The sequence below is a fragment of the Gymnoscopelus braueri genome (assembly GCF_963280865.1).
Source record: "Gymnoscopelus braueri genome assembly, chromosome: 24".
Lineage (NCBI taxonomy): Eukaryota > Metazoa > Chordata > Actinopteri > Myctophiformes > Myctophidae > Gymnoscopelus > Gymnoscopelus braueri.
In genome coordinates, this window is record NC_137626.1 from 11,205,297 (window position 1) to 11,349,475 (window position 144,179).

The 144,179-nt window shown below is 41.1% G+C and overlaps 4 protein-coding genes and 1 pseudogene across 9 annotated transcripts in view; 1 reads left to right on the plus strand and 4 right to left on the minus strand.

Moving 5' to 3' along the window:
- Positions 1-5,526: 5,526 nt before the first annotated feature.
- On the minus strand, positions 5,527-21,689 carry LOC308080702 (tubulin alpha chain-like). The gene is made up of 4 exons (XM_080422649.1): positions 21,549-21,689; positions 10,402-10,624; positions 8,521-8,669; positions 5,527-7,050 (listed from the first exon to the last, which is right to left on the minus strand). The coding sequence occupies exons 1-4, from the start codon at positions 21,549-21,551 to the stop codon at positions 6,076-6,078; spliced, it is 1,350 nt and encodes a 449-aa protein (XP_080278775.1). The 5' UTR covers positions 21,552-21,689; the 3' UTR covers positions 5,527-6,075.
- Positions 21,690-38,505: 16,816 nt separating this feature from the next.
- On the minus strand, positions 38,506-48,673 carry LOC308080295 (nuclear receptor subfamily 4 group A member 2-like; the record flags this gene model as incomplete). The annotated part of the gene is made up of 6 exons (XM_080422091.1): positions 38,506-38,798; positions 40,946-41,124; positions 43,058-43,257; positions 43,849-44,030; positions 44,724-44,853; positions 47,735-48,673. The coding sequence occupies 6 exons, from the start codon at positions 48,671-48,673 to the stop codon at positions 38,506-38,508; spliced, it is 1,923 nt and encodes a 640-aa protein (XP_080278217.1).
- Positions 48,674-53,327: 4,654 nt separating this feature from the next.
- gpd2 (glycerol-3-phosphate dehydrogenase 2 (mitochondrial)) lies at positions 53,328-101,111 on the plus strand. Of its 5 annotated transcripts, XM_080422628.1 has the most exons (18): positions 53,328-53,418; positions 59,298-59,407; positions 70,554-70,725; positions 72,221-72,345; positions 72,550-72,647; positions 73,696-73,859; positions 78,760-78,924; positions 81,102-81,246; positions 82,590-82,783; positions 84,941-85,075; positions 88,713-88,888; positions 92,783-92,914; positions 94,554-94,712; positions 96,422-96,531; positions 97,385-97,463; positions 97,812-97,910; positions 100,630-100,804; positions 100,841-101,111. In XM_080422628.1, the coding sequence occupies exons 2-17, from the start codon at positions 59,306-59,308 to the stop codon at positions 100,753-100,755; spliced, it is 2,181 nt and encodes a 726-aa protein (XP_080278754.1). In that variant the 5' UTR covers positions 53,328-53,418; positions 59,298-59,305; the 3' UTR covers positions 100,756-100,804; positions 100,841-101,111. The 5 variants fall into 5 exon arrangements, with proteins under 5 accessions (XP_080278754.1, XP_080278753.1, XP_080278755.1 ...); XM_080422627.1 differs by having other exon boundaries at positions 100,630-101,111; XM_080422629.1 differs by having other exon boundaries at positions 53,340-53,418; positions 59,301-59,407; positions 100,630-101,111.
- LOC308080167 (lactosylceramide 1,3-N-acetyl-beta-D-glucosaminyltransferase A-like) lies at positions 87,328-88,490 on the minus strand (annotated as a pseudogene). The gene has a single exon. The product of its transcript is annotated as a lactosylceramide 1,3-N-acetyl-beta-D-glucosaminyltransferase A-like (transcript).
- A 35,381-nt stretch (positions 101,112-136,492) lies between the features above and the next one.
- Positions 136,493-144,179, minus strand: part of LOC308080296 (fibronectin type III domain-containing protein 5b-like) — a gene marked incomplete at its 5' end in the record, with an annotated part of 30,716 nt that continues 23,029 nt past the window's right edge. The window contains 2 exons of the mRNA XM_080422092.1: positions 136,493-136,565; positions 141,383-141,561. Coding sequence (XP_080278218.1) covers positions 136,524-136,565; positions 141,383-141,561 — 221 coding nt within the window. The 3' untranslated portion in view covers positions 136,493-136,523. The remainder of the gene's footprint in view (positions 136,566-141,382; positions 141,562-144,179) is intronic.

Consider the following 144,179-nt stretch of genomic DNA (forward strand, 5'->3'; position numbering starts at 1 on the left):
AGCATCGGCCGGTCAGCGCGGGCACTCGCGCCTCCTCGGCCTCAAGCTCTGCTGAGTCGGCGCGCCTCCGTCATGGACAATAACTATTATCACGTTCGTGTGAACGCGTGTTCAGCGTTCCCATAGCGTAGCTTCCTGGTTGCTAAGTGGGGGGGAACAACAACAGACAGGTCCGCGTCGCAGCAAAGCCCCGCCTCGCCCCGAAGCCCCGTGCCTAAAAACGAGCGCTCTGTCTTCAATCGTCCTGGTTATTCAATCGTCCTGTGACATCTATACCCCCCACCCTGAGATAGCAATAGTCCTAAATGCAGGGTTCGACCACTTAAGCGCTACAGGGCTCAAGCTCAAAACACATTGCTATATCACACATTCTGAGCTTGTAGATCTGCTATCTTTGCTATTTTCTTAAAACTTAAAAACAAAAGTAAAGAAACAATTTTGCCCAAAACAGGGATGCCACGGTAATGTGGATAACATAAATGTGTTAATTTGTAATATTATCAAACATAGTAGACGAATATGCATGCATTCAGTCTGACCGGACTAAAACATATCCCTACAAATATGACCAGAGGGGGGATATCTAAAGCAGGGGCATGGATGTTCCCCCCTCCATCCCCCCCCCAAGAAATCCAACCCTGCCTAAATGGAAGTATAGATTCTCTACATATAATGCACATAACATTCTATGGTCTCTGTCGGGTGGAAACCTCCTCATGTCCAAAACCGTTGCTTTTCAGGATTAAAATGTAAAAATAGCAAAAGTAGCAGATCTACAGGTACAAGCTTGAAACGCGTCACTTCGCGCCGCGTTTCAAGCTTGTAGATCTGCTACTTTTGATGCTTTTGTGTGGCGCTGTCGTGTGATCGAGTAGTGCGTTAATTTACGAAAAAAAAACACAAAAAGAATATGGAGATAGGAGGTTTCTGCCCGACAACACCGATATTTCAACACGAAGCTCTGTCTCTGTGTCGGTGTTGAATTGAAGAGTTTAATTCCAAAATGAGGCATCCATCTCACAAACGGACGCCTACCTACAGTACTGTAGGCCTACTTGATGGCACAAACATAATGTAGATTATTATATAGCCCACCAATGGCAGCGTGTTAAGTTATTATGACCACTTTTATAGATGACATCATACAGTATACGGTATGTGTGAGAAACGATGAGCTCAGGTATTTAATGTATTTATGCATTTATTTATTTATTTATTTATTCATCCCATTTAGATATGGAAAGCCTATACGTTGTTATACCTTTCAGCCTGGGAAAGCTTCTGTGTCATTTTAACCCATTTAGACCTGGAACGCATCTGCGTCACTTTTTCATTTGAGCTAAAAAGCATTATTTTACACTTTGGCTATTCAAAAATGTGTGCAAATCTTTCAATATAAATTATATTGTTTAAAGCGATTTTTTTTAACTCTATTCTTTGCTTCTGGGGGGTCCCTGGAACAAAATATTTTGAGATGTGGGTCGGCGACCAAATACATATCATTTTGGGGGTCCTTGACATGAAAAGGTTTGAGCACCACACACCAAAACTGTTGGGATTTAGAAGACATTTGTAGAATCGGCCTCAGGTCTTAATGGGTTAAATGTAACTATGTATATAGCAACATGAATGTTTTTAAAGTTTTTCGAAGGTGTTTTTTTTTTTTTAAATCCGCCTCAGGTCTAAATGGGCTATTTAGTCGTTTGTTATTATTATTCATTTATTTTTACCAAAGGGGATGTTGTGGCAATTTGGGATCAAACTCTTCAACAGCTTCGGTTATTTGCATTTATGTGACGATTTGGATCATTCTGTATCAGTGCTTTTCAAACTGTGTGCCGAGAGTTTGTGACAACCACACATTATTGCATTATAATATCTATTTTTACTTTACTATATCAGTACTATATCAGCTATGGTGATATCACAATAACAGGCCCACAGTGATTTGTTTCAGCTACTGTATTTTTTTGGGGGAGAAAAAATATTCATCAAAAAAGGCAGATGCAACGTGTTGTGAGCTTATATTATCTGCTGTTTTTGTGTGCCACCATTGTGTGACGAATTGTAAAATAGTGCTTAAGTGATTGATTTAGTCGCTTACAAAAATCTGTTTGAAAATTTTCTTGTCGATTTGTTTATATAAAAATAGAAACAAGTATTAAAAAAAAAAACACGCTTCAAGATTCATTGAAAAAGTATCCGCTAAGAAAATAAGATTCATAGTCGCAGCCTTACTGTGATCTTGAGGCTTGAGGCAGTAAGGTAATGGAACATTTTGCTGCAGCCAAGATCTTTGCAGGATTGCTTTCTCTGTTCAGAGAGCATGGCTCCTACTGGAGCCAATGAAATGTATTTTCAACATGCTGAATGAAGTGTCAGTATTATGGCTAACCATGTTCCCTTGGTCCTGTTCAAACCAGTGCTTCTCAAACTTTTTAAAGTCAAGCAAACCCAAATTGATATGTATTTGTACCGCGGACCCTCATCTAAAAATAGTTTGTGCCAGAGGACCCCCAGAAGAGAAGATTTATGTGAAAGAAGGAATCTAAATGATTAAACATTTCCCAAACATTTCCAAATGTTCTAAAAAATAGCAGATATACAAGCTCGGAGCGTGGGACAAAGTGACGCGCTGTGAGCTTACATATCTGCTATTTTTGAATAGCCAATGTATAAATGGATAAAGTGGTTAAAATGGTTGTGACGCTCTATTAACTACTTTTGCTGGGGACCCCCTGGAACTTTGAGAACCACTGGTTTATACCTTCAATGCTGTCAAAACTTTTTGGAATTTTGTTGATGTTGTATTGTGATTGTTTTTTTAACATGTAGTTATAGGATAAACAAGGAAATTATCATAATTATTGTATATTTTTGGTTGTTTTAATATTAAAGATCAACGTTAAAGACACTGTGCAATATCTGAGTTTGTGTTTTGTTTTGTTTTTGTTTTCACTTAAAAAATCATTTGCGTATTTTTATCATGTCAAGTTTAGGTCTTTTTATGTTTGTAATTTGCATGTCATAGCCGACCACTACAGCCGACCACTGCAGATCTACAAGCTCATAGCGCGGCACTTGGTGCCGCGCTATGAGCTTGTAGATCTGCTATTTTTGAATAGCCAAAGTATAAAATTATGGTTAAAGTGATTGTGACGCTATATTAACTAATTTTGCTGGGGACCCCTGGGGGTCCGCGGACCCCACTTTGAGAACCAACGGTCTACACAGCAAAGTGGGCCAATATGAAAGTGTGACCTGTGTGAATCCCTTGTCCGCACTCAGACTATACTCACAGATGGAGCTTTAATTATTCACAACCAATTACAGATGTGTCCTCAACTGTACCTCTGCTGAGAGGGAGACAGGGACAGCGCCACCCTGTGGCTCGCAAAAATATAGAAGCTTCCAGCCAAAATGTGGTTTGAAGACACAAGTAGATCGTTGCTGTCGGGCATAAAAACCTCTTATCACCATATTTTAACTTTTGGGTTTTTTCCCGTAAATTAACGCCCTACTTGATCATTCTAGTGTCACACAAAAGCATCAAAAGTAGCGGATCCACAAGCTCGAAGCAACACATTTTGAGCTTGTAGATCTGCTACTTTGGATGATTTTGAATTTGAATCCTGTGAAGTAACAGTTTTGGACATGATATTTTACACTTGGTTAAGTCATAGTGACTTTCACCATTAGTTAATGGTGAGGACCAGGAATTAATGATCGGTTCATAATAAATTCATGACTAATTAATTTACGCTTTGAGTGAAAGTCCTGAAAAAGGCCAGACCATTTTGCCAATACTTACATTCCATGGGGCTAGTTGAGCTTCGGGGCTTCCAGTTGGGTTCATCATTAAGGTGATTGTACTACATTAATGATAGTTATGTAATCAGTGTAAATGAATTAATCTCAAATAAGCCTGTTTATCTCGCAAGATGGCTTATAAATGTGATTTGTCTAGTGCTGTTTGGCTTAGTCCAATGGTCCATTTATTGTCATTCTAGTGCCTTCTTCACTCATCTTGGTGTAACCGCAGTGCCATCTACTGGTGGATCAGCCACATCTCACCTCATAGAAATAATGATGGGATTATTTGAGATATCAGCCTCCCCCCCCAAAAAAAATGCATTAGCTCTAATAGTTGTTGGATGATTAAATAGATGAATAAAAGATGCTTGGATGCCAGGCATTAAGTGCAAAATGTCTCCAATTCCCCCCCAAAAATCTGTGGCTGCAGTATGTTCTTTTATGTGCCGTTTGTCATGTCTTGATTGTTCCAGCTAATCTCCTGAAGTGTTCCAGTCTAGACGTCTTTGTGTGCCACTGCCCAACAGGATTATTTTATTCCCCTCCAATGATAACCTCAACAATGTTAGGCTAGCCTAACATAACGTGCTGACATAACCTTTGTCCAACCAACTATAACAATACAGTAAATAGAATAAGTTGTCTACTTAATGCCAGTGGTGGAAAGTGCCTAAGTACAATTTGTAGGTAATTTTTTTACTTTACTGGAGTATTTACAGTTTTCAGTACTTTTACTTCTACTCCACTACATCTCAGAGGCAAATATTGTACTTTTACTCCACTACAATTATTTGAAAACTTTAGTTACAAGTTACTTTGCAGATATAAATTATTACATTATAAAACATACATTAACCCCTTTAGCCCTATTTTATACATAGGATGTTTGAAAATAGCCGATCTACAAGCTCACAACGCGTCGCAACGCGACGCGTTGTGAGCTTGTAGATCGGCTATTTTCAAACATTTTAGTACTTTAAGTATATTTTGATGCTAATACTTTTGTACTTTTACTCAAGTAACATTTTGAACACAGGCCTTTTACTTGTAACAGAGTGTATTTTGTGGTACTGCTACTTTTACTATTGCTACTTTTTCCACCACTGCTTAATGCTAGATATAATGGTGAATGTACTGTCTTAACAGCTCTGCCTCAGCAATACATTCCCAAAGTACACATCGTTGCTGTCGAGCAGAAACCTTCCATCTCCATATCTAAATGTATTATGTCTTTTGTCCCCCCCGTAAATTAATGTCCTACTTTATCATACAAGAGTGTTGCACTAAAGTAGTGACGATAGCCGATCTACAAGCTCACAACACAAAGCAATTGCGAGCAACACAGCTCGCAGATTATATATTTTTTTATAATATAAATAAATTGAATGGTTTTGGACATACAAGGTTTCCACCCGACAAGAGAATGATACCTCAGCAGGACTAACCAATTAAAGACCTGAGGCCATTCTTTAAAAAAAATCTAAATCCTAACAGTTTTTGGAGAAAAAAAAACCCAAAAATTTTTTTTTCAAGATTTTTCAAAAATAGCAGATCTACAAGCTCATAGCGCGGCACTCGGTGCCGCGCTATGAGCTTGTATATCTGCTATTTTTGAATAGCCAAAGAAATTTAAGTGACAGAGGTCCAGTTCCAGGTCTTAATGGGCTGATATAGGGCTGTCATTAGGGCTATGATGACGACATAGGAACAAGAGGCATTTAATAAACAATTTTATTTAGAAAGGTGGGGGGGAGGGGGGGTTTCACATCAGGAAGCACGGTTCTTCATCGGACCAAGAAGTGAATTAGTTTGGCAAACCTTTCTGCACGGCAGTAACTTTTTAACTAACTGTGACATTAAACAGACCCAGTCATTGAATAAACTAAAAACATTCACATCCAGTTTTTATTTTCTTTATTTTGGCGTGTCTGTCAGACTACGTGTAGTGCCATGGTTTTAAAAAAAAAAAAGAGAAAGAAAGAAAGAAACAGCGACAATGTTGGTCAACGTGAACAATTTTGTATTGAACAGAGAGAGAGATAAAAGTCACTAATCAGATGTGTTTCCGTGTTGTTTTCATGCTGGTCGGGTATTAAACTGCAGCTCTCTCCATAATTTGTCAGGCATTGACCATACTCAAACAATGGCCATTTTGCTCTTTTACGTCATGCTCAGGGGGAGAGGTGGGAAAACCTTATCCAAAATGGCCACCGTGTGACTATAGTCAATGAAAGGGGGGAGGGGGGGGTATTACATCCTAGCCTAGTACTCCTCGCCCTCTTGATCATCCTCAAAGGAGTCGACGCCCACCTCTTCGTAATCCTTCTCCAGGGCGGCCATGTCCTCTCTGGCCTCGGAGAACTCTCCCTCCTCCATGCCCTCGCCCACGTACCAGTGGACGAAGGCCCTCTTGGCGTACATGAGGTCAAACTTGTGGTCCAGGCGGGCCCAGGCCTCGGCGATGGCCGTGGTGTTGCTCAGCATGCACACGGCCCTCTGCACCTTGGCCAGGTCTCCCCCGGGGACCACGGTGGGCGGCTGGTAGTTGATGCCCACCTTGAAGCCCGTGGGACACCAGTCCACGAACTGGATGCTCCGCTTGGTCTTGATGTTGCCGATGGCCACGTTGACGTCCTTGGGCACGACGTCGCCTCGGTACAGCAGGCAGCAGGCCATGTACTTGCCGTGGCGGGGGTCGCACTTCACCATCTGGTTGGCCGGCTCGAAGCAGGAGTTGGTGATCTCGGCCACGGAGAGCTGCTCGTGGTAGGCCTTCTCGGCGGAGATGACCGGGGCGTAGGTGGCCAGAGGGAAGTGGATGCGAGGGTACGGCACCAGGTTGGTCTGGAACTCCGTGAGGTCCACGTTCAAGGCGCCGTCGAAGCGCAGAGAGGCGGTGATGGACGACACGATCTGGCTGATCAGGCGGTTGAGGTTGGTGTACGAGGGACGCTCGATGTCCAGGTTCCTGCGGCAGATGTCGTAGATGGCCTCGTTGTCCACCATGAAGGCACAGTCGGAGTGTTCCAGGGTGGTGTGCGTGGTCAGGATGGAGTTGTAGGGCTCCACCACGGCCGTGGACACCTGAGGGGCGGGGTAGATGGCGAACTCCAGCTTGGATTTCTTGCCGTAGTCGACGGAGAGACGCTCCATCAGCAGGGAGGTGAAGCCGGAGCCGGTTCCTCCGCCGAAGGAGTGGAAGACCAGGAAACCTTGGAGCCCAGTGCACTGGTCCGACTGTGGAGTAGATTAACCCATTATGGCCTGAGTCCGATTCTTAAAATGTCTTCTAAATGCTAACAGATTTTTGAAAAATATATAAAAAATATTTTTTCACGATTTTTCAAAAATAGCAGATCTACAAGCTCGTAGCGCGGCACTCGGTGCCGCGCTATGAGCTTGTATATCTGCTATTTTTGAATACCCAAAGACATCTAAAGTGATACAGATGCGTTCCAGGTATCAATGGGTTAAGGACGTCAAAGAATGATATAATTTAAGCAACAAGCTAATAATTTGACACAAATCTAACCTGGGCTGGAATATTGAATATTGACTATAGATTAGAACGGTGGAACAGTGGTTCTCAAACCATTTCATGTCAAGGATCCCCAAATTGACACTTTTTAGCCCGCGGACCCCCATTTGAAAAGATATGCCAGGGACCCCCCATAAGAGGAGATTTTTACGGCTCCTCTAGCAGTGATTCTCAACCATTTTCATTTCAAGAACCCCCGCTTTGACATGCATTAGGCTACGGACCCCCATTTAATGACATTTCTATCTCTGGGACCCCAATTTATATTGTAAAATCAATGTTAATTTAACTCTGAGAGTGTACAAATGGAACTCTTGAGAGTGTACAAATGGAACCAAATGGACCCATTAGGGTCCATTTGGTTCCATTTGTACACTCTCAGAGTTACAGACCCATAAGGGTCCATTTGGTACCTAACTACCGGTATCCATCATTTAGCTGGGGACCCCCTGGAACTCCTCCAAGGACCCCCTGGGGGTCCCCGGACCCCACTTTGATAACCAATGGATTAGAATATTAGAATTTAGCAAAAGGCTGCAACACAAGCCACATTTTGAAGAGATTAATGCATTAACACATTGAATGCCAATCGCGTAGATCTACGCGAACCTATTTAAAGCCGCAGCGTGCCAGTCGCGTAGATCTACGCGAACCGCCGATTCGCGCTGAAGATTTTCCAGGTGCACTTTCTGAATTTTTTGATCCATTTTGGGATCCGGTTTTGACGATCACGCCGGCTCCCATTCTAAAGCGCACACTGAAACTCAATTCTCTTCCTGCAGTTTTTTCTCCTCGCATATCACTGTTTAACGTAATCCGCTCTAACTACAATCATGGAGCTCCGTTTGACATGCGGTTTTCACTGGGAGATACAGTGAGATGTCGCCAATGTAAACAGACCGTGTATGGCTCAATCTTAAGGATTTTAACAAGATCTATGGCGACATGAAAAAAACTAAAAAACAACAATAACACGTTGGCACTGGTGAGTGACTGGTACATTATGAGATTAACCTCTGGCGGTCAATGTGTTAACATTTTTTATATCATATCTTTGGGATTCTAAACTAAGCTTGACGCGCACTCGGGGACGCCAAGATGGCCGTATTGCATTGTAGAACTAACAGACATGGGCGGCAAACTTAAATCTTCTCGGGGCCATCTCTCACCAGTTTGCGGATTCTGTCCAGCACGGAGTCGATGACTTCTTTGCCGATGGTGTAGTGACCGCGGGCGTAGTTGTTGGCCGCGTCCTCCTTGCCCGAGATCATCTGCTCGGGGTGGAACAGCTGTCGGTAGGTACCTGTACGGACCTCATCTAGGAGAGAGAGAGAGAGAGAGACAACGGTTATAAACGTGTCAAAATGAGAGATGCGTGGATTAAAGCAAAAATGATATCTCACGACTGGAAAAAAATCAGTCCTTAACCCATTAAGACCTGGGACGGATCTGTGTCACTTTTTGATTTGAGCTAAAAAAAAAGCATTATTTTACACTTTGGCTATTCAAAAATAGCAGATATACAAGCTCGCAGAGTGCCGCGCTACGAGCTTGTATATCTGCTATTTTTGAAAAATCAAGAAAATGTGTGCAAATTAATATATATATATATTATTTTAAAGCGAACATTTTCAACTCAAATCCTTGCTTCTGGGGGGTCCCTGGAACAACATATTTTGCGATGGGGGTCCGTGGCAAAAAAACATATAATTTTGGGGGTCCTTGACATGAAAAGGTTTGAGCACCACTGATATAGAAACATAAGTTTTTCAGAAAACTGTTGGGATTTCTAGGAGATATTTGTAGAATCGGCTTCAGCTCTTAATGGGTTAATGTGTGATATGTGAAACGGTGTGAAAGGAGCCCGCCACACACTAGTGCTGTTTCCTAAACCATTGACAATATGCAAAATGATGTTTTAGTAATATTGTTCCTGCTGTTCTACATACTGCCATCCAGGTGAAGAAATCACCGATTGAGGCTTTTATATTAAATGTCCGAGACTATTAAGATTTTATGGAAGACGCTTTTTTTTTATGGAAGACAGAACATATTGCTAGTTTGACCTCTACAAACAAATGCTCCAATCTTAAAATAATGACCGAAAATAGCCGATCTAGACGCATTGAGGGCTTGTAGATCGGCTATTTTCGCTGCGCAACGTGCTTCCATAGAAGACATGCTATGCTGGCTTCTATGGAATCCCAATGACTGAAAGCAGTCGTGGCGACTGAGAACTTTAATCCACGGAGATATAAAGCATCCATTACATTGAGAACGTTAATCCATGGAGCTTAGAGCATCCATTACATTGAGAACGTTAATCCATGGAGATATTAAGTCTTACATCCAGGTTTCATGTATTCAAATCATTCTTTGATAATCAAGCCATCTAAACTATCCATGCCATCCATGCATTTATTATCCTGAAACGCATCCTTCCTCTTGGGCAGTGTTGACTTTGTCGACTAAAACTATGACGAAGAATGTTCTTGTTCTACCTTTTTTTCACTGACGAAAACTGAATAAAAACTAAGCTATGATGACTGAAGCTAAATATATTGACAATTTCGTCACAAATAAAAACTAGACTAAAATGTTAGGGAGGGACTAGTGGAGGAGAGATCCAGTAGAACTAAAAGACAAGTCATTTTATGCTTGGTTCAGGTATGCGCTCAGGTGTTGCGCTCTGAAAATAGCAGATCTACAAGCTCACAACGCGTCGCAGCGCGACACGTTGTGAGCTTGTAGATCGGCTATTTTCAGCATGCAACCAAGTGTAAAATCAGCCATTTCGACGGCATCAAGGCACCGCCAAAACACATTTTAGTCGACTAAATCAACTGTAGATTTAGTCGACTATAATCTTATGATATTTAGTCAACTAAAACTAGACTAACAGTAAAACATTTCAGATGACTAAAATATGACTAAAACTAAATGGAATTTGATTCAAAAGACTATGACTAAAACTAAATCAAAATTTGCTGTTAAAATCAACACTACTCTTGGGTGCGTTTTGGGTCCGTCCCGTTCCAACTGCAACTCACCGATAACCGTGGGCTCCAGGTCCACAAAGATGGCTCGGGGGACGTACTTCCCGGCGCCGGTGTCACTGAAGAACGTGGTGAAGGAGTCGTCGTGGCCCCCGATGGGCTTGTTGCTGGGCATCTGACCGTCGGGCTGGATGCCGTGCTCCAGACAGTACAGCTCCCAACACGTGTTGCCCATCTGGACACCGGCCTGCCCCACATGGACTGAGATACATTCACGCTGCACAGGGAGGAGGAAAAAAACACACGGGATGGAGAAAAGGTGAGGAATGGTGGTCAAAACATCTACTGATCGGAGCACTGGAGTGGTTAAGGGCAGGTGCATACCACAGCCGCCTGCAGCCTGACAGCGAGTCGCGGGTTCGATTCCCGTGCCTTTGCGGCGTGTCACTCCCGGTCTCTCTCTCCCCGTTTCCTGTCCGTCTTTACTATACTATCCAAAATATAAAGGCAGAAAACCCTAAAGAAATATACTTTTTTTTTAATCTCTCTACTGATCCCAAAGGGGACATTTGGTCATCTCGGTAACCCAGAATATGTGGACACAGCAGCATATAGAAAAAAATGAATAAAGAGATTAATTCTAAAATGACACTCGTCTGAAACTCATGGTACAAAATGACTTGTGTAGTCATTTTGTAGTCAAAATGACTTATGTGTAGGATATGATTTATTCAGTTAGAGGGAATGATAATAGCACCAAATGAAATCAAATGTAGATTTTACTTATTTAAAGGTAGTGATAATAGCACCAAATGACTCCGCATCAAATTGTGGATAGAAAAAGGTGTTCACTTCATAGAAAAAGGGTGCGCTAACATGCAGAGTTAACTGTTGAAGAAAACTCGATTCAAATTCATTTTTGCAATACAAAAACATCACTAGGCCATATAACACGGTTAAATAATGAGAGAGCCATTTCTCTCTGCATTGCTACAGGGCACAGAGATCCACCCCATGCCAGCGTCTGTTTATCACCAGCAGGGGGCAGAGTACACCGGCAGCTATAATCAAACAGGGGCTACAGTGAAATTCTGTGCCAGTCATGAGTTTGCCACAAAATTTGCATTGTGACCTCAATGCACTGAATGTGGCCAGTGACACAAACGCCGCTTGTTCCTGGCAGGACTCTTGTCCTTCGCTCCGGGGCATCTAGGCCAGCATTGTTAGCAGCATCTATGCACCATGCCAGCGTGAACGGCTTTGCACATATGGCACAATCTATTTAGGGCACTTTGGTGTGTGTGTGTGCAGACAGGCATGTGGCATGAGTTGCAGTTTTTTTTTCCCCATTAAAGACCAAGCGCTTGATCAGGTAATTTTAATTAGTCATTAAGACCGGGAACGCATCTGTGTCATTTTGGGATTTCTTTGGGCCGTTCAAAAAATAGCAGATCTACAAGCTCATAGTGCGGCACTCGCATAGCTTGTAGATCTGCTATTTTTGAAAAATCTTGAACCTTTGTGCAAATCTTTGAATATATATTTTAAAGTGAACATTTGTAACTCAAATCTTATTGTTTCTGGGGATTCTACAAATGTCTGTTAAAAACCTAACAGTTTTATGAAAAAAAACTATGTTGGTGCTATATATCGGTGGTTCTCATACTTTTTCATGTTATTTTTTTTTTTATGTTAATTATATAAAGGACCGTCCAAAATTATATGCATTTGGCAGCGGACCCCCATCTCAAAATATTTTGTTCCAGGGACCCCCAGCAGAAGCAAAGATTGGAGTTACAAATGTTCAAAAGATTTTCACAAATTTCCCACGATTTTTTTAAAAATTGCACAAATACATGCTCATAGCACGGCACTCACGCTATGAGCTTGTATGTCTGCTATTTTTGAATATCCAAAGTATAAAATAATGGTTTAAGTGGTTACACACAGATGCGTTCCCGGTTTAAATGAGTTTAGGAGTATGTACGTGGAGGAGTATGTTTGTTTTTCGATGGCAGGAGGCAAAGTCGGCTAAAAGAAAGGGGCACTGGACTTCTGCGACAAGCCGAGGTCAACCGGTTCCTATGGCTAGGATGGACCCCATGCCAACCGAATCACACAGACGTGTCACGTGGCGCAGTCCAGACTGAACGAGGAAGCAGTGATGCCAACACCCCCCTGTCAAAGCTCATATAAGGGCCAAAGTAGTACGCAGTGTTGGAAAAAGTACTCAAATGTTTTACTTAAGTAAAATTATCAATACTGCAATGTAGAAGTACTCTGTTACGAGTTAAAGTCTGGAATTAAAAATGTGCTTGAGTAAAAGTACAAAAGTATTGGCATCAAAATGTACTTAAAGTACCGAAAGTAAAAGTGCTAAAATGTTTGAAAATAGCCGATCTACAAGCTCACAACGCGTCGCATCGCGACGCGTTGTGAGCTTGTAGATCGGCTATTTTCAAATGTCCTATGTATAAAAATAGGGCTAAAGTGGTTAATGGTAGTACGTCCACACCCAGCTCAAACATTTCCAGCTCTCTCCCAGTGAATGGGGAGGGAAAGACGAAAGGACAAGTGCACTTGCTTATCATTTATGACTGATGTCTGGTGTGATGAGAGAGCTTGGCTGCAGGCTAACCGGCCTGTCTGTCCTGTTTCATAAACTGGCTGGAGTAGGAAGAAACACGTTTACGTTGGTAGGGAGGGTCAATATTAGTGTGAAAAATATGAGCGCATTGGACAAGAATAGCAGGTGAGTTTTTCAAAATGTACAAATGAAATATAACTGCCCACTCTTTAAAGGCGGGGCAACAGATAAGGAACAACTTCTGATATTGACATAATAGTCCGTATCTAGACAATCAGGTTTGTCCTGAATGGAATTTGCAGGAGGAAGTTGCTAGTTACCGTTTTAGCTGTACTTGGCATAATATTCATGGTCTAGCATTCAAATCCAGATATGATTGCAATGCTCTGTCTGGGATCCTTTCTACTGTTTAGCAGACTGAAATTACATTTATAGATGTTCAACTTGAAACAATGGTTTCCAACATTCGTTAAACATATTTATCGTTTGATGTCAAACTTTAACATAAGCAAAACAAATTCCCTTTTGAATTACAGCATTTAAAATTAGGTGTTGCCCTGCCCTCAAAATTGGATTCATACGAATCTTGTTTTGATGACATCATTCAACCAAAGCCTTGTGGGCACCCATTTAAGGCCTTTGCAGACAGGATGCGATTTTTCGCACGGAAAAAACGGACAATATCATTTTTTAAATGAACACATTGGTTCTCAATGACCTCATGCACACCGGCTCCGAATTTACCGTGCGGCGATGCGATGCGGCGATGCGTTTTTTTTCTCCAATCGAACCCAGTTCGATTCGTGCGTCTTAATTGACTAATCGCACCCTGTCTGCAAAGGCCTTAAGGCCTGAGGCCGATTCTACAAAATGTCTTCTAAATCCCAACAGTATTCTGAAAAACATGTTTCTCTCAGTGGTGCTCAAACTATTTCATGTCAAGGACCCCCAAAATTATATGTATTTGGCCACGGACCCCCATCTCAAAATATCTTGTTCCAGGGACACGCAGAAGCAAAGATTTTAGTTAGAAATGTTGGCTTTAAAACAATATATATATTCAAAGATTTGCACACATTTTCACGATTTTCAAAAAATAGCAGATCTATAGCGGCGCTACGAGCTTGTATTTTTGAAAAAAGTATTGTACCACTTTTTCAAGTAGCCTACAGTAATACCGTATGGTCCACTCATACAACCTCTCTAAGTAAATATTTCATGAGGTTTCTTAGAAAGAAAAGATGCTCACCACTTTGGAGAGCACTACTGAACTGGAGAGGGATGGTAGTGCATATTATTCATACTGACATGGTTACACTCTCAGTATGGATATATGTTTTTTTTTTAAAGTAGAAGCATTCTTAACTACCAATCTTGAAACTATCAGGTGCACGGTTGTGACAAACAACACCAGCACACACGGATCAATAGTCTTCTATTTATACAAGGCTACAACAAAGGCAATTCGGCTGAAAGCCATCATCATCATCAGCATCTCTCAGTCAGGATGTAGTCTTGCATAATATTATCCGGAGGATCGGAGATGTCCATCTGCTGATACGTCTGGGGAAATCTATATTCAATGTTATGGGCTTAACCCATTGATACCTGGAACGCATCTGTGTGACTTTTAGATTTCTTTAGGCTATTCAAAAATAGCAGATATACAAGCTCATAGCGCGGCACCGAGTGCCGCGCTACGAGCTTGTAGATCTGCTATTTTTGAAAAATCGTGAAAATATTTTTTTTTATTTTTTTTCCGAAAAACTGTTAGGATTTAGAAAATGTTTAGAAGCGGCCTCAGGTCTTAATGGCTTAAACGGCAGAGAACACCAGCACTAACAAACCTACGCTCACTGCTTTGACAAACCAACCCCCGATACCCCGCCCAACAGGAAGGACCAACCCTAAGTCTTTGCATTGATTTTGCGACGCTGCTCTCCCTCCCCCAGCGAATTGTTTACGCCCAGTTTAAGCCCATTCCTTGATGTCACAGCAGTAGGGGTGGGGGAAAAAAACGTTCATTTCAGCGAACGAACGATTTCGTTCATGTTCATGGCAATGACACGTTCAAATGATTCGTTCAAATGATTCGTTCAAATGATTCGTTCATGTCTAGTGAAAAACAACTCAACCGCACCTCTGTCTGTCTGTCTGTCTGTCTGTCTGTCTGTCTGTCTGTCTGTCTGTCGCAGGAACAGCCCGCCCTGCATGAACGAAAGCGTTAACCTTCACGTCAATGAACCGGTTCTTTTGAAGGAATCGATCACGAACTACCCATCACTGCACACCAGTAGGCAGAGATCTCTGATCATCTTGCCATGCATGATGCAAGACTACTCGGGATGTGACCATAATGTTATAAAAACTATATTGCATATTATATTAAGGCCGGATCTAAAATGCATTATAACCACATTTATAAATGCATTTATTGTCATTTTTAATTGTGTAAGTTTAACCCATTAAGACCTGGAAAGCCTATAATGTCGTTATACCTTTCAATACGGGAAAGCATCTGTGTCATTTTGGACATCGTTGCTGTCGGGACCTCCCATCTCCATATTCTAACTTTTTGTGTTTTTTTTGGGTAAATTAACGCCCTACTTGATCCATCCATAGTACAGCGTCACACAAAAGCATCAAGAGTAGCAGATCCACAAGGTCGAAACGCGGCGCGAAGCGACGCGTTTTGAGCTTGTAGATCTGCTACTTTTGGATATTTTACTCTTTCCACTGTGATTTCATTATCATTTTTGGTTAAGGGTTAACAAAAAGGGACCAGCTGCAACTGGTAATATGAGAATATACACACACACACACACACACACACACACACACACACACACACACACACACAACTAGTGCTGGCAAAATATAACTATGCCCTCTGTGGAAGGACTCATGCTACTGCCTGGGGTGTTGACAAACCCTTTTGGTACAGACGTCTGGCTGCAGCACTGTGAAATCCTCAGTGTGAATGTAACTCCAAAGAGTGGATTCAAATCCACTTGGCCCCCCCTGTTCCTTCACACCATCCAAGTGAGAATTAATGGAGGATTTTACCACGTTATTTTAGGAGTCAATAATATCAGATCAAATTGCTTCAGGCTCCACTTTAGCCGCTAGGCCCTGACGACCATGTAGTCTTATGCAAAGGTTAAAATGTTATCTAGATGGCATGTTATTTCGACAGATGCCAGGCGGTTCATTTGCTGACCTGGCATCCTATTGTTTGTATAGTTTCAATGTACAATATAGGCCTGTCACAACTATTACATATAATCGTTTAATTGCAAATATTTTAGATACCGTAAATTTCGGACTATAAGCCGCGACATTTTTCGACCCTGCGGCTTATATAACGGTGCGGCTTATCTATGGATTTTTACAGCTAACGGCCACTAGGGGACCTCCTAAATCTATGGATTTTACACCCGCGGCTTATAGTCCAGTGCGGCTTATATATGTACAAATCATTCAATTTAGCTGCTGCGGCTTATACTCAGGTGCGGCTTATAGTGCGAAAATTACGGTAATCTAAATTATTTTTGCATAATCGTCATTATCGTTTCCAAGTTGAAAAATGTTCATACATTTTCAAATATTAAAAAAAGCAGAAATAGCTGATCTACAAGCTTACAACGCGTCACTTTGTGACGCGTTGTAAGCTTGTAGATCAGCTATTTCCACTATTTTTTTATGTATAATGAATTGCATTTTTATAGTGTATAAAATATCAAAATATATGCGTAATTTGTTTTGTATATTTGTCATATCTGCCCTGTGCAATTTTTGATTACGAGCCTAAAAGGGAAAAATAAATTACGTTTTTATTAATACGTCCCAATGATCAATGGCCAAACGCATGAATAAATCGTTAATCGCAATTATTTGAGTTACAATTAATCAACTTAAATGTGTAATCGTATGTACATATTTATTCATTTATAATAATGTTTAGACTGATGATAGGTTCTTGGTTTACCTATGATCCTAGATTACCGAGGCACTACACTGTCTATGCATTTGATGCATTACCTTGTGTTTACCTTGCTTACTGTTAAAGCGCTCTGGGTTAACGGCGTCTGCTAAATGACTTAACCCATTAAGATCTGAGGCAGATTCTAAAAATGTTTTCTAAATTCTAATAGTTCTGTTGTTGTTTTTTACATAAGAAATATAAAAATACAAAAAATTCAAAAATATCTAAAATGATGTTGTTCCAGAGATCACCAGAAGCAAAGATTTGAGTTACAAATGTTCACTTTAAAAGTATATATTCAAAGATTTGCAAATGTTCACGATTTTTCAAAAAAAAAATTGCAGATATACAAGCTCATAGCGCGGCACTACCGCGCTATGAGCTTGTAGATCTGCTATTTTTCCAATAGCCCAAAGAAATCTTAAAAGGACACACAGCTGCGTTCCCGGTCTAAATGAATAAATTGTACTTATTAAAAGTTGAATGTTATTGCGGTTGTGTGTGAGAGCATCCACCTTGTGTGGTGAGGTCAACAACTATTTTCCATAAAGCTAAGGGGGGGGGGGGGTCGGGCCAGTGACATTGCACAGGAATATGGGAGTGCCGACTATGGGCATGGCAGCTAGGTCAGCGGCTAGCTATTTCAATCACTTAACCCCAATACACAGGCGCATGCATGGATGTTTTCCAGCTGCTATTCCAGCCCACTGACCCCGATTTTATATTCGCCAGCACGCAGATGATACCAGGGATATGACGTCTTTCAAGAGTGCTTTAAAAAAAGAATTACAGGCGGGGCCCGCGACCGGCGCAGTGCTTCTCATTTATCACGCATTTACTCACCTCCAGCGACCTCCCGGCACTAATCCCATATGTGATTTAGATTCAGTTTAGTTACACTGAACGCGTACCTGTTATGTATCCCCTGCGTTTGACCCAGTGATTCTCAAGCAGTGGTCCTGGGGGGGGGGTACCAGGGGGTCCCCAGCTAAATTAGTTAACATGGTGTCACAATCATTTTAACCACTTAGCTTTGGCTATTAAAAAAATAGCAGATATAGCAGATCTACAAGCTCATAGCGTGGCACCGAGTGCCGCGCCATGAGCTTGTAGATCTGCTATGTTTTGAAAAATCTTGAACATTGAGTGTATATCTTTGAATATATATAATTTTTTCAAGCGAACATTTTTTAACTAAAATCTTTGCTTCTGGGGGTCCCTGACACAAAACATTTACAGATGGGGGTCCGCGGCCAAGTGTATATCAATTTAGGGGTCCTTGGCATGAAAAAGGTTGAAAATCACTGATTTAACCCATCCTGACTCTTAGGGGGCGGGGGGGGGGGGGGGGGGCAGAGGGCACCCTGCTCTAACGTGTAATCTATACTGTGTGAGCTCCAATAGTATCTAGTACAGAGCTATGAGCCACCATGAGCCATGGCTTGGCTCACACACACACACAGTATAAAATAGGCTTAAGTGCCTTGGTTCAAGGACACCGGCAAAAGAGTGTGTGTCCCCGAGAGGAAATCCACGTGAACACACACAAGGAGAACACACAACCTCCACACACAGCACACTGAAAGGCCCCGGTTGTGTTGTAAAAACCAGGATCTTCTTGCAAGCGTGGTACTGGCTTAACAGTGCCGACCACTGATAAATCATCATCGCGACACATTTGCATTAGTGTAAAAGAAAATAAACGGGTCTGGCTTTTCATACTGTATGCCGTGGCCATTTTGACTGAGCGGGGCTTTGACTATGTATGGTACAGTCAGTGCTATTGTTAACGTGTATTAGTCAGCATTCGAGAGGGTATTGAGGCTGCGTCCGTACGCCCCATTTAATCTAATGCACCGTGGTGGTCGTTTGAAGTCCATCCAGAAATGTGTCCTCAAACTTAAAAAAGGTTAAAGGAGTATAGTTCACCCAAAAAAATGACTTATTTTCAATTCAATTACACACCCCATGAAGCATTGAATTCATGGAGATTTTTTTGTTTGTTTTGATTACATTCCTAAGCCAATAATTTGATAATCAGCTATCTCTCTCTGGTAGGAGACACAAAGAGTCTCCTTTGTGTCTCCTACCGGATACATTAGCATCTGTATTATTATCATCAAATGATTGGTTTAGGAATGTGACAAAAACAAAAAAAATCTCCATGAATTCAATGCTTCATGGGGTGTGTAATTGATAGAAAACAAGTCATTTTTGGGGGTGAACTATTCCTTTAAGTGAAAAATAATTTAAGCGGTGGCGGTGACGCTTGTACTCATTCTGTGAGTTAAACAGGTTCATCTGGTTCATGGCTTAGACTCACATGACCTATAACATTTACACATCTAGGCTAACCATTCTGAATGTGTTCATTCGCCGTAACATGTCAGTTGGGCCTAGATACATAGCAGAGAGTCATCATCATCCATTACTTTCGCCATCTCTCTCTCTCTCTCTCTCTCTCTCTCTCTCTCTCTCATATACAAAACAAGTGCCACCCCTCTCAGCTTCCTGCCATGACACCCTGAGGGGGGGGAGGAAGCATGAAAGCATCTAAACTGTGTTGTGCGTCATTGGGAATGGGAGCACATTAAACCGTTATTATTTTCCATCCAGTTGCCACCTCTGTCTCACAATAATATCTTATACCATTAAAAATGGTGTCAAGATGCCTCACCCCCAAAACATTTTTAGGAACATTGGAATAGGAATAACTGAGTCATTACACCAACGTTACACGATTTAAAACCTCTGCATTACACACAACAAAGGTTGTTTTAAAGGTGGTACCGCATTACACACCACCACCCAACGATATGCAAAACCTCTGCATTACATAATGCAACATCTCTGCGCCGTCCATGATGATGGTGGAATAAACCTTTAATTCCCCCCTTTGTAGCCTGCCTAAAAATAGCAGATCCTAGGCGTAGCTACGCGAGCTCCCATCGCATCCCCAGATTACTCTGTCTGTGAGCTTGTAGATCGGCTCTTTTTTTCGGCTAGTAACGACTCTTGTCTGTCTGTATGTAAATCACGTCAGACTATAGACGTTGACAGTAACGGTTCCTCGTGTGTGTCTGTCCTCGCATAACCTCCTTCTTCTCTCAGGGATTACACGGCGCCCCGCCTCAACGTCTCCTCCCTTATAGATCCGTATTGACTCGATTTTGCCGCATTATCGAGTCACATCGTGATGTACAACAGTCAGATATTATTCAAAATGTACCCAATTATGAGGCTAAATCAGAGTTTAGACGAGGTTTTTCCCCTTGCCATAGACGTAGAATGAGGCTAGCCTCTCACACACACACACACACAGAGAGGGCGACTCCCTCTTTTTTTAACAGCTGGTGAATCAGCCATTTCACACGGATAAGATGTGCCATGTACAGTGTTGCCATGTCGGCTCATTATAAGCGACTTCTGGGCTTCTTTTTCTCCAAAGTTGCTTATAAATATTGGTGGGTTGCGGGGGGGGGGGGGCTCGTTTCTAAAAGTGCACTGGCATATTTGGGCTTGCTTCACTTTTAGTTATTTATTATTTTAACCAGTCAGTAGTTCTAAAATGTGTTCACGTCATGGACCCCCAAATTAATATGTATTTGTCCCTAACCCACCACATCTGAAAATGTTTAGTGCCAGGGAGCCCCGTTACCCAGTACCATATTTGTTAGAATGTTTCAAAAAATATTCCAAATATTCCACATTTTATTTCAATTTTTGTTGTTGTTGAAAATAGCAGACCTACAAGCTCACACGTGTAGCTCAAGCTTGTAGATCGGCTAATTGCAATGTATACGACAGCATACAAAAGGGTTCAAGGTGCTCATAATGGCCTAGTGCCCTAGTTGCTTCTTCTGGGCTCGTTTTCCTAGACCTCGGGTTGCTTGTTTCTCTCACAAGACCTGGCAACGCCGGCCATGTAATAGAACACTGTAAATCACTCATCTGCACTGCAGCGAATGGAACTAAATAGCCGTATTATAAGCGGCGCTGTGATGCACGTCCGTATGTAACAACCGGTTAAAATAGGACAAATAAACCTTTAGAATCGACGAGGGTCCATATTATTATGTCACACCACTACTGGCCGGGTATAACATTAACATTAGGCCTAACAGCCACCCGGCTTTCTCTCTCTCTCTCTCTCCACAGTTATAATGTCTCTCTCTCTCCCTCCCTCCCTCCCCCCCCCTCATACACACACACACCCACATACTGCGTACACTACCAACAACACAATTCTGCACGGACACATTTTCTGTTATAACGTTTTAGCAAAATGAATTATGTACGCAGCTTGAAATGGCACTGCGTCGACAAAAAAAAGACGATGTTTAACGGATATTAATGAGATTTAAGACAATAATTAATTCGTAGTTACATTATTATTGCGTTGTATATTGCGTTAACGTATTGCAATAATAACGTGGTTGGTGATGTGAGTGGGCCCTGCTGTGTTTGTGTGTGTGTGTGTGTGTGTGTGTGTGTGTGTGTGTGTGTGTGTGTGTGTGTGTGTGTGTGTGTTGCATTAAAAGGAGGGAAAAACTCAGCAACTTGCATTTTCATTTTTTTTTTACACGGACTACTGCTTTATTATTCGACGCGTATTCGACGAAGACTCACCATTTTGTCTTCTTATTGTCGGGGGTTTTGTCCTCGTTGTGAAATAGAAAGGATTTAAGGGCTGGTTTTCTTTCTCTGTTTCCTCACAGTGTTGCACCTATGATGTGATGTCTCTGTGAGAAGAATGTTCCTGACGCCGGCACGCGCTTTGCTATTTATGCCCGGCGTTGCCAGGTATTGCGAGAGAAACAAGCAACCGGGGTCTATGAAAACAAAGCCCAAAAGATGCAACTAGGCCCAGTGGTTTTCAACCTTTTTCATGCCAAGGACCCCTAAATTGATATGCATTTGGCCGCGGACCCCCATCTGAAAATGTTTTGTGCCAGGGACCCCCAGAAGCAAAGATATCAGTTAATTTTCGCTTTAAAAAATATAAATATTCAAAGATATGCACACTTTTTCAAGGTTTTTCAAAAATAGCAGATCTACAAGCTCATAGCGCGGCACTCGGTGCCGCGCTATGAGCTTGCAGATCTGCTATTTTTGAATAGCCAAAGCTAAGTGGTTAAAAATTATTGTGACGCTATTAACTCATTTTGCTGGGGACCCCCTGGTACTCCCTCAAGGACCACTGGTGGTCCCCGGACCACTGGTTGAAAACCACTGAACTAGCTACTGATTGATTGATTGATTGATTGATTGATTGATTGATTGATTGAATACTTTATTAGCAGTTTGCAAAAAAGCACAGGAAAGTACAGTTCAATACAAGGTCTGCTAAGAGGATTTTGAACACAAGAAAGCCTAAATGGCTTGTTTCCATTGGGGTCCTTTGTACTCAATTCATCGAAAATGAGCCCTTCGGCTAATTGACAGTGATGGAAGAGGTACTCACATGTTTTACCCCAGTAAAAGTATCAATACTGCAATGTAGAAATATTGCTGTTACAAATAAAAGTCAGGATTTCTAAATTTACTTGAGGAAAAAGTACAAAAGTATTGGCATCAAAATGTACTTAAAGTACCAAAAGTGGAAAGTATTAGTAATGCAGAATGTCCCATTTCACAAGTTTTCAAATGTATTAAAAAAGTTTTTTTTTAAATAGCAGATCTACAAGGCAAGCTCACAATGCGTCGCGATGCAACACATTGTGAGCTTGTAGATTGGCTATTTTCAAATGGACGAAATATGAGCTGAAGGGTAATGTATGTTTGTAATAATAATCAAAATCTACATAGTAACTACCTAGTAATTAACATTTTTGGGCGGTGAAACCACCCCTATATGTGAGGTTTGGATATTTGCACACCAAATCCTGCGCTGTGATTGGCCACAAATGTACCCCCCTAACCCTGCACTGTGATTGGCCAATCACAGTCTATTCAGGACTGTGATTGGCTAGGGAAACATGACACATGTGCATAGCCCTATAAATAGGACCATAACTTAAAACAAACCATAAATGTGTTCTTTTTAAGTTATGGTTTCTTCCATCACTTCTTCCATCACTTCTTCCATCACTTCTTCCATCACTTCTTCCATCACTGTGATGACCACTGTGACCACACCGCCCACTTCACACTGGGTGTGATTTTTGGGCGGTGAAACCGCCCCTATAAGTGAGATTTGGAAAAATGTACATTTTCCTGCGCTGTGATCTGGGCCCAGGAAATTTGTAGAATTATCCTGCGCTGTGATTGGCCAATCACAGTCTATTCAGGACTGTGATTGGCCAGTGTCACATGACACATGTGCATAGCCCTATATAAGCAACCATAACTTGAAAAAAAACAACATTTGGTTTTTTTCAAGTTATGGTTTCGTCCATCATAAAGAGTGTTTCAATAAATGTATTTATCTTTTGTACATGATTGGTTGACTCCATTCAGTATTGTGATTAGCTAGCAAGACACCGCCCACTTCACACAGGGTGTGATTTTTTTTCAAATACTTGTAGTATTTGAAAATAGCCGATCTACAAGAATTTTGGAAGAAAATTAGGAATATTTTTACAACACAAATCTTGTAGGGGGTCCCTGGCAGGCTGGCATCAATACATATTAATTTGGGGGCCCTTGACATGAAAATGTTTGAGAACCACTGGTTTAAACAACATTAGGAAACAAGCCCAAATAAACAACTACACTTTAGAAACAAGCCCAAATAAACAACTATACTTTAGAAACAAGCCCAAATAAGCAACAACACTTTAGAAACAAGGCCAAATAAGCAACTACACTTTAGAAAAAAGCCCAAATAAACAACTACACTTTAGAAACAAGCCCAAATAAGCAACAACACTTTAGAAACAAGGTCAAATAAGCAACAACACTTTAGAAACAAGCCCAAATAAGCAACAAGCCCAAATAAACAACTACACTTTAGAAACAAGCCCAAATAAGCAACTACACTTTAGAAACAAGCCCAAATAAACAACCTCACTTAAACAAGCCCAAATAAGCAACTACAATTTAGAAACAAGCCCAACTTAGCAACCAAGCAACTTCACAGAAAAACAACCCCAAAGTCGCTTATAATAAGCGGACATGGCAACTGTGTTTATTGCTGCGCAGGAAGCGCCGGGGGAGGAGCCACAATAATGGCGCGGGCGGCGTAGTGGACACTACGGCAGCCCGCTGGAGTCAAACCAACCGTGTCAAGAAAAGAAGAAAAAAAAGAGCCGAACTACAACAAGCTAGCATTAAGCGTCATCTTGTAGTTTGCTTACAGTTTGGTTTGATAGACATTCAGCAAACTGAACGTTACGAATCTTCTTTTTAACTTATTTTCTTATTTTAAAAAAAAGATTCTTTATTAAAAATATTATTATTATTATTATTATTATTATTATTATTATTATTATTATTATTATTATTCAATTCAATCTTTATTTCAGACCCAGGGGAGAGCCATATCACAATAAAAACACAACACAATATTTACTCTACATATTTTACGTTTTGATTATTACTCATTTACATGCAGTTATGTTTATATGATGTTTTTGCATAGCATTGTATATTTGTCTGTCATTAAATGTTTCGATGAATTGAATACACAGGACCCCAATGGAAACAAGCCATAGTGCTCTCTTGAGTTTAATCCTTTTTAGCAGACCTTGTATAACTGTACTTTTCTGCTTTCTTTAGCAAACTGTTTATAAAGTATTAAATCAATCAATCAATCAAAACATTCAAAGAAAAAATAACAGAATAAGAAATAAGATAAATACATATTATTGTTATTATTATTATTATTATTATTATTATTATTATTATTATTAATATTGATATGATTAATAATAATCATTAAAGGACCTTTTTTTTTTTTAGCACCTTCCTTTCGTTCTTTGTGAGACGCAACAGTAGGGTTTGCTGCTTTACATTTATAAATCACATTACAACCTTCTTCCATTACAGGAACCTGGTGAACCCGGTTCCTCCTCCTTCTCGGTTTGCAGACTTGAGAAGGTAATCCCAGTTACAGACACTAGATGTCGTCCTTGCCTTTTGTCTTTTTCTTTGCTGACACATCCCTGTGTTGTAGTATAGCCTGTTTTCTTCTGCTACGCAAGACTGATAAGTCAGTAAGTCAGTCAGTGATACTTTTTACTTTTGGTACTTTAAGTAGCCTATATTTCTATGACAATACTTTTATACGTTTACTCAAGGAAATTTTGAATACCGAACTTTGACTTGGAACAGAATATTTTTACATTGTGGTATTGATACTTTTACTTAAGTAAAAAAAAAATATCTTTTTCCACCACTGGTGGTGTGTGACTAGACGTGTAGCCGGTTGTAGGCCTCATTTTACAGTACATGCAGACCAAAATAGTACAGCATTATTGATTGATTGACTGAATACTTTATTTAGAAAGACATGGTAAAAGTACATGGAAGTACAATTCACGATGGTCCTCTAAACTGGATCGCTCATAAAAGCACATGGCTTATTTAAAATGAGATCCCTGTGCACTCAAATCATGATGACATTTAAGAAGACATACAAATATACACTACTATGCAGAACGTCATACAATCAGCTTACAGGTTACTGGTATTAAAAAAGCAATAAATATGTACAATAGACAGTTTTAGGAGGAGGGGAGGGGGGGGGGGTAGGTTAAGACTTTGACAGGGGCCAATTTGGAATCGCAGCCTCCTGAAGGTGATTCTTTAGGGCAGTTTTGAAAGTGAGTAGGGTTTTACACTCCTTTACTCCTTTGGGTAGGGCATTCCACATTTTTGTTGAATAGCATGAGAAAGAGTTCATTCCCTTGTTTGTGCCTAATCTGGGTTGAACATGATCAGTGGAGCAGCACTCTGGTGTTATGATTGTGGTCTTCATTTACGTTTTGGAAGTATTTTGACAAATGCAGGGGGATCCCAATGTTGTGTCGAATCTTGTAGACCAGGCCCATAGCAAGTTGCCGTACTCTGTCCTGAACCCTGAGCCATCCAACCCTAGCAAAGTGAGCAGGGGTTAGATGAGTTGTATGATTGAGGCCAAGAAGTAGCCTTACCAGTTTGTTTTGGGATGTCTGGAGCCTTGTTTTTAAGGCCTTGGAGGTGTTGTGATACCATGAGAAGCATGCATATAGTCAAAATGACAATGGATGAGGGCCCCTGCGAGAATCTTCAGGGTATTCCTACTGACTAGAAAGTTGATCCTGTACAGAAAACGTGTTCTTATTATCTTTGTATAGCATCGGCTGAGTGCAGATAAAAGTAGCTATAGTTAAAAATAGATGTTGGTGAGTAAGGGTGTTACAACCAGGCTCTGAGGCAATGAAAATAAGGGAGACAGAACAACTTACTTACTTACTTAGGCCTTTAAATTCCCTGAGAAACATAGGCCATTGATGAAACTCCTCCATCCCCTTCGGTCTTGTGCCCTCCGCTCCAGTTGTCGCCATGACAGCCCTTGCGCCTTCATCTCTTGCTCTGTGGTTCTTCTCCATGTGGCTCTAGGCCTTCCTCTCTTCCTCCTGCCTTGCGGGTTCCATGTTTAATAGCGCCTGTTTTGTGATTGATTTATTATGTCTTCGCAGTGTGTGACCTATCCCAGTGGTTTTACATTTTTTTCATGTCAAGGACCCCCAAAATGATATGTATTTGGCCGCGGACCCCCATCTCAAAACATGTTGTTCCAGGGACCCCAGAAGCAAAGGTTTGAGTTAAAAAGGTTAAAGTGGTTAATTATTATTGTGACGCTATATTAACACATTTTGCTGGGGACCCCCTGGTATCCCCCCAAGGACCCCTGGGGGTCCCCGGACCCCACTTTGAGAACCAATGACCGATCCAATTCCATTTCCTCCTCCCGATTTTGTGTTCCTATTGTGTCCTGTCTAGTGAGGTCCCACAGGTTGGCATTGGAGATGGTGTTGGGCCAGTATATTCCTAGGAGGCGTCGGAGGCAGCGTTGAGGAATGTCTGTATTTTGTGTTGAGTATGACGGTATGCCTGCCAGTACACTTAGATACATCATGAATTAAAAAAACAAAACAAGATACAAATACATACACAACTTAAAAACAACACAAAGGTTCAAGAAAAGAAAATAATAAGCAAACCCACCCATCCCTCCCAGGACCAACAATGCCACGAAAAGCAAGGGCCAAACACCATGCATACCTGTGATAAGTTACACCACTGTGTAAGGACAGCCTAGATCAAGCCCATAAGCTTATCTGCAATGTTAGAACATATGTTAACGTTTATCTCACCGCTGACAGTTCCAGATATACCATATCTAAAAATCGGCGAAATGTTAAGGTATGAGGAGGTTTCCACCTCGTAGCCTGCTGTTAATCCGGCAAAGAAGATGCGCTTGTGAGTGCAGTTCAGGTGTAGCTGGGGCACATCATTTAAAATAAATAAAGATGGAAAAGGTGTAATATCAACTTCCAAAAGTAATGACAGTTTAGCGGCAACCATATTCCAAAATGAGGAAACATTTGGACATTCCCAAACCATATGAAAAAAGGTACCAATAACATTTGGAGTACAAAAGGTGCAGTTGGGGCGACTTAAGATCCTTATAGCACATAATCTGCAGGGAGTCAAATATGTTTGGTGAACACAATTTAAATGAATCTGTTGATGATCTGGATTTCTAGAAGACAGCAAAATAATATATAGACCAAACTGTGTCCCAGCACAAATCAGGATCCAAATTTGCTATGTCATTCCTCCATAAAGTATCCACAGTAGATTCTAATAAAAATGCATATACTGTGGAAACGAGACCTCTTGATCTACTAACATCACAGATGAGTCTATGCAAAGGGTGCAGTTAAGGGAAGTCTGCCATGGAACCCCATAAGCCCTCATGGATGTTCTCAGTTCTAAATAGAAGAAAAATGAGGTACCTGGCAAATTAGAACACATCAATTCTGAAATGAACGTAAGCTATTATCATCAAATAAATCCCCCAATGTATGAATCCCCTTAGAACTCCACCTAGGAAAGCGAATGGGACGTCCCGCCAACAAAAGTCCTTGATTATCGAACAGAGGGGAAAAGAGATTCCATTTTAGATCAAACTTGCACGTTTTTTCTGCTGCCCTTTTCGGCTACTAACTGAAAAATGATTGGCCCAAAGCGAACTTTGCATTGATTAGTAGTAATGTTTGAATAGATAAGATCTCTCAATTCAATAGGATGTACCAAACTCTCCTCAAGCTCTCGCCAAGAAACTTTAGTTGTCGAGTCAAACCATTTTAAAAGGGGACGAAGGGTGAAGGCCCAATAATGTAATTTGAAGTTGGGCCGCCATCAGCTATACAGAGAGCAACTTAAAGTGCAGTCGAAGAATGACTTTCATTTCCTGAGGTGATGATAATCACTAGAGAGGATGACATATTCCATTCAAGAATTTCCTGTGTGTTAGAAAGGGTACCCCGCTACCCCTCCTATAGCAGCCAACCAGAGAGCTCTACCTCCTCTCCGCCAGCCCGACGGTTGGTAGCCGACCGAGCATGTGTGGTCGGCATTCGACGTTTCCCTACAACTAGGCTGCACTAGCCTTCCTGCTTTCGTGTATAGAGGGGCGGGTTTAAAATCAGCGCGGAGAGAATGCGCCTGATCCCATTGGTTCACCGATCTGTCTGTCAGCCCCCGCCCCGTCAACACAACATTACGAGCGACGCCCAGTGCACTCTGGTTGGTTGGGGGAAATGAAACACTTCCTATACCGGGTACACTGACGCGCTGGTCCAGGCTTTTTTTTTTTTTAGCAAAACTAAACAATAAAAGCCTGGAGATTGAGGCTATACCCTACAACTAACAACCAATAGCGTTCATTCCCCACCCCCGCTCTGGTCCCAACCAATAGCATTCATTTCCGAGTGCATAGGTTATAGAAAGATGGCGGATTTGAAATCGTTGAAAAATAGGCTTCATTTACGGTCTATGGGCGTAACGTTGTCCATGCTTGTCTATGCTTAGACAGACAGACAGTGTATGGATGAGAGACATAATTACAGAGAGTGAGAGAGCGTATCTGTGCGTCAGCACGGGTGTCTGTGTGTTCATCATGTGTCTGTGTGTGTGCGTGCATACCTACCCAGTGGTGGAAAAAGTACTCAAAGGTTTTACTTAAGTAAAAGTATCAATATTGCAATGTAGAAATACTCTGTCAAATCCGCAATTCAAAATTGACTTGAGTAAAAGTATTGGTTTCAAAATGTACTTAAAGTACCAAATGTTTGAAAATAGCAGATCTACAAGCTCACAACGCGTCGAGACGCGTTGTGAGCTTGTAGATTGGCTATTTTCAAATAGCCTAGGTATAAAATAGGGCTAAAGTGGTTAATGTATGTTTTATATAATGTAATAATTCATATCTGTTTTCAAATAATTGTAGTGGAATAAAAGTATTAGTAATATTTGCCTCTGAGATGTCGTGGAGTAGAAGTAAAAGTATAGGCAATTGGAAATACTCCAGTAAAGTAAAAGTGCCTCAAAATTGTACTTAAGTACAATTTACTTGAGTAGATGTATTTAGTTACTTTACACCACTGTACCTACCTCTACATGTCTCCGACCACATTGTGTGTGCGGCCAACGCCAGATTGAGTTCAAACACGGCTGTCTGGGTTGGACTAATTGGGCGGGTATTCCGGCGGGGGGGAAAACGGGAGGCTGTGTTTGACTAGAGGGTCCACCTTCGGGGGGGGGGGGGGGGGGGGGGCACAATGAGCACAGTGCACATAATGTCAATTCTCCATCTGTATGCACAGGGCATGACTACTCCCCACCCCCCCGCCCACAGAGCAGTGGTGGTTCTCAAACGTTTTAATTTCAAGGGGTCCATTTGGTTCCATTTGTACACTCAGAGTTACAGCCCTGTTAGGGTCCATACAATCTGGGAACCCATCGCCAACTGAAAATGAAAAACAGCGCCCTCTGCTGTTTGTTCTATGTCTGTTGGCTCTGGGCGGACGATAACGTAACACCAGAGCACAAGGAAACCGGTGTTTGTGATGCGCCTTCAGCGCATCACTTCCGGTTGGTGCGACTATGTTTTCATTCCCACTAACAATATTTCTACACGGAACACTAACACCACTTCTCCCAGAGAACATGGATCGTTTTGGTTATAAGCCCACTTGTTTCTATGATGAAAGAGTAAGTTAAAATGTGAATATATTTCCGTGGTTTTGTCTGCTCCGCGGACGCTATTGTTAAATTAGTTTCGGTTTGTTTCGAGGGGGAAAGATCGACGGACATGTGAATCCCGCCCACTACATGTGATTGGGTAAAGCGCGGCCTACTTCCTGATCTGAATGCGCACTCGTTATGACGAACCTCCCCGACAGATTCCAACGCAGTGCAGAAGCTGTTCTTGAGAGATTAGGGTCCATATGGAACCCTCTCAAGGAACCCTGAGGGTCCCTTGGACCACACTTTGAGAACCATAGTGTATGAGAGCAATGTCTGATTGCTGCTGTGACCTGCAATTGCAGACGGGTGACAAACTAAAGGAATCATCAAGTGTCTTAGGAAGACGTTGAGCCACCCAGAGCCAAAAGAACAGCTTCAATGCTCCTTGGCATAGATCGTACAAGTCTCTCGACTTGTACTGGAAGGGTCGAACACCATTCTAACAAATATACATATTTCCCTCATTTGATGTTTTAAGGATGGTTGTGGAGATCGAGAGACTGAGACGTTGGTGCAAAATCTCCCACAAGTGTTTGGGTTCATATCCGGTGCCTGTGAAGTCCATAGCATATTATGATTCACATCATTTTTATAATCATCAAACCATTCAGTGACCCCCCTCCTGCCTTGTGGATGGGGGCATTGTCATCCTGGAAGAGACCACCTCTATCATATCAGGATAGAAGTGTTTCATCATAATAAAGATGATTAGAATAACTTTGGATTGAGTGACCCCTTTCCTGGTCTAAGGGGACAAGTGGACCACAACAAATAAAAACTGGACTGAAATGTTAGTGAGGGACTAGTGGAGAAGAGATCCAGTAGAACTAAAAGGCAAGTCATTTTATGTTTGGTTGCGCTCGGGTGTTGCGCTCTGAAAGTAGCCGATCTACAAGCAGATCGCTGCGACTCGTTATGAGCTTGTAGATCTGCTATTTTCAGCATGCAACCAAGTGTAAAATCAACCATTACGACGCCATCAAGGCACCGCCTGAATGCATTTTAGTCGACTAAATCAACTGTAGATTTAGTCGACTATAATCTTATGATATTTAGTCGACTAAAACTAGACAAAAACTAAAACATATCAGATTACTAAAATATGACTAAAACTAAATGATTTTTTTAAAACTAAAACTAAATCAAAATTTGCTGTCAAAATCAATGCTGATGCACTGCATCAGTGACCAAATACGTTTTGTCACGGGCTGACGTCTACAAATCCAATTATGTTTTAAAGTGATTTTAGGAACACTATGTAGGTCATAGAAGGAGAATGGAGCTCAGTAGCCATGCCTGAAGTCCAGAAACCCATACTATCCCTTGCTGTTCCTCTTGGTGAGTGGTGGATGTGTTGTTCTTGCAATGCAGGAGACCTGGATTCAAACCTAGGTGGTCGCATGTGACTATACCCACACATACAGGCGAATGACAAACACAGAAGGATGTCAGAGTGCAGGAAAAGAGTTTACAATGCCAACTCCACCCAGGAAGAGATGTAAGAGAACGCTTAACCCTTTAAGACCGGGAACGCATCTGTCATTTTAGATTTGAACCACTTTAACCATTATCTTACACTTTGGTTATTCAAAAACAGCAGATGTACAAGCTCATAGCGTGGCACAGAGTGCTGCACTATGAGCTTGTAGATCTGCTATTGTTTTTAAAAACCATGATTTTTTTTTGCATTTGTAACTCAAATCTTTGCTTCTGGGGATTCTACAAATGTTTTTTGTTTTACAAAATGATATGTTTTTGGGTATTTGAGTTAAAAATGTTCGCTTTAAAAATATATACATATTCAAAGATTTGCACAAATTTGTACAATAAAAAAAAATCTACAAGCTCATAGCGCGGCACTCGGTGCCGCGCTTATGAGCTTGTATATCTGCTATTTTTGAATAGCCAAAGTATAAAATAATGGTAAGTGGTCAGACAGATGCGTTCCCGGTTTTAATGGGTTAAGCCACAGGATTATTGGCTGGGGGGGGGACTCGAAAAAAAAAACAGATTTCAATCCCTCTATCGTGTGGACCCATCTCTCCTCTCCAAAAGGTGTCTGATGGGACCGTTTGAAGAGGAATAACTGGTTTTGGGGGCGAAGGCATAGCCTAGGCTCAGGAGGAGTGGATGAGGTGGACGTTTGAGGATTATAAATTAGGTCTACATCGCGCAGTGGTCTCTCTCTGGGGGAGGTTTTTAAGGGACCCGGTTTGGTTGTTTCTGTGACCTTTTGAAGAGTCACACAGAAGAATGCAGCTGAGACGTGCAGACAGGGGCCTATACGTGAAAGTTTTAGTGGGGAAAGGAAGTGCAAAGTGACTTTAGGTTATAGTGGAAGTGAGCTCTGAAGAGCAGTGGTGGAAAAAGTACTCAGATGTTTCACTTAAGTAAAAGTATCAATACTGCAAAGTAGAAATACTCCGTTACAAGTAGACGTCCGGAATTAAAAATGAACTTGAGTAAAAGTAGAAAAGTATTGGCATCAAAATGTACTTAAAGTACCAAAAGTAAAAGTACTAAAATGTTTGAAAATAGCAGATCTACGAACGTACAACACGTCGCGAAGCGACACGTTGTGAGCTTGTAGATCGGCTATTTTCAAATAGCCTAGGTATAAAATAGGGCTAAAGTGGTTGATGTATGTTTTATAATGTAGCAATTTATATCTGCAAAGTAACTAGTAACTAAAGTTTTCAAATAATTGTAGTGGAGTAAAAGTACAATATTTGCCTCTGAGATGTAATGGAGTAGAAGTAAAAGCACTGACAATTGTAAATCCTCCGGTAAAGTAAAAGTACCTCAAAACTGTACTTCGGTGCAGAAGTTGAGTAAATGTACTTTGTTACTTTACACCACTGGTAGTTCCAAACATTGGAACTTCCTCATTGAGAAAGAGAACTTCCGCATTCCATTCTTACATTGGGAGTCAACGCTAGTGTTGTCACTCTCATAGTTATATCACGCTGGGTAACCCTGGGTAACCCTGTAGCTGTAACGGAAGGCTGTGGTTGTTCTGTGGTTGGTGAACGCATTTGTGTCACCACTTTAACCATTATATTATACTTTGGCGCTATTCAAAAATAGCAGATATACAAGCTCATAGCGCGGCACCGAGTGCCGTGCTACGAGCTTGTAGATCTGCTATTTTTGAAAAGTAGTGAAAATTTGTGAAAATCTTTGAATATATATATATTTTTAAAGCAAATTTCTTTTACTCAAATCTTTGCTTCTGGGGGGGTCCCTGGAACGACATATTTTGAGATGGGGGTCTGCGGCCGAATACATATAATTTTGGGGGTCCTTGACATGAAACAGTTTGAGAACCACTGATTATAGCAGCGTACGTTTTTTCGAAAAACTGTTAGGATTTAGAAGACATTTGTAGAATCGGCCTCAGGTCTTAATGGGTTAAACCCTTTTCAGTATGTGTGTCTCAACGTTGTTTGATTACGTATTTAAAGGAGGAGTTCACCCAAAAAATGACGTATTTTCTATCAATTGCACACCCCATGAAGCCTTGAATGCATTGAGATGTTTTAGTTTTTGACACATTCTTAAGTCAATAATTTGATGACCGGGTGCATTTCCGGTAGCCGATAGGAGAGAAGTAATTTTTTGGGTGAATTTCTCCTTTAAACATCTGGCTATTGTGAGACTACTCAAGAAAAGTGAATGTATGTAATATGTGTCAGGCTGAGGCAGGAATATACTGCCAAATATCATTTTGGGGGTCCTTGGTACGAAAAACATTGAGAACTACTGATTTAGAACAGTGGTTCTCAAACTTTTTCATGTCAAGGACCCCCAAATTGACACTTATTAACCCGCGGACCCCCATTTGAAAAGATATGCCCAGGACCCCGATAAGAGGAGATTTTTATGTCTGTAGCAGTGATTTTCAACCATTTTAATTTCAAGGACCCCCAGTTTGACATGCTTTAGGCTACGGACCCCCATTTAATGGCATTTATATCTCTGGGACCCCAATTTATATTGTAAAATCAATGTTAATTTAACTCTTGAGAGTGTACACTCTCAGAGTTACAGACCCATAAGGGTCCATTTGGTTCCTAACTATCTATCATTTAGCTGGGGACCCCCTGGAACTCCCTCAAGGACCCCTGGGGGTCCCCGCACCCCACTTTGAGAACCAATGATTTAGAAGGCCTTCGTAGAATCGACTTTAGGTCTTAATGGGTTAAAACAGTTAATCTGTGTCAGATTACAGTTTAAAAGTGGTCCTATAGTCACGTCAAGCTGTCAAGCCACTGCGGTGGTCCGTGGCTTCTCTCTGGGCCTCTGCGACGGCCCAGATAAGGGCTAAGCTGTATATTGAAGATGGCTTGACGCAGAGATCAAAGGCACCTGGACCCTCAGAAAACCCCCCAGAGTTCATGGGCTCTTGAGATAAGACGTATACGGGCCCTATACTGTATATATATATACCGTCACAGAAGAACGGGTGAAAAGGGCTTGAATCGCTGCTTTTGTCTGTTTTAGGACCAGACACAAAACCTTAAAAAAACCTGTCTGTCTGTCTGTCTGTCTGTCTGTCATGCTCACGTATAAGCATGGTAGCCCACTGCAGTAGTTCTCAGACCTTTTTCATGTCAAGGACCCCCAAATTGAAACGTATTTGGCCGCGGACCCCCATCTGAAAATGCCTTGAAAATTATCTTTCCAAAAATGTTCAACAATTTTTCAATAGCCCACGTACAGCATATGGATAAAGGGGTCAAAATGTATTAACATTTTGCTGGGTTAACATTTTGCTGGGGGCCCCCTGGAACCCCCCCCCCCCCCCAAGGACCCCTGGTCATTGAGAACCAATGGCCTATACTGTGTGCGCCCCTTTCCTCAATCCTCCTCCGCTCCGTCAGAATATAACGTGACGTTTCACCAATAGTATGGATTGGGTTTATCTCCACATGCTGTGAATGAAGCCAGTGCATTTCTCTGCCGGCTCTATCATATCTGTGGCCTTTATTATACTTTCTAGCAAGCATAATCGTTTATTTTTATAAGACCTTTTACATATATCAAATTTATTGTCCCTCCCAGAAGAAGGGGGGGGAATGCCATGTGTCATTTTGGGGGTGAACTATCCCTTTAATTCAGTAACAAACGTGCTTTAAAAGCAGGGTAAGAGATCTTTTATTTGGTTAAAACAAAAGTTTTTTGTTAAAAGGTTAAAGCACTAATATTCTGATAGTAATCATTGCCATATAGCGTGTCTGTTCAGTAACAGCTGGGTCTCTGTCTCTCCAGCTCTTTCATAAAGAGAAAATACATGTTCTGGTGGATGGCCAAATTTGAGCCAATCAGAAGGGAATATTTATCAGCTAAACTTTTTTTTATAGTATTTTATTGTGTCATCACTCCCAATTTCACTTGTTTAATCATGTATCCTGTGTGAGTTCTCTCTCCTGATTGGATGAAATTGATATCCTATAAATGAAGTTTCTGTTTATTAAAGAGCTGGAGAGACATGGAGTGATGGAGACTCCTGTTACTGAACAAACACAGCCTACTATCAGGATATAGAGCTATTAAACACGTATTTTAACAAAGGGAAATCCCTTACCCTACCGTAATACCTAATATGTGTTGAAAACTTTCCAAATTGGACACGTGTGCTCATATGGAAGTTAGTACCTCGCCATGCATGCGACTAATCAATGCATTCGCTATTTCCTCTGCTTTGTTGTTCATTACCTCAGTGTATTGATTCATTTTAATAAACAGTATATTTTGCATTTTGTGACTCAACAGACAAAGAGCAATTTGGGAGTGGCGCTGATTAATGAATATTAAAATGAATCAATATAGGGTTTATCATCACAAACCGTCCGGATATCGAGGAAGCCTTTGGATTCACTCAGTGTGTTGGTTAGTTCATGTGTGTCAGGCCTACTTCTAAAATGAATACAATTTAACAATAATAAAACAATTTAAAAAATAACTTTTTAGATAAATAAACAACATTTACACAACTCATCTTAAAATGATGCATATAGCAAAATCACGATTTTGGGCTGTATTAGTCTACATCATGGCATTATTTTTATTCACTTAACTTGTGACAGAATGACACATAGGGCCTATTAATGCCCCATTAAGTTCTGGATAATTAACAAATTAGTCATTAACCCATTGATACCTGGAACGCATCTGTGTCACTTTAGATGTCTTTGGCTATTCAAAAATAGCAGATATACAAGCTCATAGCGCGGCACCGAGTGCCGCGCTATGAGCTTGTAGATCTGCTATTTTTGAAAAATCGAGAAAAAAAAAATGTTTCGATTTTTTTCCAAAAACTGTTAGGATTTAGATTTTTTTTTAAGAATCGCCTCAGGTCTTAAAGGGTTAAAGAGCATACATTGATTAGGCCTATGTATCCGTATCTAACAGACAAATCTTTGATAATACAAGTTAACCTCGTATAGACTAACTTATATCCAACATGACTCATATAGGCCTGCTATAAATAACCTAAATAAAATATAGGAGACACTCAGGTTGATGTTGATAAAACGTGGAATTCTTGGACACATGACAACAATAGACCCACAGCCAGCGTTGCCAGATTCTGTGAGAGAAACAAGCAACCGGGTCTAGGAAAACAAGCGTCTATGGGCCACATGAGCACTTTAAACATATACATCAGCTATTTGAGAATAGCAGATCTACAAGCTCACAACGTGTTGTTAGCTTGTAGATCTGCTATTTTCAAATAAAATCTTGGGGAACAATTATAATAAGCAGACCTGGCAACACAGCCCACAACCAGAAATGAGTTTCATAAAGCATCTGCCTGACTATCATCTATCAGGAGACCACAAGGGGAGGTAAATGTAAATTCCCATAGAAAGGAGGTGTTTTTCCCTTTTCTCCTTTGTACATAATAGTGTTTTGTATTTGTTGATGACATGTATTATTATGCTATGTTGATGAATTGAATACATAGGACCACAATGGAAACAAGTCCCCAAGCGTTAAAAAAAACGTAATGTCTGACTGTACCTCGTGCTGTTTACATTTCTGATTTAAAGTATCTAATCAATCAATGAACTACTCTTCCTGAAGTTAACGTGGGCCTGTTTCTCGTATATTCATCAAGATACTGCAATAAATGCATCTCCTAACCTCCTAATGACAATTACAATCCCAACTTTCAAAATCATAGCTTAGCTAAAAAAAAAAGGGAGAAAAAAATGGCTGCTTAGCCTGCTTTTCAAAAGGCAAAAACTTGTAAAATTTCTTCATTGCTACGGTTTACAAAACTAGGTTCACGACCTAAAGAGAGATTTACATTACATTACATTCGAACTTTTCGTGTTTTTTTTTGCGTAAATTAACACCCTACTTGATCATGATACAGCTTCACACAAAAGCATCAAAAGTAGCAGACCCACAAACTCGAAACGTTTCTAGCTTGTAGATCTGCTATGCTTTTGATGCTTTTGAAAATATGAATCCTGAAAATGTTGTCCCAAGTTTTATGGACATATGAGGTTTCCACTGACAGAGATGATATCCTGGGCCCTATCTTGTACGTCGCCTCACCCCCTTATCCCTAAACTTTTTAGCCATATTTTACTATTTTTAAAAACATTATGAACCCATTCAAACCGGGAAGGCATCTGTGTAACCACTTTATCCATATTTTATACTCTGGCTATTCAAAAATAGCAGATCTACAAGCTCATAGCGCGGCACCGAGTGAACTTGTAGATCTGCTATTTTTGAATTTTTTTGAAAATGTGTGCAAATCTTTGAATGTATATATATTTTTAAAGCGAATTTTTTTTACTCAAATCTTTGCTTCTGGGGGGTCCCTGGAACAAAATATTTTGAGATGGGGGTCCGCGGCCAAATACATATCATTTTGGGGGTCCTTGACATGAAAAGGTTTGGGAACCACTGATCTTTAAAAAAAAAATTTAGAAGACATTTGTAGAAGTGTATATTCATAGAGTTGCACAATTTTCTAAATTAGCAGATCTACGAGCTCGTAGCTCCTATGAGCTTGTATATCTGCTGTTTTTGAATAGCCAAAGAAATAAAAAAATGACACAGATGCGTTCCCGGTCTTAATGGGTTAGAAGCCGCTCTACATCGACACGTTGTGAGCTTGTAGATCGGCAATTTGAACTATTTTAAAATGTTTTTCAAAATGGTAAAGAATGGCAAAAAGTTTAGGCATAAGGGCTAAGGTGGCGCGCAAGATAGCGCCCCCTATATATTTCGACAAAACAGCAGGCATAATGAATAAAGGATGTTTTTTTGACCATGACGTTCGACATAAAAATGTTCCAGGTATTTTTTTGCGTGATGACAGTTAAAATGGCAACGTGTCCAAGAATAGCTTATCTATGATGGCCGGCGGAGGCACCAGGTCCTCCAGCTTGAGGTAGAATATCCTCTGCAGGCCCTGGATACACAGGGTGCGGAGTTCGGGCAGCTTGTCCAAGAGTTCGGATAAATGGTTCGATCGACAGGAGGAACCCGCTCCTCCTCCTCCTCCGCGACCGTCCTCCTCGTCGCTAGAGTTCACCACGTGGTCCTTCAGGCACGTGACTATGGCGTTCTGGAGGTCCTCCACTTTCCTGGGCTCCTTCAATCCGTGCCTCTCTGAAAAGGGATGAATTGAATACGTGATGAGTTGAATACATACAGTATAGGACCACAATGGAAACGAGCACCTCAGGGCTTTTTGTGTTATCCTTTTAGCGTTGTTATAAAAGTGTGCATTGTACTATTTGTGAACTGTTAAAAAAAAGTATTCAATCAATCAGTCAATCAATCAATCAATCAATCAATCAATCAGTCAGACAGACAGACAGACAGACAGACAGACAGACAGACAGACAGACAGACAGACAGACAGACAGACAGACAGACAGACAGACAGACAGACAGACAATCAATCAATCAATCAATCAATCAATCAATCAATCAATCAATCAATCAAACAAACAAACAAACAAACAAACAAACAAACAAACAATCAAAAAGCGTAATTGTGGTTTAAAGATAGTATAGCTACAGGCTATATAAATGTTTTATACTTTGCACAGTAAAATCCTCAATGTTCATTTATTCATTTGTAACTCTGAGAGTTTTCTACATTTTGAGTACATGCATTTTGTACACTCGCGGAGTTAAAGCTGTATAGCCAGGGTTGCATTGCTCACGGGACGACCTTGCACGCCGTGCAGGAACCTATATTTGACCAGGAGCATGCGCAGGCACACGCATAGATTTATAACGATTTTAAATTCACACCTCAACAAAGTTTACAAAGGCTCCCGACTCACACCAGGTGGATTAGCATAGGAATGAGCCTAGATGCATATCAATTGTCCATTGTGTGACCTGTAGTGTAGGTGTTAAGCGGCGTGCGCGTCACGTCATTAAAATAGAGTGCAACCACGTTCCAATTCAACATTGCAGCACTGTGTATAACTTTCCTCTTCTATCCCATGAATTGAACCCGGTTTCCCGCTCAAGTGCTGATATTTTTAACATTGAGCTAATAGAGCGTGCCTGCTTGCTCAGGGGATAAATGTAATCTTAACCCTTTAAGACCTGGAACTGTGTCATTTTTAGATTTGAGCTAAAAAGCATTCTTTTACACTTTGGGCTATTCAAAAATAGCAGATCTACAAGCTCGTAGCGCGGCACCGAGTGCCGCGCTACGAGCTTGCAGATCTGCTATTTTTGAAAAATCGTGAAAATGTGTGCAAATCTTTGAATATATATATTTTTAAAGCGAACATTTTTAACTCAAATCTTTGCTTCTGGGGGGTGCCTGGAACACCATATTTTGAGATGGGGGTGCCAAATACATATAATTCTGGGGGTCCTTGACATGAAAAATATTGAGCACCACCGATATAGAAACATATGTTTTTCAGAAAACTGTTGGGATTTAGGAGACATGTAGAATCGTCCTCAGGTCTTAAAGGGTTAATTTAAGAATCTAAGATAATTATAATTCTTGACATCTTGGCCACCAGGTTCAAATATCATGTCAGATCCTGTGTCTAGGTGAGACATGACCTTTGACACGATCTAAATGTCTCTCAATAGAAGAGCACGGAGACAAAATACAACCACCACAATGTATAAGTTATACTGTAGGCCTATTGTATCAACATACTCTACTACCATACAGATTGGTTACCAAAAAAAAGTTACACTATGCTTTAAATCATACGTGGGGAACTGGTGGCCCGGGGGCCACATGTGGCCCCCACCTTCACTTAATGCAAAACGACCCGCTTTAATTCAGTCTATATAAGTAGCTCAGTGGTTAAAATTCTAGTCTTTTTTATGTCCAATGTATTTGTATTTAAGTTCATAAAGTTAACATAAGTATAACTAAAAAATACATTTGAAATTCCAATTCAAAAATAGCTAAAACTAAATCAGGAATCCAATTAAAAAATAGCAAAAATAGCAGATCAACAAGCTCAAAACGCGTCGCACAGCGACGCGTTTTGAGCTTGCAGATCAGCTACTTTTGCTACTTTTGTGTGACATAGAATTTCGAAGTACGGCAATGATTTACGAAAAAAGTTCAAATACGGAAATAAGAGGTGTCTGCCCAACAGTATATATTATGCAATGTGGCCCTCTGTAGTGAGTGTGGAAATATAGTGGCCCTCTCCATCATCAAAGATGCTTTAAATGAACACTTTCACTGTGTGCACTATGAAGAATGGAATTTCTGTACAATTTTTAACAAAGTTTGCCAATTTGCGACTGTAACTTACCCGTGACCAGCGCGAGGGTGGAGATACAGGAGAAGGTGGACAGGTCCAGACTCATCCTCTGCAGGTTGGAGGAGAACTCCACGATGCTGTCCATCCACTCCCCGAAACCACGCACACACTGCAGCCGGTGGTACACCGAGCCGTCACAGAACACCAGCTTCCCTTCCTCTGGGCTGGATCTGACGTTATGATGCATGGAACAACATGGAATAGACAAGTACATGCCAATGGTGAGCAGTGAATTAACCACTTACACTAAAGTCACGATACGATACACGATATTGGGCTTACGATACCAATACGATACGATATATGGGACTTTTTTATTATGAAAATATGGGGGGGGGGGAATCAAATGCAAACAAATACTTCTGTTTTTGCATTATTATTATTGCCAAAATGTTTTTGAAAAAAAATATATATATGTATTTTATTTTATTTTATTTTATTTTATTCAAAAACGCCAAAACGATACATATCGTCACGAAAACGTATCGCGATATATTGTGGGACGATATATCGGCTCACCCCTAGAATTAACCAATTGAGCCCTATTTCAGATATAGTGGGAAATAGACGATCTACAAGCTCACAACTTGCCGTTAGGTTCACTATTTTTTAACATTTCTGAATAAAAAAAAAAAAATATATATATATATATTTGGGGGAAATGCTCTAAATGTCAATACAGTAATGCATTGATATTAATATATTATTTTTGTCGCATTTCTAAGCCAATAATTTGATGACCAGCAGCGGTTCCAGTAGGAGACACAAAGGCTGCGTCCACACAAGTCACCGGACGTTCCATCCACTCCAATGATATGGAAATCAAATTAATATCATGGGAGAGGATGGAACGTCCGATCACTCGACGCGTGTGTGTGTGTGTGTGTGTGTGTGGATGCACCCATATAGAGTCTCCTTTGTGTCTACCGGAAACGCTGCCTACCGGTCCGCTGGTCATCAAATTATTGGCTTAGGAATGTGACAAAAACAAAACAATATCCATGAATTCAAGTCTCCATGGGGTGACTAATCGATAGAAAAAAAGAAAACAGATATCTCACTATAGTATAGATCAGGGGTGGGCATCTTTGATGATAGAGAGGGCCACTATATTTCCACACTCACTCCAGAGGGCCACATTGCATATACTGTCGGGCAGACACGTCTTATCTCCGTATTTTAACTTTTTTCGCGATTGAATGCCATACTTCGCCATTCTATGTCACACAAAAAGTAGCAAAAATAGCCGATCTACAAGCTCGCTTGTAGATCTGCTATTTTTTAATTGGAAACCTGATTTTTTTTTTTTTTAATTGGAATCCTGAAAAGTATCATTTTTATTGTGCATTTTGCAAATGTGCAAATGCATTTAGTTATATTTATGTTTAACTTTATGAACTTATTTACAAATACATTAGACATAAAAAAGACAATAGCATTTTAATACTAGTCATTAAGCTACTAATATAGACTGAATTAAAGCGGGTTATGTTTGCATGTTTGGAATTGTAACAGCTGAAATCAATAGTATATCACTCCGCTCTCCTACTAGAGGTTCCCGATGCTTCTCATAAAAACACTGGTGTGGCTGCTTTCTGGGTCTATGGCCCTAAGTTGTGGAATACATTACCACTATAGAGCTTAAAAAGGCAAGCTCTCTCAGTATTTTTAAGAGTAAACTAAAAACCTATATTTTTAATATGGCATTTATTTAAATTCATCTTGTGTTCACGTTTTGTTTTTATTATTTTTATTACTTTTATTTTGTATTGCTATTTCTATTTTTGATTGTGTATAAATCTGCCCTATGTTTACTTGATTTTTAGTTATAACTACATTGTTTAGTTATGTTTCTGTTTGCCAATTATTTTTCTGGCATTCTACTGTTTATTGTCTTGATGTGAAGCACTTTGGGTTGCAATTTTGTATGAAAGGTGCTATACAAATAAAGTTATTATTATTATTATCGTCAGTATTCTGATATTAACCTGCGGGCCCCATTAAGTGAAGGTGGGGGCCGCATGTGGCCCCCGGGCCGCCAGTTGCCCATGTATGGTATATAGATAGCCTTTGTGATTATTTGGGGGAAACTGAAATAAACACCTGTAGGCCAGTCTCAGGACGAAGAGCTCCAGGAAGGCGGAGTAGAACAGGAGGTCCTGGTCGTGTCTGGGCAGAGCGGCGAGGCCAGGGATCCTGTGCGTCCAGCCGCGGATCACCTCCATGGAGCCCGTCAGCAGGTCGTAGAACCGCCGCACGTGTTCCGCGTCCTCGGCGAGAGGACTGCCTCCTGGTGGAGCCACCTGGAACTGAGAGGTCAGGGGTCACCGGTTTAATCAGCAAGTGTCCCCTGATGCACAGTAACACTTTTTTTTTTACTGTGCATCCATGGAGTATTCTTTTGAGAGCTATTTGACCTTAGAATACGCCAGTGGTTCTCAAACTGTGGGCACATGATTGGGGTCCCCAGATGACAGTGAAGTGACAATTTAAGGACTTTTAAGACCTTTTTAATACCTTAAAAAAGGGTTAGAATAAGACAAGAATAAGACCATTAGTGCATCAAAAGTAATCCAAAAACTATACTATAAAAACTGGTCAAACATTGGCCAAATTGTCAAATAAAAGAAATACAATAAGAAATTGTGAAAATAGCGTGAAAATACAAGTTCACAACGCCTTGCGTTGTGACCGTTGTGAGCTTGTAGATCGGCTATTTTCAGGAGGAACTGAGTCAAACAAAATTGCCTCAACTCCTACATTCCAAGAGCTTGTCAGGGTGTGGGGGGTCCCCATCAAATGTGATCATCTTGGGCGGGGGGTCACGGCCGGAAAAGGTTGAAAACCACTGGAATACGCTTTCAACTCGTAGAGTACATGACATGAGCGTTTACTTTGGAAAAGTCCAGGCGAGAGGGGGGAGGGTTCGATTCCACGTGCGCCCTGACCAGCGCGCTCAGGAGGGACCCCGGAGGCGAGGATGATGGTGATGAAGATGATGATGAGGGATCCGGCAGAGCCTTGGGTTTGGAGGGCAGGCGACCCCGTCGGCCCTTCAGACTGGCGGTCCGGACCACTATGACGACACAGATACAAAGCGAGTGTTGGATTTTTTGGATCGTTGGTTGCCAGTGGTGGAAAAAGTACTGCAATGTTTCAAGTAAAAGTATCAATACGGCAGTGTCTGTTACAAGTAAATGTCCAGTGATTTACTTGAGTAAATTTACAAAGGTTTTGGCATCAACATATACTTAAAAATACCAAAAGTAAAAGTACTCATTGTGCAGAATGTCCCATTTCACAAGTTCAAAATGTACAAAAATCTTTTGAAAATAGCCGATCTACAAGCTCACAATGCGTCGCATCGCGACACATTGTGAGCTTGTAGATCGGCTATTTTCAAATGGCTGAAAAAAAGTATATATAGGGCTGAGGTGGTTAATGTATGCTTTGTGATAATAATCTAAATCTGCAACTAACTAGTAAAGCTGTCAAATAATTATAGTGGAGTAAAAGTACAATATTTGCCTCTAAGATGTAGTGGAGTAGAAGTCAAAATACATAAAATTGGAAATACTCCATTAAAGTAAAAAAGAAAAAACCTAAAAATGTCACTTAAGTACAGTACTTGAATAAATGTACTTGGTTACTTTACACCACTGTTGCTTTCAAGTAAACACATTTGTCCCATGCACATGCAACAATTACGCAGGAAGACAAGCGTATATCAGATGTAATCTTAAATGTAATGCAACGAATGTAATCTCACCCTCTTTGACCATCCCCACGGCCAGGCACTTCTGGAAGCGACAGTACTGGCATCTGTTCCTCCTGCGTTTGTCTACGGGACAGCTTTTGGCAGCTAAACACACATATCTGGCATTTTTCTGGACCGTTCGCTGCATGGGGCGGAAAAAGGAACAAAACGCACATTTGTCTCAATTTTAATGGGCCAACACGTCACTCTTGCACACTGGAGGCATTATACGAGATTGTACAGTAAGAAATTGATATCACCAGTATAGCGGGCTATGACGCTATAAGGATCAGTGGTGTAAAGTAACTAAGTACATTTACTCAAGTACTGTACTTAAGTAAAATGTTGAGGTATTTTGTACTTTGCTTGAGTATTTCCATTTTCCACTACTTTTACTTCTACTCCACTACATCTCAGAGGCAAATATAGTACTTTTACTCCGCTATAATTATTTGAACAGTTTAGTTACTAGTTACTTTGTAGATTGATTATTATTACAAAACATACATTAACCACTGTTGAAGTGTACTATATACATTTCGGCCATTTGAAAATAGCCGATCTACAAGCTCACAATGCGTCGCAATGCAGCATTGTAAGCTTGTAGATCTGCTATTTTCAAAAGATTTTTATACATTTGAAAACTTGAAATGGGACATTCTGCACAATGAGTACTTTTACTTTTGGTACTTTAAGTACATTTTGATGCCAATACTTTTGTACTTTTATTCAAGAACATTTTTAATTCCGGACTTTTACTTGTAGTATTTGAGTATACTTTTTCCACCTCCGACACTATCTGTCCGAGTGGACCTCTAACTGCACATACAGGCTATAAACAGAGCTGCTACCTCTAAACACATTTTGAATCTGAGGCTTTTTTCGTATACAATTTAAATAGTTTTGAGAAAAATGCTGCTAATTGTCCCAAAAGTGACTGTCAAAAGATTGCTGCCATTTGTTTCAAAAAGCTTTATACCCTATATATATAACATGTATATATAACGACACAATGTGATGTATAGCTTTATTTTATTTAGGACTATTTTGACACTTGCTTTGGCAATGTAAACGTCTGTTTTCTCAGGCCAATAAAGCTCCTTTGATTTGAATTGACATGCATTTATGTGAGACTTTGTGACAGCAGCCCAAAGGCTCTCTCTCTTCTTGTCATTCAACCATTCTCGCTCTAGGCCTTTTTTATTTTTATTTTTTACGACAAATAAAGCAAAGTGCCTGCAGTTGCCTGAAAATCAGTGGTGGAAAAAGTACTCTAACGTTTTAATTAAGTAAAAGTATCGATACTGTAATGTAGAAATATTATTTTACAAGTAGAAGTCCGGAATTCAAAATGTACTTGAGTAAAACTGTAAAAGTACAAAAGTATTGGTATCAACATGTGCTTAAATGCAAAAGTAAAAGTAATCATTATGCAGACTGTGCCGTTTCACACGTTTTCAAATGTATAAAGTGTAGGCCTACACACTTTTTAAAATAGCAGATCTACAAGCTGACAATGAGTTGCATGGCCATGCATTGAGAGCTTGTAGATCGTCTATTTTCAAATGGCCGAAATGTATATATGGCTGAAGTGGGTACTAATGTATGTTTTGTAATAATAATCAAAATCTATAAAGTAACTAGTAACCAAAGATTTCAAATAATAGTGGTGGAGTAAAAGTATAATATTAGAGTACTGAAAAATATCTCCATTAAAGTAAAAATGTCTCAAAATTGTACTTAAAAGTACAGTACTTGAGTAAATGTAATTAGTTACTGTACATCACTGCTCAAAATGGTATATGAATCGCAAGTCTCAAATGTGTCCTCAAAGCCATTTGAAGCTGCAACACATTCTAGATGCACACAGTTCAGACGTTGGGTAAATACTGATCCGTGGTCAGTCATAACTTATAGAACCTCAAGGGATCTTTCTGCCAGCGCGACACTTGTCTGATACACATAGAACTTTAAGTACGTGGCTGACCATTTTCACAGGACATTTTGCTAATATGTGCCTGAAAACGTATCTCCCTGCTGTGTCCAAAGTGGCCCAATGTATAGGCTATAGCCTATTTTTTTTGCATTGCATTATTTAATCTGAATGACAGAAATATATCATCCATGTTATATGTTGTCATCTTCATATTTAGTTATTTATTATGATGGGATATAGGTTATTATAATATAGTTGTTAATTTTTCATTGTTTATAAAAAAGTATAATAGTGTAATAGTCATGGGACACAAGAAATCGTGTAATAAGAAGACAGTGCACATTTGAACATAATAAAAGATGACATGGATCGAAATATTTGCTGGTAAATTGTTCCAATCAGGGGTAAAGGGCCCTATTTTCACGGTGCCTTACTCATTATCTAAACTTCTTTGCCATTTTTTACTATTTTATTTGACTATTTACACATTTTTTTTCCCGATCTACATCGACACGTTGTGAGCTTGTAGATTGGCTATTTGAACTATTTGAAAATGTTTTTAAAAATAGTAACAAATGGCAAAGAAGTTAATGGGCAAGGAGGCACTGGAGAAAATAGGGCCCAAAGGCTTTCTTGCCTATAATGAAATAAATCAGTGGTTCTCAACCAGTGTCCCTGAGGGGGTTCCAGGTGGTCCCCATGCAGCTAAATGATGGAGAGTTGGTAACCAAATGAACCCTTATAGATCTTTAACTCTTGAGAGAGCGTAAAATGAAACCAAATCCATTTGGTTTCATTTTACGCTCTCAAGAGTTAAATTATTGTTAAACACCTGCATTACTTAATTAAATTATTATTATTTTGCCTATTATCTCTCCTATATGGTAGCCTACCACGTCAGTATGGAATCGTGGACACAATCTTATCCAACGATAACAAAAATATTCTAAGTCTTGGGGTCTGAGAGGCAAAATCTCATCAAATGGTGCATGGTTCCGTGGCTCAATTAAATGCCAAATAAATAATGGAGATTGATATGACAAGGGTTGGAAAACCTCTGAAATAAATCAATCAATCAAAGATGTACCTTGAAGAAGCCCTTGCAGCCCTCGCAGGTGCGCACCCCGTAGTGCTGGCAGGCGGCGTTGTCCCCGCAGACAGCGCACAGGCCCTCCGTGCTGCTGAAGGCTCCTCTGGCGCTAGGAGGAGAGGATGGAGCCTGATGATGATAATCCACGTAGTGGTGATGGTGGTGGTGGTGGCCATGGTGGGCCAGCTGGAGGACATGGTGGAGGGGGAAGCCCCCCACACTGTGGGGGGATCCTCCGTGGGGTCCGGGACCCTCCAGCGGGTGCTGATGCACGTCCAAGTTCATGGACACGTGGAGAGAGCCGTCAAACTTCAGGTGACTCGGGTTCCCGCCGCCGTGCTGGCGGGAAAACAAGGAGACGCGGGAAAGCGCGTTTTTCTTATCCATCGCCGCCAAATAGTCCTGACGGAAAGTGTACCGACACCCGGAGTCTTCCCACGCGTGTCCGTGATGATGATGACTTTGGAAACCGGAGGCGACCGGTGCGTGAGGAGACGGGGATCTGTAATAGACGGAGCCCGGGGAAGCCTCGGGCTCATGGTGGCGCTGATGCTGGTACCCGTGCGTCGTGGTGTGCGCGACGTCCTCCACTTTGACGCACGACATCGGCTCCCCGTGATGATGGTGGACGGGCACCTGGAACAGACACGGAGGAGGCTTGACGTCGTTATAGCCGGAGGAGGAGGAGGAGGAGCAGTTGTCCACCAGAGCGCAGAAGCTGCCGGGGACTGAGGTGGTGCATGCGGCCGCCTCGGCGTTGTTGTTGGTCAGATCCATGCTGAACTTGACCACCTCCGGGGTGAGGAGGAGGTCACAGCAGGGGCCCCGCTCCCCACCACCGGGGGGACACTGCTGCTGCTGCTGCGACGCGGGGCTGATGATGATGGTGGCTCCTTGAGGGGAAGAGCCACACTGATGCGCTTGGACGCAGGGCATGTTCACTGGAAATCACACACGAGCAGTGGCGTAAAGTAACGAAGTACATTTACTCAAGTACTGTACTTAAAGGAGGAGTTCACCCAAAAAATGACTTATTTTCTATCAATTACACACCCCATGAAGCCTTGATTTCATGGATTTATTTTTGTTTTTGTGGCATTCCTAAGACAATAATTTGATGACCGTGTGTATTTCTGGTAGGAGACACAAATAATCTACTTTGTGTCTCCTACCAGATACATTAGCCGGTAGGACACAGGAATCAAATTATTAGCTTAGGAATGCGACAAAAACAAAAAATAATCCATGGATTCAAGGCTTCATAGGGTGTGCAATTGATAGAAAATAAGTCATTTTTTGGGTGAACTCCTCCTTTAAGCACAATTTTGAGGATTTTTTTTTACTTTACTGGAGTAATTCCAATTTTCTGTATTTTCTACTCCACTAACATCTCAGTGGCAAATATTGTGCTTTTGCTCCACTACAATTATTTGAAAACTTTAGTTACTGTAGTTACTTTGTAGATTTTGATTATTATTATTACAAAACATACTTAACCACATACTTGATACCAATACGTTTTTTCCTTTTCTCAAGTAGCCTACATTTTTTATTCCGGACTTTTACTTGTAACAGAGTATTTCTACATTGCAGTATTAATACTTTTACTTAAGTAAAACATTTGAGTACTTTTTTTCACCACTGCACATGAGCACTTCAATCAATCGATCTCACGGTTTGAAGAGAATAAGTAATCTCCAATAATAAGAGAGATCCAAGCCAAACAAAAGCACATGGATCGCCATGCATGGCGAATAAAGGCGCACATGCATGCGTAACGGTCACAATATCTGGAGACGGCGTTGCAGATGACATAGTTAGCCTACATTACATACTTGAGGGAATGTGTCTTCTACAAACTCCCAAAAACGAAATAAAGACATTAAAATGAAATTAATTCAACAAAAGAAGATATATAGCATCACATTGATCACACAACGCATTGCGCAGTTTTGGTAAGTCCTTGTGGACTTTTTTGAACGGACCTTTTAGACAAAGTGTTTTAGGCTATACTTGCTGTGTTGTTTTTACATTTCTGCCTAATAAAATATTCAATCAATCAATCAATCAATCAATCAATCAATCAATCAGTGGATAAACGTGTCAACCATAGAGACTGCATGCATACTTATGACACCAAGCTTTAGGTTTATTTATGTTCTAATAAGAATATGAGTCACAATACCTTAGATTTTCATCCTGCAGTACTGAATCTCATCCGTACGGGTTGGTAGCCTATATAAATGTCAATTCCCATATAAGTAACCTATATAAATGTCCAGTTCCCAAATATAAATGTCCAGTTCCCATACAGTAGTATCCTATATAAATGTCCAGTTCCCTACAGTAGTCCCAGTGCCAGCAGAGCAGAGCTGATGTCCTGTCTGCTCCTTGTCTTCTTGCAGACTGACTGAGGCTGACACTGACAATGTGCTTTTGTTGATGTGGGGCACCACGTGCCACAGCCCGTTACGCACAGGCACGTAGGACGGTCACACGCACACACACGAGCATGATGTTCTACCAATATTGTCTATAGGGGCGTGCATGTATTTCATGAGATTAAAGCTTTAGGCTATATAGAATATACAGAGGTGCAAATAACTCTATAGCCTACAACAAATCATAGGTTTTGATATACTTATCTTTTTGACATATTCTAAAATCAGTAGCCTAATTATACTTTTTTTTGGTGTGTCTGTTATTATGTCACAATTAGGAAAATATTGCATTTTTCTTTGAGAATGGTAGCTAATAGATGCTGAATCGCCACTACCGACAGCACCACTGGACCATGGGAGGGATTGATTGGTACAATGTCATTTTGGTCTTTGTTGACATAACATAACATATAACTTAAAAAAGTGCTCCTCGGAGCATAGGTTTCTGCCAGGTCAGGTTATTGTCAGGGCTGCCAACATTGGACTGTCAGAATCCAGGAGATCTTTTTTTTTAGGGGGGGGGGGGACTCCCCAAGCGGGGGGTCTGGGGGTCCTCCCACCGAAACCTTTTATCAGAGTAGATGTAATGTCATGCGTTTTGGTGAATTTTGTGTGTTTGATACTTTTATCAGGCTTTATAGCATTGGAAAAGGATGGGTACATTTCATCCATTACAACGCTAAAAGTATAGGCTTTTAAAAAGGTAGGAGTGTAATCCCAAATCCAGGAGAAATCCAGGATACATGACAAGCCAGGAGATTGTCAGGAGACGTTGTCGAAATCCAGGAGACTCCTGCAGGATCCAGGAGTGTTGGCAGCCCTATAGTTATTGTGGGTCAGCAATGTTCAGAATTCGCCAATCAGCATGGAATATGAAAAATCAGACGGATCCGTCTTAATCACTTGACTATAGATAATGTACCGATTTGCTGATGTTTGGACCAAATTTAGAAGTAATATTAAAAAAATGGCCTCCTGGACTGGTGGCGCTATAATAGGGAAATGTGAAAAAGGTGGCACTTAGCAGAATGTGTGTGCAAAGTTTCATCACAAACTTCATGATTTGTGCAATTTATTCAAAACCAGCCATGCAGTTATAGGTAAACTTATGAATCGGCCTGTTATAGCGCCCCCATGAGGCTGATTTGAAAACTTTCAAGTGGCATTTCTTCCTCGGCCTAGTGGGAATGTGCGGGAATGTACATTCATTGAAAGACTATGCAAACTCATTCAAAACCAGTGTCAGGCTCTATAATCTATTTACTTTATCTTTATTTTTATCAATAAAAGGCTTATCTTATCTTTTATCACACTCTCTCTCTCCACACACACACACACACACACACACACACACACACACACACACACTCACACTCACACTCACACACACACACACACACACACACACACACACACACACACACACACACACACACACACACACACACACACACACACACACACACACTAATAGAGGATGGTGCCAATTGACCTCAGGAGGTCTATGACCTGTACATGTGAAATGAATCAACACTGAGCATGGTCTATTTCTCACATAAAATACTATGATGATGTTTTTTTTGTTGTATAGAGCGGTGGTTCTCAAATAAAAGTGGGGTCCACTCCGGGTGCTTGAGGGGGTTCCAGGGGGTCCCCAGCAAATATAACATCACAATGTGGGCGGCAGTGGCTCAGGGAGTGGTCGGTAGAGCGGCCGGATGGAAGCCGTAAGGTTTACAGTTAGATCCCGGGCTCCCCCAGAAGAGTTACTGTCGAAGTGTCTTTGAGCAAGACACTGAACCCCTAATTGCTCCCGATGAGCAGGTTGGTGCCTTGCATGGTTTCCTCCGCCATCGGTGTGTGTATGAATGTGTGTGTGAATGGGTATGTAATGCACAATCTATGTAAAGCACTTCGGATAAAAGCGCTATATAAATGCACCATTTACCATTTACAATCATTTTAAAGGCATAGAATGAAACTTTGCTTTCCTGTGTTCACATAACAAAACAACATAATAGGCCTATATTTTGTTTGCACCAATCATTTCCCTCTTTACCAGTAGTCATCAGCCACTGGAGAAGTGTGGTGGTGTTTACGAGCAGAAACACACTGGAGTGGTGGTGTTTACCAGCAAAAACACACTGGAGTAGTGTGGTGGTGTTTACCAGCAGAAACACACTGAAGATGTGGTGGTGTTTACCAGCAGAAACACACTGGAGTAGTGTGGTGGTGTTTACCAGCAGAAACACACTGCCCCTTAGTGTATTTGGATGTTTTCACTATTTGTTTGGGTAGCCCCAAAACATCCCTGTCTAAACAAACAGTGAAAACACCAAAATACACAGAGGGCACTAGGTGTGTTTCTGCAGGTAAACACCAGAGATGTAAAGTGACTAAGTACATTTACTTAAGTAAAATGAGCTATTACTACTTTACTGGAGTATTTCCAAATGTCAATACTTTTACTTCTACTCCACTACATCTCTGAGGAAAATATTGTGCTTTTACTCCACTACAATTACTTGAAAACTTTAGTTAATAGTTACTTTGTAGATTCTCATTATTATTACAAAACATACATTAACCACTTCAGCCCTATATACAATTCGGCCATTTGAAAATAGCCGATCTACAAGCTCACAATGCGCCGCGATGCAACGCATTGTGAGCCTGTAGATCTGCTATTTTTTATATACATATTATTTTATACATGTTATACATTTGAAAACTTGTGAAATGGGACATTCTGCATGATGAGTACTTTCTACTTTTGTACTTTGAGTACATTTATTTTACTGAATAAAATGTTTAACTCCAGACTTTTACTTGTAACAGAGTATTTCCACATAGCAGTATTAATATTTGTATTATTAAGTAAGAAATGTGAGTACTTTTTTACACCACTGACTGGTTTAACATTATAGATCATCATCTCTATCATAAAGCAACAGTCTCTCGGTGTGGGCGGGGCTGAACCCTGCATCACCTTCTCCAGGATGCTTGTGCAACATTACAGTTGCACCGACGAAGGCCCCGCCTCCTCCTCACACACATACACACACGATTGGACGAGCGTCGCTTTCCTGCCGCGTCCCCATTGGCTCTCGCGCCGTGTCACTCAAAACGCACCCTGCTGCTTCCTGGTTTGTTAAACCTCCCAAAGATAAGCGATGTTGTCGGTGTGTTGACGCCCTGCATCATCAACACAGACACTCCGCACTTAAACACCAGCAAACTGTAAGTTATCTGTCTTAAAAACTGTCTGTTTGGGTCACTTTGTGTGATATTATAAACGTTTAATAACATCATAATAATAATACATACATGGTAGTAACTAACTAGCCCTCTGGGCTCAATGGCAGAGAGCCAATGAATACAGAGAGAAGAGAGTGTCTTTGAAGCTTTGAGTCTTTGACTGGAAAGGCTGTAAATTACAGGAAAGGCTGTAAATAGAAACACAATATAATGTGTTTTATGTTTGTATTAGCCTTGGATCATCAAGACCATCATATATTTATTTTTTTGCTTTATACATCTATGATAGTGTTGATGATCCAACTAAGGCTACTAAGGCTATGTTTGTGTAATTCATGGCAAACAGTCAATTGTATTATTATTATTTTATTATTATATATATATATTTTTGTATTAGCCTTGGATCAAGACTATCATAGATGTATTTTTTTTTGCTTTCATATACGAAAGCAAAACATACATCTATGATAGTCCAAGGCTATGTTTGTATAATTTATGGCAAACAGTCATGTTTATTTTATGGTCGTAAAAACACCACAGACATGCTTGAAAACAACCCATAAATGGAAATAATATAGTAATATTGTGGTTTATTTTTCATACCACTGTTCCTATTGGTGAGTGACCAGCATATGGTTGGATGGCGGTTTCCTTGGCTGTGATTTTGTTATGACATTAAAGGAATAGTTCACCCAAAAAAGTACTTTTTTCTTTTTTTTAAATCAATTACACACCCCATGAAGCATTGAATTCATTCATGGTCATTTTTGGGGTTTTTCTTTTGCTTCATGGCGTGTGTAATTGATAGAAAATAAGTCATGTTTTGGGTGAACTATACTGTATACAGCACAAGGCACAGTCAGACAGTAAAGGCTAAAAAGGATAACACAAAAAAAGTCCTGGGGGACTTGTTTCCATTGTGGTCCTATGTATTCAATTCATCAACATAATACATATGTTAATATAATTATGATTATAGCGTAGTGTAACGTTATAAACGTGACATTAAATCCACATTGTGGTTTAATCAACACTTTAACACATGCATGCGACCATGTGATGTGATGCAATGGGGCCGCTGCTGGAAATTAGATGCAGGGTTTGCTGTGATTTAATATAAAACATTGTGACGAGATCATTGACCCATTAAGACCAGAGGCCGATTCTACTAATGCCTTCTAAATCAGTGGTTCTCAAACTTTTTCGTGCCAAGGACCGCCAGAAATGGTATGTATTTGGCCGCGGACCCCCATCTGAAAATGTTTCGTGCCAGACAGTGACCCACAGAAGAGAAGATTTGTGTTAATTAATATTTTTCAAAAAATTCAAAAATAGCCGATGTACAAGCTCACAGCGCGTCACTTCTTGTCATGCTGCGAGCTTGTATATCTGCTGTTTTTGGAAACGACTGTTCTAAATCCTAACAGTTTTCTAAAAAATAAATGTATATATATATATATATATATATATAAGCTCGCAGCGTGACAAGAAGTGATGTGCTGGGAGCTTGTACATCTGCTATTTTTGATATGTATATGTATATGTATATGTGTGTATATATATATATATATATATATATATATATATATATATATATATATATATATATATATATATATATGTATATGAGTTAATAACATTTCTTTGTGGTTTCTGGTGTGATGATGAAACCCTGTGACATTTACTTTTACTACAAACATAGTAGTCATAGTATCTGTCCCTTCTGTCACCCTAAAGGTAAAAATAACCCACTGATCAGTCTCCAAGGACCATCCCACATTTTACAACCAGCCCCCTAACCCTCCACCACATGATGCTGCTGACTCACAATGAACTTGCTAAAATCACCTCGTACTATGTGGTCTTGCACTTGATGGCGTCATCATGAATGATAGTGTCATAAATAATACTGCGGGGTTAATCTTTATGAGAGGATAGGCCTATCCTATAGGCCAGTGGTTCTCAACCAGTGGTCCGGGGACCACCAGTTGTCCTTGGGACCACCTCTTAGCTTTGGCTTTTAAAAAATAGCAGATCTACAAGCTCATAGCACGGCACCGAGTGCCGCGCTATGAGCTTGTAGATCTGCTATTTTTTTTTTTATCTTGAAAATGTTTGCATATCTTTGAATATATATATATATATATATATATATATATATATATATATATATATATATATATATATATATATAGTTTTTAGAGTGAACATTTTTAACTGAAATATTTGCTTCTGGGAGTCCCTGACACAAAACATTTTCAGATGCGGGTCCGCGGCCAAATGTATATCAATTTAGGGGTCCTTGGCATGAAAAAGGTTGAAAACCACTGCTATAGGCCAGTTTCATGGACCCCCCCCCCTATAACTCTGAGAGTGTACAAATGGACCTGTAAGGGTTAATAGGTAGGATACTTTTATTGGCAGTTTAAAATGGTCACAACAGTGTCATTTCATTAATAAAACACCAGCGTGGACTATACACTAAAAAAGCCGTAGCTTGTTTCCATTGTGGTCCACCTTGAGACATATAACGGCACACAAACACACTGCACAAACAACCATGAAACAAAGTTTTGATCCTTATATATATATATACAGCAATACATATACTGTAGGACAAGAAGGTGCCCTGAGAGAAGAATCCAAAGCAGAGGGGGCTATCCGGGGTAGGGGTCTTAAAGGGATATTTCACTTTCAAAAAAACTTTGGGTCATTTTATCGTCTACTCAGGCAGACAGTTTTTAAGTTGCTTGTTTCAGTATTTAGATATTTGATATTTGTTTTATCAGACACGCCCCCTTCCTATACAAACCCATTATAACTTCAAACTCCATTTCTAACATGTTAGATTTATCGAAAACACCCGTCCTTGGTTCTGGTGACTCACCCTGCCCTCCTAATACGCGAGGGGGCCGTGTTTTTTCGATTACTTTTTTCATTTATTTTATTAATTTTTTTTATTGTGTTAATTGTTTTTCTTCATTTTCTCAAAAAAATATTAAAAATAAATGAAAAAAGTAATCGAAAAAAACACGGCCCCTATTTATAACTATACCTTTCAGGACGGGAACCTCTTTTGGGGTTCTTGTTGCTATGTACAGTAGATAGCAACATACATTTGTTGTCATTTTTGTTTTTCAGAAAACTTCAGGTCAGGATTTAGAAGGCGAAAAATGATAATAGTCATAATAGTTTGGAATATGTGCAAAGGCTAAATGTACAGTGACAAATGCAAAACTATAAACTAAAGGGAACTAAACCATTATATCATCATTATGCTGTCATATTGGCATTGTTACATACAAGACACACGTTGGTCTACTACAGAGCATTATGAAAGTTTGTGGATGCTTTTTATTCCCGAGCACCTTATGGGTTGTACCGTCCCGTCAGTGAATCCATTTTTAGCGCGTGTGTGCGTGGCCCCAGCAGCATTTGACCCCCGCTAACCCCCTGGCTGGCAGTGAGTCACGCTCTGTCCATTACTGTCCATAGTGTCGGACCTCTCATGTGGACGGCTTGGAATAAACTCCCATTACACCTAAGAAGACAGGACAGCCTCTGTGGATATAGCTTTTAAAGCACAGCTCAAGACCTATCTCTTCACTCTTGCTTTTAGGTGATTTTTAAATCTCTGCTTTTATTTTAATGTTGTTTTATGCTTTTGCTTTTATTTATTTTTTGCCTTTATTGTTAAATTATGTGTAGTTTTTCTGTAATGCACTTGTGCTTTATTCTTGCTCTGTAAGCACTTTGAGCTGCATTTGATGTCATGAAAAGTGTATTATTATGAATGTTGTTATAGTTAAATAAGGGAGCGTTATTTAACATGCATGGGTCTTTTATTACTACGAACATACCTTAAGGGCCAACACCTGTTGCTGCAGATTTTCACATTTTAGACTGCATGAAGGACAAACGCTTAAACAGCAAAGCATGTTGAATGACACATTCTTTTTGCACACACTCACACACACACACACACACACACACACACAAATAACCCCCCCCCCCCCCGCCTCTACCACTTGAGCCCTATATACTTTGTCATGCGATGAATGGCGTAAACAGCCGATCTACAAGTGAGCTTGTAGATCGGCTTATTTTATTTTAACCCATTGAGACCTGGTACGCACCTGTGTAATTTTTTTATTTGAGCTAAAAATAACATTATTTTACACTTTGGCTATTCAAAAATAGCAGATATACAAGCTCATAGCGCGGCACCAAGTGCCGCGCTACGAGCTTGTAGATCTGCTATTTTTGAAAAATCGTGAAAATGTGTGCAAATTGAATATATATATTATTTTAAAGCAAACATTTTTAACTCAAATCTTTGCTTCTGGGGGGTCCCTGGAACAAAACATTTTGAGATAGTGGTCGGCGGCCAAATACATATCATTTTGGGGGTCCTTGACCTGAAAAAGTTTGAGCACCACTGATATAGAAACATACGTTTTTCAGAAAACTGTTGGGATTTAGAAGACATTTTGTAGAATCGGCTTCAGGTCTTAATGGGTGAAAGAAAAGCCCGCGTGTTTGCGTTTATGTTATACGACCTTAGTTTTAAGGTTACCAAGTTGTTTTCTATGATTGTGCCACGTAAGCACGCAGTTTAACAATGCGTGAATGTTGGGGAACATTCCCTGGTCACTGTGGAACTGACGGGCCCTTGTGCTCACGAGCATGCGTGCATGCATGCCACAGATACACACATTCAATGCATGACCACGTTCGTGCAGGCATGTAACATGTGTGCATGCATGCATAGGTGCAGTGCGCTCGCACTCACACATACACACATTCAGTGTACAAAACATACACATAATGCAGGCATACGAGGACACGCGCATGCACGGACGTACACGCATAATCGCTAAGAAAACGATTGATATTTGCAGCCCTAGTACAATACATAATACGCAGCCAGACACAGTGGTGGAAAGTAACTATGTACATTTACTTAAGTACAATTCTGAGGCACTTTTACTTTACTGGAGTATTTCCAATTGTCTATACTTTTACTTTTGCTCCACTACATCTCAGAGACAAATATTGTACTTTTACTCCACTATTTTTTTTTGGAAAACTTTAGTTACTAGTTACTTTGCAGATATAAATGATTATATTATAAAACATACATTAACCACTTTAGCCCTATTTTATACCTAGGCTATTTGAAAATAGCAGATCTACAAGCTGTGAGCTTGTAGATCTGCTATTTTCAAACATTTCCGTACTTTTACTTTTGGTACTTTAACCCATTGATACCTGGAACGCTTCTGTGTCACTTTAGATGTCTTTGGCTATTCAAAAATAGCAGATATACAAGCTCATAGCGCGGCACCGAGTGCCGCGCTATGAACTTGTAGATCTGCTATTTTTGAAAAATCATGAAAATTTTTTTTTTATATTTTTTTCAAAAACCTGTTGGGATTTAGATTTTTTAAAAAGAATCGCCTCAGGTATTAATGGGTTAAGTACATTTTTATACCAATAATTTTGTACTTTTACTCAAGTACATTTTGGCCAGGCATTTAAGGACACGCATGCACGGCCATAATGTTAATGCATAAGCACGTAGCAACATTCCATTTATTTCTCCATCTCTTTGTCTCTCTCTCTCTCTCTCTCTCTTTCTCTTTCTCTTTCTCTTTCTCTCTCTCTCTCTCTCTCTCTCTCTCTCTCTCTCTCTCTCTCTGTCTCTCTACCATGACCCTTGTCCTTCAGCCCCGGGCTGCTGGCCCTAATAGTCTCTCTAACCCACTCACACACTCACTCACTCCTCAGTGCAACTGAGGCTCTGTCCTTTTATACTGTATATTGACACGCTTGCTCCTTCTTCTCTCCTCACCGTGCAGGAGGACCCATGGCGTTCCGGAAGGCTGCCAAACGGACGGCCATCATCGGCGGCGGTGCCGTCGCCGCGCTCCTTGGCCTATCACAGCTCTCCGAGTACAGGAAGACACAGGTAAGCTGCTGGAGGGAGGGGTGGAGGGGTCGGTATCGGGAAGAGTGGGCACTAAGGAAGAGTGGGCACCTCAGTGTATATTAGAACATGTTTGAACATTTGAAAATTAAGTTCTAATATTTCTACAACTGCTACTCAACTTGTATAGCCTGTTTAAGTCTGATAATAATGATGTAACGTGCATGTTCACATCATGTATACTTTACATTACTCCATTAGTCCATTTTTCTAATATTTAACTTTTTAACGTGTTGGATAAAATGGCCAGTTTTACATTGAGGTGCCAACTCTTCCTTAGTGAGGCACCCTTCTTGTATCCGTGTGGTTTTATGCAAGGCGTTGTACATGATTTTGATCTTTTGTGTTTTCAGGGTGACGGAAATGTACTTTTTAGCTCATTAGGCAAATGCCACCAAAGGTTTTTTTTTCCTTTCTTTTTTTTTTACCCCCAAAATTTTAATGTTTATGTATGCATATTATACATACGTACATTTAATCTCCATAATAACACATTATGGTGGTGAATTAAAATCAGTGGTCAGAGCAGATCAGTTTTAAAGGAAGGGTCCAAATAAAAGAATCCTAGTTCATCATCATCATCATAACCTTTATTTCAACTCGGAGTACAGTTCAGGGGCAGACCCTGTAGCCAAGGTAACAATACAGAACACAATACTCAACAGGTAGAGTCATTCATATTCAACAATAACTAAAAACACATGAACACAAATCTAAGACAGCTAAAGCAAACAAATGAAATAAAGCAGTTACAATCTTGAACAAAACCATTGCCCTGAACCGACCCAAATAAGTTGCCTAGCCCTGTTTGAGCAAGAGGAACCCTGGGCATTAGGAAGTCACTCGTTTTAATCCATTAAGATATACAAGCTCATAGTGCGGCACCGAGTGCCATGAGCTTGTAGATCTGCTATTTTATGACAAATTGTGGAAGATTTGTGCACATTTTTGAATATATATATATATATATATATATATATATATATATATATATATATATATATATATATATATATATATATATATATGTGTGTATGTGTGTGTGTGTGTGTGTGTTTTAAAGCGAAAATGTTTTACTCTGTTCTTCTGGGGTAGCCTGGTAAACCCCCTCCCTCCGGAAATCTCATTTGCATTTGATTTCAGGGAGGTCTGGGATTGCGCAGGGAGTAAGCATGCCCAAACACTGCGTGTCCGAACCAATCAGCGGCTGCTAGGGGCGGGATCATCCAATCAGCTGCCTAGTAGCTTGAAAAAAAGAAAAACTGTCTGTCATCGATTCTGCGACCGAAGTCTCAGATGGGAAGTAGGCTGTGAAACAAATGTGTGTCGCAAGCTTCTTCCATTTGACGGTGTCAGGTTACTTCTGGGGGTCTCTGGAAGAACATATTTTTACATTTCATTTGGGGGTCCTTGACATGGAAAAGTTGGAGCACCACTGATATAGCAACATACTGTTAGGATTTAGAAATCATTTTTAGATATGTATTTGGCCCATCTCAAAATGTTTTTTTCCAGGGACCCCCTACAAGCAAAGATTTTAGTTCAAATGTTCGCTTTAAAAATATATGTATTCAAAGATTTGCACAAAGATTTTGTGTTGTGAGCAAGTAGATTGGCTATTTTCACAATCTTTGTCTCTTTCTTATATTATTTGGCAATTTGGCCAATGTTTGACCAGTGTTTACAGAATAGTTTGTTGATTACTTTCTTTTAGGTATTAAAAAGGCCTTTATAGTCCTTAAATTGTCAATTCACTGTCATCTCGGGATCCCCCCAAAAATCATGTGTGGGGGGGACCCCCATGGGGGGTCCCGATCCACAGGTTGAGAACAACTGGTCCATGGCATCAGTACTGTGACGTTTATGCATTTCCATATTTGGGCAAAGTCTAAGCCCACGCTGCCTGTGACTGTCTATTGACTTGAAGTATGAAATTAAAGTTTTAAAAAGTTACACATTAAAAGCGTTAAGCATTTTAATGACCTTCCCTGGATCATAACGCACTGCAGTGGAAAGTTTTTCAGCTCAGTCCTACCTGGGGTGTGAGCGTGATTCAAAGACAAACAGACAGACAGACTTTATTATATAGATGAACTAGGTCTACAGGTTTATGTGTGCATAGGAGCTATTATATCATGCCAGCTCAGTGAAAGTATAGACTATGTGATGGATTTATGGAACACTACTACAGTATGTGGTCATTACCTACAGCATTGGTTCTCAAAGTGGGGCCCAGGGACCCCCAGGGGTCCTTTGGGGGGGGGTTTGATCAAAATGTGTTAATATAGCATCACAATATTTGTATCCACTTTAACCTTTTATACTTTGGCTTTAGAACATATATGTTCAAAGATTTGCACAAGTTTTCATGATTTTTCAAAAATAGCAGATCTACAAGCTCATAGCACGGCACTCTGTGCCGCGCTATGAGCTTGTATCTTAAAAAAATCTTAAATCTTTGAATATATATTTTCTAAAGCGAACATTTGTAACTCAAATCTTTGCTTTTGGGGGTCCCTGGAACTAAATATTTTGAGATGGGGGTCCGCGGCCAAATACAATATCATTTTGGGGGTCCTCGACATGAAAAAGTTTGAGAACCACTGACCTACAGCATAGCTACACCAGTGTTTCCAAAACTCACAGGAAAAATAATCCTGTTTAAGCATTTTTCTAATATCTTTTTTTTTTCCCCAAAGATTTTTCTAAAGATTTTCAGAAAATCAAATTTGTCTTTATTAATGGAACTTTTTTCAGAAATGTTCAAACTTTTCAAAAATAGTTAAAAATAGCCGATTTACTAGCTCAAAATAAGTCGCATCATGATGCGTTGTGAGCTCGTAGGTAGGCCATTGTCACTACTTAAAAAAATATGGCTTTTGATTCATTCATAAAGTATTTCTGTAACGTTCGGGTTCAGGGGGAGACATCGGGTTTCTCTTTTGGCTCGACTCTGGAGCTGTTAAAAAGGTCAGGAAACACCTGACCCCACAGTATGAGGACACGCTGGCTTTGATCTAACGGCAACACAAACCAACCAGGGTCACCAAATTACCACCAGCCAATTGGCACGAAGGAGGAGGAGGCCACCCGACACTTTGACGGCCCACTTTCTTTTTTTTTGTAAACAAAATATCAGCCTTGGCGGCAGGGTTGCCAGATCTGCTTGTTATAATTTCCCCGCAAGATTTTAGTTGAAAATAGCCGATCTACAAGCTCACAACGCGTCGCATCGCGACGCGTTGTGAGCTTGTAGATCTGCTATTTTCAAATAGCTGATGTATGTGTTAAAGTGCTCATGTGGCCCATAGTCGCTCCTTTTGGGCTGGTTTTCCTAGACCTGGTTGCTTGTTTCTCTCACAGAATCTGGCAACACTGCTTGGCGGCTGTGAGCGTAGTGAATGAACTTGAAGGCGCGGTAGATCTCAAGTTCTCAGCAACGTACCAGTAATGTCTCAGTGTCTAAGAGGTAAAAATGACCATATACTGTAGGTCAGTGGTTCTCAACCTGTGGGTCAGGACCTCCAGGGGGGTCCCCACATGATTTTGGGGGGGGGGGTCCCCAGATGACAGGGAAGTGACCATCTAAGGACTAGACAAGAAGACAAGAAGAAAAGACAAGAAAAAGACCATTACGGCATCAAAAGTAATCAACAAAAACTATAGTATAAAAACTTGGTCAAACGTTGGCCAAATCGTCAAATAATATAAGAAAGATGCAAACATTTTGAAAATAGCCGCCGCTCACAACGCCTTGAGCTTGTAGATCAGCTATTTTCACAATTATGTATCCGAGCCAAGCTAAATGTAATGCCTCAACTCCTACAATTCCAAGTGCTTGTCAGGGTGGGGGGTCCCCAGTTCAAATATGACTATTTTTGGGGGTCGCGGCGTGAAAAGGTTGTGAACCGCTGCTGTAGGTAATGACCGTATATACTGTAACCAGCCACATACTGATATATAACGCACAACATAGGCCAGCGGGGTGAGGAGGGAGCACTGTACTGATTTGACAAGGTGAACAACTGTACGTGGCCATGGTCAGGTGATTACACAGTCTGGTCAAAGGAAATGCCAGCTTTATCTAAACATTACCCAACAATGCCTCACTCATGCCCACTCCTTCTTTAACAGTGTATGTGTCAACCTGCGTGGGTTATACCTTTTTTTTAGCAGGTATAGTGCAGATGAAAAAGGGAGGGGAGAGAGAGAGAGAGAGAGAGGGAGGGAGGAAGGGCACACCTCTCCTCTCCGGGCATGTCTAATCTGGGCCATGGAATGTGGTTTGCTGTCAAACACAGTGAACACACTGACTGTAGTTTGCTGTCAAACACGCAGACTCCCCCCAACTGCCCAGGGACATAGTCTGTGTGTCTGTTGTTCCTCTGTTGCCATGGGGGTCAGTTGGGACTCTTGGATAACTGTAAGGAAATGATTGTACATGTCACACACTCCATACTGTATTTGATCATTCACTTTTAGTTTTGAGCCCAAAAAAAGCATTATTTTACACTTTGGCAGATTTACAAGCTCGTGAAAAAAACTTGCAAATGTGTGCAAATCTTTGAATATATATATTTTTAAAGCGAACATTTTTAACTCAAATCTTTGCTTCTGGGGGGTCCCTGGAACAACATATTTTGAGATGGGGGTCGGCGGCCAAATACATAATTTTGGGGGGTCCTTGACATGAAAAAGTTTGAGCATCACTGATATAGAAACATACGTTTTTCAGAAAACTGTTGGGATTTAGAAGACATTTTGTAGAATCAGCCTCAGGTCTTAATGGGTTAGATGTTTGCCTTTATATATTTTCTTTAGGGATATATAGAGATGTTTAGCTTCTGTATATTAGAGCTGGGGAACATCTGGGATTTGAGATATCCTAATATCGTTATATGACCTATTGTCTTCTCCTGGTTTTAATCACTTATGCACTTATAGTCTTGGAAATAATACTGAAAATAGATGATCGACATGCTTCAGATAAAAAAAAAAGATATTGACACAATACTATATCATGGTCACAATACAGTAGATATCGAGGTATCTGATCAAATATATATTGTGATATTAGATTTTGCCCATATTGCCCAGCCACACTGACTGTACGAGGTATTTTGATGCTTATCTTATAGTTCCTGCCTTTGTGGGCCTGTGTCTATTTGTAGACTCTCTGTTCTGGCAGCTAATCTGATTCAGATTGACTTAAAGGAGAATTCCGGACATTTTAAGTGTTATCTTTGATGTGTCGTTACTCACCTACCGACGTAAAAAGTGGCGTTGTTTTTTTCCAGAGATTCCCCTGTCGTCATTTTTTCAACCCCCTCCGTTGTCATAATGGGAGCGCGTGGCTTAGGGAAATTCGTCTATTATAACCGATGCAAAGTTATTTTTTTCTCTACTACTACTCATTGTAGAGTCTCATGATAGTCAAACATGCGCTGAAAGTTCCTGAGAGGCTACCGCTAACGCCGAACGATTTAACACTGGTTGCTTGTTTCTCTACCTGGCAACACCAAGTTGCCAGGTTCTGGAAAGAAACAAGCAACCAGTGTTAAATCATTCGGCGTTAGCGGTAGCCTCTCAGGAACTTTCAGCGCATGTTTGACTATCATGAGACTCTACAATGAGTAGTAGTAGAGAAAAAAATAACTAGCGGTTCGCCACTTTTTACGTCGGTAGGTGAGTAACGACACATCAAAGATAACACTTAAAATGTCCGGAATTCTCCTTTAAGAATTAGGCTAGAGCTACATTTAGAAGACTTTTTTGTCATTTGTGCCTCTTGCGTCGACCTATGGGCTAATAATCCAACATGAACATGACAGTGCTTGGCTCCAGTTTAGTTGTTACTGCTCACACACATAAAGGCTTTGCCCTTTACCAGCTCCCTTGAAGCTTGAACGACCAACAACAACATCGTAAAACATTTCTGCGGCTAATAAATGAAGCCAGTGGCAGCAGATGCATCCGGTCTTCTCTGTGATGAACGCTGATCTCTGGTTCAGGATTCACTTCAATGAAGACAATGTTATTTTTAGTCTTAACCCATTAAGACCAGGAAAGTAATCTGTAATTTTGGATTTGAACCACTTTAACCATTATTTTATACTTTGGGCTATTCAAAAATAGCAGATGTGCAAGCTCATAGCGCGGCGCTATGAGCTTGTAGATCTGCATTTTTTTGGGGGGAAAATCTTTGAATATATATATATATTTTTTTTTTAAAGCAAACATTTTTAGGTCAAATCTTTGCTTCTGGGGGATTCTACAAATGTCTTCTAAATCCTAACAGGTTCTCAAACTTTTTCATGTTAAGGACCCCCCAAAATTATATGTATTTGGCTGCGGACCCCCATCTCAAAATATGTTGTTCCAGGGACCCCCCAGAAGCAAAGATTTGAGTTAAAAATGTTTGCTTTAAAAAAATATGTATTCCAAGATTTGCACTAATTTTCAAGATAAAAAAAGAAATAGCAGATCTGCAAGCTCATATGAGCTTGTAGATCTACTATTTTTGAATACCCAAGCTCACAATAGCGTCTACAAGCTCACAACGCGTCGCGATGCGACGCGTTCTGAGCTTGTAGTTCTGCTATTTTCACTAGTTTGGGCCCCAAACTTGAGCTAAAAAGTTTGGGCACCGCTGTGTTAGGTCAACCACGTCCAGTTCTTGTTGGGATGTTTCTGCATTCATGTCCATGCAGTGCAGCGGTCTCTCACGACAAGCAGCGCTCATTAATTCACCTCACAGAAGTATAATTAAACGGATAGATGAGAGCTCGTCCTGAGAGGTTGGCTTGTTTTCTTGTTTGACTTGTGTGGTTTGTTTGTTTTCCTGTTTGATTTGTATGGTTTGCTTGTTTTATTGTTTGATTATCACACAGAATAAGTTAACACAGTCAGGAATGCATCGGAATGATGAGGACAAAATTGGTCTGGGCATTTTGGGCAATATATCTATATCATATCGATGTTGTTCTCTGAGACGAGATATCATGTGAGATTTTGGATATTGTAATATGGCATACGTGTTGTGTTATCCTGGTTTTAAAGGCTGTATTACAGTAACTTTCTGAACTTACCTGACTGATCTAGCTGCTCCATTATTTTCCTTTTATCCACTTAGTTATTATATAGGCAATACTGATGATTATATATCATTGTGTAACTATTTTGGCAAAGTACCAATATCCCCACAATGTCGTCACAATATTGTTTCGATATAGAGATATTTGGTAAAAAATATCATGATATTAGATTTTGACCATATTGCCCAGCCCGAGGAAAGTCTTAATTTTGTCGAGTGCCGCGCTATGAGCTTGTAGATCTGCTATTTTTGGGGGAATAAAGTCGTGAAAATTTGTGCAAATATTTGAATATTTATATACATCTTTAACTCAAATCTTTGCTTCTGGGGGTCCCTGGAACTAAATATTCTCAGATGGGGGTCCGCGGCCAAATACATATAATTTTGGGGGTCCTTGACATGAAAAAGTTTGAGAACCACTGATATATAGCAACATATGTTAAACAAAATAAAAAAAAACTGTTTTAGAAGACATTTGTAGAATCCCCCAGAAGCAAAGATTTGAGTTACAAATGTTCGCTTAAAAACACTTAATTTATTTTCTTCAAAGATTTGCACACATTTTCAAGATTTTTCAAAAATAGCAGATCTACAAGCTCATAGAGCGGCCCTCGGTGCCGCGCCATGAGCTTGTAGATCTGCTATTTTTGAACTGCCAAAGAAATCTAAAAATGACACGCATGTGTTCCCGGATTGAATGGGTCAAAAGGTCAGTCATTGTAGTTGAAGGGGACGTCTTAGCTCATCATCCACAATTAAAAATGTACCTGCATTTTTACTGACGTAAATTTTTCACCCTGATTATTATGACACATCCAGTAACACGATACTGTTTGGGGGTGAATAATTAAACCTACGGTCTGTCCTAAGGTTTTGGTGCGTTTCTAAATGGCATATATTTGGGCTGAAATAGCCACTTGTTTCAAGATTCAAGGGGTTTGTTTGTCACTCACTCAGACAGACAGACGAGTACAAGTAGTGAAATGGTGGGACAGGGTCTGCAGACTAGTGCTACCAATAACAATATATAACAACATAATATAATGCTGGCCTTGCTGGGTATAATACAGGTTAAAGGAGTAGTTTACCCAAAAAGAGTACTTATTTTCTATCAATTACACACACCCCATGAAGCATTGAATTCATGGAGATTGTTTTGTTTTTGTCGCATTCCTAAGCCAATCATTTCTCCGGTAGGAAACTCAAAGGAGACTCTTTTTTTGTTTTGTTTCATTCAAATTTTATCCCACGATTTTGGTAACCCATTTTTTCACCCAGTGCCAATTATCTAAGTCATCCTGGGCGCTACACTCCCTCTGCCAGCCTAGGGAGAGCCTAGAGCCGAGCTCATGCCTCCTTCAATGCATGAGAGCTAGCAAGCCGCTTCTTATCACCTGACGGGGGGGGGGAGTTTCCCTGGTTAGACGTAGCGCGTGGAAGGAACACGTTATTCCAACCAGTTCCTTTCCCCTCCATCAGGCGCCCCGGCTGACCAGGGGGAGGCAGTATAGAGACCAGGAAAGCAGACTCTTTGAGTCTCCTATACCGCAGAGACCGCCGGTTATCATATGATTGGCTTAGGAATGCGACAAAAACTAAACTATCTCCATGAATTCAATGCTTCATGGGGTGTGTGTAATTGATAGAAAATAAGTCATTTTTTGGGGGGTGAACTACTCCTTTAAAAAGTAAACAAGTAAAGGTAAAACCTTAAACTGTGTTGTGGAATGTATAGAATGCCAATCTGTTCAAATGTACCGAATATGAAGGGAGAGTAATTTAGCAACCCTCCTGGCAACAAACAGTATGATATATAGACACAGCTGTGTATCCTGACCATTGGAGTACCGTATCTAAATCAAAGTATGGCCTATTATTAGTCCTACTGCCAAGTGCTAATACATGACACTTTGTCCTAATGTGAACTTTGTTTTGCTGTTTGGTGGGCTCTCACCCCACCCCACCCCACACGACATCACCAACCAAGCATGGAATGGTAAGAAAAAAGACAAGAAAAAAAAAAACTGGAACTTGATGGAATGGTGTCTTTCTCACACTATCACCTGTGGGGCCTAATCATGCATGACTCTTCTAATCCTTTGAGATTACAACGCTAATAAGATTTAATGGCTGTTTTGGGGCACTTGGGTGGAAGTAACTGGTCTTAAAAAAAAAACACTTAAACCCCCAGCATCTGTATTGCAGGGAAAGCTTTCGCAGGAAAATAGCAGATCGACAAAGCTCACAACGCATCGCGTGAGCAATCGGTCGGCTATTTTTAGAGAAATATTTTGTCTTATTTGAACTGTTGTACCCCTAGTCTCTCTCTTTCTGTGCCTTTCATTCACTTATCTTGATTGCAGACGCACGCCGCCACTTGATTCCACGGCAGGAGTCGTGCGTCCTCAGAAACTAGACAGAATGATTCTATCATCTTGTTTATACTGTTACAGACCTAAATCACAAGCGTCGCTACCTCTTGCTTTGCAAGTCAAATAGCTCCGTCTGGTCTCAAAGAGGCTTGATGCAATCATTTAGCTTGTACGGCTAGATTGATCATTGATTATATCTGTATTCTGACATTTGGAAAGATTTGTTTTGATCTGGGTGTTGTTGATCTGGGTGTAAAAAAATGTTATTCCATTGTTAATCAAACGTGGAGGGTTTTAATGACGTGGCCAAAGACTGGAGAGCCGTATACATAATGATTTTTAAATGTATTTATTAAACTCTGGAAGTGTAAAAATAGGGAAGAGTCCATTCCTCTTACACTTTCAGAGTTAAATTGATATTCATCATTTTGCTTTGTAGTAATGGGTGAATATGCTATTTTAACTAAGACAGTATTGGATATTACAATACTTTTTGGCTGCTTGCTTTACTCAGCCTCAACCTTTAGCATCCTATTTTGAATTGAATCAACATTCCGTTAAAGCACATTATTATCAATGTTACATTTTAATATCCTGTAGTCCCAACATGATATTATATTGTCTCTTGTCGGGTGAAAACCTCATATGTCCAAACTGTTACTATTCAGGATATAGCAGATCTACAAGCGACCTTGTGGATCTGCTACTTTTTATGCTTTTGTGTGACGCTGTAGTGTGATCAAGTATGGCGTTTATATACGAAAAAACACGAAAAGATCAAATATGGAGATGAGAGATTTCTGCCCGACAGCAGCGCACAAAGGCACAAATCACACCATTTTCTAATACGGTGAGATTCGTGCATAAGTACATATAACGCTCACAGTCCAAACATGATGTGCTCATATGGCCGTTATAATGCACAGCAGGGCATAATGCACTGCGGGGGGCGCCTGGAGGCTCACGGAGCACATGAATGAAGTTGTGAGGATCCCAGTTTGAATCCGACTCCGTCACGTCTCGCATGTTTCCCTTCTTCTCTCTGACCTCAATTTCCTGTTTCTCTTCTACACTACTCTCTCATGAAAATGTTTTATCATAATGTGCTGCGCTATGGCTAATTAACCCATTGATACCTGGAACGCATCTGTGTCACTTTAGCTTTCTTTGGCTATTCAAAAATAGCAGATATACAAGCTCATAGCGCGGCACCGAGTGCCGCGCTACGAGCTTGTATATCTGCTATTTTTGAAAAATCTCGAAAATATTTTTTTTAGATTTCTTTCAAAAAACTGTTAGGATTTAGAAGACATTTCTAGAATCTTCTCAGGTCTTAAAGGGTTAAAACACGCAGTAGAAGTTAACATAGAATTTAACATAGAAACCTAGTTTTTTTTCTGTAGTGTGTTTATTATAGTGTAGTATGAACTAATAGTGTGTCTGAACCAGATGATTTTCTAATTGCGTTTGTGTGTGTTCTTCACGTGTGTGTGTGTGTGTGTGTGTGTGTGTGTGTGTGTGTGTGTGTGCGTGTGCGCGTGCGTGCGTGTCTCTCTGTGTGTGCGTATCTATGTGTGTGTGTGTGTCTATGTGTGTGTGTGTGTGTGTGTGTGCATGTCTCTGTGTGTGTGTGTGTGTGTGTGTGTGCGCGCGCGCTCTCCAGGCGCGGCTGGCCCACGTTGCAGCAGAAGCAGAGCTGAAGGTCCCGTTCCCCGGCGCGCTGCCCACCCGCCAGGCCCAGCTCGGCGCGCTGCGCGAGGAGGAGGAGTTTGACGTTCTGGTGGTGGGGGGAGGGGCCACCGGGTCAGGATGTGCCTTAGACTCTGTCACACGCAGTGAGTTCACCATCATCATATTATCATATCTCCTCCGCGTCATCAGTGCCCATACCCTAGGTGGGGTTGCTGTGTGGAGTTTGCATGTTCTCCCCGTGTCTCCTAGGGTAGGTAATACCCTCACAAAAAAACATGCAGTCATCCTGGTCTCTATACCGCCTCCCCCATGACAGCCGGGCGCCTGTTGGAGGGGAAAGGAACCGGTTGGAATAACGTGTTCCTTCCACTTGCTACGTCCTACCGGGGGAAACTCCCCCCTGTCAGGTGATAAGAAGCGGCCTGCTCACTCCTCATGCATTGAAGGAGGCATGAGCTCGGCTCTGGGCTCTCCCTAGGCTGGCAGAGGGAGTGTAGCGCCCAGGATTACCCAGACAATTGGCACTGGGTGAAAAGCTTTGAGTCACAAATGTTCGCTTTAAAACATATACATTCAGGGATTTGCTAAAATGATCATGATTTTTCAAAAATAGCAGATCTAAAAGCTCATGGCGTGGCATCGGTGCCGCGCTATGAGCTTGTATATCTGCTATTTTTGAATAGCCAAAGAAATCAAAAAAGGACACAGATGCGTTTCCCGGTCTTAATGGGTTAAGGCAGGCAAGAGTCCAAGAGTGGACACAGGTAGGCATAAGCCTAAGTAAACATTTCGCTATACCATGCAAAGCATTACAAATTACACAAAATGTAAAAAAAAAAGGATTACAACCATCCACCTATTCACAGCTTCAGTCATATCATACATAAACATAGACCATTTTCCCGATCACTGGCTTTGTTAAATCTGAGAAGTTAGAATTTAGTTTGTACATAAATCTATTCAACAGGGACTATTTCCGGCTACACTTTCTAAATCATTCTGCTATTTAAAATGCAGTAAAACGCACAGATGATTAAAGTAACTTTGACAAAAAATAACTGCTGTGATGATATTTAGTGTGTTGGATTATATGTCTCATACCGTATACTGAAACAGAAAACAGTGGCTTCTTTGAATATCAAACAAACTACAGTATGCAGTGAATCAAGGTCAATAGAAATGCCAAACCACCAGTATGGTCTTTTAACTTGTGCATTACGGTAATATACTGACCAGCACACACAACACTGTTATTAGTATTTAATGGACATCTCGCTAATACACAACCTCCCTGACATTAGTTAAACTAAACTAATGTAACATTTGAATATGGCCACTTTAAAGCAGTGCTGACCAGCCTTCCACCGCACCTTTCTGAAGCAGTCAGCCCATCCCAAAACGGTTCCTCATGTTCCGTACCACAGGGACGTTTTGCATAATGGAAATGATCATTGCTAAGCCCTCTTGCATTCTAAGCCTTATGCACACCGAAAATATCAGATCTAAAAGCTCACACCGACTCGCATCGTGATGCGGTGTGAGCTTGTAGAATTGCTATTTTCGGCATACAACACACCACGGTGTGACTGAAGTATAGTAAATCAGGATTTTATTGACCTCCCTTTGTTTGGAACATAGACCTCAAGACCGCCATGGTGGAGAGGGACGATTTCTCGTCGGGAACGAGCAGCCGCAGCACCAAGCTGATCCACGGAGGAGTGCGCTACCTGCAGAAAGCCATCATGAAGTTGGATTATGAACAGGTATACTGTAGGCATCTGTGGCATCTACACAGCATGTGTTCTCCATCGTTCTTAGGGTGCCAGAAAGGCCCAGAAACGCCACTGTCGGTGGTAATTACAGTGGTAATTAACGACAATTAACAATGGTAACAATGGTAATTACCAGCAAATTCAGTTTGTGTCCCAAGTGGTGGATAATGGTTCCATGCTGCTCCTCTTCCTCAGTATATGATGGTGAAGGAGGCCCTTCATGAGCGAGCCAACCTGCTGGAGATTGCTCCTCACCTCTCTGGCCCGCTGCCCATCATGCTGCCTGTTTACAAGTAAGTCCTACAGTACACGTGTGCACGTCTCGCCACGCCACGGTCACTTCTACATCACATCAACACAAATGAGTGTTTGTTTAGCCACGTGACACGGGCTTGAACGGAGTAAGAGACAACGTGTCAATCTAACCCAGGGTTCGGCAACATTTTTGACTTGAAGTGCCATGTTTTTATTTTCTTGATAGTCAGCGTGCCATATCAACATTACGTTTAATTATGACACCATATCAAAATAAAATATTTCCAACAGATTTGGATTTTTTTGGGTTGTTGTTTGTTTTATATACTGTACAGAGATGATGCCGGGTAAAAATGCAAAAATATAAATATAACTGTACATGCATATATTATGCACCTGTCTGTGAAACCTAAACTGAATTCCCTAATAAATAAATAAATATATATAAAAAAAAATTCCATACTGTATATAATATTTTCTTTCACATCAGGATACAATGATCATTACGATCCAAACAGAATTACAAAATGCTTCACAGAACAAGCTAAAAGAGCATGTATGATAACCATTAGAGATAAAACAAAACAAAAAAACAACAACATAAGATCAGAGGATAACATGACGCAATATAAAACAAAATGCCACAGAAAACAGAGATATAATTAACCCATTAAGACCTGGAACTGTGTCATTTTTAGATTTGAGCTAAAAAGCATTATTTTACACTTTGGACTATTCAAAAATAGCAGATATACAAGCTCATAGCGCGGCACCGAGTGCCGCGCTACGAGCTTGTAGATCTGCTATTTTTGAAAAATCGTGAAAATGTGTGCAAATCTTTGCATATATATATTTTTAAAGCGAACATTTTTAACTCAAATCTTTGCTTCTGGGGGGGTCCCTGGAACAAAATATTTTGATGGGGGTCCGCGGCCAAATACATTTAATTTTGGGGGTCCTTTACATTAAAAAGATTGAGCACCACTGATATAGAAACATGAGATTTAGGAGACATGCTTCAGGTCTCAATGGGTTAAACACAGATAAAAATCAATCAATGTGTGCACTTGTATTGTCGTTCCCAAGATGGTGGCAGCTGCCTTACTACTGGGCGGGCATCAAGATGTACGACCTGGTGGCGGGCTCCCAGTGTGTGAAGAGCAGCTACGTGCTCAGCAAGTCCAGAGCCCTGGAGCTGTTCCCCATGCTGAAGAGAGACAAGCTGGTGGGAGCCATCGTCTACTATGATGGTGAGGCAACACACACATGCATGAAAATCATGAAAATTGGTGCAAATCTTTGATTGTATATTTTTTAAAGTGAACATTTGTAACTCAAGTCTTTGCTTCTGGGGATTCTGCAAATGTCTTCTAAATCCTAAGTTTTTTTTTTTTTTTAACCTTATGTTGCTATATGGTTCTCAAACTTTTCCATGTCAAGGAGCACCCAAAATGATATGTATTTGGCCACCGACCCCCATCTCAAAATATGTTGTTCCAGGGACCCCCAGAAGCAAAGATTTGAGTTACAAATGTTCCCTTTAAAAAAAAAAGAATACTGTATATTCAAATATTTTTGCACATAATGGTCAAGATTTAAACTAAAATAGCAGTTCAACAAGCTCATATAGCGCGGCACTCGGTGCCACGCTATGGGTTAAGTATAGTTTTGTTCGTTCTCGAAAAGCATAGCCTGTGAATGCATTTTGTTATTTATCAAGGATCTGGCAACAGATATAGGCTAAACCAAGGTGCCCAGCTTGTCCAGTTTACGTGTCAAAGTGTCCCTGCAGCAAGACACTTAACCCTTAACTGCCCCCCCCCCCCTCCATGTGCCATCATCATCATAGCCATCTGAACAGCGATCAGCTGGGTGAAGGTGTAAAAACACATTCAATATGGTTTTGTGACTGTCTGTCAGAAGCCATCATTTCTTCAGAGCTTCTAATTGATAAGATGAGAGACAGACTATATATATATATACTATATATATATACTATAATAGACTATAAAAGACACAACAGCGTCTAGGCTCGAACCACAAGCACTGACATGTTATGTACATTCTGCTGCTGATAGATAGTATATGAAGAATGGGATGTTGTGACACAGGACACTGTGCTTCTTGTGCCTGAAAACAACGCTACAGTAATGTCAATAATGTGTGATTGAGCCGTAATCCTCACGTAATCCTCACTTCTTCTGTGCAGATTATGTGCGACTGAAAGAAACACACAAAGATGCCACGTAAAAACTAAAAACACCCACAGTAGCGCTCAGAAGCAGCCTGTAGCTCTTCACATCACTGGTCCTTAATCCATTAAGACCCGGGAACGCATCTGTGTCATTTTAACATTTCTTTGGCTATTCAAAAATAGTGCAATAATAGAGTGCCGCGCTATGAGCTTGTAGATCTGCTATCTTTGGAAAAATCTTCAAAGATGTGTGCAAATCTTTGAATATATATGTTTTATGCGAACATTTTTAACTCCGATCTTTGCTTCTGGGGGGGTCCCTGGAACAGCATATTTTGGGGGGTCCGCAGGCCAAATACATATCATTTTGGGGGTCCTTGACATGGAAAAGTTAGGATTTAGAAATCATTTTTCGATGTGTATTTGGCCGCGGACCCCCATCTCAAAATATTTTGTTCCAGGGACCCCCCCCCATTAATATTAAGTAAGTTTTAAGTATAAAATAATGGTTAAAATGGTTAAAATCTAAAATGACAGACGCGTTCCCGGTCTTAATGGGTTAACCAACAATGTGTTGACAGGCTGCTGGGAAGACCTGTGCCCCGTGGCACAGAAAGGGCGTTGGGGGGGTGGGAGGGTGGGAGGGTGGGGGTATGTGTCGCCCTAGATTGGCACAGAAGACGGCCAACCATGTGCCACGTCTCTGGCTGGGAGCCGTCTTCTCTTTATTCACATGACGGAAATAGCAGGTTTGTGTCCACAGGGACCACGTTAATGCTCCACTTCCCCCGGTATTCTAGTGTTTACGTCAGGATGCGAGGGGGGGTCCTATAGCTCGGCTATTAAGGCTGATATGATTTTATACGATTAAGCCATTAAGACCTGAGGTGATTCTTAAAAATGTTTTCTAAATCCTAATTTTTTTTTGAAAAAAATAAAATAAAAAATCAATATTTTTCAAAAATAGCAGATATACAAGCTCATAGCGCGGCACTCGGTGCCGCGCTATGAGCTTGTATATCTGCTATTTTTGAATAGCCAAAGAAATCTGAAGTGACACAGCTGCGTTCCAGGTCTTAAAGTAATACTAGGTAACTTTTTCAACAAAACTAAAGTTAAATTGTATATCTTTTGTGAGTGGCAAAAGTTTCACAACACCCACTCCATGAATTTCACCCCCGAAAGCCTTTTATACATATATTTTCTATTGAACGGTGATAGGGGTGTCTTTCCCGCGAAAATGACGTCATCTGGCCGGAAAACGGAAGCGGAAATGCACCGGTTTCCTGTTTGGCCAGGAACTACCGCACCGGTTTCCTGTTTGGCCAGGAACTACCGCGCTAATAACAAAAAGGAAACTCACACTTTTTGATTTTAAGAGATTGTATGATTTGAAGATCGAAAAACAACAGAAAAAGAAAACACAGCTCACGGTAACTAAAGCTCCACTGGCTAAGAGAAACGATCCACAGATCGCATAAAACAATTAAAAGAACGCTTTTTGAAACGCTTCCATCTTCCGGTGAAAACGAATGGAATTCTGGGTAACAGAGGATATAAACGAACGGCCTGCAGTGACGGTAATGACCAGCAGAGGCTGCTAAAAATCGTTATTTGTGGACCTGCACTGTATAACTTTAATGGGTTAATTTAGCTCTGGAAAAATTCGGCTATCTGTTATTGAACCTGAGAAAAACAAACGACGTGTAACTTTTCAAAAAAAAATCTTCGGGTGGAAATGTCCAAAACTGTTACTTTTCAGGATGCGAATGCAAATTCAAAAATAGCCCAAAAAATTGCAGATCGACGAGCTTAAAAAAGTGTCGCGTTTCGAGCTTGTAGATCTGCTATTTTGGATACTTTTGTGTGACGCTGTAGTATGATCAAGTAGGGCGTTCATTTACGAAAAAAAACACAAAAAAAGTTTATATATGGAGAGAAGAGGTTTCTGCCCGACAACAACGCATAACCATCTAAAGGTAGACAATGTGTACTTTGTATTTATCGGGACATCTTAATGTCTTTATTTTACAGTCCTAATGCGTTTAATTAACCACCTCAACCTTATATACTTCCTTCACCGGAGTCCCCCAGGGTTGTATACTTGGCCCCCTCCCTTTCTTCCCTCTACACCAAATACTGAATATAGCCGATCTACTATAGCTCACAATTGTCGCATTGCTGGCGTGTTGTGAGCTTGTAGATCTGCTATTTTCACGGAATGTTCGCCTATTGTGACATGCCCAGAATAGGGACACTAGGGTTCAAGTGGCTATAAATAGACAGACAGACAGACAGACAGACCTTAATTAATCCCTGTCGGTGTCATGTAAAATGTAATGTAAAGTTTAAAAGGTCAAATTTTATACACAACAAAGTAAGAAAAGATTCAGTTAATTGAGCCCCTCTAACATGTAGCTGTCTGGAACTCACCAGAAACCAACTGCATAGGCTGCAAACACTGAGAGAAATGTCTCGGTGCAAAGTGGCCTGTGTTTGATTTTCACCTCCCTCCCCCTCCCCCCACCCCTCGTCTTGTGGAGGAAGGGGGGGGGGGGGACTGTGGGTTGGGGGGTAGGGGGGTTGGGGGTTGGGGGTTGGGGGTTGGGGGGGGCATGCAGGATTTTCTCCAATTATACCGTCTGGAACAATCACGGCCGTGACATTTTAGAACCTGACCTTCTCTTCCCCGGCACTGAGGAGAGGAGAGGAGAGGAGAGAGTGAGGAGAGGAGAGGAGAGGAGAGGAGAGGAGAGGAGAGGAGAGGAGAGGGAGAGGAGAGGAGAGGAGAGGAGAGGAGAGGAGAGGAGAGGGAGAGGGAGAGGAGAGGAGAGGAGAGAGTGAGGAGTCTAGGAGCTCGAGATAGATAACATTGCCAGCTGCCTAATGTATAGTCTGCATTGTCTGAATGTAGTATATAGTATACAAGTCCTGTTCTGTGTGTCCATGTACTTTGTCTGCAGTCCTGTGATAATAATACACTTATATTTGTCTAGCACAGTGATTCTCAACCTATTTGATTTGGATTCTAACCCTAACCCATAACTCTCAGAGGTACAGACCTGTAAGGGTCCATTTGGTTCCATTTGCACACTCTCAGAGTTACAGACCTGTAAGGGTCCATTTGGACTGCTGGTCTAGCAACAGTATTAGTAGGCTTAAAGGAGTAGTTCACCCAAAAAATGACTTATTTTCTATCAATTGCACACCCCATGAAGCCTTGAATTCATGCATTTTATTTGTTTTTGTCGCATTACTAAGCCAATAATTTGATTACCGGCGGAAAGATGCTAATGTCTCCGGTAGGAGACACAAAGTAGAGTCTTTGAGTCTCCTACCGGAAATACACCCGGTCATCAAATTATTGGCTTAGGAATGCGACAAAAAAACCAAAAAAATCCATGAATTCAAGGCTTCATGGGGTGTGCAAATGATAGAGAATAAGTAATCTTTTGAGTGAACTACTCCTTTAACCCATTAAGACCTGGAACTGTGTCATTTATAGATTTGAGCTAAAAAGCATTATTTTACACTTTGGGCTATTCAAAAATAGCAGATATACAAGCTCATAGCGCGGCACCGAGTGCCGCGCTACGAGCTTGTAGATCTGCTATTTTTGAAAAATCTTGAAAATGTGTGCAAATCTTTGAATATATATATTTTTAAAGCGAATATTTTTAACTCAAATTTTTGCTTCTGGGGGGTCCCTGGAACAAAATATTTTGATGGGGGTCCGCGGCCAATTACATATCATTTTGGGGGTCCTTGACATGAAAAAGTTTGAGCACCGCTGATATAGAAACATACGTTTTTCAGAAAACTGTTGGGATTTAGGAGACATGTAGAATCGGCTTCAGGTCACAATGGGTTAATCTATTGCGACTGTCGAGAATCGATGTCACGCCGGTGTGAGTCCGTCCTGCCTCTCCTCACTGTCCTCGTTCTCCCCCCCACAGGGCAGCACAACGACGCCCGTATGAACCTGGCCATCGCCCTCACCGCCGTGCGCCACGGAGCCGCCGTGGCCAACTACACCGAGGTGCTCCACCTGCTGAAGAAGACCGACCCGCGGACGGGCGCGGAGAGGGTGTGCGGCGCCCACTGTAGAGACGTTCTCACCGGTGTGTGTGTGTGTGTGTGTGTGTGTGTGTGTGTGTGTGTGTGTGTGTGGGGGTGTGTGTGTGTGTGTGAGAAGATTGATATATTAATATTTATTATATATTGGGGGCACAGTGGCACAGTCGGTTGTGCTGTCGCCTCACAGTGGTGGAAAGTAACTAAGTACATTTACTTAAGTACTGTACTTAAGTACAATTTTGAGGTATTTGTACTTTACTTGAGTATTTCCAATTTCCATTACTTTTACTTCTACTCCACTACATCTCAGAGGCAAATATTGTACTTTTACTCCACTACATTTACTTGAAAACTTTAGTTACTAGTTACTTTTCAGATGTAAATTATGATATAATGAAACATACATTACTTTAGCCCTATTTTATACCTAGGCTATTTGAAAATAGCAGATCTACAAGCTCACAACGCGTCGCAGCGCGACGCGTTGTGAGCTTGTAGATCTGCTATTTTCAAATATTTAGTACTTTTACTTTTGATACTTTAAGTACATTTTGATGCCAATACTTTTGTACTTTTACTCAAGTAAATTTTTTATTCTGGACTTTTACTTGTAACAGAGTATTTTTATATTGCAGTATTGGTACTTTTACTTAAGTAAAGAATTTGAGTACTTTTTCCACCACTGTCGCCTCACAGCTAGAAGGTCCTGGGTTCGATTCCCGCCGGGGACGCTGTGGGTTCTGGGGGGCGTGTCCTCTTCTCCGCGTCATCAGTGCCCATACCCTAGGTGGGGCTGGCTAAAGGGCCTCTCTGTGTGGAGTTTGCTTGTTCTCCCCGTGTTCCCTAGTGTATGTACCCTCACAAAAAAACATGCAGTAATTCTGGTCTCTATACTGCCTCCCTCTGGTCAGGAGGGGCGCCTGATGGAGGGGAAAGGAACTGGTTGGAATAACGTGTTCCTTCCACGTGCTACGTCCTACCGGGGGAAACTCCCCCTGTCAGGTGAAAAGAAGCGGCTTGCTAGCTACTCGTGCATTGAAGGAGGCATGAGCTCAGTTCTGGGCTCTCCCTAGGCTGGCAGAGGGAGAGTAGCGCCCAGGATTACATAGGCAATTGGCACTGAGTGGAAAAATGGGTTACAAAATTGTGGGATAAAATGTATATATTTTTTAAAAGCGTCTTTATTGTCCCCTCAGGAATATTCATCTTCACACATCGTCTGTTCAAACAGAAAAACACCATATAGCACAAAACAACATAACACCATTACAATACATGAAGTCCCCTGTATACATAAAAACCATCCTATCAGCGAGGCATTTTGGTTAGTGCAGCAATGACTGAAGGGACAAAACTCCTACTTAAACAAACTTCTTACCATTTAAAAGTTCTGTATCTTCGTCCAGGTTAGCGTGAGTTCGAAGTGACGATGTAAGGGCTGATCAGTGTCATTTGCTAGTGTGAGTGCTAAACGTGTGATGGCTTTATTGTTCATATCAGAACGTGTTGGTGTGGGAAGTCTGATAATCTTACGGGTAATTCTGAAAAGTTTGTTTTTGTCAGACATGGACAATATATTGGGCTCCCAAAGTTAAACGAACACTCAGGATTTTGCATTGCACATTATTAAGCTTATATGTGTGATCGCACGAGGGATCATTGTGCAGCGGTTAGAGAGGCCGACAGGCTAAACCCAAAAGGTCACCAATGGGACCCACGCAGCAGCCACTGTGTTTGCAACCGGGCATATAATCAGAGCATCCTTGAAGACAAAGTCTAGAGGAAGAACACTTCCTCTATCAAAGTGTTCTGAAGACCTACCTAAATCTAGCTCTATCCCCCTTAAATGACTTGACTTCGCCTGCATTTGAGGACCTCTTATTGTGTAGCTGTATGTTGAATGTCTACAAGGATATTTTCCTTATAGCTGTTTGACATACAGCCACAAAAACAGGGCTGAAACATAGACTGATCCATAATGACTTTTATTGGCCAAGTACATTTATACGAAGTGTACAATGACTTTCACTCAGTTGGTTGCTCACATAAGCTAGGAAAATATACAAATATACAACAGTATTATAAAAAAGGGGGATGAGTTTTAAAAAAAGTGAATACAGTAGAAGTAGAATGGCCTATAATCTTTTGGATGTTACTAATCTTCTACGAGAATCTCTCGTGCCCGCTCTCATGTTGTCCTATTTGTCTCGCCCTGGTCCAGGAGATGAGTTTGACGTGAGGGCCAAGTGTGTGATCAACGCCACAGGCCCCTTCACCGACTCTCTGAGGAAGATGGACAACCAGAAGTTGGAGAACATCTGCCAGCCCAGCGCCGGAGTTCACATTGTGATCCCTGGATACTACAGGTGCAACACGACACGACACGACACGACACAAAGGCCTAAAATTTCACTATCTCACATTTGTGCGAAAGTGCGAAATAAAAAGAAAATACAAGAAAGAGAGATGTGATGTGATCTATACGCGATCACACACGTCTACGTCGATAATGTGCAGAACACATGAACCGAGCTCACCAAAGCATGCTGGGATGCGTGGCTTCCATGAGTATATAGGACTTTAGCTATTACAACACAGACACAACACACCAATATGCTGCTTTTTTTTTCTCCTTCTCTTCCTCAAGTCAGGCTTTTAAAGTTCACCGAAGCTTATTGAGCGAAACCCGAGGGAGCCTCTAGCCAACACAGCCCTTTGAACGGCATCGGAAATGCCAGACACCTAATTCTTTCTCTCTCTCTCTGTCTCATCTTCTTCCCCTTCCTCTATCTGCCCCCCACCCGCTGCTATCTCTACTCTTCATTGTTCTTCTTACGGCCTCTGTCCTCCTTCCACACACCCTCCTCTTCCTCCCCGCTAAACTTTCCGTCTTCGTCTTCTTTGACCGGCTCCTCCTTTACCTTAACTAATCCCATCTCACTGTGCTAGTCTGGTTTGGCTCGAGGTAGAAGACAAGAGTGCAGCATCTTTCAATGGGCCTGGTCTTTAAAGGAGTAGTCCACCCAAAAAACGTCTATCAGTAACACACCCCATGAAGCCTTGAATTCATTTATTTTTGATGAAGAGTCTCCATTGTGTCTCCTACCGGAGACTCCACCGGCCATTTGTAGAATCGGCCTCAGGTCTTAAAGGGATAGTTCACTTTTTTTCATTTTTTCTACCGATTAGTCACCCCAATAGAGACTTGAATTCATAGATATTTTTTTTTGTTTTTGTCGCAGTTTTAGTTTTGATGACCAGCGGCACCGGTAGGCAGCGGTACCGGTAGGAGAGACAAAGGAGGCTCTTTGTGTCTCCTACCGGAACCTCTGCTGGTCATCAAATTATTGGCTTAACCCATTAATACCTGGGACGCATCTGTGTCACTTTTAGATTTCTTTAGGCTATTCAAAAATAGCAGATATACAAGCTCATAGCGCGGCACCGAGTGCCGCGCTATGAACTTGTAGATCTGCTATTTTTGAAAAATCGTGAAATTTTTTTGTTTTGATTTTTTTCCAAAAACTGTTAGGATTTAGATATTTTTTAAAGAATCGCCTCAGGTCTTAAAGGGTTAAGGAATGCGACAAAAACTAAAGGAAACCCACCAATTCAAGTCTCCGTGGGGTGACTAATCGATAGAAAAAAAAAAGTCATTTGGGGTTTAATAAAGTATTAAATCAATCAATCCTGCTATCTATCCACTCAGTCCTGACAACATGGGCCTGTTGGACCCGGCCACCAGTGACGGCCGCGTCATCTTCTTCCTGCCGTGGCAGAAGATGACCATCGCCGGCACCACGGACTCGCCCACCAGCGTGACGGCGCACCCCGCGCCCTCCGAGGACGACATCAACTTCATCCTGAGCGAGATCCGCCATTACCTCAGCCCCGACGTGGAAGGTATACATTACATTACATTACATTACATTACAGTCATTTAGCAGACGCTTTTATCCAAAGCGACTCACAATAAGTGCATTCAACATAGGTAGGGAACGAAAACTACTAATCACCAGAAGTCTTTAGTGCATTTTCTGCAAAAACAAGCAACCAAGAGTATACCTAGCGCTAAGGTAAAAGTGCAATATATCAGCTACCTATTTCCTTAAACAGATGAGACAAAATAGCTAAATCAAATGAGCATGAGCTAAAACAAATAAGTGTATCGACTAAACAAGATCCAATAAACAATCCAATAATCCAATAAACAATACAGCAGTAGAAAACAAGCGTTCGTACAACTAGTTAACAACAAGTAGGTCAGGCAGAGAGGAAGGGTAGTGTTTCCTGAAGAGGTGGGTTTTCAGTCTGCGGCGAAATATGGGCAGTGACTCTGCTGTCCTGACATCAGTGGGGAGTTCATTCCACCACTGTGGGGCCAGAACAGAAAAGAGTCGTGACCGTGTGGATCGGCCAGAAGGACCCTTGAGTGACGAGGCAATCAGTCGCCCCGAGGTGGCAGACCGAAGTGGTCGGGCAGGGGTGTAGGCATCGACCATAGCCCGGAGGTAGGAAGGAGCTGTTCCTTTCACTGCCCTATAGGCTAGCACCAGGGTTTTGAACTGGATGCGAGCCGCTACGGGGAGCCAGTGTAGAGAGCGGAGAAGGATGGTTGTGTGGGAGAACTTGGGGCGGTTGAACGTTATAGAGCCAAAGATGGTGGATTTTTAGAAAGATTACCATTACCTCAGCCCGACGTGGAAGGTATAGAGTAGAGATGCGCGGATCACGGTTTTAGCCGCGGTTGCGGGTCAATCAAATATAATTATTAATTAATATCGGATAAACCGCGGGTGAAATATTGCGGTAAATAAATTAATGACATCTAATATATCTATCCATAAAATAGCTAAATCCCTGCGTGCTTGTGTGAGTGTGTAGAGCAGCCTCTGTGCGATGCGATCACAAAATGCATTGATTTAGCCTATGGAATGCCGGTGCGTCTTTTTAATTTTTTTTAAACCAGTGCGCAGCAGAGCAGTGCGCTCTGTATGTTGGATGCCGCATGTATGTTGAATGTCTGTATGTTGGATGCCGCACAGAGTCTGTATGTTCAGCGCAGCAGAGCAGTGCGCTCTGTATGTTCAGCGCAGCACCGGTTTAAAAAAAAGAAAAAAGACGCACCGACATTCCATAGGCTAAATCAATGCATTTTGTGATCGCATCGCACAACTAATACTAAAACTAACGGGGAATACCAGAAAATAATAATATTTTGACATACGGGAAAAACGGTTGGTGCGGATGCGGATATTTAAATTGGATAATATAATTATTGCAGTTGGATAACGGGCGGATAATGAATTTGTACATGCGGATTCGGGTGACGTGAGAGGCCATCCGCGCATCTCTAGTATAGAGCCAAAGACGGTGGATTTTTTGTAGAAAGATACGCCATCCCAGCCACTAGAGGGCGAAATGTGGAAAAAGTGGGCGATGTCTGATGGCCGGGGCTGTATTAGCCATTGGGCCGCCGGGGCCGTGGCCCAGGGGCCCTTTGGCTCTCAGGGGCCCTTCGGGGGAACTGGGCCGCGCGGCCATCGACAATGTACTAAAATGAAATGTATAGGTTAATCAAATATCAAGTGCGTGGGCCCCTCCTGTGTATTTACAGCAGTGATTCTCGCTGGGTTTGAGGCCCTGACAAGGGCTCCAGGGGCCCTTCCATATATGATGGAATATGATTAAGGATTTAATATCATACACACCATACCTGTAACTTGCACTAGCCCCCCCCAAAAAAACGTTTTTGCAAAAGAAAAAAAAAAGAAATATATATATTTTCTTTTTAATTTTTCTTTTTTTTAGGGGGGGGCCGAGGGGCCCTTGCAGGGGTTAATCCGTCCCTGCTGACGGCAGATCTCACGAACGTCCAATGTTTTCTGTGCTCAGTGTGCTTCAGAATAGGCTTCGTTTACGGTCTGTGGAAACCAATGGCGTGACGCTGTCCATATTAGTTTTCACGGTCTGTGGGTGAAACGCTGTGTGTGTGTGTGTGTGTGTGTGTGTGTGTGTGTGTGTGTGTGTGTGTGTGTGCGTCTGTCTGTTTGTCCCCAGTGCGTCGAGGGGACGTGCTGGCAGCGTGGAGTGGCATCCGACCCCTGGTCACCGACCCCAACTCTAAAGACACCCAGTCCATCTGCAGGAACCACATCGTCAACATCAGTGACAGTGGACTGGTCACCATCGCTGGTCAGTGTGTGTGAGAGAGAGAGAAAGAGAGAGAGAGAGAGAGTATATTACTTAGGTTTTATATATACTATAGCGCAGTAGTTCTCAACCCCGAGATATTTGGCCGTGGACCCCCATCTGATTTTTCTTTTGTGCCAGGGACCCCCAGAAGAGAAGATATTAAAAAATGCTAAATTATTCAAAATTATTTGAATAATTTTAAAATATTATTATTATTTTTCAAAATGTTAAAATACTTTTTTGATGTACAAGCTCGCAGCGTGGCACAAAGTGATGCGCTGTGAGCTTGTAGATCTACTATTTTTTAAATAGCCAACAATATAAATGGATAAAGTTAAGTGGTTGTGATGTCCCCGGACCCCACTTTCAGAACCAATGCTGTAGGGAAGTGTGTAATTAATTGTAAAGTTTGTTTTTGTAGATCATTATACAAATATATATATATATGAATGGCATTGTTTCTCTGAAGCACCAGTTACAGTAATGGTCTTACTAGTCCTTGCTCCTTTTGTTTGCTTTTTAGCTCAAATCAAAAAGTGATACAGATGCGTTCCAGGTCTTAATGGGTTAAAATGTATTTTTTGTTTGTCTTTACTGACTGGTTGTCTTTTAAAGCATTTAATTCCCCAGAATGTGACATTCCCTGTCCCCTTGGTCGCCCACACTTGGTAACCGGAACAGTGGGCACCTGATATTTCCAGCCACCTTTTTTCTTTCCTTTCTCAGAACACTGGTTTTTTTTTCTTTCTTTTTTTTAACTTTTTGCTGAAACTGTCCCTGTCCATGTCTTGTTTATGTATGTTTACTGGGTTTGAGAGTTTTGTATTATTATGACTGCCCTTGACGCGATAACGCGTCAATAGCTACTTTGTCCAGTTGGCCGTCGACGCGTTCGACGCGCTGGACGCGCGTTCATTGTTTAATCTCTGATTGCGCTATGCTGCTTAACTCTTTCAATGCCATGCTTATTTATGGAATTTTGGTTCTGAGTGCCACAACCAAAATTAATTGTAAAAAAAAAAGTGCTTAGGAGCCGAGATACAGCCTTTTTCAGTAAAAAGTTAAACAAGAAGTGAATGGAGCAGCAAATCTTCAAATCATAATATCTTGGGTTCTGAACATGTTTTTCCAAAAAAACAAAACAAAAAAAAAAACTTTTTTTTTTTTTTTTTTTTATGACGTATTTGACGTATTGTGGCACACAGGGCGTTAGGCCTCATGACGTATTTGACGTATTGTGGCACTGAAAGAGTTAGTATTCAATGTTATTTTCGAGTTCCACTTACTTCACCCACATCTGCATCCGGTTTCATGACCTGGATTCCGTTTCCGGTTTTTGATTTTTTTCCCCGGTCATTTTCGTCCATAATAGGTAAACAAACGGTTTTTCACATGGTATAACAAACAAACGGACAGGTTCTCTTCTATAATCTATGGTCTGGGTGACGATCAGTCATCGCCGTCGTGTATCACATCGTAATTTTGGCCGATCAGACAATCTGGGACTACGTCACATCCGTTTTCATGTTTTTCCCTGTCTAATCTCCCAAGAAGGGTGACAGTGACCCAACGACCTGATCAAGCTGTCATGTGCTGCTCTCTAGTGGCGGATTTGTGCTGTGCCTTTAAATTATGTGTCTTTAAATTATTTTCATGAAAAAAATTCAAAATATAAAAATAAAAAAACACGAAAATTGCTGGCACTGGGGGAGTACTTTATGAAAATACTCTGGCAGTCAAAGAGTTAATAGACTTGACCTTGACCCATAGTTTACAGCCCCCTTTCTTACTGGTGTAAGAGGCTCGGACTGTGTCAGAGAGCGTTTGTGGGTGTAATGACATGCACAAACACAGGTTGTGGAATTCCCCACTGGCAAGTGGCCAGGGCATTTATTAAATAAAACAGTTCAGGAAAACACAACTAAAAGTCTCTGTCCCTCTCTGGGAAATAAACTATATCCTCTCCGTCCGTAGAGCACTCCTGCTCTCCTCCTGCTCTACACACACACTGCCATCAAACATTTCTCCTCCCTTGAAGTCACACAGACACAAAGAGTCTCCTTTGTGTCTCCTACCGGAACTCACTGGATGGAAGTCGGTATGGACCTCCTGGAGAAAAACAAATGGGGAAAAAAAGAGATGGAGAGGGACACGCAGCACGGGACTCGAACCTGCGATATGCTAATCCAGGCTACATTAGAGCCTAAGTGCCCGGACTGCCCCTGATTTCATTCATTTAACCACAATCTATCCTACACAAAGGCTGCCCTACACGGGTAGGTGTCACGCTCACCCCTGTTGGGTTTACACAGGAGAGACATTTTCACCGACATGCAGTCTGTATTAGAGGCGATCTGCTGGACCTGCGGGTCCGTCGCCGCCTTCCAGAGGTCATACATGTCCTGGCCGTGATGACTGTGCGAGTTCATCATCTGCCTGTAAATGCACGGGTGGTAGGGCGCCTTCCACCCCCCGTTAAAGAAGTCGTGATGCTGTGGCGTGACGCCCACGATGTTGGCACAGATACCCATGAGCACGTCATCCATGTGGATAGAAGCATTGAGTGTCAGCGTGGCTTGGTAGATCTTCTCCACTACGTCCCTGGAAACCACGTACCCATTCCCTGACGTGTAGTCAGGGAAGGTCGACCACGGATACATTTCGTAGGGCAAGTAGTACTTGCTGTTCCTGTCTCGGATGGGCCCGCTCGGATGTGCCGCCCCGCGCCACACAGGTCGGTGACGTTCCTCTGGGCCGCGTCCTGCAGGTGGGCCACCAGGTTAGGAGTGTGGACGAAAGTGTCGTCGTCGGCCGTCATGACGAAGCTCGCATGGGCGCACCGTTGGCGTGCCCAGCGGAATTGCATGATAACCTTCAGGGTGAGGTTTCGGAACGAGTCCGTGAAATCCTGCTGGATCAGGTCCCCGTGGAGGCGGTCCTCGCGCTCCAGCTCCTCCTGGACCCTGCCGTTGCTCGGCGCTCCCAAGGCGAACAGAACCTTGACCGTGACTCCCTTGGAGCGCCGAATGTACGTCTCGTTGCCCCAGGTGGACCTGATGGCGTCCCGCCGGTCTGCGTGTGCGGGGGCGCTTTTGATGAAAAGGAGAAGATGGACGTCTTCTCCGGAACACTTGTCTGGGTGGTCCAGCAGGTACGTGAAGTTAGTGAACCGCTCAGCCTCCAGGGGTGTGACGGTGAAGGCCTTTTTGAGGACGTCCCGATCAACATGGTCTATAAAAACAGGGATTTCCGGATTATCAGCCGGATTATCAGCCGGATCATCGCCATCGTCTTTCAAAACAGGGACCTCCGGATTATCAGCCAAAGCCAACCAAATCAAACCCAACAGCATCGCCGTGGCGATCAGCAGCGCACAGCTGCCGATCGCACAGCGCTTGCTTTTAAACAAAAACATACTGTAATCTCACCTCTGGTCTTCTCAGTGGAGATGCTATGTGTCTGTGTCTGTGCGTTAGGCGGATAAATGAATGGCTCTCTCACCTTTATAGGCCAAGCGTGTGATGTCACTCATCTGTGATGTCAGTAGACAACATATGACTCCAAATTTGGGCTGTGTGTGTGTGTGTGTGTGTGTGTGTGTGCGTGTGCGTGTGCGTGTGTGTCCGTGTGTGTCCAGGTGGGAAGTGGACCACCTACCGCTCCATGGCGGAGGAGACCCTGGACGCGGCGGTCAAAGCCCACGGGCTGACGGCCGGCCCGAGCAAGACGGACGGTCTGATGCTGGAGGGGGCCAAAGGCTGGACCCCCACCCTCTACATACGCCTGGTGCAAGACTACGGCCTGGAGAACGAGGTGAGACACACACACACACACACACACACCAACCCGATCACACACACACACACACACACACACACACACACACACACACACACACACACACACACACACATACACATAGGCCTGTCACAATTATCAAATAATCGCCTAATCACAATTACTGTATTTGAGATAATCGTAATATTTTTTGCATAATCGTCATAATCATCTCCAGGTTGAACATTTTTCATATATTTTCAAACATTTTCAAAATAGTGGAAATAACAGATCTACAAGCTCAAAAGGACTCGTTTTGAGCTCGTAGATCGGCTATTTTTTTTTACGCAACGTGGCTTCCACGCCGTTTCAAAGATCGTCTATTTTTTAAGGTAATTACGCTGGCATCTGGATAAAAAAACGATGTTTAATATCTTGGCGGGTAATGTGTTAATGTAAGTATAAAGTTATTAACCCATTAAGACCTGAGGTTTTTTGAAAGTTTTGAAATTTTGAAACTTTTTGAAAGAAAAAATCTAAAACATTTTCTTTCAAGATTTTTTTTTCAAGATTTTTTTCAAAAATAGCAGATCTACAAGCTCATAGCGCGGCACTCGGTGCCGCGCTATGAGCTTGTATATCTGCTATTTTTGAATAGCCAAAGACATCTAAAGTGACACAGATGCGTTCCAGGTATCAATGGGTTAAATGATCTAAGTTATTTGTCATAATCTGCCCTGTGCATCTTTTTGTTTACGGAGCTTAAAGGACGACTTCGCCGATTTTCAACCTATCTTCATATAATTGGTCCTCACTAATGCTCATGATAAAATGGTAAAAAAAAATTCTACTTGGTCTGTGTCTCATAGGAGGACTGTGGACAGTCCAGAAAGCTGTTTACCAGTGACATCATCGTTAGGCAGGATTGTATTTTCCAACAAGATTTCACATTTTTTATTTAGATTTTTATTAACGGGGGAACAATGGCTTCCATTATTGCATTGCAACTTTCCAGAAACACAAAGCCTGCTGTTTCTATTAGCTTGGATTCCCCATCGATGATGTCACTGGTAGACGGGTTTCTGAACTGTCCCACAGCCCTCCTCTGAGACACAGACCGAGTAGAAGAAAATGTTACCGTTTTATCATGAGCATTAGTGAGGACCTATTATATGAAGACAGGTTGAAAATGGGTGAAGTCGTCCTTTAAAAGACAAAACAGAAATGCACTTTTTTATTCATAATTCAACGACGGAAATAAAATTAAATCGTTAACCACAATTATTTGAGAGACAATACATTTTTAACCCATTGAGACCTGAAGCCGATTCTACATGTCTCCTAAATCTCAACAGTTTTCTGAAAAACGTTTGTTTCTATATCAGTGGTGCTCAATCTTTTTCATGTCAAGGACCCCCAGAATGATATGTATTTGGCCGCGGACCCCCATCAAAATATTTTGTTCCAGGGACCCCCCAGAAGCAAAGATTTGAGTTAAAAATGTTCGCTTAAAAAATATATTATGTTCAAAGATTTGCACACATTTTCATGATTTTTCAAAAATAGCAGATATACAAGCTCGTAGCGCGGCACTCGGTGCCGCGCTATGAGCTTGTATATCTGCTATTTTTGAATAGCCTAAAGTGTAAAATAATGCTTTTTAGCTCAAATCTAAAAATGACACAGTTCCAGGTATTAATGGGTTAAGTAAAATTTCAGAATTGTGACAGCCCTACACGTACACGTACACGTACACGTACACGTACAATACAGACACACACCCCTCCTCTACCAACTAACAGCTAACTAGACAACAACAGAGCAGGGTTCCCTGCCTCTTAAAGCAATAAACATTGGATTTCCTCTGTGGGCTTGAATATCAAGCCATATCGAATCATATTATATCCATTATCCACTTATGACTCTCTATTCACTCCAGACAGTGTGTGGGTGGTAACATTTTGAGGTAATTTCAGCTCACTTTCCTTTTTGAGTGAATAGAAATAAAAGGCGTGTGTTTTCATTACAATGAAAAGCACCGTAAGACAAGTTTGGTGGTGTAAAGTAAGTACATGTACTCAAGTACTGTACTTAAGTAAAATGTTGAGGTATTTTTTTACTTTACTGGCATATTTCCAGTTTTCAGTACTTATTACAAAACATGCATCCACTTCAACCCTATATACATTTCGGCCATTTGAAAATAGCAGATCTACAAGCTGACAATGCATTGCGATGCCTCTTTATCTGCTATTTTGAGTATTTTCTTAAGATTTTTATATAATTCATGAATAATTTGAAAACTTCTGAAATAGGACATTCTGGATAATGAGTACTTTCTACTTTTGGTACTTTAAGTACATTTTGATACCAATACCGTTGTACTTTTACTCAAGTAAATTTAGACTTTTACTCGTAAACAGAGTATTTTCTACATTGCGGTATTGATACTTTTACTTGAGTAAAACATGTGCGAACACTTTTTCCACCACTGCCCCTCATTAGGCCTTGCCGCCACATTTCTCCGGAATATTCCTAAAAGGTCACTGTTGATATTTGGACAACATTTGCCCTTTTCGCAAGAAGTGTCCAGGAATCACCATCTGAATGGCAAACAGCCAACAAACACAGGACGGCCACTTAGCACTTAACCCATTAAGACCGGGAACGCATCTGTGTGTCATTTTTAGATTTCTTTGGCTATTCAAAAATAGCAGATCTACAAGCTCGTAGCGCGGTAGAGCTTGTGGATCTGCTTTTTCTTTTTTTATCGTGTAATTTTTAGCAAATCTTTGAATATATATATATATCCGTGGCCAAATGCATATACTTTTGGGTGGTCCTTGACGTGAAAAAAGTTTGAGAACCACTGATTATAGAAACGTACGTTTCACACTCAGAAAACTGTTGGGATCTAGAAGACATTTGTTAGAATGGTATCTCAGGTCTTAAAGGGTTAACTCTGAAGAGGGAGAGAGCGAGACCATCTTGAGACGTCATTATGACATTTTACCGTTTCATCTCGGTCGTTTATGTTCTATTTTTTGGGGGGGGGGGGGGGGTGATGGGGGAGGGGTTACATGGGCTGTCACGACATTTTATGACATTTCACACGAAGATAAATTGTCACAAATAATTGCGATTAACGATTTAACCGTGTTCTTGTCGTGGAAATAGCAGATCTACAAGCTCACAACGCGTCGCATCGCGACGCGTTGTGAGCTTGTAGATCTGCTATTTTCACAATTTTTTTTTTTGGAAAATATATGTTTTTTTTAAAAACCATGGAAATTATTACGACGATTATGCAAAATAAATGGGATTATCTCAAATAATTAGACGATTATCTAACAATTGTGACAGGCCTAGGTGTTACATGGACATACAGAGCCAACATTATGAACGAAACGCAGTAGAATGGCAATAGATCTGGTGCAAACAAAAAAAACGCTGGTTCATTTTGTTCAGAATGAATTCAGATTTTTGAGTGGTGCCAACCACTCCTACATTTGACCGTGTCTGTGTGTGTGTCTGTGTGTCCGCACACACACACTTTTGAGTAAAAATACTTAAAATGAGTAAAAATACTTAAAATGAGTAAAAATACTTAAATATTAGTAAAGATACTTTAAAGTTCCTAAACTGAGTAAAAATACTTTAAATGAGTAAAAATACTTAAAATGCGTAAAAATACTTAAAAGATGTTACAATGAGTAAAAACACGTACAAATCTGTACAAACATTTTAAAGTACTTAAAATGAGTAAAAATACGTTGAAGTCATCAAAGTCTGTAAAAAGTAACTAATGACATGAACTCATGAAAGGCACCACTCTCTTCACACTGGGTGTGATTTTTTTAAATGTATTTCTGTGAAAGCCTCATTATGACCTATACTGTTATGTATGTGTGTTTCTTTACTGATTGGCAGGTGGCTCAGCACCTAGCGTCCACGTACGGCGGGAAGGCCTTCGACGTGGCCAAGATGGCCAAGGTCACGGGGAAGAGGTGGCCCATCGTCGGCAAGAGGCTGGTGTCAGAGTTCCCTTACATCGAGAGCGAGGTATGCGAGGAGTTCCGCCGCGTGCATTACGTTTACATTCTACAACATACTGGAGAAAAGATCGCCATCTAAAGTCATTTATAGACAGTGGTGGAAAGTAACTAAGTACATTTACTTAAGTACTGTACTTAAGTACAATTTTGAGGTATTTGTACTTTACTTGAGTATTTCCAATTTCCATTACTTTTACTTCTACTCCACTACATCTCAGAGGCAAATATTGTACTTTTACTCCACTACATTTACTTGAAAACTTTAGTTACTAGTTACTTTTCAGATGTAAATTATGATATAATGAAACATACATTAACCACTTTAGCCCTATTTTATACCTAGGCTATTTGAAAATAGCAGATCTACAAGCTCACAACGCGTCGCAGCGCGACGCGTTGTGAGCTTGTAGATCGGCTATTTTCAAATATTTAGTACTTTTACTTTTGATACTTTAAGTACATTTTGATGCCAATACTTTTGTACTTTTACTCAAGTACATTTTTTATTCTGGACTTTTACTTGTAACAGAGTATTTTTATATTGCAGTATTGGTACTTTTACTTAAGTAAAGAATTTGAGTACTTTTTCCACCACTGGATGCATCGAGTATTTAAAAGATTACATTTTCTTCAAACAAATGACAAAAACTAGGTATGTCCGATATTGGCTTTTTTGCCGATATTCTATTTTCTGATATTAGCTGGGAGTAAAACATCATGGAGATTGTGCACTTTTGACAAGTTTTAGATTTTTGCCATGGTTTTAGGTTAGGTATGGGCACAAGGTTTTCAAAAACCATCGCAAAGGAATTGGGCTCGCATGCATCTTCATGACATAAGGCAGCACATGATGGGGCGGGGGCGGGGAGGCGGAGCCCACTAAGGCTGTCACCATTATGACACTTTACTTGACGATGAATTGTCACGCAAATAATCTTGTGTGGCTTTTAGGCCTTTGTAAACAAAAGGTTGCACGGGGCAGATGTGACAAAAACTTAAATTCACAAAGAAACGACACCGACACCCATAATCAAAATAAAATATGTTCATATTTTATACTCAAAATGTGTTACAAAATAGTGGAAATAGCTGAGTTATTTCCACTATTTTTGATCAGCTATTTCTAAATGAGTATTACTATTATGCAAAATAATTGTGATTATCTCAAATATTGCATTTAGGCGATATGTTTAAATGTGACAGGCCTAGGCACCCCTGACTGTGATCTAGGCCTGTCCCCGACTAAGGATTTGTTTAGTCGAATCTAATTGGCGACTAATTGCCAATAGTCGACTGGCAGTATTTTTGGCCAAAATACATTTTATTTCAAAGGGCCAAGTCTACACAGTTTGTTTTGTGTCTCCAGCAGAGTTTCTAGTGTCTCTATCTCTCTCTGGAAGAGGTTGCACACAAACAATACCAATACAAAGACGAGGAATAAGAAGAATAAAGTGGAAGTTACGTGTGGTTGCAGGTGTAGACTTGGCCAAAAAACAATTAAAAACATTTTCGACTAAGAGACACGCAGTCGACTCGGACCCCCCGCGACTAACCAGTCGACTATTCGACTTAGTCGAGGTCAGGCCTACTGTGATCAAAACACAAATTCACTGGACTCCCTCCTCCTCCTCCTCCTCCGAACACAGGTGGTGTACGCCATCAAGGAGTACGCCTGCACGGCCATCGATGTGATCGCCCGCCGCACGCGCCTGGGCTTCCTGAACGTGCAGGCGGCCGACGAGGCTCTGCCCCGCATCGTGGAGATCATGGCCAAACACCTGGAATGGACCGAGGACCGGAAGAAGGTATACGCCCGGACAAAGTGTTGATTTCGTCGACTAAAAACTGTGACGAAAAATGTTGGTCGACTACCTTTTTTTCACTGACGAACTAGATAAAACTAGATAAAAACTAAACGAACTAACTAGGCCATGATGACTAAAACTAAGACTAAATATATTGACAATTTCGTCAACAAACAAAAACTAGACTAAAATGACAAGTCATTTTATGTTTCGTTGTGCTCTGAAAATAGCAGATCTACAAGCTCACAACGCGTCGCACTGCGACGCGTTGTGAGCTTGCAGATCGGCTATTTTCAGCATGCAACCAAGTGTAAAATCAGCCATTACGACGCCATCAAGGCACCGCCAGAATACATTTTAGTCGACTAAATCAACTGTAGATTTAGTCGACTAAAACTAGACAAAAACTTTCAGATGACTAAAATATGACTAAAACTAAATGGAATTTTATTCAAAAGACTATGACTAAAACTATTTGCTCAAAATTTGCTGTCAAAATCAACACTGGCCGGACCGACACGACACTCTGAAACACCACAGGACACCACATGAAACACTGGTTTTAGCGAGAGGTATTACTAGTTTTAGTTTAAAGTTTTTGTTTAAATAGACCTGCATGTTAAACCTATTTTTTTTAAAAACACAAATCTTCTCTTCTCGGGTACCCTGGCACATAACCTTTTCAGATGGGCGATCCGGGGCCAAAATATATTATATACACATTTTGTGGTCCTCGACATGAACAAAGTTAGAGAGCCACTTGTTCAGTTTAGTTTAGTTTAGTTTACACCATGGTGTTCTGGTGTGTTGAATGTCCTGAGAACCAGTTTAGGTTCGGTTGCATTGTCCTAATCCCTGCTGGCCTTACAACATGCTGGCAGCCATTCTGCTTACATCACAGGACAATGGAGGGGTCCACACCCTTTATCCTCCCCCAAGGGACACAATGTGTTTGTGTGTGTGTACTGTATATGTATGTATGAGAGAGAGTAGGCAGGTTAAGTGTGTGTGTATGCGTGTGAATGTATACATCTGTGTGTGTGTGTGTGAGTGAGTGAGTGAAATCTATGCCAAGGTGTGGACTCTGGTTGAGCCTCTATCTGTTTACCCTGGTGACAAAGGACCCCTCAAAACAATTTACAGGATACTGATTTAAGCAAACTCCTAGTGACACCAACCATATTATGTGTGTGTGTGTGTGTGTGTGTAGTAAATTAACGCCGTACTTGATCATACTACAGCATCACACAAAAGCAGCAGATCCACATGAAGCGACGCGTCTCGAGCTTGTAGATCTGCTACATTTGCTACTTTTTGAATTTGAATCCTGAAAAGTACGTTGTTTTTGGACAATATGAGGTTTCCACCTGGCAGAGACGATGTATAAAACGGAAAAGTCCCTCGTGTAGAGCCCTGAGGGACTCCGGTTAAGGTTGAAGTGGTTAACCCATTAATACCTGGGACGCATCTGTGTCACTTTTAGATTTCTTTAGGCTATTCAAAAATAGCAGATATACAAGCTCATAGCGCGGCACCGAGTGCCGCGCTACGAGCTTGTAGATCTGCTATTTTTGAAAAATATTGAAAAAATATTTTCCAGATTTTTTTTCAAAAAACTGTTGAGATTTAGATTTTTTAAAGAATCGCCTCAGGTTTTAATGGGTTAATGACAATAATGATAATGATAATAATAATGGTGTTCCGCTCAGGCGGAGCTGGGAGCAGCCAGGACGTTCCTGCACCAGGAGATGGGATACCGCTCACGCTCTGAGGCGCTCAACAAGACCGAGATCAACCTGGACTACCAGGAAGTCATGAGGTAAATCAGTGGTTCTCGACCCTACCACGTACCACATACTGTAGGCTGAGGCTCTGACAGTGGTGGAAAGTAACTAAGTACATTTACTTAAGTACTGTACTTAAGTACAATTTTGAGGTATTTGTACTTTACTTGAGTATTTCCAATTTCCATTACTTTTACTTCTACTCCACTACATCTCAGAGGCAAATATTGTACTTTTACTCCACTACATTTACTTGAAAACTTTAGTTACTAGTTACTTTTCAGATGTAAATTATGATATAATGAAACATACATTAACCACTTTAGCCCTATTTTATACCTAGGCTATTTGAAAATAGCAGATCTACAAGCTCACAACGCGTCGCAGCGCGACGCGTTGTGAGCTTGTAGATCGGCTATTTTCAAATATTTAGTACTTTTACTTTTGATACTTTAAGTACATTTTGATGCCAATACTTTTGTACTTTTACTCAAGTACATTTTTTATTCTGGACTTTTACTTGTAACAGAGTATTTTTATATTGCAGTATTGGTACTTTTACTTAAGTAAAGAATTTGAGTACTTTTTCCACCACTGGGCTCTGATCCCTGACAGCGAGTCGCTGGGTTCAAATCCCTTAGGCCCGGCGGGCCTTTGCTTCATGTCACTGCCCTGACTCTCTCTCTCTCTCTGTTTCCTGTCTCTCTACACTGTGGACTGTCAATAAAGACAAGAATAAACTTTAAACTACCAAGTAGTGATGAACCTGTACTACCAGGAAATGACGATACGATAAGCAGCAGCGCTGTAGAAAGACATTCTGTGAGTTTTTTAATGACGTGACACTAAGTGAAGTAACAGTATGTTTTCCTGTTGTCTGCTTCACAGGTACAAGACTCGCTTCCACAAGTTTGACAAAGACAACAAAGGATTCATCACCACTGTGGATGTGCAGAGAGTCCTGGAAGTGAGTGCATCTCTCTCCCTCTCTCTCTCCCTCTCCCTCTCCCTCTCCCTCTCCCTCTCTCTCTCTCTCTCTCTCTCTCCCTCCCCTTTCATTCTGGATTCCTTATTAACTTTGTCTACAGCAGTGGTTCCCAAACAGTGGGTCGGGACCCATGTTTTGGTAGCGGCCCCCTTTTTTGGGGGGTTGCGAGTAAATATCCATTAATTTTTTGGTTTCTTACATTTTGTTTTTAATTATAATTATTTAAAAACCTCTCTCTCTCTCTCTCTCTCTCTCTCTCTCTCTCTCTCTCTCTCTCTCTCTCTCTCTCTCTCTCTCTCTCTCTCTCTCTCTCTCTCTCCTCATCAGAACATTAACCTCCAGATAGACGAGGACAGCCTCCACGACATCCTTAATGAGGTGGACCTCAACAAGAACGGACAGGTTGAATTTGATGAGTTCCTGCAGGTACGTTAAGTGTGTGTGTGTGTGTGTGTGTGTGTGTGCGTGTGTGTGTGAGCCATTATACAACAGGTAGTTCCGACCAAGCAATCTGATTGGTTGAAATAGCTATCTAGCCGTGCTTCAAACCAGCATCATAGCACGGGCCTAATCACATTAATAAATCACTCCGCACTGCAGTCCGCACCTGATTAGACCATATATGGCACAACTGTGCTGTGACGTCACGCTGTCCCACGGTAGGAAAACAAACAGCACGGCGAAAATAGCCGATCTACAAGTTCACAACGCGTCGCCAGGTATCGCACGGCGAAAATAGCCGATCTACAAGTTCAGAATCAGAATCAGAATCAGTTTTATTGTCACATCACAGGTTTACAAGGTAAAAAAGTGGGTGAAATTCGTTTTTGTACATCGTTCCCATCGCAACGTTAATTTCCATAGAAAGAAGAGGGGGGGGGGGGGGAGAAGAAGAGGGGTGGGGGGCAAGTGGGAAGGAGATCAAAACAAGAGAGCAACAGAAGGCCAGACAAGTTATCTACATATTTACAAAGTACCTGAGATAATAAAAACTAAGTTCACAACGCCGCCATCGCGACGCGTTGTCAGCTTGTAGATCAGTTATTTTGGCCACGTGACACGGTCGTACGACGGAGCATATAGCCTACTGGAATTCATTCCACTGCGCAAGCATTGATAGCTCAGCTGTGTTGATGAGACGGTGCCTCAGGCTCATAGCGCTGCTACAGGGACTATTTAATGTCTCAGTGAAAAACTCTTCTCTTTACAGGGAAATTAGCGAAATAATAATAATATAATAATAATAGCGAAACATTTTTATTATGAATTGCTCCACAATATGAATACATTTGGATGTGTTTTGTTGGTAACTGTTGTATAATCGCAATATTACACTCGAGGGTGTGCTTTACCTTACATTATTGGCACTTCTGTGATGCTCGCGGAACTCGGCTTCGCCTCGTTCCTGACCGCATCACAGGCGTGCCAATAATGACGGTAAAGCACACCCTCTCGTGTAATATTGCTTCATTCATGGTTCAGTATCTCTGCTCACCAGCAGCATTGTGGGTAGCACGATCCAATACATCAGGGGTCTTCAACGTTGTCAGGCCATGGGACCCCTTAGCTGAGAGAGAGATGAAGCAGGGACCCCCAACCACATGTTGTATGAAATCGTGTTGCAGATCGAACTTTTTCATAGATGGCTTCATAGACGTGTATGTGTATTGTAGATTGTAGATCTGCTATTTTCGGCTAACGTTCCCCTCAGAATAAAGTGGTTAATGTAAAAAAAAAAAAAAAAGGTTCCTATCACACAAAGATTTGGCGGCCCCCCTGTAGTAACTCTGAGGACCCCCTAGGGGTCCCGGACCCCCTGTTGAAGAGCCACAGGCTCCAGTGACTACTGGATGCTCAAGTCTCATTTTTGTCCAAACATGTGACCTGCTGTATCAATTTGTATTGAATGTGTTTTCACATTGAACTTCATCTGAAAAAGATAATTTTTCAACATCCATCCATCCATCTTCTCGGGAGATTCCATCAGAGAATCCCAGACTTCCCTTTCCCTGGCCACATCAACCAGCTCTGACAGTTGGATCCTGAGGCGTTCCCAGGCCTGTGTGGAGATATATTAGCCCATTAAGGCCTGAGGTTCCGATTCTACAAATGTCTTCTAAATCCCAAACGTATTCTGAAAAAACGTATGTTTCTATATCAGTGGTGCTCAAACTTTTCCATGTCAAGGACCCCCAAAACTATGTGTATTTGGCCGCGGACCCCCATCTAAAAATGTTTTGTTCCAGGGACCCCCCAGAAGCAAAGATTTGAGTTTAAAATGTTTGCTTTAAATCAATATATATTCAAAGATTTGCACACATTTTCACGATTTTTCTAAAATAGCAGATCTACAAGCTCGTAGCGCGGCACTCGGTGCCGCGCTACGAGCTTGTAGATCTGCTATTTTTGAATAGCCAAAGTGTAAAATAATGCTTTTTAGCTCAAATGAAAATGTGACACAGATGCTTCTTCAGGTCTTAATGGGTTAGATGAGATGTACGAGTTACTAGATGCCTGAACCACCTCGACTGGCTCCTTCCTATGTAAAAGGAGCCGCGGCTTTCCTCCGACGTCTCTCACGGATGGCTGATCTTCTCACCCTATCCCTAAGGGAGACGCATTCTGTAGCCGCGATCATGACCCACATTTCATGACCATAGGTGACAGTATAGGAACGAAAGCCTGACCGGTAGAGCGAGAGCGTTGCCCGCTTCTGGCTCAACATTCATGCCCGGTTTTGAATGTTGCATGACACGCTAACAGAGAAAGGTTTAGGTCTTGCCCCCCCGGGGGGGGGGATAGAATAGATTCATAACAGGAGGGCTTTTAACCCATTAAAACCGGGGAAAGCATCTGTCATTTTAGCGTTGGCTATTAAAAGGTCACAGCTCGTCACTTTCTGCCACGCTGCAAGCTTGTACATCTGCTATTTTTGAACTTTTGTTTAATATCTTGAAAGTCTTCTCTTCTGGGGGTCCCTGGCACAAAACATTTCAGATGGGAGGCCAAACACAAATCAATTTGGGGGTCCTTGGCACAAAAACGTTTTGAGAACTAGGTACTGATTTAGTAGGCATTATTTGCAGAATCGGCCTCAGGTCTCAACGGGTTAACGTGTCTCATCTTGTCTCCTGTGTGTGTATAGCTGATGAACGCCGTGAAGAAGGGCCAGGTGTCGGACAGCCGTCTGGCCATTCTGATGAAGTCTGCCGAGCAGAGCCTGGACAGCCGGGCGCCCATATCCGTGGACCGCAGCGGCGGCGGCTTCTGAGAGCGCTCTGTCTGCCCCCCCCGACGCTAAGAAAAACCCTACGATCGCCATCCCACTTCTGACACCATCCTCCTCTCAGAAGGGGATCCCACTTCTGACACCATCCCTCCTCTCAGAGCGCTGCAGACGGACGTGAAGAGATTTTTCAGGGACGGATCAAGTCAAAAGGTGCCGTTTGTTTTGTTCTGCCTCGCGGGTTGGTGTAAAGAAAGAAAAAGATGAATGTGAGGGGCCCGCTCATATGGAGATCAGATCATTTGAATGACAATAGTGCAATCAAGCACGCTTCGCTGAGCGGTGAGGTAGGAATTTGGACGACGACAAAATGTATTAATTTTTTTCCCATGAAATGGCACCTAGTAATGAACTGGACTGCTATGATAAGGTGGGGTTGGGGGGGTGAAATGTTATTTGTCGCATTGCGTTCGCACAGTCATCAGCGTGGTCGAAGGGCCGCTATTAACGCGTGGTTGCTTGAGGTGCTTAATGTTTCCGGGTGTGAAACGGCCACAGTTAAAAAAGTACAAAAGTGGTCAGTTGTTTACACCAGTCACCCATGTAACTTTGAGCGGTCACTCGCTCAGCGCCATAGAAAGTAAACGAGCTGGTCACCCTCAGTTTGATGGCTGTGTGAACGCCAAAGTAGACTGTAGGTCTGTCTGTCTGTCTGTCTGTCTGCTTTCCTGCCTGTTGGATTCCTGATAAATCTTCGCTCAGCAGCGCACCTCGTATCTGTTTTATATACTTGATTCAAAGTTCTCTTTTTTTATATATATATATAGTATATATGTATTTGAGAGAGATTGTACTTTGGCTGGCGCTTACATTTCTTGTCAGTGCCTGTCATGGCATGCTCAGTGAGCTGTGGTTACAATGCCCTGTGATGCTGGAAGAGTCACAAGAACAAAACCAACAATTGTGATATTGTCACAGGTTTGACTCATGATGTTAACTTTCTTCTCATAATCACTCCGAATGGCAACTGAGCGTTTCAAAAAGCTCACTGCCGTTGTTTTGTTGTTGTTTTTTTCCCTCCGCATGTTACACCCTGGGCCCCTTTTCCACCGAAATAACGTTGGTTCTAGAACTGTGGCATCTAGTGAAACTAGAACATCTTTTGTTTCCGGTTCCAAACCAACTTTTAGGGTTCTGAACCAATTCATTTTCTTTTAAACACTCTGAACTGGTTCAAAATTAGGCGGGAAAAAAGAGCGGGAACCGGTTCAACCCGGGTGGAAAAGTGGCCCTGCTGTACCGTTGAGTACTACTGAATAATGACTCTACAGTATATCTTAACCCATTAAGACCGGGAACGCATCTGTGTAACCACTCTGACCATTATTTTATACTTTGGCTATTCAAAAATAGCAGATCTACAAGCTCATAGCGCGGCACCCAGTGCCGTGCTATGAGCTTGTAGATCTGCTATTTTTTCCGGGAATAATCATGAACATTTGTGCAAATCTTTGAATATATATAGTTTTTTAAAGCTAACATTTATAACTCATATCTTTGCTTCTGAGGGTCCCTGGAACAACATTTTGGGTGGTCCTTGACATGAAAAAAGTTTGAGAACTACTGATATTATAGCAACATAATACAAATTTTAAAAACTGTTTGGATTTAGAAGACATTTTGTAGAATCCCCAGAAGCAAAGATTTGAGTTAAAAACGTTCGCTTAAAAAAAATATATATATATAAAAAAATTACACATTTTCAAGATTTATCAAAAAATGCAGATCTACAAGCTCGTAGCGCGGCACTCGGTGCCACGCTACGAGCTTCTATATCTGCTATTTTTAGCGGTGCCAGCCGCTCTACATTTGACCGTGTCCGTCCGTCCGTCCGTCCGTCCGTATGTTTGCGGACGGCAAAGATGCAACACATGCGGCACTTCAAGAAATGCACACAAACACACACACACACGCACACACGCACGCACACACACACACACACACACACACACACACACAGAACATGCGGTCCTGCGAGGCGCACCGTTGCAACACATGCGCCACTTAAAGACATGCACACACACACAAGCCAGCACTGCACATGTGCGCGGGCGAACACACACACACACACACACACACACACACACACACACACACACACACACACACACACACACACACACACACGCAACATGCGGTCCTGCGAGGCGCACCGTTGCAACACATGCGCCACTTAAAGGCACGCACGCACGCACGCACGCACGCACGCACGCACGCACGCACGCACGCACGCACGCACGCACGCACGCACGCACGCACGCACGCACGCACGCACGCACGCACGCACGCACGCGCGCACGCACGCGCCAGGGGTCTGCCATCACAATAGTCACACCAGGGACCACGTGTGGCACCCAGGGGGCCCGCCAGCACTGCACACGTGCACGTGCACACACACACACACACACACACACACACACACACACACACACACACACACACACACACCAATTAAATAAGCTCATCAAAGGCACCGCTTCCTTCACACAGGGTGTGATTTTTTGAATAGCCAAAGAAATCTGAAGCATGACACAGATGCGTTCCCGGTCTTAATGGGTTAAGCACATTGATGGAGATGTTTCTGAAATCCTTTTCATGCTATCCTCTCTCAAGGCCAACCTGTTGTTCACCTGTCGCTGTTGTGTTTCTGAGTAACTCCTTAACACTTGTAAATGGAGAGGGAAGGTAAACCCATGGACTACAGCAGTGGTTCTCAAACCTTTTGTGCCGAAGGCAGCACACCAATGGGTCAAAATCTCAAGGCGAACCTGTATTCATAGCCGATCTACAAGCTTGTAGATCAGCTATGTTTGAACAAATGAATAAATACAATTTTATAATTTTATGTGCACAAAGCACTGATATAGTAAATTACAAAATAATGAATGACCTTATAGTTGTATGTATTGCAATAATTATAATGTGGTTGTCACAAAATCCCAAGGCACACCTGGACTTGTCTGGTGTGCCACGGCACACCGTTTGGGAACCACCGGACTGAAGTCCGCGTTGGCATTGATTTGCCTCTACGGGATGGACCTTAGTCCTTCTTCTAAAGGAGTACAGGGTGACCTCTTGACCCCCTGAACGAGTGATCGTGTGTAAAAAGACACTTGCTGCTCGCGCACGCACACCTGCCTAATTGCTGCACTAAGTGCAATCTATTCCTGTCCTGAGGTTTACATGTGAACGTTTCCAGCTTTATCCTGAATTCACACCAGCATTGGCATTCCGCTGCGAACATTGATGACAACACATTTCTGAACCAGATCTGAAATGAATCAAGATGGAGCAACTGGCATGGCAAAATTTACCTACCTAAAATGTATTGGTCATTTACAACAGTGGTTCTCAACCTGTGGGTCGGGATACAAGCTCACATGATAGATGATACAAGCTCACAACACCTCGCGTTGCGAGGTGTTGTGAGCTTGTAGATCAGCTATTTTCTGATCTACAACACGCTCACTGTGAACTATTTTCACAGTGAGCGTGTAGAACTGAGTCAAATTAAATCAACTCCAATATGATTAATTTGGGGGGTCCCCAGTTCAAATATGATTATTTTGGGGGGTCCCCAGTTCAAATATGATTATGTTGGGGGGTCACGGCCTGAAAAAGGTTGAGAACCAATGGTTTACAAACAAGTTGCCAGCGACGTGCATCAAGTGTCTGTACTTCTCCCTACTTGTGAGCTCTCTCTTGTAGGGCAGAGTTGCTCATAGCAGCGGAACTTCCGCCTGAGCTAAACTGTGTAAATTCTGGTATGAATTCAGCGTTAAGCCTAATTCATGCTCTTGTCACGCGATGGTGTGGCGTGCTTGTAGGTCAGATATTCTCTGCGCACAACACCGTCGCAGGACAATGTATGAATTGGGCTTTTTTTTTACAGTTACTGACTGTGTTTCTTGGCGTAATTGCCTCTGTACCTCTGGTGCATCTTTCTATATCTATTTTTAAAAGAGACATATTTATTCTTTAGTTTTTTTCATATTATACTGAATAATATATTGCATATTTTTATATTTAGTTTAATCTTGGTGGTGGAATCTTCACAAGAAAATAAGGATGACAGAGGAAATTTGGCACAATGTGAGAGTATGTTTTTTTTTTTCAGGAAGAAGTGATTCATATTTTGATTATTTATGATTATACTATACAGTATGCCTAGCTGAACTAATAGTATAGGAAACTATTTGAAAAAGATATATGTGTAATCCAGCTTTTGTTTTGTTATTTCTGTTATTTCTGTAACGTTTCACATATCCCACGCCAAAGTATTGGGACAGGTTCACTGTGTGATTCCATAGAAAACTTCATAAAGTCTTGCTCACCGTTAGCTGCACTCATCGTCTTATCACAAAAACAAGAACTAACCAGCATTTAACCAAATGAACCCTGGTCTCGCGTGGCCAGACGATCAGAGATCTCAGCTTGCTGATACGTCCTGTGACATCTAAATGCAGTGAATGGGCTAAAACTGAGTGGAAACCATTCGGAAAAAAACTAAATTAACTGGCTCAGAACTAATGCAAAGACTTTAGGGCAGTCCTTCATATTGGGACAGTACTTTACCTACTTTTATGTATTTATTTCTTTGGTCGGGACAGTGCACATTGATGAACACAAGACAGGTGTAATACATACACAAGAGCAGGTGTAAATATGCCAGATTTAGTGAAAGTTACTTTCCATCCGTAAGTCAAGAAAACAAAACAAGAAACAAGAAATACAGATATTACAATATATTTATAACAACAATACAGCATAAGTTAACAACAACACAAGGTACATCAACAATCAACAATAGGCATATATTAAAATCTAATTTAGAGTAGGCCTAGTCTATGCAAATATTATAAGTGATCGCATGTCTGGTTATCTTTCAACCACTGAATCAGTGTCAGGATAGTTTTTTCAAAGCAGTGAGCGTAGGTTTGTTACTGCTGGTGTTCTCCGCTGTTGTAGCCCATACATTGAACTTAGATATACATACATATCAGAAATCTCTGATCGTCTGGCTAAGTGAGACCACATGAACCCCTAGTGCTCTTATTCTGGGGCCAACATTCTGCGAAAGATCTGTATGACGCAAAACAAAGGTCATACCAATGGAAGTACACTTTATACACATAATGGCAGCTTTCATACACGGTAGAGCAGGGGTCTTCAACGTTTTCAGGCCAAGGACCCCCTAGCTGAGAGAGAGATGAAGCAGGGACCCCCCTCTATATTGTATAAAATTGTATTTTAGATTCAACTTTTTTTGTTTACTTGGTCTGCTCTTTTTTCCCTCCGCACCTATACCTCTTTGCCAAAAATAGCAGATCTACAAGCTCACAATGCATTGTGAGCTTGTAGATCTGCTATTTTTGTCTAAAGTTCTCCTCAGAAAAGGGATGCTAGGGTTCAAGTGGTTAATGTAAAAAAAAGAATCATATCACACAAAGATTTGGCGGACCCCCTGTAGTAACTCTGAGGACCCCCTAGGGGTCCCGGACCCCCTGTTGAAGACCCCTGCAGTAGAATCATATATTAAGTAATGACTCTTTTACGGTGTTTTACAAGGAAAACGTACAACAATACAGTAGGACAGGACTGTAATGACTGTTGTCAAGCGATGGAATAATGGTGTGCATTTCTGTTTCTGTTTTATTCATGTGTCTCAGTCAATGCAAAGGCAATAGAAGCATAAAAGTGATGCATGTCTAAATATGTGCCTTGATTTCACACAGATGTTATGGGATGGAACCATTTCTACTTTTTACAATAATAATATGCTCTTCTCAGTGTCTGAATAGTTCACGTTGTTCAGCATCAAAGCATGCGAAGAGGAATGTAACATAAAAACATATATATTATCAAGGTCAAATCAAAACCAAGAACACAGAGCTTTATATGGTGAAACTGTATTTGTCTACTGAATGCCTTTACACTGTGTTTTGCATCTTGTGACTGTGGTCCTTTGTAACACTCCACAATGGTCTTATTCTTGTTTTTGTTTTTTTAGCAGTAGGGGGCAGTTGTATTTTTGTTTGCTTAATTAGTTAATTAATAGTTTGTATACATAGTTATTCATTATTTCAATGCAATTGATCATATTTTCCATGGGTTAATGCCAGATGTAATGCACAGGAATAAAGCGCACTGTAAAATAAAATGTGGTGGAATTGTCTTGCTGGACGTTGGGCTTTCTGCCACAGAGTGACACAGAAGCAGTGTTGATTTTGTCAGAACATTTTTATTTAGTTTTAGTCATAGTCTTTTGAATGAAATTCCATTTAGTTTTAGTAATTTTTTAGTCACCTGATATTTTTTTTTTTGTCTAGTTTTCGACTAAATATCCTAAGATTATAGTCGACTAAATCTACAGTTGATTTAGTCGACTAAAATGTATTTTGGCGGTGCCTTGATGGTGTCATAATGGCTGATTTTACACATGGTTGCGTGCTGAAAATAGCAGATCTACAAGCTCACAACGCGTCGCGAGCTTGTAGATCTGCTATTTTCAGAGCGCAACACCCGAGCGCAACCAAACATATAATGACTTGTCTTTTAGTTCTACTGGATCTCTTCTCCACTAGTCCCTCCCTAACATTTTAGTCTAGTTTTTATTTGTTGAAGAAATTGTCAATACATTTAGTCTTAGTTTTAGTCATCAAAGCTTAGTTTTATTTAGTTTTTATTTAGTTTTCGTCAGTGAAAAAAGGTAGTCGACGCACATTGTTCGTCATAATTTTAGTAGACGAAATCGACACTATTCCAGAGTGCCAATAATGGAACTCCAAACTTTTGCCATGCAGCTAGAGACCCAAAACAGAAATGTTGTATCTCCCCTGGACCTACAAAATACACTATGAATAAATCACTTAAGCCCTATTTCAAAAACTAATATTTGTAAAAAAAAACTAAGAAAAAAAAAACGTTTCTGAACATTTCTTGATTTTTTTTAAATACTGAAAATCTTTTGAAAGATTTTAGAATAGTTTTTGGGAAAACAAAATTAAATGAAAGAATACATAATAATAATTCCAAAAATAGTTTGATTTGATTTTGAAAATGCTGCTCCCATGTTTTGTAGGAAAGGCAAAAAAAACAACAACAAGATATTTACTCGCGACCTATAAAAAAAGGGGTCCCTGTGTTTTGTGAAGCACTGCTGTAACCGAACCAAGGCATAGTGTGTCAGAGTGTCGCCACATGAAGCTTCTGGGTACAAAGCCTTTAAAAGAAGGGCTCTTGAAGCTGCCAACCATCAGCCCCTGGGAAGAAAGGCTCCACGGGGCAACCCCGCGTAAATCTATGACCCCACGTTTGATCGTTGTCTTTGGATGAAATTACAGCTTTATCCCAGCCTCAAAGAGAATCATATTCCGCCTTTTTTTTTTTTTTTTTTACTGTAAGAATACTAAGGAGAAAGGAGTCAATCTTTCATGCTAAAAAAAGAAAACCTACGCAATTATCTCATTAAATGTATCTGGTTGCTTACAAAGCATTGTGAAGGGTTTTGTTTTTGTGTGTGTGTGTGTGTGTGTGTGTGTGTGTGGGGGGATTTTGTCATCGGTTTGCTTTTGTAATCTGGCTGACTGCCATTGACATTATGGCATCATAACAGGTCGCGATGACGCCTGGGAATAGGCTGTGTGACGGCATTTTGACAAGAACCCCCCTGGGGGGGGGGAATGGCCCCATGTTTACCACAGGAAGAGTTTCATTAACCACGACAAAACAAAACAGGATGTCCGCCCTTTGATAAAAGGAGTATCCAAAAAAAAAGAGAGACGGTAGATCTGACTGTGGAAGATACTATTGTTCTACCGGAGGTTACATAGATCAGTGCAGTCTCCAAGAACACCACGCAAATAGATGATGCTCTGATGCCTCGAGGTGTCGAGGATATCAGGGTTAGAATTCTCCGCCGGAATTTCATTCCAAAACGAATCCAATGTCCAATATTCAGGTGGAAAAAAGACACCTGCTTTGACAAAAAAGGCAGGTGAATTTTTCTTTTTAAGGGGGTAATATGAACAAGCAGTGAGTTCACAAGTTCATGGGTTCGTCATTGACATTGAATGATTAACCACATGTATTGTGTGTATATAGTGTCCCTATTCTTCATCGCAGAATGGTGCCATGCCAAATAAGTGAAAATGGGTGATCTACAAGCTCACAATGTGAGCTTGTAGATCACCTATTTTCACTATTTTGTAAACGTTTCGCCTATAATGTCATGCCCAAATTGTATTAAATTATCAATTAACAATTATGTTTTATAATCGACTTGTTCGATTAACTGTTGCATCCTCAGTCCAATATTCAGGTTGAAAAAAAGACACCTGTGTTTACAAAGACTGCTTTTTTAAAGGGCTAATATCCATTGAGTTCATGAGTTCATCATCACTGACATTGAGTGATATTTTCCCCCCAAACAAACGTAAGGCTCTAGTGTTTTGCAAATGAAATCTCTCCAATTTCATATTCCCATGGGAGGTAAAGAGATATTTTCAAGTTCAAGATACCCTGTCCATTTCCTCAAAACAGCCTCGCGCGCACGCACATGGATGTGTGTGTGTTTGTGTGTGTGTGTGTGCACGCCTACATAACAAACAGGAACACACACCACAAGTCGTGAACTGGTGGGTTTCCCCATAGATATATATAAAGGCTAGATGACTCACCCGCGCTGCTGGCCAATGGAGTACAACGTTGCCACATGGCGGCCATCTTGGGACGGTCATTCATAACATTATGTCTATGGGGCATATACTTTGAAATAACCATAGCGTGCTCAATTTTCATCCAATTTTCGAACGGTTTGGTGTTTTGTAAACACCAAAGATGTAGTTATGATACCGCATACTTATAATTATAATCATGTTTTTTTTTTTTAAATAAAATTAAGTATGCAGTATCAAAACTACATCTTTGGTGTTTACAAAACACCAAACCGTTTGAAAATCGGATGAAAATTGAGCACGCTATGGTTATTTCAAAGTATATGCCCCATAGACATAATGTTATGAATGACCGTCGCAAGATGGCCGCGGTTGAGCTACGCTTGCAACGCCCCCTTGAGCCATCTAGCCTTTATATATATCTATGGGTTTCCCTGCAAAGGACGTGCAAGGACGCACGTGCACACCCACACCCACACCACCTAAAGGTCACTGTGATTTGAACGACAGCTCTCAAAGTATTCAATTCGTATTGTGTTGTAAGTGTCTTAATTTATGCTCGAAAAAAAGCCGACCTACAAGCTCACAATCCGTTGCGTCCGCAACGGGTTGTGAGCTTGCAGGTCGGCCATTTTCCCACGTGCGACGGAGCATAATGAATCGGGCTTTACTCCCTCGTCATGAGTCATGGATAGGAGGAGGAGAGAGAGGGTGCAATAGACCATATTCACACGGCGGCCATGTTGATATTAAGTCAATGAAGTGCCACCCCGGTTGCCACGGCAATGGGGTGGCACTTTCAATGTTAAATTCCAAAATGGCCGCCATGTGAATATGGTCTATTTAATTGTAATGATGAGCGGGTTGGTACAAAGCCCCTCGTCTCCTCTGAGGATTAGGCCTGAGCCGCCGTGCTTTTGCTGCTAACGTCCGCGAGCTGCTAATTGAAAAGAGCATGAGGGGAGGGGGGGCAGTGGTGGAAAAAGTACTCAAATGTTTTACTTACGTAAAAGTATCAATACTGCAATGTAGAAGTATACTCTGTTACAAGTAAAAGTCTGGAATTCAAAATTTACCTTGAGTGAGAGTACAAAAGTATCGGTATCAAAATGTACTTAAAGTGCCAAAAGTAAAAGTACAAAAATGTTTGAAAATAGCAGATCTACAAGCTCACAACGCGCCGCGATGCGACGCGTTGTGAGCTTGTAGATCGGCTATTTTCAAATAGCCTATGTATAAAATAGGGCTAAAGTGGTTAATGTATGTTTTATAATGTAATCATTTATATCTGCAAAGTTTTCAAATAATTGTAGTGGAGTAAAAGTACAATATTTGCCTCTGAGATGTGGCGGAGTAGAAGCAAAAGTATTGGACGTCCGAAATACTCAAGTAAAGTACAAATACCTCAAAATGTTACTTAAGTACAGTACTTAAGTAAATGTACTTAGTAACTTTACACCACTGCCAACCATAGAGTTAAAATATAATAGAGAGGTAACGAGCATACTCCCTCTTCACCCCTTCTTCCGGGATGGGAAATGTGACGGGCGTTTTGCGTCACACTGCGCGTCGTCTCACATGCACAGTAGTGTCACCTCCGCGCGCAAGCCCAGTCGAGCCCATTGGTCGAAAAAAAAAACGTTTTCGCTCGTTCGTGTGTCCTGGCCCCATGCAGCCGTAATAAGCTTGCAGTACCTATGATTGGCCACCATGTCCAAAGCGCTTCACTGCTCCCACTCGGTTCTTGGGGGGGGGGGCTTGTTCCCAACCCTTGCTGCATGATCAGGGCCCACTTGAAATGTTTGTGTTGTTTGTGTTTGCGGCCCAACCCCTCTGACCACTTAACACGGCAGCCGAAACGGCTGCCGTGTCAAGTGGTCAGATGGGTTGGGCCGCGTGCATTTTTTTAATAGAGCATGTCGATTTTAATCAGTCAATTGTATTCTGTCTTGGATCAATGGAGATAACATTGGAGGCCTACATACTTTAAGTTTCTGTTGTCGTTTCTGTTGACAACGAAAACGATTATTTTCAAGGTTTTTAAAGAAAAAACGGTTGAGAATCACTGGCGTATAGACGCTGTCTGCAGGACAGGTAGGGGAGCCACTCACAGGCACACCTCCAGCAGCTCAGGTAAATTAGGTCATGGTAATTAGGGCAGTCGGCGGCGGGAGGGGGGGGGGTGTATTTACGTGACCTAATCCTGTTGATCTTTCCTGTTGCAGTGAGGTCGGGTCTTGACACGAGTGCACGCTATACACGCCTATAGGACCAAGAGAAACGATGCCCTGAGACGCATAGTCTTCAACGTGCACTGAGCTCACCCTGTATAGGAGATGGAACATGGACGAGGTGTCTTGAGTTTTGAGTCTCGTTGAGTAAAGTTAAGTATGAGTTCAGTCCGTGGGGGGGAAGTCAGCTGGTGGATTGACTGCTGCAGTCAATGAGCTCTGGTTCAAATACAATGAAATAGAACAGAAATTAGTTTTGAACAAATTGACATTCTATAAAATTACAAGCTCCATGGGAGAAGTATAGGGTACATTCAACAATTCAGGGTGGTGGTACAATAGTTCTCATGGAGAGCAGGGAGAGAGAGAGACTCATATACACAGATAAGAGAGAAAGTGCTTGTGTCCCGGGGACCAAACTGCACTCTCTAAACCAGGGGGCTTCAACTGGGGGTCCTCAGAGTTACTACAGGGGGTCCGCCAAATCTTTGTGTGATATGATTTTTCTTTTAACCTTAACCACTTGAACCCCAGCATTCCTTTTCTGAGGAGAAATTTGGCCAAAAATAGCTGATCTACAAGCCCACAACGCCTCGCAAGCACAAGGCGTTTGAGATGCTGTACCCTAGAGGTGAAACCAGTGTAGCTAAAATAAATGCTTCCACAGTTCGGGGGCGACCGAGCAAAAAGCCCTGTCGCCCATGGTACGTACGTATACTGGTATGTATACAACTCAAATGAAAAACCACCAAAGTGGAAAGAGCGGCGCTCCAAAATAAATACCGCAAGACTGGCTCAGATGTAGCTTCTCATTTTTATTGAGAGAACGCTAACGCGTTTCGGCCCCAGCCTTCCTCAGAGCAGATTAAAAATACTTTTAAAATCTGCTCTGAGGAAGGCCGAAATGATTTGATGATTTTGATTTGGTTTAAACTGCATTTATTGTTTTGTCATGTAAACACAGGGCAAAGTTGCATGTGATGCCTTTAAGTGTATTATCAAACCGTTTGCAAATCTTCTTTTATGAGGGGTGGATATCTCATTTTGGCACGCAGCACCTCAACGTGTCAACGGTCCTTACCCCGTGTCCCTCCAAAACCTCTGGGGGCCTCAGGCACCATGTGACCAAGGATGGCCTCCATTTAACCCATTAAAGCCGGGAAAGCGTCTGTGAAATTAGATTTTAGCTATAGCCTATATATAGCAGCTTAAGTTTTTCAGAAAACTCTTAGGATTTGGAACAGTGGTTTAGAACAGTAGTTGGCATAGCAGATGTACAAGCCCGCAGCGCGTCACTTCGTGCCACTCTGCAAGCTTGTACATCTGCTATTTTTGAAATATTTTGCTATTTTTGAGAATTTTGAATTTTGAAATTTGAAATTTGAATTGAGAATTTTGAACACAAATCTTCTCTTCTGGGGGTCCCTGGTTGCCACGAAACATTTTTAGATGGCGTTCCGCAGCCAAATACACATATAATGTTTGGGGGTCTTTGGCACAAAAAAAGTTTGAGAACCACTGATTTAGACGGCATTTTGTAGAATCGGCCTCAGGTCTTAATGGGTTAATCCATTAAGACCGGGAACGCATCTGTGTCATTTTAAGATTTCTTTGGGCTATTCAAAAAAAATAGCAGATCTACAAGCTCATAGCGCGGCACCGAGTGCCGCGCGACGATCTTGTAGATCTGCTATTTTAGAAAAAACGTGAAAATCCGTGCACATCTGTGAATATACATTCTACAAATGTCTTCTAAATCCTGTCTGTTTTTTGAAAAAAGAAAACTTCTGTTGCTATAATATCAGTGGTTCTCAGACTTTTTCATGTCAAGGACCCCCAAAATGAGTGTGTATTTGACCGTGGACCCCCATCTCATCTCATCTTGTTCCAGGGACCCCCAGAATCAAAGATTAGAGTTAAAAGATGTTCGCTTTAAAAATGAATACATTCAAAGATTTGCACACATTTTCACGTTTTTTCAAAAATAGCAGCATCTACAAGCTCATGCACTCGGTGCCGCGCTATGAGCTTGTAGATCTGCTATTTTTGAATAGCCCAAAGAAATATAAAAATGACACAAATGCCTTCCTGGTATGAATGGGATAATGGGTGAAATGATGCTTTTATTGGACGCCCTTGAGCTGCCTCTGATGGACAATTATGTCGGGTCATTTGCAAAGGTGTCCAGACATTAACCCAGCTGACTTTAACCCAGCTGACTTTAACCCAGCTGACTTTAACCCAGCTCATCCAATGCCTTTGTGTCTGTCAGTTTAGACAGGAAGTTCTTTCATTTGCCTGTCACTCAACCCAAAACAATGGCAAGAATCCCAACAAAAGACTTCCGTTCATCATTCCAGCCACTTAAACCCCCAGCATCCCGTATTGTGGGGAAATCTTTTGCAGGAGAATAGCCGATCGACAAGTCCCTACAACGTGTCGCAACACGAGCTTGGCTATTTTCCTGCAAAAGATTACAAGCTCACAGCCGATTTACAAGCTGTGTGTGTCTGTGTCATTTTAGATTTTAGCTATATATATATAGTAACATATGTTTTTCTGAAAACTCTCAGGATTTAGAACAGTGGTTTAGAACAGTGGTTATCAAAAATCGCAGATATACAAGCTGATAGCGCGGCACAGAGTGTCGCGCAATGAGCTTGTAGATCTGCTATTTTTTTTTAATCGTGAAAATTTGTGCAAACCTTAATATATATATTTTTAAAGCCAGCATTTGTAACTCATATATTTGCTTCTGGGGGTCCCTGGAACAAAATATCTTGAGATGGAGGTCCGCGGCCAAATACATATAATTTTGGGGGTCCTTGACATGAAAATGTTTGAGAACCACTGCATTAGAGCTCCGTCCTCTTGAAGATCTTGCCATCATTGTCAAAATGTTCAATGTAAAAATCTAAATTATTCAAACTTATTCTATCATTTTCAAGATTTTTCAAAAATGTTCAAGAATAGCAGATGTACAAGCTCGCAGCGTGGCACCAAGTGATGCGCTGTGATCAGCACTGTAGTACATACAGTACAGTAAGCACTACTGTACCACCGTTCATCCGTTCAGGAGGAGTCCCTTACTTCTCTCTCTGGATCAATCAGCCAGCAGCAGCAGCACAGCAACAGTGTTGCCAGATTGTGTGAGAGAAACAAGCAGACAGAAAACGCACACACGCACTCAGCTCAGCTAAATAATATTTTTTACATGGGGTCCGTGGTCATACACATAATTTTGGGGGTCCTTGACATGAAAAGGTTTGAGAACCACTGCATTAAGACACAACTGATCTATTGGAACAATGTTATTCTACAACCAGCGGACATTGTCCAAGGACGCAGCTGGTGGAATATTCTCCTCAACATAGGAGGTAAATCAGTGAGTAATCTCCATTCTGATGTAGAAGTGATATCTTGTTCTTGTTGTTTGTCAGTTTCAGTGGCCTTATGGCTGAGGTATTTGCCCTGAAATTTGAAGGTTGGGGTTTGACTCCCTGGCTGGGTCATACCAAAGACTATGTAAAGGGCACTTCCAGTGCTTCCCTTCTTGCCACTCAGCATCAAGGGGGTAAAATGGGGGTAAAATCCCCAAATTAATGTGGCCACGGCCAGTGCCAGTGAAGATTATTCCATGTTTTTTAAACAATTCAAAACTAGCCGATCGACAAGCTACATTTGACACATTAACTTTTTTTTTATATTTCAAATGTAGTTTGAACGTCATCAAACATCAAAGACACGTGTCCAGAAGGAGATTTGAACCCAGGTTTGTCATTTCACTGGCAGCTGCACTTAACAGTTGTCTGGCGTAGATATCTGTTCAACCAGATCAATAACTGCGATTGAGGTGGACCTATTTGATCTGAACCCATACTGATGTTCGCTTAGTAAGTTGTTTTTCAATAAAGTTGTCAAGCCTGGTCACAAATAATTTTTCTAAAATCTTTGAAAATTGTGAGCAGAGAGATAGGTCTGTAGTTTGTAAATTGATATTTGTCTCCACCTTTAAAAATAGGAATTACTTTAGCGGTTTTCATCTTACTAGGGAAGATGCCAGTTAGAAAGGGTTGATTGCAGATGTAGGTGAGTTGTGTTACTATATTATTTATCATATCTTTGACTAGCATCATATCTATATCTGTGTAGTCTGTAGACTTTTTGTTTTGGAATTTTTTAACAATTTCCAGGATTTCACTTTCGTGTACACTCCTAATGAATATTGAATTTGGATTTTGTCTGATGTTTCTTTCATTTAAGCTGTCCGTGTCTCTCAGCTCCACAATTTATTTTGCTAGAGTAGGCCCAACATTTACAAATAAGTTGTTGAATTCATTGACTATTTCCTATCGCTCTCTCTTTGGGTCAACTGCTGTTGTTTTTAAATGTGCTATTATGAATAAATATATAAATACATTTGACATCTTCAGTGACAGTGAAGGTCATCGACAGACTGAAACCTGCTGTTTGGACGCCATCTAGTGTCCATCAGCAGACACTACATGAGGATATCATGAATGTGTTAAAATCTGTTTCACATTTTAATTCATTTCATTTTAAACACTAGATCAGGGATCTTCAACAGGGGGTCTGGGCCCCCTAGGGGGTCCTCAGACTTACTACAGGGGGTCTGGGACCCCTAGGGGCTCCTCAGAGTTACTACAGGGGGGGCACCAATTCTTTGCATGATCAGAATGTAAATGTTTATTGTTTAGTTTTTTGTCTGAAAATAAAGACAGTTAAACCACTTTGAACCCTATCATCACACACACACACACACACGCGTGTGAGAGCATTGTAATTGGTTATGTCAAAGATATGATAAATAATATAGTAACACAACTCACCTACATCTGCAATCAACCCTTTCTAACTGGCATCTTCCCTAGTAAGATGAAAACCGCTAAAGTAATTCCTATTTTTAAAGGTGGAGACAAATATCAATTTACAAACTACAGACCTATCTCTCTGCTCACAATTTTCAAAGATTTTAGAAAAATTATTTGTGACCAGGCTTGACAACTTTATTGAAAAACAACAGAAAATACAATGTCAGGTAGGTGACAAATTCAGCCAATCAGGAGAGAGTTCCAATTTATCAGCTTCATTTTTATAGCGTTCCAGTTCCAATTCTGTCTGCTCCTTTCTTTGTGTCATCACTTCCAATTTCACTTGTTTATTCTATATCCTGTCTGAGTTGATGCCTGATTGGATAAAATTGGTATCCTGACCTGGAAATGCAGTTTCTGTTCATTAAAGAGGTGGAGAGACATGGAGACTCCTGTTACTGAACAAACACTCTAAAGCAATGATAACTATCAGAACAGAGCCATTTAACACTTATTTTAACTAAAGAAAATCACTTAACCTACCTTTAAGGGGGGGGGGGTGATTTAACCAAACGTTACGTAACACCTTTCAAATAACCAATTACATTGTAAGAGCTGGAGAGACCTGGAGACTTGACTCCTGTTACTGAACAAACACTCTATAGCAATGATTACTATCACAATATAGTGCTTTAACCTTTTAACAAAAAACATATTGTTTTATCCAAAAAAAAATCACTTTCCCTACCTTACGTTAAAGCTCTATATTCAGATTTTCTGATCTTATCATTGTTATGGTCATTTATACCCATATGAGTCATAGGGCTACTGGAAACTTTAGAGGTGTCATAGCAGGTTGTTCTCACCAGAGGGCGCCTTCTCTATATATTCAGAAACTGCTTCCTGTTCTGTAATTTTCACTTCCTTCCAGGTAGTTTGTTTTGGTTGCAGAGAACAAGTTGTGAAGAACTACTACTGGTATGAAAAACACACAGAATCATCATTTATTGTAGATTATGTCCATAATAACACATAAGAAAGAGCTAATGAGACATTCTCTTATTGGAGTCCTACTGTGATCCTGAAGCAAAGAGAATTCAGTCAGTTTAGTGTTGTTGTGAAATCACTACGTCCAAAGCCTGTTGCTAATGCTAACCAGTGGTGGAAACTACTACTTACTAGTAAAAGTATCAATGCTGCACTATAGAAATACTCTGTTACAAGCAAAAGTCCAGAATTGGGTCTGAAGTGGTTAATGTGTTTTGCGATAATATTCAAAGTCTAAAAAGTAATTAGTAACTAAAGCTTTGCTGTTTCATCACAGGTTTCTTTAGTGTCAGTCAGTCTTTGAAGGATTGGATTTCAATCTTCTAAATACTAGGACTCCGGATACAATTACAGCTCTCAGCAATGTGTCGAAGTGTCCCTGAGCGAGACACTTAACCCCTAAACATGCCCCTCCCCCCTCCCTGCACTCTCCTCTGTGGGTACATAGCACCTCACCTATGTTACTTTTCAGGAAATGGAACAGATTGTATTCAGAAGGTGTGAAAATAGCCTATCTACAAGCTCACAATGAGCTTTTAGATCTGCTATTTTCACTACTTTTGTTTGACACTCGTGTATGATGAAGTAGGGCGTAGAGAGAGAGAGAGAGAGACCCCTCAAATTATTTGGTACAAAGTTTTTTTCAGTTACCTATGTTGAAAAGACCGACAAACATTGAAACATGTTAAACCTTCCATCTGGTCCAAAAACACAAAGTCCAATCACACGGAGGAGAGCCTGTGCCAGAGGTAAAGAATGGGTGGGGGCCGTCGGCTGTGCCCCTCAGTGCTGAGTGCTGTTCCATGGTGGTCCCCTTGCTGCAGCCGGCAAGCCAACGTGCCGCTGTCCTCCGTCCATTCTACTCTGAAATGTTCCTGTAACCGTTCTTTCCCCCCCCCCCCCCCCCTCTTTGTTTCTGTCATGTCGTCACAGGGTTGATGCTGTAAGGGTGAGTTATAGTGTCGTCACAGGGTTGATGCTGTGATGGTGAGTTCTAGTGTCATCACAGGGTTGATGCTGTGAGGTAGAGTTCTAGTGTCATCACAGGGTTGATGCTGTGAGGTAGAGTTCTAGTGTCATCACAGGGTTGATGCTGTGATGGTGAGTTCTAGTGTCATCACAGGGTTGATGCTGTGAGGTAGAGTTCTAGTGTCATCACAGGGTTGATGCTGTGAGGTAGAGTTCTAGTGTCATCACAGGGTTGATGCTGTGAGGTAGAGTTCTAGTGTCATCACAGGGTTGATGCTGTGAGGTAGAGTTCTAGTGTCATCACAGGGTTGATGCTGTGATGGTGAGTTCTAGTGTCATCACAGGGTTGATGCTGTGAGGTAGAGTTCTAGTGTCATCACAGGGTTGATGCTGTGAGGGTGAGTTCTAGTGTCATCACAGGGTTGATGCTGTGAGGTAGAGTTCTAGTGTCATCACAGGGTTGATGCTGTTAGGGTGAGTTCTAGTGTCATCACAGGGTTGATGCTGTGAGGGTGAGTTCTAGTGTCATCACAGGGTTGATGCTGTGATGGTGAGTTCTAGTGTCATCACAGGGTTGATGCTGTGAGGTAGAGTTCTAGTGTCATCACAGGGTTGATGCTGTGAGGTAGAGTTCTAGTGTCATCACAGGGTTGATGCTGTGAGGTAGAGTTCTAGTGTCATCACAGGGTTGATGCTGTGAGGTAGAGTTCTAGTGTCATCACAGGGTTGATGCTGTGATGGTGAGTTCTAGTGTCATCACAGGGTTGATGCTGTGAGGTAGAGTTCTAGTGTCATCACAGGGTTGATGCTGTGAGGGTGAGTTCTAGTGTCATCACAGGGTTGATGCTGTGAGGTAGAGTTCTAGTGTCATCACAGGGTTGATGCTGTGAGGTAGAGTTCTAGTGTCATCACAGGGTTGATGCTGTTAGGGTGAGTTCTAGTGTCATCACAGGGTTGATGCTGTGAGGTAGAGTTCTAGTGTCATCACAGGGTTGATGCTGTTAGGGTGAGTTCTAGTGTCATCACAGGGCTGATGCTGTGAGGTTCCATCGTAGATCTGTTGAAAATCAGGTCTTGTGGATTTTCCATAGGCTGCTCCTCCGGTGGTATCCTCTGCGTAGGCAGATGGTCTGCATCTGGTCCCGATGAGCTTTCCAAAATCTTCCTCCCAAAAAAGAAAATCACAGCTTGTTCTTTACGCGTGGCCCGGTCACAGACACCCAGTGTCCACCACTGTTGTCTGAAAAAGACCAAACTAAGCACGTCCTGGCTGGTTCGCCATTTATGTAGTATATTGTACAAGTACTGCGAAGCATGAAGTTGAAAGGTCTAGACCCAGTAATGTTCCTCAAGTCAATTTATTGGATAAAAGTACAGGTACAGAGTACAGGAATCAATCTACTGTCTTGCTGCTACACGGTGTTGCCGGTGGAAGGGAATGAGTCAGATGTCTAACTGTGTGTGTGTGTGTGTGTGGGCATGCAAGGATGTACTTCAGTGTGCATGTGGCCGGGGTGTGCGTTACAAGTACTGAAAGTGTGTGTGTAAATGTGTATGTGTTTAATTGAATGTTCATGATTTAAAAAATATAGCAGATCTACAAGCTCCATAGCGTGGCACTTGAGCTTGTAGATCTGCTATTTTTGAATAGTATAAGATAATGGTTAAAATGTGTTAAATAAAAAACCTCCCTCCACATGGACTCTGCCTTGTTGTGGCGTGAAGGCTTGCGTGCCTCTGTGACCCTTGATCCCTGGTGGTCAGGGGTCACAGAGGTCAGACTAAAGAGTACAAATCCAAGATACTTGTGGTGTTCTGGGACCCATCTGGTAACGATCTATCTACTGCCCCTTGGTGGATGATGTGTGCTGCTGGCCCCGCCCCACTGACCACCAAGTTAGTAGCAAAACACGCACGCACGCACACACACACACTACCACAACCAGTGAAATTCCATGTATATTCCATTCCTTGATTCTAAGCTATGCTAAGTAATAGTATTAAAGGGATAGTTCACCCCAAAATGACTTTATTTTTATCGATTATTCATAGATCTGCTATTTTCAGCTTGTAGATCTGCTATTTTCAAAAGCCTTTTACACATGTTAGACAGTTATTCTGCATAACTAGTACTTTACTTTTGGTACTTTAAGTACATTTTGATGCCAATACTTTTGTACTTTTACCCGAGTAAATTTTGAATTCCGGACTTTTACTTGTAACAGAGTATTTCTGCATTGCAGTATTGATACTTTTTTAAGTACTTTTTCCACCACTGCTTTTAGGTGTATTTAGAAAACACAAACACTCACAACTTCAAAGACACTGGTATGGAACTCTTGGTTTATCAGGATGGGGTTCAATTCCCTACAGTGTCCTACTGATATTATCTTTCATATTGTAATAGTTGTAGTTATCATACACCTTCTATTGTATTGCGATAGTTATCATAACTATGTATGTATATATAGTTGTCATAACTATGTATGTATATATATATAATGTCTATTGTATTGCGATAGTTATCATAACTATGTATGTATATATAGTTGTCATAACTATGTATGTATATATATATAATGTCTATTGTATTGCGATAGTTATCATAACTATGTATGTATATATAGTTATCATAACTATGTATGTATATATATATATATATATATATAAAATGTCTCTCTAGCTCCGCCCCTCTAACCCCACCCCTTCCTCTCTCTAGTTCCGCCTCTTCCTCTCCGCCCCTCTAACCCCACCCCTTCCTCTCTGTAGCTCCGCCCCTCTAACCCCACCCCTTCCTCTCTACAGCTCCACCTCTTCCTCTCTAACCCCACCCCTTCCTCTCTGTAGCTCCGCCCCTCTAACCCCACCCCTTCCTCTCTCCAGCTCCGCCCCTTCATCTCTAGCTCCACCCATTACTCTCTCTAGCTCCACCCCTATAATCCCACCCCTTCCTCTCTCCAGCTCCGCCCCTTCATCTCTAGCTCCACCCCTTCCTCTCTCTAGCTCCGCCCCTCTAACCCCACCACTTCCTCTCTCCAGCTCCACCCCTTAGTCTCTAGCCCCTCCAGTAATATTTCAGCTGTCCGTTTCAATTTTTTCTATAACCCCTGCGCTTTATTGTCTGGAAACCACGGGGAGGAGACGGCCCTCCCAGTGCCCACTGCTCGCGCATCGATGGGTTATTTTTCAGTACCTGACACGAGGTTTGAACCAAGTACATTGTACAAGGTGTCCTGCCACTAGCCTCTGACTAGTCCGCTGCGCCATTGGTACCGGCCAATCCTCACTGCTTTCCGGGCGTCTTTATACTAGTTCTTCTGGTACTCAGTCTTTAAAGGAAGATTTCGGGGTAAAGAGTGAGTAGGGTTTGAACTCACAATCTCTGGGACATGTTGGCAGTATTGCCATTGACTTAACCCACTGTGCTACCAGCTGCCTTGCATCGATAACGTTTTCATTCCTGTTTGAAGAACGACACACAACAATACAAAAAAAAAGAAGAAGATATTTACAGCATATTATTTTATCTAAGGTTTGTTCTGATGTTGCTTGTCTAGATGTTTGAGTGTTAATGAACCACAATGAACCACAATTGGCTTTCCTGTCATTATCTATTTGGCCTTCAATCCTTAACACAACACAGTGGCCTACTGGACTAAGAGCCTGACTGAGAAACAGAAGGTTATGGGTTTGATTCTTAACCTTGATATTGAGAATAAATATATATATTCTTTTTCAGTTTTAAATATATATTTTTTTCATGGGGGGCCCTGACACTACATCTTTTCACATGGGGGTCCACTGCCAAATACATTCAATTTGGGGGGGTCCTTGACAACAAAACTTTTTAGAACCACAGATCCCAAAGAGACAGCTGTAAGTGAAAGGATAGTGTGACTGCCTAATGAGCCGAAGGGTACAGGTTCAAGACTCGACCACAGCAATATGTCAGGATGTCACTCTGCAAAACATTCAATGCTGTTCCTCTGTGGGCAAACATCAGCTGGGTAAAACTGATAAGTTGCATTTTCCCCATAGGTCTTATTATTATTCTGTAATGGTTCATTTTTTTCACCCTAACTGCACAGGACATCAGTTTTATGTCTGTTTACATTTAGAATGTGATTTTCAGTGATGGAGACAAACCGCACAGGCATTCACTGTACTTTGGTACATTAAGTATAGTCTGATTAAAATAGTAATAATAATATCAGTATAGTCTGACTTTTTTCATTGTTTTTACAACTTACGTTTTGTAAAACTTGACTCTGACTTAGTGTAGTCAGCCCTTTTTTACTTTAATTTGTGTTTACAATTTAGTATAGATGGGTTTCCGCGCGACGTCATCACAGAGCAGAGTGCGCAATCTGCGCATGCGCGGGGTAGAACGAACCGGAAGCGCCCTTCACTCTGTTGTTATGTTCGGGATTTAGATGCATAATGCTGCTATTATAGGCATAATAGGCATAATGCTGCTATTATATACAAACAGATCCAACTTCCGACAAATCATTTTTATTGAGTAAAGAAGATATTACAAACTGCATAATTTAATCTACTTTCATTAAACCCGGTGAAGACCATTTCTTTTATGAATGTACATTTGACTAGAGCTGCTGCGGGTAATAGCGCCCTCTACTGCTCAACCCTCCACTGCACGCGCATCATCCTCTCATGTTTACAAACAGGAAACCCATCTATAGTCTGCCTTGATCTTCAGACCAAAGAGACAGCTGTAGGCAGTGGTGGAAAAAGTACTCAAATTCTTTACTTAAGTAAAAGTACCAATACTGCCATATAGGAATACTCTGTTACAAATAAAAGTTCAAAATTTACTTGAGTAAAAGTACAAAAGTATTGGCATCAAAATATACTTAAAGTACCAAAAGTAAAAGTACTAAAATGTTTGAAAATAGCAGATCTACAAGCTCAAATCCAACGCGTCACGATGCGACGCGTTGTGAGCTTGTAGATCGGATATTTTCAAATAGCCTATGTATAAAATAGGGTTAAAGTCGTTAATGTTTAATAATATCATTATTTATACCTGTTTACCTGTGGATGATTGAGAGTTATTTTCAGCCAGAGGTTGTGCTTTATGAATGCTGGTAATCTGTATATGAACGGCTCCTTTTGAATATGACATTTTGAATACAGTATGCACTTGCTTACTTGGTTCGTCACACATCAAATAATTGTAGTAGAGATAATTGGGATATTAAACTGGCAGCATTTTGGATGAACATGAGAGTTCAGTCACAGCAAGTTACAATAGGAGCAAACCGATACCGTACACAGACAGACATTGGCCTACAATATAACTATGTAGAATGATTGATGCCTAAGTTGAGGGTCTTCAGTAACCTGACTCAGCCAGATGGGGGCGGTATTGAGTTTCACAATACACCCTGCATCTGGGATCGCTCAGGGAGTAAAGCTGGTCGCTGCGTGTACGAACCGAACCATTCAGCGGCTGCTAGGGGCGGGATCATCCAATCACCTGCCAAGTAGCTTGAAAAAATGTGCTACCCGAGTCTCAGATGGAAGTAGGCTGTGAAACGAAATGTGTGTCGCAAGCTTCTTCCATTTGGCGGAGTCAGGTTAGGTCTTCAGTGCTTCCAAACGGCAATTTTAACGTAATGGGAAATTTAGGGACATCTGAATTAAATTCAACCTATCTGTAATAAGGTTTATCTGTCTATCTAGTACAAATAAAACATCCTGATCGATTCTATTTCTTAGAACTTCATATATAGGTCTAGGATTTTAATGCAGTGTGGTTTAAATGAGAGCATTGTTATTCAATCACGCCAAACAAATTCAAAAAGCAGACTTTTTATTTTAACAAATTGCAGGACAAAGTTTATCATTAAAAAAACAATTTAGTGCAAGATACAGGTAAACATGTCCAACAGGATGCTATCTAAATAACGTACTTGCCATTTGTGAACAATCAGTGTAGATAGATCCTAAACAGCATAACACAACACAACACAACACAACACAACACAACACAACACATGATTTGACCAAATACGCCCAAATACTCTCCTTTGTGGTTGTGAATATAATACGTTATTGTTATAAGAACTTTTTCATTTTGACTCAATCTTTCTATTCGCTTGTGAAACTTGGACCCTTACAGCAGAGCTGCAGAAGAGAATACAGAGCATGGAGATGAGATGCTACAGAAGACTCATGGTTATCTCCTACACCCAACATGTCACCAACGAGGAAGTCCGGCAAAAGATCAGCCAAGCCATCGGCCCACATGATGACCTGCTAACCAATGTCATAAAGCCAAAACTGAGGTGGTACGGTACCAGATCCTCAGGCCTCGCAAAGACCATCCTGCAAGGCACCGTACAAGGTGCCAGGAGACGAGGGAGACAGAAGAAAAGATGGGAAGATAACATCGGAGAATGGACTCACTTGAAACCAGTGTTGATTTCGTCGACTAAAACTATGACGAAAAAGTTCGTCGACTACCTTTTTTCACTGACGAAAACTAAATAAAAACGGAATAAAAACTAAGCTATGATGACTAAAACTAAAACTAAATATATTGACAATTTCGTCAACAAATAAAAACTAGACTAAAATGTTAGGGACTAGTGGAGAAGAGATCCAGTAGAACTAAAAGACGAGTCATTTTATGTTTTGTTGCGCTCGAGTGATGCGCTCTGAAAATAGCAGATCTACAAGCTCACAACGCGTCAGCTTGTAGATCGGCTACTTTCAGCATGCAACCAAGTGTACAATCAGCCATTACGACGGCATCAAGGCACCGCCAAAATACATTTTAGTTGACTAAATCAACTGTAGACTTAGTCGAATATAATCTTATATTTAGTCGACTAAAACTAGACAAAAACTAAAACATTTCAGATGACTAAAATATGGCTAAAACACAGGGAATTGTATTCAAAAGACTATGACAAAAACTACTGTAAATCAAAATGTTGTGTCAAAATCAACACTGCTTGAAACTCAGTGAGGCAATGAGAGCTGCCAAGGACAGAAAGGGATGGAGAGAGCTGGTCAACAGATCGTCTGTGGTGACCCCAACGACCCTCCGGGGTTATGGGACAGGTGAAGGTGGGGTGAAGGACATTTTGACATCGTACTATTTTTATTGTACCTGTTTATTTTGTGTGTATGTCTGTTTTTTTGGGGGGGAAAAGGAAGCAATCCATATACAAGAACGGAAAATATACTTTGTATCCTGTGCTTCACAATAAAAATATTTGAAACATTTGACTAAATACCTCAATATCGATATTGTGATGAACATAGATTTTCTTTTTAATTTCTCTTTGATCTAAAACATTGCAAAAATAGCCGATGTGCATGCTCACTTGTGAGCTTGTTGATTTGCTACTTTTGAACATTGTTGAAAGTATAAAGTAAAGCTTAAGTTATCATAAACCAAATCAAAATGAGTATACTGTTACTAAGATCCAAGAGGATATAAATGATGTCTCATATCACAATAGATATATGGATAGAACAGCCCTAAAAAGTCTGCATAGTATTATCAGCATCTGTATCTAAGTATACACGAGATAAGTGATCATGTGACCAACTGAAGTCTGCATAGTATGACTAGCATCTAGCAGAATACACATAATATGCAGTGGTGGGAAAAGTACTCAAATGTTTTACTTAAGTAAAAGTATCAATATTGCAATGTAGAAGTACTCCGTTAGAAGTACAAGTCTGGAATTCAAAATGTACTTGTGTAAAAGTACAAAAGTATTGGTATCAAAATGTGCTTAAAGTACCAAAAGTAAAAGTACTAACATGTTTGAAAATAGCTGATCTACAAGCTCACAACGCGCCGCGATGCGACGCGTTGTGAGCTTGTATATCGGCTTTTTTTCTTCTTTTTTTTTACACTTTATTTTCAGGTTTAAAAATGTTGTTAGACATGACATACAATCAAATAGCAGTAAAAATAAAACATACAGATAATCATACAAACAAACAAAAAACTAAAACAAATAAAAAGGTCATGGGACATTCGGTACCAGTAATAGAAGCAGAAACATGTCGACAGGATTTAAGACCAAATACAATAGGGGAGGATGCAACCAGCCATCATCAGAGATTACATCATGATTTGTGTGCATGGGGATCTCATCTTAAACAAGCTCAGTGCTTAATGAGTCTTCCAGTTTAGTAGACCTTGTATTGTGAATTTGTACTTCCATGTACTGCTGTTCTCATGTCTTACTAAATAAAGTACATCAATCAATCAATCAATCAGATCTGGCCCGCTATCTAAATAGTTCAGCCATTTCCCCCATCTTTTTTCATCTAACTCCTTTTGGAGCCTCAAAGAATAGGTCATCTGCTCTAGGAGATGCAATTGTCTCATAGATCGGCTATTTTCAAACAGCCTAGATATAAAATAGGGCTAAAGTGTTTAATATATGTTTTATCATGTAATAATTTATATCTGCAAAGTAACTAGTAACTAAAGTGTTCAAATAATTGTAGTGGAGTAAAGTACAATATTTGCCTCTGAGATGTAATGGAGTAGAAGTAAAAGTATAGACAATTGGAAATACTCAATACATACTCAATACAAATAAGGAAAAGCACCTCAAAATTGTACTTAAGTACAGTACTTGAGTAAATGTACTTAGTTACTTTACACCACTGATTATGTGTATTCTGCTGGATGCTAGTTATACTATGTATAGCAGTAGTAATCTGTAATCTGAAAGGGAATACACAGTCAATTTGAGTCAAGTGCTTCATCAGAATCAATGTTATTATCACATCATAAGCTTAGAGGTGTAAAGAAGTGGGTGAGATAAGTTTGAATTATGATAAGACTATGAACCTGGCCAAAAGAAAAAAGTATTTTTTTTTAAATTGAGTAAAAGCATCAATACCCTAATGTAAAAATACTCTGTTACAAGTTAAAGGCCTGTGTTCAAAATGTTACTTGAGTAAAAGTACAAAAGTATTGGCATCAAAATATTCTTAAAGTACCAAAAGTAAAAGTAGTAAAATGTTTAAAAATAGCAGATTTACAATCTCACACTTGTGAGCTAGTAGATTGTCTATTTTCAAATAGCCTAGGTATAAAATAGGGTTAAAGTGGTTAATGTATGTTTTATAATATCATAATTTATATCTGCAAAGTAAGTAAGTTTTCAAATAATTGTAGTGGAGTAAAAGTACAATACTCATTATGCAGAATGTCCCGGAGTGGAGTAGAAGTAAAAGTATTGAAAATTGGCAATACTCCAGTAAAGTAAAAAATACCTAAAAATTGTACTTAATTACAATACTTGAGTAAATGGACTTAGTTACTTTACACCACTGATGATGACTAATGTGTTCTGATTGCATTATGAGTGCTTATGCTTGTTTACACCTGTAAGTATAGTGCTACAAGCATATTACATTGCATTTATACTTGGTAAAGTATAGTCTGCAATATGGCCCCAAACTCGACAGAAGGTCAAATCCACAATGTAGAACGAGGGTGATGAAACTTTGATGATAGAGAGGGCCACTATATTTCCACACTCACTCCAGAGGGCCACATTGCATATACTTTCGGGCCATTCTATGTCACACAAATGTAGCAAAAAAAGCAGATTTACAAGCTCAAAACGTGTCGCAGTGCGACGCGTTTTGAGCTTGTAGATCTGCTATTTTTGTATTTTTGCATTGGAATTACAATTTTTTTTGTTGCTGTTTTTGAATTGGAATCCTGAAAAGTAACATTTTTATTTAATTTCAAATGCATTTAGTTATACTTATGTCAACTTTATGAACTTAAATACAAATACATTGGCCATAAAAAAAGACAATCTTAATGACTTTAATACTAGTCATTAAAGTTGTACAATGCAAAATCACAAATAACGATTTTTAGCAACCTCTGCTGGTCACTACCGTCACTGCATACAATTTCCCTAGTCCTCGATTACCCAGAATTCCATTCGTTTTCACCGGAAGCCGGAAGCGTTTCAAAAAGCGATCTTTTAATTGTTTTATACTATCTACGGATCGTTTCTCTTAGCCAGTGGAGCATTAGTTACCATGAGCTGTGCTTTCTTTTTCTGTTCTTTTTCGATCTCCCAATCCTACATTATCTTAAAATCAGCGTGAGGTTCCTTTTTGTTAATAGCGCGGTAGTTCCTGGCCAAACAGGAAACCGTTGCGGTAGTTCCTGAGGACGTCGGCCACGACGTCATGACGTTGGCCAGGAACGTCATTTTCCTGGGAAAGTCCCCCCCGTACACGTTCAATAGAAAATATATAAATAAAAGGCTTCCGGGGGTGAAATTCACGGAGTGGGTGTTGTGAAACTTTTGCCACTCGCAAAAGATATACAATTTAACTTTAGTTTTGTTGAAAACGTTACCTAGTATTACTTTAAGCTATATCAGTATTCTGATATTAACCTGCGGGCCGCATTAAGTGAAGGTCCGCCAGTTGCACATGTATGATGTAGATCAACGAAGCAAAGACATGGGCACAGGGGAACAATTAATCCATTGGTTCTCAAAGTGGGGTCCGGGGAACCCCAGGGGTACTTGAGGGGGTTCCAGGGGGTCCCCAGCTAAATGATGGATAGGAGCCAAATGGACTCTTGGGTCTGTAACTCTGAGTGTACAAATGGAACCAAATGGACCCTAACGGGTCCATTTGGTTCCATTTGTACACTCTCAGAGTTAAATGAACATTGATTTTACAATATAAATTGGGGTCCCAGAGATAGAAATGTCATTAAATGGGGGTCCGTAGCCTTAATGCATGTCAAACTGGGGGTCCTTGAAATTAAAATGGTTGAGAATCACCGCTAGAGCCGTAAAAATCTTTTCTTATGGGGGTCCCTGGCTTATCTTTTTAAATGGGGGTCCGCGGGCTAATAAGTGTCAATTTGGGGGTCCTTGACAAAGTTTGAGAACCACTGAACTAATCCACACGTTCCAGTTCCAGTGTCGCAGGGCAGCCTGCATGGCGAGAGGCAGTGTTCAGTCCTTATTCCAACACCCTATAGGTGCCCGAATGGATTTGTACGTGGTTCCTGCACTCTGCTGTTTGAGTCTAAGGCGGGGTCCTCAGAGTTACTACAGGGGGGCCGCCAAATCTTTCTGTGATAGGAACTTTTTTTATTTAAAATTAACCACTTTATTCTGAGGGGAACGTTAGCCGAAAATAGCAGATCTACAAGCTCACAACGCCTTGTGAGCTTGTAGATCGGCTATTTTCAGCAAAGAAGTTTGGGGTATTAGGGGGGGGGGGGGGGGAAGAGCAGACCAAGTACAAGTTTTCTAAGTATTGAGGGTTTAAGTGGTTAACTGTCTGAAAATACACATACACGTCTATCTATGAAAAAGTTTGATCTGCAACACGATTTCATACAACATGTGGTTGGGGGGTCCCTGCTTCATCTCTCTCTCAGCTAAGGGGTCCTTGGCCTGACAACGTTGAAGACCCCTGGTCTAAGGTCTTGAAGTCTTCTCTTCAGTAGACTGATCATGGAGCCCCTCTTCTGTCCATCCATTAGCCTAGAACGTATAGAGTACAAACAGCATTTAAGAATGGAGGAAGATTAATGGGACACTATGACACTTAACATTTTTATCAGCGAGAACTTACAGATCTTAAACACAAAGTCAAAACATTGGACAACAATGTTGTCCACTGCAGTGGTGGAAAATAACTAAGTACATTTACTTAAGTACTGTAATTAAGTACAGTTTTGAGGTATTTGTACTTTACTGGAGTGTTTTCAATTTCCAATACTTTTACTTCTAATCCACTACCTCTCAGAGGCAAATTTTGTACTTTTACTCCACTACTATTTGAAAACTTTAGTTACTAGTTACTTTGAAGATTTTGATTATTATTACAAAACACATTAACCCCTTCAGCCCTATTTAAACTTTAGCTATTTGAAAATAGCCGATCTACAAGCTCACAATGCGTTGCGATGCGACGCATTGTAGATCTGCTACTTTCAAAGATATTTATACATTTGAAAACTTGAAATGGGACATTCTGCATAATGAGTACTTTTACTTTTGGTACTTTAACCCATTAAGACCTGAGAAGATTCTAGAAATGTCTTCTAAATCCTAACAGTTTTTTGAAAAAAATCTAAAAAAAATATTTTCGAGATTTTTCAAAAATAGCAGATATACAAGCTTGTATATCTGCTATTTTTGAATAGCCTAAAGAAATCTAAAAGTGACACAGATGCGTTCCAGGTATCAATGGGTTAAGTTTTGATGCCAACACTTTTGTACTTTTACTCAAGCACATTTTGAATTCCGGACTTTTGCTTGTAACAGAGTATTTCTATATTGCAGTATTGATACTTTTACTTAAGTAAAAAATCACACCCTGTGTGAAGTGGGCGGTGTACCAATGATGTACAAAAAATAAATAATTATATAACTAAATAACTATAAATACATTTATTGAAACACTCTTTATGATGGACAAACCCATAACTTGAAAAAAACCAATTTATGGTTTTTTTCAAGTTATGGTTGCTTATATAGGACTATGCACATGTGTCATGTAACACTGGCCAATCACAGTCCTGAATAGATTGTGATTGGCCAATCACAGCGCAGGATAATTCTACAAATTTCCTGGGCCCGGATCACAGCGCAGGAAAATGTACATTTTTCCAAATCTCACTTATAGGGGCGGTTTCACCGCCCAAAAATGTGAGTCCTTTTTCCACCACTGCCTGGGAGGAACATCAGCTCGGTCTTGTCCAGGTTGATCTTCAGGTGGTGCGTCGACATCCACTCCCGAGATGTCAGCCAGACAAGCAGCAATGCGTGCCTCCACTTGTGTGTCAGAGGGTTGGAATGACAGGATCAGCTGGGTGTCACATCAGAATGTATTGACAGACAGTAGATCATAACAGAATGTACTGACAGACAGTAGATCATAACAGAAGTGCATTCTTTTCTAAAACAAATAACTAAGAGTATACCTAGCCCTAAGGTAAAAGTGCGATATATCAGCAACCTACTTTCTTAACCCATTAAGACCTGGGGCGATTCTTTAAAATGTTTTCTAAATCTTAACAGTTTTTTGGAAAAAAAACCCGAAATCTTTTTTTTTTTCACGATTTTTCAAAAATAGCAGATCTACAAGCTCATAGCGCGGCACTCGGTGCCGCGCTATGAGCGTGTATATCTGCTATTTTTGAATAGCCAAAGAAATCTAAAGTGACTCAGATGCGACAAATAGGAAAATCAAATGAGCAAGAGCTAAAACAAATAAGTGTATCGAATAAACACAATCCAATAAAACATGAGCTCGTACAACTAGTTAACAACAAGTAGGCAAGGCAAAGAGGAAGGGTAGCGTTTCCTGAAGAGGTGGGTTTTCAGCCTGCGGCGAGAGATGGGCAGTGACTCTGCTGTCCTGACATCAGTGGGGAGTTCATTCCACCACTGTGGGGCCAGAAGAGAAAAAAGCCGTGACCGCGTAGATCGGCCAGAAGGACCACTGAGCGGCGAGGAAACATAAGTACAATTTAGAGGCAAATATTGTACTTTTGCTCACTACAATTATTTGAAAACTTGAGTTACTAGTTACTTTTCAGATATAAATTATGATATTATGAAACATACATTAACCACTTTAGCCTTATTTTATATATAGGCTGTTTGAAAATAGCCGATCTACAAAATAAATAGCTCAATACTTTTGTACTTTTACTCGAGTCAATTTTTAATTCCGGACTTTTACTTGTAACAGAGTACTTCTACATTGCAGTATTGATACTTTTACTTAAGTAAAACATTTGAGTACTTTTCCCACCACTGTGTGTCAAACTAAAGTTTTGAATTTGAATCCTGAAAAGTTTCAGTTTTGGACATAATGAGGTTACCAAGCCGACAGCAACGATACAAACACCAATGCAGTCCATTTACCACTTCTCTCATCCAAGCCCCATTTCAAGAGTTTTCCCCCCGAAAAGTCTCACACCACAAGGCACGGGTACATCAAAGTATGTGTATTAGTAACTTAGTAAACATAGCGATATACAATCTAGACGTTCTCCTCCAGTAAGCCCTTCATACAAACACATTTGTATGAATAAATGACAATCATCCAATCTATATCTATATATCTAATCTAGTCTTTATTTTTCCAATTTCTTTCACCCATACTGTGTTCACGTCATCTACAAGTTCATATTACATTATATGGTACATTCTCGTACATGTTAGTGATGTGATCAGTACAGATGTAGTGGCAGTATTAGGAATGGCAACTGTATACAGCAGTGGTTCTCAACCGGTGGTCCGGGGACCACCAGTGGTCCTTGGGGGGGGCTACCAGGGGGTCCCCAGCTAAATTAGTTAACATAGCCTCAGAATCATTTTAACCACTTAGCTTTGGCTATTCAAAAATAGCAGATATACAAGCTCAGCACTGAGTGCCGCGCTATGAGCTTGTAGATCTGCTATTTTTGAAAAATCTATTAATTTTTCAAAGAAAACATTTTTAACTCAAATCTTTGCTTCTGGGGGTCCCTGGCACAAAACATTTTCAGATGGTGGTCCGCGGCCAAATGTATATCAATCTATTCTAGGGGTCCCTGGCATGAAAAAGGTTGAAAACCACTGGTATACAGTATGAGGTGTTAAATTACTCTCACTTATGCTCACACACACACACACACACACACACACACACACACACACACACACACACACACACACACACACACACACACACACACACACACACACACACACACACACACACACACACACACACACACACACACACACACACACACACCTCCTTTGGGTTCTTCGGAGGCCTTAGGAGGCTGTAAAGTCAGACAAAGAATGCATTTTGTCTTTTTTTTCCCCCTCCTCAGCCATCCTTTACATCTTCATGGCCGTTGGGTCGGTCAGTGAGTCGATGGGGTCTCTAGAGGGCCAGGGTGGAGCCCGCACTTCTTAACCAGCATTCTAATGTGGGGTGGGGGGGGCAAACATAGCATTATCTACAAGCTTGTAGATCGGCAATTTTTGGCAATAGACTGCGATCCTTGAATTGAGATTGCAGGTTCTCATTGGCGAAGACCATGCTCCCCGAGAGGCGTCCGAAGGAGTAGGAGGCCTGTTGGGGTCCTGTTCTGGATGTCCTGATTGGTTGAGGAACCGGGGGGCTTTTGTTGTTATTCAGTGACCGGGTCGCGGAGAAGACTTTCGCTGGATGGATGGTGACGTATCAAGGGCCTGGAGAGTGGGCGGCAATAGAAGCTCATCATCAGGGATGGAGGTGCCGACTGTGTTGGCGTGTGATTGAAGAGTGTTTTTTTGAAGTGTTCTCTCCATCGTCGTGTTGATCTTGACCCGGTCCTCCGTGAGGGTGTATCCATCAGCACTTCTAATGGGACAGACAGACAGAGCAGCTTCTTGGCTTTATAAAGGCAGCGCACGTCACGCTTGTCTGCGTAGTTTACAATTTATTGAGCTTTTGGAAACCCACCCACCCTCATTCTGCAGGTGTCGCAGTTCCTGCTGGACTATCTTCTACTTTAAGCCTGAGTTATACTTGCACAGCCCTGGCACACAAGTTGACACAACTAAATATAAATCAGGCTTTAGTAGCTGTGAGACAGGGGTGATCGAACCAGAACAAAGTTTCTCCCCCCAAAATAATCAAGTTCTAACTGCGGACCACCCAAAATAATCATAATTGAACTGGGAACCCTCCTGAATAATCTGAACTGGGGACCCCCCACCCTGACAAGTGCTTAAGCCAATAATTTGATGACCGGTGGAAAGTTGCTAATGTCTCCGGTATAGGAGACTCAAAGTTGACACTTTGTGTCTCCTACCGGAGCCGCCGCCGGTCATCAAATTATTGGCTCAGGAATATGACAAAAACGAAATAAATCTCCATGAATTCAAGGCTCCATGGGGTGTGGAATAAACAGACAAAAAGTCATTATGGGGTTGGACTATCCCTTTAAGGAGGTGACACACACACACACACACACACACACACACACACACACACACACACGTGCACGCACACACACTTAGTGTACACACTATTGCAGCGAGCGCACACTTTACGTTTGATTTGTCTGCCACATTCACCCATAAAAAACATTATCACGAATGAACAGGTAGGAATTCAATGGTATTTCAAGGAAAAACCGGTTAAACAAACTGAATCATGTTTCTGGTTACAGGTGATGGCTCCTCCACCTATCACTATAGGACAGTGGTCCTCAAACGTTTTCGTTTCAAGGACCCCCATAACTAGGGTTATACCAACTACAGTATACCTGAAATTCAATGGGGAGTCGAGTGGGGGGAGGGAGGGCATGGGAGTTGGGGTGTGGGGGTGATACAAATGATTCCATTTGCAGTGGTGGAAAGTAACTAAGTACATTTACTCAAGTACTGTAAGTATAATTTTTTGGTATTTTTACTTTACTGGAGTATTTCCAATTTTCAATACTTTTACTTCTACTCCACTACATCTCAGATTCAAATATTGTACTTTTACTGTACAATTATTTCGAAACTTGAAGTTACTAGTTACTTTGCAGATATAAATCATTATACAGTATTATAAAATATACATTAACCACTTTAGCCTATTTGAAAATAGCCGATCTACAAGCTGTTGTGAGCTTGTAGATCTGCTATTTTCAAACATTTTTGTACTTTTACTTTTGGTACTTTAAGTATATTTTGATGCCAATACTTTTGTACTTTTACTCAAGTAACATTTTGAACACAGGCCTTTTACTTACTACACAGGCCACTTTACTACTTATACAGAGTATTCTTATACTGTGGTATTGCTACTTTTACTTGAGTAAAATATCTGAGTACTTCTTCCACCACTGTCCATTTGTACATACATAACTAGAGTGTACAAATGATTCCATTTGCACAATCTCAGAGTTACAGACCTGCAAGGGTCCATTTGGAGCCCCCCTCAAGGACCCCTGGGGGTCCCTGGATCCCAGTCTGAGAACCACTGCTATATAGGACAATCTAGGGACAAGAGGACGCACTGTTAAACTGACGGCTCACACGATCCTAGGCAGCGGTCGCTAAGCTTCCATCCAAATACTGTTAAGCAACATTACAACACATTGCAATAGATATATCAGCATAAACATCATTTAGGAGAAGAGAAGCTTCATGTGGAATGGGCAACTGCTGATAAGCTGTCCTCGAGAGGTTTGAGGTGGAAAACATTGCATGTTTTATACTGAAATGATAGGCTTACATAGCAATGGAAACTGTGAAATATACATAAAGATTTCGCCCAAAAGTAGTTAAGTCCCATTGTTTTTTTTTTCTTTCCTGAATGTCTGTTTACTTGCTTCAGTGCAGTTGCTGTTTTTTGCAAGATTTAAAAAGACCAAAGATTTGCCAGATATTGGGACGAAACCGTAGCTTGTGACAGAATTCAACAGGCAGCAGGGTTTTTTGTATCTACATGCTGACAGATCTACACATAATGTCTACACCTAGACTTATATATCAGTTGAAAACACATTAAACTTCAAATCACTCCAGTTCAACAGAAATAACAATCTTCACATCAGTACAGTTCAATCTGTGAAAAGCCTCAGATGGTCAGCACGGCGCTGTAACAGTCTTTCGCCACTAGAGGGCAGTATGTCTCTGATTCCAACGCAGCATGATGCTATAGCATCCTTCTGCCAGTTGGAGGGCAGCAGATCACCGTTTCCATCCGCAGTCACTTAGGGTTGTGTGTCATGTCACATCCATCTAGTTTCTGCAAAATGTCTCTCTCACCTTGCACTCAGCCAATGACACTCGTCCGTATTGCTAAGAAGTCCACGTTGTCATGACAATCCCATCCTGAAGGGGGCAGGGCAGGCCATCAGTCACACAGCAGAAGCCACAGACTTTGCTCTTTCGGGGCCTTTAGCCTCACCCCACCCCACCCTGGGGGTCCCAAAAGCAGGCGTCACCTCCCTCTCAGACTCTGATGATGCTGACGGAAGAGGAGGCTCTGTGAAGCTGTGAGAAAAAAAGAGAGAAAGATTGAGAACGAAAGAAAGAAAGAAAGAAAGAAAGCAAGAAAGAAAGAAAGAAAGAAAGAAAGAGATGACTCAGATGAGACGAGACACAAACAAGAGACAAGAGAGGAAAAACAAACATATATAATTATACGATACATAATACAAATATATTGCTAGGCGGTTTCTGCCCGGCAACAGCGATATATTTGTATTGTTTGTGGTTTGTTTTTGTAAATTAATGCCCTACTTGATCATACTACAGCATCACACAAAAGCATCAAAAGTAGCAGAAAACACGCCGCTTTGCGCTGCGTTTCGAGCTTGTAGATCTGCTACTTTTGCTGTTTTTGAATTTAAATCCTGAGACGATATCATGACATGACACTTTATCCAGAGCCTGCTAGCTATACTGACAAAGCACACACACATAAAGGCATGCTCATCAAGATTGGTGTGTGTGTGTGTGTGTGTGTGTGTGTGTGTGTGTGTGTGTGTGTGTGTGTGTGTGTGTGTGTGTGTGTGTGTGTGTGTGTGTGTGAGAGAGAGAGAGAGAGAGACAGAAATGATAATGATAATGAATTTATTTATATAGCACATTTCCAGACAAGTCACAAAGTGCTTTACAGAGCAGAATAAACAATCAGAACAATCATGATAAAACTTTGGATAGAAGCTGTTACAGACGATAAAGCATGTGGCATACATTCATACATATATACTCAAATAAAACAAAAATGACAGTAAAATTTAAGAAAAGGCCTTAGTAAAGAGATAGGTTTTCAGAAGAGTTTTAAAAGATGATACTGAATTTGCACGTCTTAGGGTGACAGGTAGGGCGTTCCAGAGCTTGGGGGCCCGGACTGAAAAAGCTCTTCCACCCTTTGTGATGAGCTGGGGTGTGGGGGTCTCCAGGAGGGCTTTATCCGAGGATCTGAGGCTGCGTACAGGCCTATAAGGTTCCAGCATGGCAGAAATGTAAAAGGGGGCCTGTCCATTCACGGCTTTAAAGGTCATAAGTAAAATCTTAAAATCAATTCTAAAATTAACAGGTAACCAGTGAAGAGCAGCTAAAATGGGGGTGATATGGTCACGTTTCTTGGTGTTGGTTAAAATTCTAGCAGCTGAGTTTTGGACTAATTGGAGACGTGATATTGATTTTTTGGAGAGGCCTGAATATATGGAGTTACAATAATCTAAACGAGAAGAAATAAAAGCATGAATCACCTTTTCTAAGTCTGCAGGTGTCAGGAAGCTTTTTACTCTGGCTATGTTTCTTAGTTGAAAGTAGCAGGTTTGAACAGTGCGTGTCACTTGGGGATTAAAAGTGAGGCCAGGGTCAAAGAGCACACCCAGATTACGGGCCACCTCCTTCACATTCGGGGAAAGGCTACCGAGCTCTGAAACAAAGTGTTGTGTAGAATTTGGGGGACCAAAGATAATAATTTCAGATTTTGTCTCATTGAGTTCTAAGAAATTGTTTGCCATCCAGTCCTTGATATTGGAGAGACAAAGCAAGAGGTTGGACAGATTTCCTGTAACGCCGGGTTGTAATGGGATATATAATTGTGTGTCGTCTGCATAGCTGTGAAACTGAATGTTATGTTTGCGGATAATATTGCCAAGGGGTAGCATGTAAATAGAGAACAGGAGGGGGCCTAGTATCGATCCTTGCGGTACCCCACATGTGAGGGGGACTGGAGGGGAGGAGGCTTCCCCGATCACCACTGAAAATGATCTGTCTTTTAGGTATGAGCGAAACCAGTTTAAGGCTGCTCCTTCCAGGCCAACCCAGGATTCTAAGCGATTGATTAAAATAGAGTGGTCAACTGTATCGAAAGCCGAGCTTAGGTCAAGGAGGATTAAAATTGAACAGTTGCCATCATGATCACAAAGGCAATGTATCATCAGCTGAACAGCTCCGATGCAGACGTTAAATAAATTCTGGGTGATTAAGGGTAATTTCTAGGGCTTTCAAACGATTAAAAAAATTAACTAATTAATCGCATGAATTGCCGTGATTGATAGCATTTCAATCACATTTTGTCAATCGCATTCAAAAGAATCAAGGATATTAAAATGTTGGAACCAAATTACCTCCAAATGAATGAGGAATCCTCACAAAAGAGGTCTATCCAGTGATGTAGTGGTGTCTGGATAAGTGTCTATACTAGAATTATTAGGCGAAACGTTCAAGGTGGCCTCTGTTGTTAAAAGAAAAACAGAAAAAACAGCACTCTGTGTTAACCCATTAAGACCTGAGGCTGATTCAAGAAAATGTCTTCTAAAAAGTCTTTTGAAAAAACGTATGTTACTATATCAGTGGTTCCTAAACTTTTTCATGTGAAGGACCCCCAAAATTATGTATTTGGTCGCGGACCCCCATCTCAAAATATGTTGTTCCAGGGACCCCCCAGAAGCAAAGATTTGAGTAAATTTTTTTTGCTTTAAAATAATATATATATTCAAAGATTTGCACACATTTTCAAGATTTTTCAAAAATAGCAGATCTACAAGCTCATAGTGCGGCACTCGGTGCCGCACTATGAGCTTGTATATCTGCTATTTTTGAATAGTCAAAGTGTAAAATAATGCTTTTTAGCTCAAATCAAAAAGTTCCAGGTCTCAATGGGTTAAAGAATCTCAGAAACAGTGACATGAACTCATGTGTCAGCTCAAAATTATATTTGTCATGGTTTTCGCTAACATTGGTAGGCCAACTTAAAGTGATCGTTTACTAAGAAAAAATAAGCGTTAATGGGTTTCTTATGAGCCAGTACTGTTCGCAAAGTCACTCGGACTCTTGCCCTAGCTAATGTTTGCTTCATAACAATCTGGGAACGACCCATTCGGTAAAAAAAACGAACAAAAAAAAAACAAGCAGAATCTGTCTTGACAGATTAGCATAATGGTCGCCGTCCCACACTAAAGGAGGGACAGTGGGAATCTTTTGACTGAAGGAACTTCCGAATGACCCACCAAAGCACCAGTGGTGAAAAAAGTACTCAAAATGTACTTAAAGTACCAAAAGCGTAAATTGTACTCAGTATGCAGAATGTCCCCTTTCACAAGTTTTCAAATGTATGAAATGAAATGGATAACCATCTTTTGAAAATAGCAGATATACAAGCTCACAATGCGTCGCATCGCAACGCATTGTGAGCTTGTAGATCGGCTATTTTCAAATGGCCGAAATGTACATAGTGGTGCCGAAGTGGTTAATGCTTGTTTTGTAATAATAATCAAAATCTACAAAGTAACTAGTAAAGTTTTCAAATAACTGTAGTGGAGTAAAAGCCCAATATTTGCCTCTGAGATGTAGTGGAGTAGAAGTAAAAGTACTGAAAATTGCAAATACAAAATTGTACAGTACTTGAGTAAATGTACTTCGTTACTTTCCACCACTGCCAAGCTAGCCTGGGCACCATTCCTTTTCGGGTATATGATCCGGTCGGGAGCGGAAGTTAAAAAAATAAAAAGTGGCCGGATGGGCAGAACCGGAAAGACGTCTCACCCCAAAATAGGTCCGTCCTAATAAAATCCTTGATGCGGCATAGTTTAGCTTATTTTTTAAATGTAAATGTGAGTGCACTATCCGGAGACTATTTAGCGTCTGTATTATCCCACAGGGAAATTCTATTCCATTTAAATAGGGATTGGGGAACCAAAACAAAGCGGCACCGCAAAACCGGATGGGCAGAATCCGGAAAGAGGATTATTATTATTATTTTTTTTTAGTAGGCGTGGCCTAGACCGGATCATATGGGTCTTTAGTAACAGAGACCAGGCTTTCCTCCGAGGTGGAAAGACTGGTGATGCGAGGTTACTGCCAAGCACAATAGAGTTCAGCCACTGCTCATGAGATGATAATTACTGAATGTTTTTAATGCAACGTCCCAATCACAATCATCATCCCGCTCATCGTCAATGTGATTATTGCAAAGCAGAGCAGCAAATGTTTGCAGCCGTTGCTTGGCACTGCTCTGTATTGCTTGCATATGGGCTTTGCTATTATCCCTGCTGTCTCTCCTTGTTAATTCACAGTTATCTGGCCGTTCTCAATTAAAGTCAAGCCAAATCGTGCTACAGCGAGATTGAAAGAGGAGGCGCCAATTAACTTTTATCCAGAACACTCATTTAAATGTTGGCTCTCTCGACAAACTTTTGTAATTTTCAACAAGTTTGACACTGTGACAAGACAAACTAGTTTTCACAGTGAGTGAGATGGCTGCTCCGTGTGCATTAATCAAATACGTGGATGTGCTAATGTTTATAGCCCTAGCCATTTCAAAAGTGGATAGCTGAGGATTGTAAAGGCAAATTTAAACACTGTCTCTCAACTCTGGTTTTACCGAGACACTGTGTCAAGAAATAAGGTGAAGGTTGCTGTCGGGCACAAACCTCTTATCAACATAACTTATTTTACAATTTATTATAAATTGACCCATTAAGACCTGGAACGCATCTGTGTCATTCTTGGATTTGAGCAAAAAAGAATTATTTTATACTTTGGCTATTCAAAAATATGATCACGCTATGAGCACAGAGTACCGCGCTATGAGCACCCTATGAGCACAGAGTGCCGCGCTATGAGCGTGTAGATCTGCTATTTTTGAAAAATCGAGAAAATTTGTGCAAATCTTTGAATACATATATTTTTAAAGCGAACATTTGTAACTCAAATATTTGCTTCTGGGGGGTTCCTGGAACAAAATATTTCGAGATGGGGGTCTGCGGCCAAATATATGTGCGTGTGTGTGTGTGTGTGTGTGTGTGTGTGTGTGTGTGTGTGTGTGTGTGTGTGTGTGTGCGCCTCACCCTCCCGCTGTGCACAGCCCCGTTGTGGTAGATGGGGGAGCTGGAGGAGGAGTGGTTGTTGTTGTTGTAGTAGGAGGAGGCGGTGGGGCGCACCGACGCTCTCTTGTTCTTGTCCTTGGCGCCGTTGGAGTCGTTGTCTTTGATGATGTCGTACTGACGACAGAACAACGCAATCACAGCTGGGGGGGGAGGAGGGGGGGGGGGGGGGGCAGGGGGCGGAGACAAGATAACGTAACATGAGATGGATTACACGTTTTCTAACTCACTGTTATATCGTTGCAGTCGGGGGAAAGAAACCTCTCATCTCCGTATTTTCACTTTTCCCCTGTATATTAACGCCCTACTTGATCATTCTACAGCGTCACACAAAAGCATCAAAAGTAGCAGATCTACAAGCTCGAAACGCGGCGCGAAGCGACGCGTTTCGAGCTTGTGGATCTGCTACTTTTGATATAATCCTGAAAAGTTACAGTTTTGGACATAATATTACATACTGTAGGTCAATAGAATTCTGGAATTCTCTGCCCAAAAACATCTTATCTACAATCCATAACGAAATTGCTTTAAAACAATATTTACTAAAAGGGACGCCGTTTGGGTCCCCGGACCCCCTGTTGAAGACCCATGCAATAAAGCCTTACTTGCTAATACTTAACAGTATGACTACTTTCATTGAAAGTAAGTTTACTTACAGCTTTGAATTGTGTTTTAATATACTGTACGTATTACTTTTCTAGTTTCTCCCTTGTCCGTTTTACACCGCCGGGGGTTGGAAGGCTAAAATGTTCATACTGTACAGTACATGCCATAAGAGTACATCTAAGCATCACTTCAGTGACATTCTGCTGTGTCATCACTGGCCGTGTGAACGCATAACTTAATAGGCTTATAATGTCACCGCCCCGCCATTATGGCACGGGCACATGAATGACTGTAATTACATTTTTGTCTTCCATTAAATTTAATGTCATTGAAATGGCTTTGCTAATGCTGGGGGCCAAAGGCTCATGGCTCACGGAGCTGACACGGCGTTACTCTATACATCTCGTATAAACGAGAGGTATAGAGCTCCGAGCTCAATGGGCGATCCTATGAATGTTTATGCCATTTTCCAATTGAACTGTTTGGTCAGTAGGCAGTTTGCTCTGATCCGTTATCTAATGCAATGATCTGCTTTGGGGCAGGTTACGTGTGCAGTGGGGATGTTAACAATGAATCTATAATCGATTCATTGCCGTTAAAAATTTACTCGATTAAATTTATCGGTTTTCAATTAATTGAAAAAAGATTTGTTTTGAATTTCTTTTTTTTTTTATAACTTTTTTTTTGGGGGGCTAGTGAAAGTTACAGGTACGGTGTGTGTGATGTGAGCTTACCATAATCACAGTAATCCGTAATCATATTCCATCATATTCAAGGGCTTTTGGAGAGAAATGAGACTCCATAGAGCACTGCAGAGGGGAGGTGTGTGTGTGTGTGTGTGTGTCTGTGTCCAGCTAGCCTGGGATCAATACCCTTTTCGGGTGTGTGATCCGGAAGCAACCCTATGCCTCACCCCCAAATAACCCCGGCCGCGATCAAGGGCATTGTAATTTTAGGGCCTACCTAATAAAATCCTTGATGCGGCGTAGTTTTGCTTATCTTTAAAATACAAAATAAATATAAATGTAAGTGTACTTTCCGGAGACTATTTAGACTAGTCTACCTTTGTAATCGATTCAGCACTTAAATTGGGGAACCAAAACGGACCCGCAAAACCGGAAGCAGCAAAAACCGGAAGCTATTTCTTTTCTCTTTTTTTTTTTTTACCCGATCACACGGGCCATTTAATAACGAATACCAGGCTTTCCTCCGAGGTGGAAAGACTGGTGATGCGAGGTTAGTGTCCAGCTGATGCTTGTTGATGCTCGTTAATGTTATATACATCAAGGCAATTATGTTTCTGCACTCATTTTCGGTTTCCTTTTGGTCCTAAAAAAAAAGCTGCTTATGAATTAATCGATTAATCAATGTGTGCACTAATCTCTCAAGACAGCAGAATCTGTCGGCACTAGGGGTGTGCCGATATATCGTCCCGCGATATATCGCGATACGTTTTCGTGACGATATGTATCGTTGGAGGGGGAAAAAATCGTTTTGAATTATTATTATTATTATTATTATTTATTTTTTTACAATAATAATACACAGAAGCAGCCGGGAGGAAGTGGACTAAGAGAGGGGAGGAGCCAAGAAGAAGAAGAAGAAGAAGAAGAAGAAGCTACTATTTTGGGTGTACTGTATGTTACTGTACAATGGCACATAAATGAAATGTGTCCAGTGCATTTAACCAGTGGTGGAAAAAGTACTCAAATTCTTTACTTAAGTAAAAGTACCAATACTGCAATATAGAAATACTCTGTTACAAGTAAAAGTCCAGAATAAAAAAAATGACTTGAGTAAAAGTACAAAAGTATTGGCAACAAAATGTACTTAAAGTACCAAAAGTAAAAGTACTAAAATATTTGAAAATAGCCGATCTACAAGCTCACAACGCGTCGCGTTGCGTTGTGAGCTTGTAGATCGGCTTGTAGATCGGCTATTTTCAAATAGCCTAGGTATAAAATAGGGCTAAAGTGGTTAATGTATGTTTTATAATGTCATCATTTATATCTGAAAAGTAACTAGTAACTAAAGTTTTCAAATAATTGTAGTGGAGTAAAAGTACAATATTTGCCTCTGAGATGTAGTGGAGTAGAAGTAAAAGTATTGGAAATTGGAAATACTCAAGTAAAGTACAAATACCTCGAAATTGTAC

Coding starts and splice junctions, on each gene's coding strand:
- LOC308080702 (XM_080422649.1), bottom strand. Junction 8,670..10,401: donor CCTGGAGCCCACGGTTATCG/GTGAGTTGCAGT, acceptor TCTCTCTCCTAG/ATGAGGTCCGTACAGGTACC. Junction 7,051..8,520: donor TGGACAGAATCCGCAAACTG/GTGAGAGATGGC, acceptor TCTACTCCACAG/TCGGACCAGTGCACTGGGCT.
- gpd2 (XM_080422627.1), top strand. CDS start 59,306: ATGGCGTTCCGGAAGGCTGCCAAACGGACGGCCATCATCGGCGGCGGT. Junction 59,408..70,553: donor CCGAGTACAGGAAGACACAG/GTAAGCTGCTGG, acceptor CGCGCTCTCCAG/GCGCGGCTGGCCCACGTTGC. Junction 97,911..100,629: donor AATTTGATGAGTTCCTGCAG/GTACGTTAAGTG, acceptor GTGTGTGTATAG/CTGATGAACGCCGTGAAGAA.